This window comes from Ipomoea nil, unplaced genomic scaffold, assembly GCF_001879475.1.
Source record: "Ipomoea nil cultivar Tokyo-kokei standard unplaced genomic scaffold, Asagao_1.1 scaffold2975, whole genome shotgun sequence".
NCBI lineage: Eukaryota > Viridiplantae > Streptophyta > Magnoliopsida > Solanales > Convolvulaceae > Ipomoea > Ipomoea nil.
The window spans coordinates 2,375,782-2,519,463 of record NW_017619403.1 but is presented as its reverse complement, the minus strand read 5'-3'; the positions used below and the strand labels follow the sequence as shown (position 1 = coordinate 2,519,463).

General features: G+C 35.2%; 14 protein-coding genes and 3 long non-coding RNA genes across 22 annotated transcripts; 6 read left to right on the top strand and 11 right to left on the bottom strand.

Annotated features, from left to right (window-relative positions):
* Positions 1-2,287: 2,287 nt before the first annotated feature.
* On the bottom strand, positions 2,288-2,923 carry LOC109162999. The gene has a single exon (XM_019311717.1). The coding sequence runs from the start codon at positions 2,868-2,870 to the stop codon at positions 2,535-2,537; it is 336 nt and encodes a 111-aa protein (XP_019167262.1). The 5' UTR covers positions 2,871-2,923; the 3' UTR covers positions 2,288-2,534.
* A 6,940-nt stretch (positions 2,924-9,863) lies between these two features.
* LOC109163213 (protein LOW PSII ACCUMULATION 3, chloroplastic) lies at positions 9,864-14,464 on the bottom strand. Of its 2 annotated transcripts, XM_019311980.1 has the most exons (12): positions 14,023-14,464; positions 13,730-13,760; positions 13,163-13,255; positions 13,023-13,085; positions 11,814-11,925; positions 11,649-11,734; positions 11,401-11,459; positions 11,201-11,303; positions 11,049-11,109; positions 10,823-10,905; positions 10,641-10,721; positions 9,864-10,323 (listed from the first exon to the last, which is right to left on the bottom strand). In XM_019311980.1, the coding sequence occupies exons 1-12, from the start codon at positions 14,349-14,351 to the stop codon at positions 10,264-10,266; spliced, it is 1,161 nt and encodes a 386-aa protein (XP_019167525.1). In that variant the 5' UTR covers positions 14,352-14,464; the 3' UTR covers positions 9,864-10,263. The 2 variants fall into 2 exon arrangements, with proteins under 2 accessions (XP_019167525.1, XP_019167526.1); XM_019311981.1 differs by lacking the exons at positions 9,864-10,323; positions 10,641-10,721 and having other exon boundaries at positions 11,049-11,105.
* A 340-nt stretch (positions 14,465-14,804) lies between these two features.
* On the bottom strand, positions 14,805-15,956 carry LOC109163063. The gene is made up of 3 exons (XM_019311781.1): positions 15,602-15,956; positions 14,936-15,353; positions 14,805-14,817 (listed from the first exon to the last, which is right to left on the bottom strand). The coding sequence occupies exons 1-3, from the start codon at positions 15,954-15,956 to the stop codon at positions 14,805-14,807; spliced, it is 786 nt and encodes a 261-aa protein (XP_019167326.1).
* Positions 15,957-21,747: 5,791 nt separating this feature from the next.
* LOC109163150 (photosynthetic NDH subunit of subcomplex B 1, chloroplastic) lies at positions 21,748-24,640 on the bottom strand. Its single transcript, XM_019311894.1, has 6 exons — positions 23,981-24,640; positions 23,327-23,517; positions 22,960-23,217; positions 22,714-22,819; positions 22,191-22,276; positions 21,748-22,038 (listed from the first exon to the last, which is right to left on the bottom strand). The coding sequence occupies exons 1-6, from the start codon at positions 24,566-24,568 to the stop codon at positions 21,873-21,875; spliced, it is 1,395 nt and encodes a 464-aa protein (XP_019167439.1). The 5' UTR covers positions 24,569-24,640; the 3' UTR covers positions 21,748-21,872.
* Positions 24,641-29,048: 4,408 nt separating this feature from the next.
* Positions 29,049-33,367, top strand: LOC109163151 (probable GMP synthase [glutamine-hydrolyzing]). Its single transcript, XM_019311895.1, has 5 exons — positions 29,049-29,773; positions 31,798-31,855; positions 31,951-32,034; positions 32,155-32,296; positions 32,705-33,367. Exons 1-5 carry the CDS (start codon positions 29,245-29,247, stop codon positions 33,077-33,079), a joined length of 1,188 nt encoding a protein of 395 aa, XP_019167440.1. The 5' UTR covers positions 29,049-29,244; the 3' UTR covers positions 33,080-33,367.
* A 714-nt stretch (positions 33,368-34,081) lies between these two features.
* Positions 34,082-36,275, bottom strand: LOC109163153 (probable WRKY transcription factor 40). Its single transcript, XM_019311896.1, has 4 exons — positions 35,965-36,275; positions 35,825-35,884; positions 35,212-35,559; positions 34,082-34,963 (listed from the first exon to the last, which is right to left on the bottom strand). Exons 1-4 carry the CDS (start codon positions 36,037-36,039, stop codon positions 34,430-34,432), a joined length of 1,017 nt encoding a protein of 338 aa, XP_019167441.1. The 5' UTR covers positions 36,040-36,275; the 3' UTR covers positions 34,082-34,429.
* Positions 36,276-65,968: 29,693 nt separating this feature from the next.
* LOC109162983 (cinnamoyl-CoA reductase 1-like) lies at positions 65,969-69,150 on the bottom strand. Of its 2 annotated transcripts, none has more exons than XM_019311692.1 (5): positions 68,931-69,150; positions 68,201-68,337; positions 67,432-67,617; positions 66,488-66,840; positions 65,969-66,247 (listed from the first exon to the last, which is right to left on the bottom strand). In XM_019311692.1, the coding sequence occupies exons 1-5, from the start codon at positions 69,052-69,054 to the stop codon at positions 66,064-66,066; spliced, it is 984 nt and encodes a 327-aa protein (XP_019167237.1). In that variant the 5' UTR covers positions 69,055-69,150; the 3' UTR covers positions 65,969-66,063. The 2 variants fall into 2 exon arrangements, with proteins under 2 accessions (XP_019167237.1, XP_019167236.1); XM_019311691.1 differs by having other exon boundaries at positions 68,201-68,355; positions 68,934-69,134.
* LOC109162984 lies at positions 68,246-69,288 on the top strand. Its single transcript, XR_002051182.1, has 2 exons — positions 68,246-68,335; positions 68,966-69,288. It is a non-coding gene; the product is annotated as an uncharacterized LOC109162984 (long non-coding RNA).
* Positions 69,289-76,466: 7,178 nt separating this feature from the next.
* On the bottom strand, positions 76,467-82,133 carry LOC109163184. Its single transcript, XM_019311944.1, has 13 exons — positions 81,806-82,133; positions 81,517-81,712; positions 80,714-80,917; positions 80,401-80,582; positions 80,125-80,251; positions 79,830-79,997; positions 78,784-79,449; positions 78,354-78,442; positions 77,676-77,727; positions 77,423-77,506; positions 77,275-77,309; positions 76,946-77,014; positions 76,467-76,876 (listed from the first exon to the last, which is right to left on the bottom strand). The coding sequence occupies exons 2-13, from the start codon at positions 81,640-81,642 to the stop codon at positions 76,657-76,659; spliced, it is 2,022 nt and encodes a 673-aa protein (XP_019167489.1). The 5' UTR covers positions 81,643-81,712; positions 81,806-82,133; the 3' UTR covers positions 76,467-76,656.
* A 9,449-nt stretch (positions 82,134-91,582) lies between these two features.
* On the top strand, positions 91,583-95,128 carry LOC109163197 (stromal cell-derived factor 2-like protein). Its single transcript, XM_019311955.1, has 6 exons — positions 91,583-92,002; positions 92,379-92,519; positions 92,621-92,761; positions 94,366-94,415; positions 94,503-94,632; positions 94,755-95,128. The coding sequence occupies exons 1-6, from the start codon at positions 91,904-91,906 to the stop codon at positions 94,839-94,841; spliced, it is 648 nt and encodes a 215-aa protein (XP_019167500.1). The 5' UTR covers positions 91,583-91,903; the 3' UTR covers positions 94,842-95,128.
* Positions 95,129-96,342: 1,214 nt separating this feature from the next.
* Positions 96,343-97,962, top strand: LOC109163133 (probable CCR4-associated factor 1 homolog 6). 2 transcript variants are annotated; one of them, XM_019311873.1, is made up of 2 exons: positions 96,343-96,797; positions 96,907-97,962. In XM_019311873.1, exon 2 carries the CDS (start codon positions 96,953-96,955, stop codon positions 97,793-97,795), a length of 843 nt encoding a protein of 280 aa, XP_019167418.1. In that variant the 5' UTR covers positions 96,343-96,797; positions 96,907-96,952; the 3' UTR covers positions 97,796-97,962. The 2 variants fall into 2 exon arrangements, with proteins under 2 accessions (XP_019167418.1, XP_019167417.1); XM_019311872.1 differs by having other exon boundaries at positions 96,345-96,796; positions 96,893-97,962.
* A 120-nt stretch (positions 97,963-98,082) lies between these two features.
* On the bottom strand, positions 98,083-102,473 carry LOC109163132 (factor of DNA methylation 1). Of its 3 annotated transcripts, none has more exons than XM_019311869.1 (8): positions 102,369-102,473; positions 100,723-101,605; positions 100,066-100,247; positions 99,720-99,809; positions 99,236-99,523; positions 98,852-99,067; positions 98,543-98,776; positions 98,083-98,338 (listed from the first exon to the last, which is right to left on the bottom strand). In XM_019311869.1, the coding sequence occupies exons 2-7, from the start codon at positions 101,600-101,602 to the stop codon at positions 98,543-98,545; spliced, it is 1,890 nt and encodes a 629-aa protein (XP_019167414.1). In that variant the 5' UTR covers positions 101,603-101,605; positions 102,369-102,473; the 3' UTR covers positions 98,083-98,338. The 3 variants fall into 3 exon arrangements, with proteins under 3 accessions (XP_019167414.1, XP_019167416.1, XP_019167415.1); XM_019311871.1 differs by having other exon boundaries at positions 100,723-101,602; positions 102,369-102,452; XM_019311870.1 differs by lacking the exon at positions 102,369-102,473 and adding an exon at positions 101,865-101,889.
* A 12,926-nt stretch (positions 102,474-115,399) lies between these two features.
* LOC109163062 lies at positions 115,400-116,737 on the top strand. Its single transcript, XM_019311780.1, has one exon. It carries the CDS (start codon positions 115,400-115,402, stop codon positions 116,735-116,737), a length of 1,338 nt encoding a protein of 445 aa, XP_019167325.1.
* Positions 116,738-122,616: 5,879 nt separating this feature from the next.
* LOC109163164 lies at positions 122,617-123,558 on the bottom strand. Its single transcript, XR_002051207.1, has 2 exons — positions 123,483-123,558; positions 122,617-123,038 (listed from the first exon to the last, which is right to left on the bottom strand). It is a non-coding gene; the product is annotated as an uncharacterized LOC109163164 (long non-coding RNA).
* LOC109163161 (aquaporin NIP6-1) lies at positions 122,979-125,446 on the top strand. Its single transcript, XM_019311905.1, has 5 exons — positions 122,979-123,425; positions 123,540-123,764; positions 123,864-124,058; positions 124,624-124,685; positions 125,028-125,446. The coding sequence occupies exons 1-5, from the start codon at positions 123,201-123,203 to the stop codon at positions 125,230-125,232; spliced, it is 912 nt and encodes a 303-aa protein (XP_019167450.1). The 5' UTR covers positions 122,979-123,200; the 3' UTR covers positions 125,233-125,446.
* On the bottom strand, positions 124,812-127,321 carry LOC109163163. The gene is made up of 3 exons (XR_002051206.1): positions 126,769-127,321; positions 126,398-126,562; positions 124,812-125,476 (listed from the first exon to the last, which is right to left on the bottom strand). It is a non-coding gene; the product is annotated as an uncharacterized LOC109163163 (long non-coding RNA).
* Positions 127,322-128,180: 859 nt separating this feature from the next.
* Positions 128,181-130,452, bottom strand: LOC109163162 (60S ribosomal protein L7-2-like). Its single transcript, XM_019311906.1, has 5 exons — positions 130,228-130,452; positions 129,422-129,522; positions 129,203-129,340; positions 128,575-128,677; positions 128,181-128,493 (listed from the first exon to the last, which is right to left on the bottom strand). Exons 1-5 carry the CDS (start codon positions 130,414-130,416, stop codon positions 128,278-128,280), a joined length of 747 nt encoding a protein of 248 aa, XP_019167451.1. The 5' UTR covers positions 130,417-130,452; the 3' UTR covers positions 128,181-128,277.
* Positions 130,453-143,682: the final 13,230 nt, after the last annotated feature.

Genomic DNA, 143,682 nt, shown 5'->3' with positions numbered 1-143,682 from the left:
ACGAACAGCCTGAGATACTGAGGAAGGCTCTGTTGATGCCGACTTGGGATCCTTGGACACTCTGTCGAGTTTGGATAAATAGAGTTGTCAGAAGCAGTTACCTGAGTATCCTTCTGGGCAGATGAGGCTGGGGACTGCTTGTCAGCCACGTCGAATTTTACAGGATCTTCGATTATAACATAATCGACGTCTTTTGATTCCAGTAGCATCACCAGTTTCGCTGACCATCTTCGGTAGTTCAGACCTCCAGTTAGAGGTTGAATAGGCGTGACATCAAAGGCGTAGTTTGTCTCTTGAGCCATTGTTGAATTCGCAGAGTAAAGGTTTTTAATTGTTGGTTTGTGAGAACGAAAACAACAATGTTGTGCGTAACAGTACTTTGAATATGGCTGTATCGCGTGAGTGAAACTGGGAATTGTAGGTTTCGGTGTCGTCTTGTAACACTACCTTAAAAACCTTTACGACCAGGGAATCACAAGTTTTCGACAGGTAAGCACAGAACACAACGCTCAGGTGATGTATCAGTTCGGGAAAAAGGTGTTCTCACAACGATGGGGAAGGGCGATTTATATACTGGAAGCTATAACCGCCCAGCCCCTCTCAACCATAGAGACAGTGCGAAAAGAGAGGAGTGTGGACAAGACCAACGCTTTGTTCGCTCACGTTCTATAGTTTAGAAAGAAGAGCGGACAAGGTGATTTGTTATCCCACAAAAATAGGGGTTAAAATGTATAAAGAGGTGCAAAACTTTGACCACACCACACCTCACCGCGACACGCGTGCGAACCGAGCGGGCGGGCGACGGCGGCGCGCGCGTGGTTTCCCCTTATTTCCCTCCATAACACTTCAAGCCTTGTCTAAGGAGTTGGTGTTTAAAAGGTAAGAAAAGATGGGCTAGCTTTCCAATGTGGGATACTTAGTAAAGACATTTTCTAATGCCTTTGCCTCATTAATGTTCCCAACAAGAACATCAGCCACCATAAACAAACCCCCACGCAACCCAAAACTCCAAGACGCCATTTCATGTTCAGCAAAGTCCCAAACAAGGAGAAGTCTCACCATTCCTCAACTCTAGCTCGACTCGTCTTCTACTTCTCACCTGCGGTCGCCACCCTCGTTTCACGGAGGCAGCCTCTGCTTCCTTGCTCCTTCTCCTTCATTACCTTCTTTCTTTCTTTGGCCCCGGCCTCATCCTCACCTTTTTCTCTTCCTTCTCGTGAAATCTTCTTTTTCTTTTTTTTTTTGGAGCCAAGTCAATTCTTCCCCACCACCGGAATTCGATATTGTGACCTTCCCTCAGGGGGAGCTACAGAAATACCATCTGAGCACAAGGTGTTTGGCTCTCATGAAATCTTCTTGACACTTATATAATTTTAAACAACCACTTAATAAAATAAATTTGGAGATACAACCTTTAGGGAGAAGAAGAATTTCTGGAAAGAGACACTGAATGTGAAGACTCAGACAAGTAATGATGACTGATGAGCATTGAAACCTCCATAGCAAACAAGTGACAAAGAAAATGGGCACAATAAAAGCAAAGAATAGAGATCAAATGTCACTAAGAAAAAGTTGTATAGTTAACTTTTCAACTTATAGTTTGTAAGTTAAATTTTGAAGGGTATGATTATCACAACAAATAAGTGTTCAATAACAGTGTGTGTGAATAGCACAGAAGACAAAAAGCCTGTAGTTCAGTTCAAATCCCAGCAAGCAAGGCTGGCTGGGATAGCAGCCATGAACCTGATCTTGGACAACTGATAAACAAGTTATATGAACAAATGAACATCACACGCCATGGATAAACATAACCAGAAGTTCACGGGAGCAACCCCAACTGAATTGGTAGGGCTGTTGACTTGATAACCACAAGGTTCTAAATTTAACTCTAAGTGGGAGCAGCCTATTAGCCTATTGATCTTCTTGGTTTGAGTTGGTCAGCTATGACTCTATAAACAATCTAGGTTGATTTATCCATATGATCTTTTGCGAGCTAGGATCACAAGACGGGATTTACATAATAAACACCCCAGGCCTCGGGTAGGACTGAGGTAACCCAAAAAAGAACAGAAGTTTGCCAATTGCCATGAATTGAACATAGCACATATATTCACATAATAGTGAAAAACAAGAAGTTAATATCAACAATTTAAGCACTTCATTCCCTAATCCTAAACCCAGAGTTAACTTTCATCTGCAAAAACCAATTATACTATAACAGCTGGAAAGCATTTGAATATCACCTATGTTAGAATCATTCAACAAGCATAAATAGAGCAATTTCAAATTGCGGCAAAACCAACAAGTTTCTCTTAAAATTAACATTTTTTAAAACATTTGAGGGAGCTTAAGGATTAAATTTCAAGAGCATTGATAAGATAGCTATAGAAAAATACAATCAGATAATTCAAAACATTTTTGGCAGAGATTATATTTGTAAGAAATCCCAAATTCCAAATTGAAATCGAACTTTTGTAATTCGCGGTCATTGATAAACCATAAACATAGAAATTTGGGAAATCGCTACCCTAATCTTACTCGTCTTGGGCGAAGAGGAGACGGAGGCGGGAGGCGAAGCGGCCGGTAGGCTCGAGGGCAGCTTCAGCTAGAAGGCTTTGCCTGATGTGATTCATGCGTTTAGTAAGTCCTTCTTGCTCTTCTTTCAGCGCCTCCATGTCCTCTTGGAGATCGTTGATTCGGTACTTTTGGCCCAGAGAGCGCACGCTCAAGAGAAGAATTCCGGTCATCGCGAAGAATTGAATGAAGCTGTGCTTTCTCTTCATTGCGTTGGCAAAAAGGCCGAGAGGCTTCTTTGTGCTTCCTACGCCGCCGGGGAAGGCGGGGCGCGACGGCGGTGCAGTGGAGGCCATGGTGATCCAGCTCCTAGCAGCAGTGAAAGAGGGTTTAAGAAATTAGAGATACTCATTCGATGGATTATTTTTGAATGGAATTACTCGAAATTGAATTAATATTTTTTTAATTTGAAAAGTTAATTATTTAATCAAATAATTATTTATTAATTGACCAATTATACTAAGTAGGGGTGAGCGTGGAGCGAGTTGGAGCAGATCTGAAATGAATATGCTAAAGGCGAATTTAAAAAATCTCATCCGCATTCGCAAATGGTGCAGATTCAATCTGATCCGTTAATGACGGATTCAGCGGATCAGATATGAATCATATGACGGATTTTAAATTTAAAAATAAAATAATTTATAACACAAGATTTCAAACATTAAAAAATTAAAATAACTAATTTTCAAATCATTTCATTCAAAAAGATATACACATATATATAGGAATTAGGAAGAAATATGTTAGAACAATTTTAGAAGTTGATGAATTGAATTTTTTGAACAAATTCACTGATTCATATTTATCTTAATTTTTGATATTTTTAATCTCAAATTTAGAATTTTATCTTTGCATAAAAGTTGTAATCTTATGAGTTAGCTTTTCAATACAACTTGAATCATTTTAATTGGACCATTATAAATATAGATATGCCTAAAATACTACACAGTGGTCAATTCCTATGAGAATGCATGTTTTGACTACTTTCCTAATTTCATGTCTTCCTTTACAAATTGAAGGCTTATTTGTAACTGATGCAGTTAGAAGAACATATGAATTGGATGGCGTCGAGAATTGGGCATTGTTTGGCAAAAGGCGGTTTTATACGGATTGTGTTAACAATTTGTGGTTAACTGATTGTGTTAGCGAGTTTGAAGAGAAGCCTCAAGGCTTCTCTATTTGAGAAGTCTTGAAGCCTCCAGAATGAAAAAAACAAAGGCCAACCTTTCTCCAAAATGTCAAATCTTAAACTCTAATAATTGTAGCATTCGGGGTTTCAGTTTAGCTCCAAATCGTTGATTACCAAACATTGTAATCAGCATTTTGACCAACATGTATTTGAGCAGACAAAACAGTGTACCCTTTTATCCCTTGAAGCTTTTCCCATATCCCCAACTTCTGTAAGTCTGCTAACAATTTCTGGGTAGGGAGTTTCTATGGCCATTACTCATACTTCTATTATCTTGTTGCCCAAAATGCCCAATCCTAAGACTTTTGTTGATAGGCCTGTAAGTTCGTGCAATTTTAGTAGCAAGATTGTTAATTGAACTCCATCTAGTTCAACAACCCTATTATAGATCCATGGCATGAAGCCATCCATCATCATCATGAAAACACTATTTGCAGCTCATGAAAGTTGGATAAGTACATTTCAAAACCTTTCCAAATGACATATTACTGCATTCATTTATTATAGTACAAATGACATATCGAAGTTATTGGGAAAATATTTTAATACAAGCAAACCGGACAATTTTCCTTTCCAGTGTTTTGAATATCTTTCAAAGTAAACAAAACTCCTACCTGTGGAAAAAAACACAGTCCACTGTAGAACCCTCTAATCATTAAAAAATCCATCATTTAGTCACAGATGAACCAGCTGAAAGTCTTTGACTTCTTGCCTTATCAGCTTTATCCATGTAGTCTTGGTGAGATTGATGTTTGGAGCCTTCAATTCAGAGTAACACATTTTTGTCAGAATTGGCAGATATGCAGCAAGATCATTTCATCAATATTTTAAGAAGGAAACAAGCAGAAATAGAATTCTGCATATCAATGCTTTAATAAGGGAGCAACTGAGCAAGGACATAAAGAAACTGCTACTGAGTATATTTCCACCTTTACTTTAAAAGCAAAAATGAAAGACAATAGCTTAGCAGGACAACACATTTTACCCCAGTGGAAAGAGAGTGATGAAGAGTAAACTCTCAACTTTTTTTAATAGGCATAAATTCTTTTTTGGTGTAACATGTGTAAATATACATGGAAAACTGCACATTTGCCTAATTGGCCGTGTTTGGTAACATAGTTAGCTTATCAGCCAATTTTAGCTTGTTTGATCACTATTAGTTGTTTGACTTGGTTAAACAACCAATATGAGTGTTCAGTTAATCAGTTTATTGCTCCAAAATGCTAAAATTCAAAAATCGATCAGCTTTTTAAGAAAATAAATTATACCCTTAAAAGTCATTTTGCATCTAATCATCTATCAGCTAACAGCTAATTTACCAAACATCTTTCTACGACCAACTAATATTATCAGCTAGTCAAACCAATTAACCCAATCCGCTAACAACTATTTGCTAAACACCCACAATTATCTTGTTCAAGGATATTAGTTAAAGTCACGGCGGTATATGAAAGATGCATGCACAGCTTGGGCCCATTAGATGGTTGACACATTTTCAGAGTTTTTTGGTAATTGTAGCTCATAAGCATATATATGTTGACCCTCTAGAACAAATATGATATGCTTTAAGCATTGTCACAGTACATATATCAACTTAATATATGAGGTGTGCACATCATGCATAACTGAAAATGCTTGTGGTGCAGCAAGAACCCATCAAGGCATGTGGATTATTGCATATATTTTACCCTTCATAGCACTAGCACTAGTAGTAGAACTATACTATAATTGAGATAAGCATGAAGTCAGATATAGACATCCATACATGCATGCATAATGTCTAAGAACCTTCATTGTAAGTAACTTCATCTTGAAATTTCTTTATATCATCCCAAATTCCCAAACTCCAAATCTTTGTGGCTTTCTTTAGTTTACTTTTGAATTCCGGCTTCAATTTGCCAACTAAGATTGAGAATGACTATATCCCAAATCCAATCAATGCCTAACACGGTATAATCTATCTTGTATTCTGCAAACAATAGAAGTCATGACCAAGCATTGGTTCCTAATAACCGTCTGCACTTAATACTAGAATGGAAAATGGGCATTTCATAGAAATTATTACGAGGAGCTGACCTGTACATCGCTGATCTCTGATCAAAGGAATTAGAGAAATCCTGAATTTTGAACTGTGGATTTGATGATAGTGGACTTAAAATAATGATTTTCTTTTATCTCATCTACGTAATATCACTAATATGGCTTGAAGTAAGGGAATATGATACCTGAGACCTTACTCCTAAATAATATAAACACATTGCGGGTGGCATCAAGTCAAATTATACATCACTAGACCTCTTGGCTATAATGACTCTGATCAAGAGCCACAAATTTGTTTGACAGCGAAGCTCAGCCTTTCACTACTTGCAAAGAAATAAAACCCAATGGGGTCGAGCAAAAGGTACTTTAATCAGAACAAGTCCTAGGCCGCAAGAACCCAGTTGTGGAGCTGTTTAACAATTCTCAAAAAGCTCCTTCAACTTAGATTAATTTCATTCAATTACCATTTCTTGTTTGCATTGAGCCAGTTTCTTAGTGAATGGAGTTAGTGACAGAGGGGAAACTCTGTGCACAATGGATATATTGACCGGACAATTCTGAATAATGGGGTCTGTTAAAATCAGAAAGATTTTTTTTTTTTTAAATGGCAAAAACTAATGTACAATATTGAATTGATTCCTCTTTATTTCAGAATCACCTTAACTCTAAATTACCTTCCAGTTCAAAATCTCTATTTCCTTCGATAAAACTAATCTTAGTTCTATTGTTAATTCTTCAAATATTAATGAAGCTTCAATGGTAAATAAAACAGATAAAGTAAGAAACACCTAGCAATTACCTCAGAATCTCAAATTAATCTCCGGAAAGAAAGAAAATCGAGAAATTAGCGGAAGTGAGAAATAGCATACCTCGGTTCATGAAGTACCAGGGAACGCCAAAGAGGGCGCCGATGATGGCCATTCCGGCGAATACGTGCTTCTTGTCCCCACTGTACAGGTAGTGTTCCAACTTCGCTCCAAAACCTCCTCCTCCATTGCCGCTCATCTTCTGATTCGCTTCTCACTTCGTTTTTGGTTAAACCCTTTCTCTTTCTTCCTGCGCTCTTCTTGAAGTATTCGTCTGTGGAGTTGCTCGGCAGGCAGGGCTAGTTGACGCCTTGACGGTGGCGCTTTAGCAATTAGCATGTGTATTGGGCCTGTTAACTGCAGCTCATTGGACTTTTTGTGGGCCTTAATCTTTAACTAAGCTCCTGGTTATATAGGGAAGTTCGAGGTCCATATAGGCATTATCCGCAAATTACGCTGTGGACACGTGTCCACAATGCATTGTGGATACGAGTCCAAAATAACGTCATTTTTAGAGAAAATGCGGCATTCTAACGGCGTTATTTGTTTGTGGCATTATGAATGTACAGTTATGGAATTATGAATGTACGGCTATGGAATTATGAATTTACAGTTATGGAATTATGAATGTAAGTTATGGAATTATGAACACAGAGCTCTGACATTATGAACTTACAATTATAAACATATAGTGATAAAATTATGAACATAGAGCTCTAAAATTGTGAACATAGAGTTTCGAAAATTATGAATGTACAGTTATGGAATTATGAATGTACAGTTATGGAATTATGAACACACAGCTCTGACATTATGAACTTACAATATGAATATATAGTGATAAAATTATGAACATAGAGCTCTAAAATTGTGAACATAGAGCTTCGAAAATTATGAATTTACAGTTATTGAATTATGAATGTACAGTTACGGAATTATGAATGTACAGTTATGGAAGTATGAATGTACAGTTATGGAATTATGAACACAGAGCTCTGACATTATAAACTTACAATTATGAATATATAGTGATAAAATTATGAACATATACTCCTATAACGAAGCAGTCTGAAATTTAAAGAAAAAAAAGTGGAAGATAACGGTGCCACTAACAGCACCGTTACCGTGTCCACAATGCATGTTGGACACGGGTCCATAGCATAACGATTGGGCATTATCCTTTTTATTTTGGCAAATTATACCATGGACGGGGATCCAACTGAATAATTGTTATATCATATATCAGAGTCCATCTTGTAATGTGGATTCTGGTCTAAAAATTATGTGTTTCGTATTTTAAGCAAATTATATCACGGAACAGGGTCTATCTTACATTATAGACCTTTGTTTAAAAATAACATTCAGATTCTAACGCATTCTGTACTTGCAGTTGATTGTTTCTATACCTATAGCAATTAGATTCTGTACTTATAGTTGACACATTTTGTACCTGCAGTTGATAGTTTCTGTACCTGTATGACACGGGCATAGAGGTCCGGCGCAGCACACAAGGCTCGTGCGGCGTCTCGGGGCCCCTCATACCCCGCAAACTAGCCTTACCCACATACGAGCCAATCTGGTTTCACCTTGCCATGGGCGCATCAGGGAAGCAGCAATAGCTCCCAACCAGTTGTGCCCTTCGAATCGCATCGGTCCCATTTCATAGTCAAGTCCAAGACTAGCAACAGGCTCCCCAAACTAAATCAGGTTGGCGTGCTTAACTCGGCCAGACCTTAGCGTCTAAAGCAGAACAACCTTAACGCTATTGACGCCTCCTTCACCCATTTGGCAAGCTAACCAGTTGGCTGTTTCCATCTTTGGGTCTTAACAAGGTCACGGAAAAACAGTCTGTGACATGTAGCTATCATATTATGTGTCAGCAATTATCAGGTTATTTGTTTACATGTACAGAAATTGTTAACTGTAGATACAAAGTGTTTTAACTGAAAGTACATAATTTTTGTATCAAGGTTCACAATGCAATATGAACCCTGATCCATGGTATAACAATTGCGTATTCTGTTCCCGTAGTTAATAGTTTATGTGTGCGTTTAAGCTATAAGCTCATCATTATCATTACAAAGGAAGGAGGATATCACTAAGTAGCTTGTGGTTTACTGGTATTTGGTTGCTCCCTTATGTGGGAGGTTTAAGGTTTTAGCCTTGGTATAGGTGTAGATTATGTATATGGGTAAGATATCAATGGATTACAAGCCATTAATAATTTTCAAAATGTTAAATTTTAATATGTAAACAAAGTAATTTAAACTTCATGAAGATGTCCTTTTTAGTCTTTTTACATTTATCAGCTTATCAAAAAGTTAATTTTACCAAACACTTTCAATCATAACAGCTAATTTTACAATTCTTCAGCTTTCAGCTCCTAGCTTATAGCTTTTCAGCTAGGTTTACCAAACAGAGCCTATGTATTTGTAGTTGCAGGTACATAATATGTTAACTGCAGAAGTTTAGACCATGGTCCATAATGCAAGGTAAACCTTTTTCCTGTCTTCATCTCCAGCACAGATTTGAACCTTTTTTCCAAACTTTAACTCAATCTATTATTGAAAAGGAATGTAATTTTTTTTTTTTTTTAATCAAGGACTGAAGGAGGGGAGACAATCTGAACTAAGCCAATTAACTATATATATAAGACAGGGGAATAAGGGTCTAATAGGCCACTGAACTGCACACCAAGTTATAATTAGGCCATCGAATTCAAAAAAAAAGTACAATTGGGTCCCTGAACTATACAAATTCATGCAATTAGGTCTAAAATGACCTATTTACCTAATACTTTGCTAACGTGGAGGATGTGGATTTTAAAAATAATTTTAAACAAAAAATTAATTAAAATTTTTTTAAAAAAAAAACAGGATGGTCGTCTCCAGCCGTACTGTTTTTTTTTTTTTTAATTAATTTTTTGTTTAATATTATTTTTAAAATATGCAATCTACATAGCATGTAAACAGGTCATTTTAAACCTAATTGCATAAATTTATATAGTTTAAGGACGTAATTACATCTTTTTTGAATTTAATAGCTTAATTGTAGTTTGGTGTGCAATTCAGTAACCTATTTGACCCTTATTCCTAAGACGAGCATTTGTTTGGGTGAAGACAAGCCTAATCTATCCGCCTGCCAATAGCAGAGGGAGAAGCATATAACTTGGCAAGATTATATGCTTACTGTATGATTTTGTTCCTTAAAGGCAAACTTATCTAAATAAATGTAATATATCACTAAAATAATTATTAGTAACAAATTAACAATACAAACTACTTTGCCAAGAAGATGAAACACGTTTCCACAACTTCTACACAAGTCAAATTCCCTCCCAATAGAGAGAATTGCATGTAGGAGGGATACATTATACAGGAAAAGATTGTAGTCCCTAGAGGCCAAGTCTTCACTTCAATCAAACACAAAATCCCAATTTGACAGGAAAAACAAAAAAAACAAAATTGATACTAACATAGTAGAGGAGAGAAGTAAAAAAGGAAATGTTTGCAAATTTTATGCAGCTTTTGTAGTGTAGGACTTGAAGCTCATCCAAGATTACACAAACATTTGCATCCAAGGCTAAGTGATGCACAGTGGGGTTCTTCTCTTTTAGGCTGCTTCAATCATGTCGTTATGATCGATTGTATCTGTTCAACTACGCCAAGCTGAAGACTTTTCCAACTCAACATCTTCTTCCCACCATGTTGCAGACTGCGGCGGGCGAAGGATTCAACCAATCATCAATATATATATATATATATATATATATATATATATATATTTTACTTGGTTTCTGTTAGGATCAAGCCTTACCAAGACGAGCGAAGGCACAACTTTATTTCCTTATACCGCCACACATTTTCGAGAGGGCAAGGTGCTGAACTTGGCCCTTCAGGCCTCCGCCAACAATCCCCCTAGCCACTGGGTGCTGGACTTGGCCCTTTACTGGCCTTCACCCAATAGTTTCCTATGGTTAGTGTTGTTATCATGCACACATAATGAGAATCATGAGGGAATCTATAATGCACCTTATATCCTCTTCGAAGAAATTCAAGCGAGCTTCCTTTCTCCTCCTGAAGACCTAGGACCCGCAACAGCTCTTCCTTGGTCTGCCATAAGAAGCCGGGTGGGGTTACTTAACTGTGCATTACCAAGATAGGCAAGGAGTACGTTTTTGAGTATTAGATGGATGTATCGAATGTATATTTACTTCTCCAAGTGTGAACCGAGAATCACTCTCTGCAACACATGCATAAGAACCATCTGATTGTTTCAGCATCACCTGCCAAGGCCCTGAAATAAAAATATAAATTTTGGCAAAATACAAGTTCCTTCTTCCTCTTCTTAGTTCTTCCTTTAAATTTCTGAGTCAAAGGCAGCCAAATGTACGTGCATGCATGAACCGTAAATTTTGATCCAAGAGAGTTAGATCTCACCAGGGTATTGACGAAACAAAGCTCCATTGTAGTTTACAATGTAGGGTGCCACTGCAACTGTCTTCCGACATGAAAAGGCAACCATTATTTTTAACAGAATAGAAAAGACAACAAAACAAAAGAAAAGACAATCCAGATTATAAAATTTGCACCTTTGAATACTCTCGAGTTCGAATGTAAAATACAGGGGTGAATTGTGAAAGAAATTGATAATGCAACTCTTTGGGTGGAAATCCCAAAAGACCCAGGTCAGCACTGTAATTTCCAACACATTTAAGCCATCATAAAGAATGGATTAAAAAAGACAACAATAAACAATTGATTACAAGAAAGGAACTGAAAAAAAATATACCGCAAAGTGTCCAGTTCTAGATTAAACAGCAGACTAGGGGTGGAAGGGGCAAATTTCTCCTGAAAAACAGCATAGAAGCATACTTATAGATGAAAAATAGGATTATCACTGTACTACATGAAAGGTGTTGAAAAGTCATGATTATAGTGTTCTGGTATATTTCTTAAGTTCTGTTTCATATACAATTTTCAAACCATCAGCTAAAGCACAAATATAACATGCCTGGACCTTAAAGCAACACATCATACCACATACTTCTCTATGGAAGAGAGATCACGAGTGCTGCAGTTGATAAATATGTACAGTGATGGTGGCTTGTCAGACTGCCAACGATCTGCATCATTGACAAATGGCTGGTCAGATGTTAAGCTCGTCGCAATTATCAGAATGCATTCGGAATAATGGGAGCAAACCTTCATTTTCATCCTCAAAATCGAAATCCAATGTGCGACTTACAGATCTGAAAAATGTAGCCACAGGACCACTAGGAATATCATCCAACGTCCCAATGGTTAAACCATCAATCTGAAACCGTGTGAATAAATAGATACTATGAAAGTTAAGTTGCAAAATCCTACCACTTGATCAAAAATATATTCAATCCTATACTAATAGATTGCAAAATGCTATTTGCACACAAATTTATACACATTCTAAAACATGTTGATGTATGTGGTTTCACAACTTTTAATATTCATTGACTACTTAGTGAACTCCACCAAATGTCAATCAATTGAGGCCATATGAAAATTGTGCCCAAAAATTTGTGTGAACCTAGCATTGCCCTTATAAGCTATAGGCAAACAGGTCTCCGGCTATTCACCTAGGAAAGATAATTAAATAGGAAAAGACATAAACATGCAATTAAGGAAAGACCATGAATTCTGAGATACAAATTTTACTACAGAGACTACACGCCTCAGGCTTAAAGTCTGATTTTAAAAAAGGAACTATAGCATGTAAAAGACTAAATACAACAAATACTTGTAAATTCAAGCTTGTAATATTTTGAAACCTGAAGATCACATTTGGGAAGTAGAAGCTCCATGGTCTTCTAAGCACTTCAGCATACATGATGTTGTTAAATGGGGTGCTAATGCAGTAATGCACTATAAATTCTTAGTTACTGAACTTTTCTTCAGAGGCAAAAGAATCCATAGAATGCCTCGGGTATTTAGAACCCTTTTTTTTTTCCTTTCATATCATTCTCAAACTAACTTTAAAGTACTTGTTTTGATTTGATGTGTGGTATAAAACATTTTCTATATTGTATTTCTTGTTCTTGCATAATACTTCATTTTAATCAAGTTTCTTTAGCTATCAAAAGAAGGAAGGACTTCCATTTGATCAAATATACTAATAGTTGTGTCACTGATTTTTATTTTTTCCCTTCAAAAAATGTTTCTATGGTATTTACTCCATCCTTGGAAAAGAAAAAGGCAATTATTGAGATTACACTTGTTTAATCATCCATCTCTGACCTTAAGCATCTGCTTCGTAAGCAACATCACATACTATATACATCTAAAATAGTTTCATTATGAGAGCTGATTGCCTAGCTATTACACAACATAAGGTCACAAAGAAAGTGAGGTATGAAACACAATATAATAATCAGTTACCGAGTCAAAAGCTGTTTTGAAAAGATCGGTGGCTCTGCGCTTTTCTGGCTTGTCAGCAAATACCTTACAAACAATCAAGTCTGTTAGATCTTCTATCATCTCATCAAGTGAAGTAGAAAAATTAAAGAGGTTTCTCTTACAATGCAAGCCCTAGTTTCCTTCTTCTCTTGAAGCTTCTTGACAACAGCCAAGGCAAGTTGAATGTTGGCATCACTAAACTCATCTGATGATCCCTTCACATATTCATGAACTCAAAAAATATCATGCACAAGCCAATCTTTTGTCAACAAAAAAGTCAATCACAAGGCTTCTTGACACTAAGTGAGAATTGCATAAGCTACAGCCAATTGGCCATGGGCATTGCATGAAGCCAAAATGGCAGGCAGGCGTATTATAGAACCAAAATGCAAAAACGCAGGTAACCCAACCAAGTTGGTTAGGTTATTGAGTTATTCCCACTTGGTAACCACAAGGATACAAGTTCAATTCCGAGGAGCGGCCTATTGGCCTTCTTGGTTTGAGCCGATCAGTGCAACCTAGGCTGGTTTACTTTCTTATACTGTTAGAGTCACAAGGCGAGATTTACCCGTTGCACTCGAGTAGTATAGTGGTTGCGAGTTTCCCTAGTGACTCAAAAAAAAAAAATGCAAAAACGCTTCTAGGCTATAGCTAGGCAAATAATATATATTGTAAAACTAAGATAATACCTTATAGGAAGAAATGTTGCTAGGCAAGGGACTGGGGATGCAACCATTGACGATTCAAAAACATAAAAACATGAAAAAGGAAGTAAAGTCAGAAGAATGAAATCTTCTTAATTGAGATAATGATAAACATTATATCATAGAAAAAGCTGCTTAATTAGGATTTAAGGCTACATTTAGTTCCTAGGTTTCTACTTTCTAGCATTTAAATAGTGTGCTCATTTCTATCGAGATTAATAAAATGTATTATAACAGTAATAATGGAGTGATGAAGAAGGAGGAGCATAAGAAATTACGGAAATTCGATTTCGACGCGAGTCTTCCCGTCGTTGAGAGCGTAAAAGAGGGAATTCGCGGCGTCAGATGCGAGGACATCGTAAGACCTGGGTTTGTATACTGCAACGCCGAGCTTGGGGTTGCCGGAGGCCGCGGCGGCGGTGGCTCCCACTTCCTTCTTGGAGCACTGCGGCGTCAGTCTGAGCTTTAAAGGTAGTAGTGACTTTGGATAAGTTTGGGGACGAGTGTAATGAAACGGGATGAGAGAGAAAGAGGATCGGGAAAGATTAAGCTGAGAGACAGATGGAGAAGGAGAAAACGCGGCGGCTGTGTGAACCGCCATAGCCATGGGTGCTCTGCTTTGGTTGGTTGAAAAGAGTGGAGGGAAATCCCAACTGTATTGGACAACTGGAGATCACAGAGAATAGAGATGATAAGAGATCCTGTTTGCATATCCACTAACCCACCCCGACCAAAATAAATAAAATTTATTTTACTGTATATTTTATTGTTTTTAGAAGGAAAAAACATTAAAACATTTTATTTTCTAACTCAAAAAAAAAAAAAAAAAACAAATCGTTGAGCTTTCTTAAACGAATAAAAAAAAGTTTTTTTTTTTTTTTTGGAATAAAAAAATCAATCTGTCGATTGTATTAATTGATGAGAGCTATAATAGCGTCAGGAGGGATAGAATCCCAATACATAGAATGTTCCTGAGTAAAAGCTAACGAAGCTAAAGTATGAGCATGTAAATTAATCTGTCTAGGCACATAGCTTAACGAAATAAAATTAAATAAAGACATCATTGTCTTGCACTGGTCAATTATCAACCCAGCATACGAGTGAATGGGTGTAATTTGGTGATGTATGGTGGATCGCAGAACCATACAATCCGTGAGCAGATTGACCGAATTAATACTCCTTTCAACTAACCAGGACAGTGCCTCATTAAAAGCCATAGCCTCCGCCATGAGTGGTGAAAAACAAACGGGTGATCTGTCATTCTTAGCTGCCACAAACGAGCCACTGGGCTCTAATAACACAATTCCATACGTAGTCTCCCCGATTTCCTGCCGATACCCCGCATCTATATAGCATCGCATGTGATTGTTGGACAACACTGGTTCGGAATGTGGCTGTACATCTTCTCGCGTGGAACGGTCGTGTACTGCACCATAGGCTTTCAGCAATGTTGCCGCCCCCTTCACAACAGCCTGCGGCCGTGACATGGCCCCTTCCCACACGGCTGCATTGCGGCTTCTCCAAATATTGTATAGAACTCCCACCAAAAGCTGTGTTTGTTCCTCGGTTAGAATCGTCATTGCCCCAGTTAACCATGCTGCAAACGAATCTGTAATAATATTCGTGATAGGTAATTGTGTTATATTCCAAACTAATGCAGAATATTCACAATAAACTAATGCATGCAACACATCTTCATTATTAAATCTACACATAGGACATGTCGGGTCAATCTCCACCCTCTTATTAATTAGATTCGTGGTAGTGGGTAAAATATCACATATTGCTCTCCATAAAAAGTCTTCCATTTTGGTGGTACTTTCAATTTCCACATCTTAACCCATTTATCAAAATCACCTGGGTTATTCTCATAATCACCAACAATACGCCTGTAAGCATTCTTTACTGAATAAATTCCTTTTGGGTCACCTATCCAGTACCATGAGTCATCATAATCAGGGCTAACAGGAATCATAACTATTCTGCTCACATCCTCAGGGATAAATAAATCAGATAAAATATGTGGATCCCATGTTTGTGTTTGTGGGTCAATCAAACCTGCTACTCGTGCCTCTCTCAACTCCTCAGGCATAATTGTTTGTACCAAGGGACTTGGATTATCCTGTAGCCATGGGTGTCCCCAAATAAGAGTTGTCTCACCATTTCCAATCTTGCGTCTTATCCCAGCTACCACTATTGGATGTGCTGCCATTATACTTCTCCAACAAAAACTTGGGCAATTACCAATAGTAGCATCAACAAAATTAGAAGTGGGGTAATACCTGGCTTTATATATTCTTGCCACCAGAGACTCTGGGTTTGTCAAAAAACGTCATGCCTGCTTGCCCAGCATAGCTAGATTAAAAGCCCTCAATTCCTTGAAACCCAAACCACCAAACTTTGTGCTCCACGATCCAATCCTCTGTCTGATCTTTTCCTCCACATAGGAAAAAACTGCTCTTTTATTTCTGCCCACAAACGATGGGAGGCCCAGATATTTCCCAAAATTACTTGCCTGCACTACCGCAAGACAATCTGCCACCTGCGTTCTGACTATGTGGTGGGTATTTCGGCTAAAACATATATTTGACTTGTTATAATTCACCACCTGTCCAGATAGTTTCTCATACCTCATCAAACATTCTTTAATCACCGTAGCCTCATGAATATTCGCTTTAAAGAAAAGCAGGCTGTCATCTGCAAAGAGTAAATGAGACACCGGGGGAGCACCCCTGGCCACTCTACATCCATGTATAGATCCTGCCATCTGTTCCTTCTGCAACAACATCGAAAGTGCCTCAGCACAGATAATGAATAAATAAGGAGAAAGAGGATCTCCCTGTCTGAGTCCACGAGTCGGTTTGACACGTCCCCCCCACCTCCCCATTCACCATTACAGTATAGCTCACTGTTGTCACACACAACATTATTAGATTAACCCATTTATCACTAAAACCCAGCACTGTCAACATTTTTTCCAAAAAACCCCATTCCATTCTATCGTATGCTTTTGACATGTCCAACTTCAGTGCACTCCAGCCTACTACACCACACTGCTTCCTGTTCAAGTAGTGACCCACCTCAGCTGCCACCAAGATATTATCTGTAATTAACCTGCCAGGCATAAATGCACTTTGGGATTCGGAGATGATATCTCCAATCAAAACTTCCATTCTGTTTGCCAACATCTTTGCCATTATCCTATATATGACATTACTTAATGCAATCGGTCTCAAATCTGCAACTGTCTCTGGGACCTCTTTTTTAAGAATCAATACTATGTTAGTATCGTTCAGACCTTCTGGAAACACCCTAGAGTTCAAAGCATGCAATATAAAATCAGACACATCATCCCCCACAATAGACCAAAAGTGTTGATAGAAACCCAGATTCATTCCATCCGGGCCTGGTGCTTTATCCGGGAACATAGAAAATAGTGCGGTTTTTACCTCTTACTGATTCAACATCTCATTATTCTCATTCGACATACGGGGGGCAAAATCATTAAAGAGAGGATCATCACAGCTCAAATTATTAGAAGCAAATATGCTCTTAAAATATCCAGAATCACCGAATGCATATCTGTATCCTCTACCCAATCCCCACCCTCATTCTTAATATTAGCAATAAAATTCTTCTTTCTACGGGCAGAAGCATACCTGTGATAGAACTTGGTGTTAGCATCTACACCCCGGAGCCAGTGTTGTTTTGCACGCTGTCTCCAAAATACCTCCTCCTGGGCCTCCAATTGTTTTAACTGATTCTCATTCTGTTGGAATTCGGCCAATGCGACCGGATCCGTTATATCACAGAACCCCTCTTGCTGCCTTCGCAATTGCCCTATTCGGTGACCAAATTTATGGAAATGGTCCCCCCCCCCCCCCCCCCCCCCCCCATCTCATCAACTTCATACCACAAAAGTGCTGATAGTGCAACAAGCCCTCCGGCCTCCCCTCCTGCCAAGCTGTCTCCACCACCTCCTTGTACCCCTCATCCAATAACCATGCATTTTCAAATCTAAACCTCCTCGGTCCTCTTACTCTACGTATACTGAGAGCATTTATATTGAGAAACAAAGCCGAGTGATCTGATTCTCTAGTCTGCATATTCTCCACCCATGCATTCTCATTCATACCACCCCACTCCTCCGTAATAAGCACCTTATCAAGCCTCTTCTGTATCCAATTCATTGTGCCTTTACTCTTATCCCATGTAAACTGGCGTCCCCACATCGGCATTTGCACCAAACCACACTCATCAATAGTTTCCCCAAATCCTCGTAAGAGGTTATTTGGGTATGGATTTCCCCCACTCTTTTCATGTTGATAGAGAAGATTATTAAAATCCCCTATCACCACCCAGGGTAACCCAGATCTATTCTTTAACATACTCAGCAGCTCCCAGGTTTCCTGTCTTCTATTTCGATCCGGACATCCATATATACATGTCATACGCCATAACTTGCCATTCATACTAACCTCAATATCAATATGGTTGAGCGAGTAACTCAACAATCTAGCCGTGTTGTTCTTCTTCCAAAGGAGTGTCATACCCCCACTCAGGCCTTCGTTATTCACATAAAACAAACCCTCATAACCAAGCCTGACACGGACTCTCTCCGCATGACTCCGTGCCACCTTGGTTTCCATTAAAAACACAAACTCTGGCTTCTTACGGGACACCAGGTCCACTACTTCTCGAACTGTGCATGGATTGCCCAAGCCACGACAGTTCCAGCTTATCGTACTCATGATGATGGGCGGGGCTGGACACCAGCTCCCGCCATGGACAAGTTTTTTGAACTAGCAGTGTTTGTTACCTCATCATTCCAACCATCCTCCCCAAACTCCGTCCCATGCCTACGACGCTTCGCCGTAGCCACCACCACCTTATCCTCAGACATACTCGTGGGTGTGACTCCACCACCTCCCCGACCTCCGTCTACTGCCTCAATCATTCGTGGCTTTGCTACCAGTGGACTTGGTTTCCCGCCTACCGGCACGAGCCAGCTATCTCCAACCGCTCTAGGAGCGCTCCGGGACCCACCAGCCCGCATATCCGGACCGTACAGGTACCTTTCCACTGGAATTCCCGCCTCCCTAGCTTGTAGGCAGAAAGTATGCAAGTGACCCATATAACCACAAAAGTAGCAAAACTTATGCAGCCGTTCATACCTGAAATTAACCCATGTTGTAGTCCCATCTCTCTTCATTAACCTCATCCTTCTCCTAAGCGGCCTATCAACCGAAATTGATACCCGAATACGGTGGAAGGTTAACCATGGTGCCCCTTCAAATCTCTCATCATGCTTAACAAAAGAGCCCAAAAAATTCCCCGCCTATTCCAGAATTGCATGAGATGTGTACCCCTTCGGCATGTCATGCAGCTGTACCCACATATCAATCATATCCAGCTCCACATCCACATGATTCACCCCGTCCAACACCTCCCGACACACAAGTGCATTATTCTCAAAAGCCCAGGGACCCCCATTCAGAACATAGTTCATATCTGTTTTATGGAAAAAAAAAAAAAAAAACAAACAAGAACAAACCCCTTTGAATCTCTCACTTGTACCCCACGCACTGGCTGCCAAACTGACGCTAATATCTGTCTCATAAAATCCAGTTTAATTAACTTTTGCGTCAAAAAACGCCCGACCACCCTCCATGTATCCTCCTCACCTTCCCCGCCTCCCTCAACCCCGTCATCATCCCCTCCCGTCATAAACACCGCACCCTCCTCCTCCAGCAGTGCCCAATCCGCCCACCTATCCGTCAACTCCGCCACATCCGCCCCTACCCCCGGCTGCCGTACTGCCCCCCCTCCTCCCTCCTTCTCTGTCCCCTACTGCCCGTCCCCCTTCCATCCAAACTGCCCACATCATCACATGCCATTCTGCCACCTTCTCCATCCAGCGCACCTCGCCAACATCGCCCACCGCCATTACCCCCTCCCCCTTTCTCCCGCTGCATGTTCTCCATAGGTAACACCTCGCTATTCCCGATTACCCTCCCAGCCAAACTTCCTCCACCGGCTCGCCGCATCCCCTGTCCCCCTTCTCCCGTTCGGCGCAAAACAGTCCCGTCCGACAGCCCTACGCCGGACCGTTCATCCACAGCTCTCGTCTCCTCCTCACGCCCAATCAATTCGTCATCCATAGCAACGTCTCCGGCCATCGTCCGGACAGAAAGAAACCGATCACCGTTGAAAACCTAGGAAAATCCTAGTAGGAAACGCAAAAACCCTAGAGATAATATAGAGAGAGAATTTTATGATAATTTGGACCAAGTATCGATTATTGAATATTAAAATTAAAAAAAAAAGTACATATGTAGGAAATGATTGTTTAAAATAAAGAAAATATATTTTTAATCCTTGAAATACTTCAATTTTGAAATTTTGGTCATTATAAATTAATTTAAACAAATTTAACCCCTTAATTATTTATGATGTTATACTTTTAGTCTATAGTGTTATATAATTGTCAACTTCCATTAACATATGACTATATGAGGTTATTTTTATCATTTAGAATTAATATTCATTATTAAAAATGACGTTCACATGAAGAGAATAAAACTTTAACCGGGGATATTGATTCAAAATAATAAAAATAACTTAAAAATATTTTAGTAATTATATAATACTAGGAATTGAGAATGCAATATAATGGACAATTAAAATACTATATTTATTTATAGAGAAAAATTTCACTTTTGGTCCTATAATTAGTATTGTTAATTAAGGTTCACGGGTTTAAAAATTGTCAATTTAACTCCACAATTATTCAATTTTAGTCCCTCCCGTCAAATTATTGCTGAAAAGTAACCGAAAATTTTTAATTGGTAAAATGATGAGGACAATTTAATCTTTTGCTTCTTCTCTTCTCTTTCTTCTACATTGGGCTTCATCAGTCTTCTCTTCTCAGGAGCTCTAGCACACAGATCTTCCGGAGCTGCCACCACAGGTTGTCGTAGGGACAAAAGGCGATGTGGTTGTTGTCGTACCCGATGATATTCAAAATCAGGATCTCGGCCTAGTTGCGAAAATCAAGTCGTGGGTTTTCATAACATCTTCCGTGGCCACCGACAACGAGATGACAACAACCATAACCTCATTGAGCTAGACGTGCATTATTGTTCTGTACTTCTCGGCCAACTGCCTCAGGCGACGGTGTGACGTGGAACAGATAGATTAAATCAACTAACATAGATTAAATCTCTAAAATGAACCAATTCAGGGGTAAAAAAAATATTGTTGCTTTCTTCAATTCTTCTTCATGGGTTAAAGATATCCTTTTATATGCTATTTTATTGCTTAGGTGATTTGTTTCCTGAGACTATCGGCATCCTTACAATCTTCTCTCATCTTTAAAATGTCATACCACAAAATTTACAATTATTTATTATTTACTCTCAATCCATACAATTCTCTTACACCTTTCAAAAATGATATTTGCTTTCATATCATCTTATTAAAAATTTATTTTTTATCAATCAATAAAGTAATAATAATAATTATTTTAATAAAAATAATAATAAACAAATCAAAAAGCAATTGCATGTCGGTTGCAATTCTGACACACAAATTGCATTTGTTGCAATTCTTGTGTGTCGGAATTGCAGCAAAACATCTTAAAATAAAATAAAAAAGTTACATACGATTTACAATTGCCATCTTCTCATGCAGATAACCTGAGAAGGTGATGTGTAGTCTCAAAAACTCTACCATTAAAGTATATTTTAATACTTTTAAAAGATTCAACATCAATATTATCTACATGAGACATAAAATTATATATTTTACACGATATAGTGACATTGAAATGTCATCAACAATATAATTTTATCGATTATAAGCTTACTTGACACGATGTTGAACCACCTAGTAAGCAATTTTCATTTTGGAAGAGGGAATTAAATAGTTGTGCTGAAGCCTAAAGGCCTCCAAACAGTTCACTCTCCATCACCATATTCTCCTTCTAAATGATAGTAACATAGTTGCAGTAGCAGAACTCAGCTTTGCCATTGAAATTTGAATTCTCATTTACAGATTAGCATTGCATTCTTAAATGCTAAGATTAACATATGTTTAAACAGATAGATATACACAAGAAAAATGTGATCTAGAATATAGCTAGAGGCAAGCTAAAAATCTGGACTGCCCTCTTCACTTCTTCAACATCAATGTCTATCAATTTCCCAGACTTGGATGAAATGGTTGCACACTTTTTTTCTTCCCCATCTGGAACAAATAACCTCGCCTTCTCCTCCGAACAGAATAATCCCACACTGTATTGAAGAAAATAAGAACACAATTTGTCGATAACCTATGAATTATGAATGAACCCTCCTCTGGGGGGTTTGCATATTAATACCCAATTCAGAATGAATGCAAGAAAGCGGTTTCCTTTCCCTAGTTACAACGAAACAAATGGATATACCTTGGCTTCTGTCGAGCTTGTGCAAGTTGAATGGCAGCGGTGTTTGTAGCTATCACCCCAGCAGACTCATCCACCAGGGCAGCAAGCTAAAGCAAGAAATTCATATGTAAATGTTTCATATCAAGATCAGTTACAGGGAGAAAACCAGTTTCAAAAGGTCTTTGTTGTCATGCTATCGAAGAGTTAGCAGGCTTAACCGAGTTCTTTGGTTATCTGGTTGTCATATCTTTCCTAATACCAATTGGTGATAACTAGGTGGACATTAACCATTTAACCACATCTGGTAAGCAACAACGCCACGGTTGAATGGCAGGATGCTGATAATCTGGTTGTCTGGTTATCTGGTTGTCATATCTTTCCTAATACCAATTGGTGATAAGTAGGTGGACATTAACCATTTAACCACATCTGGTAAGCAACAGCGCCACGGTTGGATGGCAGGATGCTGAACTTGGCCCTCCAGGCCACAGTCCCGACAGTTAGTTAATGATTGGTGCAATGGATTGAGTAAAGAAAGACAAACCTGGCTAGGCGTGGTAATGAAGACTATATTAGCATCATCTCCAACCGCATCTTCCACATTCACCCTCTCTTTCTCGTGTGGGATCACAAAGAGTGGTTTCAGTCCCCTAATCAATCGATCATGTTAACCATTTGGTCATGTTACAACATGTTTCAAAAGCCACTTTAAAGTTTAATCCATTCATCATATCATCTGAAAGTCCAGCAGTTTATCAGGAACTATAGATATACAGAAAGAAAAAGATACCTAATTTCCTTGGTTATCTCAGCCCAGATTTCAATGGGAAGCAAACTATCAGTATCACCTCTAGACTGCATTGAAGCTTTCGAATCTGATTTCATCCCATGAATCACGATATATTTGCCCTTTTGTACCCCAGCATTGATATACTTCGCCTCCACTACTTCCCTCACCTTTCTGGGGATCAAAATCTTAAGAGGAGGCACAGGCGTTCGAGGAACCTTTCGCCCCGGTCTACCCAACCAATGAAGCATATCCTTATACCTACACCAGAAACACATCCAAAACAAGTCAGCCACAAGACTGTGTTGGATCGATCCCACATTTATGAGAAGGCGTTTCGGAATAGCATTGGCCTTGTGAACTCACTCACATATGAAATCCAGCTTCAGCTAGAATCGTACTATCTGCTTTGAATGATTCGTTTAGGAACAATCCCGCCCCTGCAGCGTTCACGTTTGGATAAACATAGCTGGCTTTATCCCGGGCAGACGACATAAACAGGAATGCAGCATGCCCAAGCCCAGCAAGTTTGGTTGATAAGATCAAATCATAGTATCTATTCTACAACCAAGCAAAGCACAGAAGCAAAGTGTTAGGATCAAACGCTTACCACTTACACCAAAAGCTATAGCCAGCCTCCATCTAACAATCCTCCTATCCCCTAGCGACTTAGCCCTTCACCAGCTTTTCCCAACAATCCTCCTAGCCACCAAATTGATGGACTTGACCCTTACTGGTCTCTGCCCACCTATGACCCGGTTATGATACCACCTGTTAGGATCAAGTGCTTACCACTTAAGTCAAAAAATATAGCTAATAGCAAAGACCACAACTTTATTGCCTTCCATCACATTTTCGAGAAGCATGTGCCTCTCATCGGCCTCGATCTAATAATTCTAGCCACCAATTGATGGACTTGGCCCTTTACCGGCCTACGCCCAACACAAATCACAATAGTCAATCACTCTTTAGGTCATAAAGAAAAGCTAAACTTTAAGAAAAAACATGAATGTCCCCTCCTAACCTTCATAATTCCAAGAATATCCAATACATCTGCTGATTCAGGAAAATCATCATCCAGGTCATATGCATCAGCAAACCTCACATTCTTGTTCATCTCATACGTTTGTTTGCCTCTGGCATTGGCGATAATATCGATCTGTACACCGGGGTACCTATCCTTAATCAGCTGAACCGCCGGAAAAAACAGCAAATTCTCGTACACTCCACCATCAACCACACAGCAACACCTCCTCACATCGCCCCTGATCTTCAGCCCCAGCGAAGCAATTTCCACATTAAACCCCTTGGGGAATTTCAAGAATCCGTATGGGTTGTCAGGATTATCGGGAGGTCTGGTATCCTCTTCCTGCTTTCCCTCTGTGAACAGAGACCCATATTCCATATCCGGGTCCTCGCCATAGTCGAAAGGGTCCAGCCATGGGTTCCTCTTCTTGGAATTACATCGGAGAGCAGCCCATTTTTGGGTGTGCCCAAATGGATGATGTGTATTCAAGAAGGGTGCATTTATGAAGCGGGTCGAAGGAATGGAAGGTGAAGTTGTGAGAAAAGGTGAAATGGATTTTGGGAGAGGAGAAGTTGCAGCAGCCATTACTTCCTTCACTGCAAGTTTATCTTTCAGTTAAAGTTGTGCACTTTTTCTCTTGGTTGATTTGTTTCTATATTGGATTATATGCGACGGTTTGGAGAACTGAAGTAGACGTTGGGTTTAAATGTGTGAAGGGTTGCAGGATAAGTAGGTCCCACGCCCTTCGTCCTTCGCTCCGAAGTGATAACTTTGGTTGGTATAGAAAGGATGGAGAAATGCTATTTTTCGTTTTGTTTTGTTTTTCTAAATTAATTTTCAAAACAATAGCTCCCTGAACATTATATTATGACATAGATATATTGGAGACGGATCTTAAACAAATCAATCTGAGGAGGCAGGCCAAGTCGATTTGGGATAAGTCAAACATGTAGTCAGTCTTAGGATCCCAAGATCGACCTCGGGCTAGCCGACCCAAACCTAAGAGGTCCATCAACGGGGGTCCATGGGCTTTGCCGAGGTGGTCGAGGGTTTGGTAAAGCGAAGACCGTATTCACACCTACATCACACCTTCGACATACATTCCAATGAACTACTCTTATTGTAAGACATTAGTATCTTTCTTGTATATATGAGAAAATTCCTATTATACCTGACTATAAATCTTTCTTCTTATTCAGTTCTTCATTGCCTAGATTCTTCAATTTCTTTGTTGGCTAGATTATTCATCGCATTTGGTCGTTGCTTCGAATTAGGGTTTTTTTTTAATCAATCAACATGAAGATATGCATGTGATAAAATGAAGGTAATGGGGAAAAGGCTAAAATGCCCACTCAAATAAGGTAAACAAACAACTTAGTGTGTGTTTGGAAACCCAGAAAATGATTTATGAAAATCATTTTCCGAATTTCTTGAGTTTGGCTAGGCAGGAAAAAAGAAGCCAAAGAAAAATGGTGTGTATCAATGGAAAATGAGTCACCTTTTTCGGAAAATGACTTCTCCTATTTTTTGGGAAGTCATTTTCCATTCTATCATCTGGCCACTCCGCCTCCATCAACACCATAGAGGCAAAAACTCCACCAACTGATTTTTTTTTTTTCTCAAATCTAAAACTCTATAGTGGTTTTCCGGTTGTGGGGACGAAACCCATAGTCGGAGGAAGTCTCCTCTGGTTTCCACATCAGCAGGAAACCAAAGCCACTGGTTTCTGATGCGAAAACCAATTAATGCCTCTAGTTTTCACAACCGGAAACCAAAGTAACTGGTTTCAGGTTGATGCAGAAACCAGTTCAAACTGGTTTCCAATGCTGCATCGGAACGCCGGAAACCAAAGCCACTGGTTTCCGGTTGTGAAAACCACTAGTGCTAATGCTATTCTTCATGATGGTGCACCTGTTTGTTCCTAGTGTTTGTTGGTTTTTGGATTGTAGACTTCCTACTTTGATTTTTGGACATTAGATATTGACTGAGCAAAGATTTCTAAACATTTTCCTGGTTTTTTGATTGTTCATTTTTAAAAAAATGAATCACACGTACAAAGACAATTTTTAATTGTGCAACCAAACACCGAAAAGGAAAATGTTTTCAAGAAAATGACTAATTTTCCAGAAAATATTTTCCCGAAGTCATTTTTCTGCTTTCCAAACGGTCCCTTAATGACGAAACAGTACCGAGAGGATTTAATTGACGAAATTTTAAACAATTCGATGATCAAATTCGTTCAAATTGAAAACTAAGGACTACATTGACAACTGTGAAACAATTGAGGGACCAAAACAATGATTTTCCCTAACCTATTAAGTTCATCTAAATTTTTGTTTAGATAATATTAATATTTTTTGAGCTAATATTCAAAATATTTTTGGATATATTCATTTGAATGAAATGTATATAAATAAGTTTTACTTTGAAGTTTAATATATGTAAAATTTCAATGTCTGATATCCAGAACTTATATTATGATATAACATAACTAAAATATCTGAACCAATATTCTATTAACTTCAATCAAAGTACATGTATATATGCGTTAATTCTCTCCCGAAGCGCGACGCCTAGGGTTTCGGCTTTCTCCTTCGATGACGAAGGTTATCAAGCTTCTCGACGACTCCGTTCTCTTCTCTACGGCAGTGGCCGGCTACTATGGCTACGGACGGCAACATGGAAGCAGCGGTGATGGGCGGTATAGCGGGGCTGACGACGCGGTGAGCGGATATCGCCTTGGAGGAGGAGGATGATGTGTTTGCACTGGTGGAACAGGTTGATGAGGGTAGCGGAGAGCCAGACAGTCCGATGTGGCGTCTAGTTGGAAAGTTTTTTACTTCAAAAATCATCAAAGTGGAATACATGAGTCAGGTTATGGCCTCGGTATGGCAGCCAGTCAGGGGGTTCAGGTAACTGAGATACAACCTGGCCTGTTCTTGTTTGTTTTTTTATCACGAGATCGATATGCAGCTTGTTCTTGATGGTGGTCCGTGGTCGTTTGAAAATCACACACTGGTTTGCAAGCAAGTCCAGGATGGTGTGATACTGGTTACGGTACCGCTGGATACTGTTGATATGTGGGTTCAGGTCTATGAGCTTCCGTTAGGGTATACGTCAGATATGATGCTAGAGCAGGTTGGTAACTTCCTAGGGAGCTTCATTAAGATTGATGACCGATTCGCAAATGCGCCCTGGAAGACGTTCTACCATATTAGGGTTTCCATATCGGTTACGAAGCCACTCAAATGCCGTATGAAACTCTTGAAATGTGATAAGACGACCTGTTGGGTAAGCTTTAAGTATGAAAGATTGCATAACTTCTGTTTTTTTTGTGGTATGATGGGACACTTGCATAAGTACTGTTTGAAGGCCTGGGAAGCGGCTATTCCGTTGGATAAGTATCCCTATTCTGATGAACTTCGTGCCGGACACCGCAGGGGACCACGGAAAGTAGGGGTGCCATGGTTGTTGGATAAGGATGGTAAGCCAGTGCAAGTGGCGGCGACCATGGCTTCTGTACTGCCGGGAGGACCGTCTGCCACCACTACGGTGGATTTGGATTCTAGCCGGCGGGGGCCTGAGCCGTTTGTGTTGGCTTCGGCGAAGAGACGGCGAGAAGGGGGGATGTGGTACATGTAGATGGTTAAGACATTATTTTTATTTTCGATTATAATTATCTATAACAATACTCGTCTTTACTACTACTTTTATCACACATTGAAAATACTCATTGTTTATTATATTGAAAATAATTATTTTATTTTTTATTAATGGAATAAGGGTCAAATAGGTTATCGAACTGCACGACGATAATGCAACTAAGCCACTGAACCCCAAAAACTACAATTGAATCTCTAAACTAACATATTCCATGCAATTAGTCCAATTTACAGGTTTTTCAGGTTTCTACAAGGTCACTCCAAATTTAAAATATTTTTTAAAAATAATTGTTTAAAAATAATTATTTAAACCGATTGAAATCGAAAAAATAACAAAAAAAAAAAATAAAATGAAAAGACAAAAATGTCCTTACTAAAAGTAGGAAAAGTCATTAGAAGGACTAAAAATGTCCAAAAAAATAATAGTCTGAGATGTTAAATGACAAAAAGGATAGTTTGAGACTAAATTTAAAATTGTCACCAAAGACAAGGGACCTCTGGTGGAATTAACTCATTTTTATATTTAAACTTGAGATAATTCAATTTTTTTGTCATAGATTTATAGGTGACAATTCACTTTAAGTCATTTTTTATTAGAACATCCACTTTTGGTCCTAGTATTATTGTGGCATGACCATTTTTGCTCCTTTATTAACAAAATAATTTAAATATCGTTAAATACAAGGGCATTTCGGTCTTCAATTATGAATTTTTTTCCAAAAAAAAAAAAAAAAAACAAACATAAAAAATATAGCGATTCAACCTACTTTATATACAAAAGATTAAAATGTCTTTGTATTTAACGACATTTCAACAATTTTGTAGGAGGGGAATTACAAATGATCATGTCACAATAATACTATGACTAAATGAGAGTGTGTTTGGTTCGCGCATAGGAATCGGAATTGGAATGGGTATCAAATATTTGGTAATGATAATGAGTTTTAGTGAAAGTATTTAAAATGTTTGGTAGTAAGGTGGAATGAAAATGATTATAAATAGTGGTGCTTGAGAATGAATAAGGGAATGAAACCCTTATTTTATTTTTGAGTATGAATTTTTCAATTGATGTGGTATTTGAAACACATAGTAATGTTCTAAAAATCTATCAACCAAACAATAACAATCACTTTCATACCCATTCTTATGAGCAAAACTCATCAACCAAACACACCCTAAAAATATTCTAATAAAAAAGAACTAAAAATAGACTGGTACTTATAAATGTTAAAAAAATAGAATTTAACTCTTTAAACTTCTTCTCCCGAATACTATTTACTATTTATATTTAAACTAATTTTTGAAATGGCATGCGAAATACGGGTAGGGATCGAAGCTGAACATGGTACAAATACAGGCCCCAACAGAACTTAACGGGTAGTTACACTGTCACTCTCCTGCTTCACTTCTGCTATGTCTAACCTTCCTCAGCTTCAACACAACCTTAAGCTTTGCACATTCTGCTCTTTCTAGGGTTTCGTTTCTCTGCATTCCTCCCCACACCATTCAAAATGCGCATTCTCTTTGCTTTTACTCTACTCAAGCCCTAAACATTTCTTATTTTATCCCAATCCGAGTGGGTCCGGGGGATTTCAGCCAATGTCGGGTCCCCCGCGGGTGAAATCTATGAACCACGCCGATCCGGAGCTCCGGCCCGTGCTCGGCCCGGCCGGTAACAAGGCGAGATCGGTGGAATTGCGGAAGCCCGTCGAGAAGCTGAAGGCGGCGGCTAACAAGGCGGAGAAGCCAGCAGAGGGCGTTGACAGGAAATTCCAAGCAATGCCGGTGGATACTGGGGCGGAATCACGGTCGCCGGAGAAGAAATGTGGGAGTGTAGGTTCAATTCTGAGGCAGCAGCAGCAGGAGCACAGGTCGTTTCTGATGAGGTCGAATTTGTGGATGAATGCTTCTTGCTCCTCCGATGCGTCGTCTGATTCCTTTCAGAGCCGGGCTTCCGCGGGGAGAGTTAGCAGACGGAGCGTGACCCCGTCATCAGCTCGGAGGAAGCAATGTAGCTACAAAGTGGAGAAGATTGATAAAGTTGCTAGTGAAGCTGAGAGCTTGTCTGTGACTTCTGAAGATGCCTCTGTAGTGAAGAAAAGATGTTCTTGGGTGACATCCAATACTGGTATGTTTAATTTGGGAAAATTACATCGGACTAACAAAATTGAAATAATTGGAAATATTTATTCTCTATTAGTGTGATTGTTGAGAGGACAGTTTCTATCATTAGGATAGTCTCCAACGTTGTATTTTTGTGAGGTTAGCAGATTGGGTTTGAGAGTTTGAGACTGCTGGCTGTTTCTAAGCAGAATCCTTTGAATGAATAGTCTCCCTGAGTCAAAAGACTATACCAGAAATGTTTTTTTACTTTTTCCTAATTGCACCAAGAGCTGAAATGCACTATTTATCTGCCCTTTGAATTGTGTTTTAGGCTTTGGTTATGAGTGATGCAATGGTGATGGTGCTTTTGATCACCTTTCTTATTGTTAATTTTTCTTTTCCTCTTTTAAATTTGCACTATGTAATACCATCATAAGGAGAGTAGGGAAATAACTGGCTGTTTTGTTTATTAAAAGACTTACCCAATGAAGAATTGATTATGTAAGTAAACAAATTGGGTTTAATCAATATCTATGCTCCAATTGTTAGATAACAATCTGACTAACATAAACTTAACGAGGAACCTGATCTCGTAATAGCGGAAGCTTCAGGATCATCTGAATACCCCTAGCCATAGTTGTTGGTATTGCCTGGGATGGTAAACCTGCAGAATAAACGTGTTTTGTCTACCACTTCTCTCCCGAATACCTGATTGTGTGTGTATCCTGAAATACGGGAGCTGTGGGAGGACTGTTTTGCTTAGAAGCCTACATGCCATCAATGTAGGCAGATATTCAATTAAAACTAAACTGAATATCCTTAGTTGCCTAACAGATTAAGTCACCAATTGACTTAATCTCCTACTTGCACCACAGCCACCCAATAATATAATATATTATATTTAGAGAAAATACTTACACCAACTTGAGCACTGTGTAGGTATGTGATGGAGTATTAGGAATGTGAAGGGGAGTTAGGAAGAAAAAGGATTTTTGGGTATATGAAGTGATTAGTTCTAGTTGTATAACCATGTACTCCCACAGTGAAAAGCAAGAAATAAGGTCTCTTCTTCCTGTCTTTTCAACCTATTTCCTAGTCTTTCACTACATATTTACACCTTGAACTTTATTGTTGCCTTGTTGGCCCATTCAAGGTTCAAAATCATTTTGCTTGCTAATAGAAATAGAACTACAGTGGAGTGGGTGGTTTATCTGGGAAAGGTCAAAGGTTACTGTAATCTTTAAATATTCGCCTTTATCAGGAGACTTTTTTTTCCCCAAGAGATTGTGTTTTAGTTAAGTTAGCAGGCCTAATCTGTGGTGTTGTTGTTTTAGAATTTGTCCCCTTTCTCGGGAGGGACTAGTAAATGATTTGAGAAAGTGGTGCCTGCTGTTTTATATTTATACCATCACACACACCATGCTCGAGGACTTAGAAGACACACTGGTCTAGTGAGCCAAGGTGAACTGTGTGCTTTTTAGTGCTATTAGTGCTATCATCATGATTATAATGAACTACTTTGTGATGGGCTGAAATCCACAGTGGATAGGAAATTCTTGTGCTTTGGTGACTAATATTGCAAAAATGATACTTAGTCCTAATATAAATAGCTCTATGTAATTGTTAACGATGTGCTTGTAATTCATCTCCCAATAAGCACATACCTGTGGTGGGTGCTTTGTGTTTTAATTTAATCCCTCTTTTTCCTTTTCCCTTGTTATTAATTTAAGCTCTTCATAAATTGTTAAATGCTTGTTTTAAAATACATGTTCTATTTGACAATGTTTGGTTGTGAGGGTGGTTTGTCTGTTCTACTAGTTAGTTCCATGCTGCAGTTGAGATGGTATATATCCCAGTTTAATTTAAAGGTGCCCATTATCCATTTATCCATGTAGTTTGGGGTACCCCTCTGCATATTATGGATATCTGCTGTTCATATGTTCTATTGGCAATTCCCTCTGCATGTTTATGGCCACCTACCGTTAATCTGTTGCATACTTATACAAGTCTAAGAAATTTAACAAATTTGCTTTATTTCCTAATAAGCAGATCCATTATATTCTACTTTTCATGATGAGGAATGGGGCGTGCCAGTCCATGACGATAGGTACACCATTATCACATGACTTTGTTTGGTTCCACCATAGTCTATAACAAGGCCCTTTGATGATCTTCTTGGTTGATGGTTATTGAAATTTGCAGGAAGCTTTTTGAACTACTAAGTTTATGCACTGCGTTAGCTGAACTTACATGGCCAGCCATTCTCAGCAGAAGGCAAACATTCAGGTAACTTTGGAATTTATGGTGTGGTTTGGACCACTAGAAAAGGACTTTTATGAGACCTTCTACCCTTCAAATTTTGCTATTTCAGTTTGAATTTTGATTTTTTTTTTTTTTTAAATGCAGGGAGGTGTTTCAAAATTTTGATCCTGTTGCTGTCTCAAAACTAAATGAAAAGAAGATAATGGCACAGGGAAGTCCTGCCAGCTCTCTTTTGTCGGAGTTAAAGCTGCGGGCAGTTATTGATAATGCACGCCAAATATGTAAAGTAAGCACTTGTTTTTGTTGTCTGGCCTATTCATTATTTGCAAAATAATAAAGTCCAATTTTTACAGTTTTATGAAGCATTAATTATGGTGGAAGTGCTAATAAAGAAGTAATGGAAAATGTTTTCCATTTTCTGCTTCCAATTTGAACATTTTCCCCATAATTTTCCTTCTCTAATTGAAAAACAAAAGTTGGTGAATTGGGAACAAAACAAAAGGAAGTTGTTTTCCAACTCTATTAACAAAGTTGGAAAAGATGGTTCCAAATTTGTTTCCATATCTCAGTTTAGAGAGTATTTGATTTCAACTTGGACACAAACTCTATTTTCCATTTTGGTTTTCTATTCTTCAAAGAAAACGGAAAAGTTTCCATTACTAAACAGGGCAAAAACTGCACACATGTGATGCAGATAATTGATGAGCTAGGGTCCTTCAACAAATATATATGGGATTTTGTGAACAAGAAGCCTATAGTCAATAATTTCCGCTATCCACGACAAGTTCCCATCAAGACATCTAAAGCCGAAATGATAAGCAAAGACCTAGTGAGGAGAGGCTTCCGTGGCGTTGGACCCACTGTTGTCTACTCGTTCATGCAAGTTGCTGGAATTACAAACGACCATCTCGTCAGTTGCTTCAGATTCCATGACTGTATAGCTGCAGCTGCCGATGCAAGTAACACCACAGGTAACAGCCTCAGGGTCGAGGCCCATGTAAAACAACTCGAGGATGAAACCGAATTGGGACTAGTTAGGGCTATTGATGACTTGAGCTTATCGTCATAGCTCCACGTTGTTTACTAGATGCATTGTAATTCACACTTACAGAAGGGCGAGAAAGGTTTCTCGCCCCCCTCCTGTATTGAAGGGCAGCAAGTATGTGTACAAATAACTATGAAACTATTCTGTTCATTGCTTTTGTAGATTATGAAGCAGAATTTGGGTGGGTGCTGCATCCAAACCAAAATCCAGGTACCCTTCTGGGAACTCCTCCAAATCTTTGTTCACTTTATCTCTTTGTAGGGCTTCTTTTTGTACAGTCTATAAGTGTAAACTAACATTCTCTTTATAGCTTAGGTACATTTTTTTTTTTCACGAAATTCATGTCTCTTACTTCACAAGACCAAGTAGAAATGTTCTAGAATATACTTTTAGATAATAATTAAATGATGAAGTATGAGTCAATAATTTACAACTATCATTACTCTATTATTAGTGTGGGCAGGGAAGGACCACAGGAAACTTCTTTCCCTTTGTCTAAGCATTGTTTAGATATGCTCCTCTAGATTCTTGGGAAGGAATCCTTCTTTTTATTTTTATTTTTTTATTTTTAGTACTACGGGCTCTGTTATAATGTAGTATCTGTCCATACATAATTTCTCAATTTAGGGTTTGAACATGTGATCTCCCATTTGAGAGAGTCACAGTTATGTCCCTGGACCATAAGGTATCTTAGTATGGTGCAAAAATATCAAATTTCCCAAACATGAGATGGTTAAAGATTATTTATTGCACATAGCAATTTAACAAATCAAAATCTTGCCTAAAAAGTTGAATTCCCAACTCCATGCCTCCATGGTCCTTCATACCTTGCTTTGATAGAACATTTGAAAGAATGTAAATCACGATAACTCAGTAGTTCAACAGACATGGTCAGAATGTCGATACACACAAGGGATATGTATACCTTGGAATCAAAATGTGTCTGCTCTGATGGTGACAGCAGGTCGGAGATGTTGAAAAATTGGCAAAATTCAGAGCCCATTCAACAATAAACACAAAAAAGTCAAAAAAGATTGGAGAGGGTTGTTCAATTTCATTTGAAATTTTGAATTCATCCAATAGTAATAATACAAAAGGAGCATTCAGCTCTTGAACTTTCGAACTCTAGAGTGGCCCATGGACCGGGTTCAGCGCCATTGTGGACCCCCTTTTGAATATTGGTATTTACAAATTCCGCTTATCCAAACTACAAACAGGGTAACTACCGCGACCATTACTCAAAGATGTGTACTGAATTAATAACACCATGTCATATAAAATATCAAATTTTGGTCACTTTTAGTGAACAAACTTATGGTATTTTCTTGACATCGTGTTATGAACGGACCAAACAAGTAAACAAGCTTTAATATTTTACCATTTCTCTCTGTTGTTATGTGAGGGGAATTTTCCTGAAATGGCGGCTGCGATGGCTGCTTTGAAGGTGGGATCTTTTGTTAAGGAAGATGCCATTTGTTCAATAAAGAACTGTTGAAAATCCGGCCTGTCAACCGGCAGTAATGAGCTTCCGGCCGTCGGGGTAGAGGCGGTTTTAGCACCATTGGCATTGGCCACTGAAGACGGTGCTGTTTTGGGCGGCGTTAGGTCACGTGGTTGGGTGTTGAGGGAGGCAGCTGCTGTGGCGGAGCCACCATTGATGACTGGCGGCAAAGAACGGCCGGCTGCGGTGGCAGTGGTGGGGGATTGTTCTAGCTTTGAAGGGAGGTCATGGTTGTGCTCTCCTTCATATGTTGCCACCAAGATTGACTGATCTTCTACGCTTCTTTGCACCTTCTTCTTGACTGGGCAGCTAGGAGCAAAAGAGCACCTGAAATAAGCTCTTGGACATGGATTGTCCCTGGTTACTTTTTGACCATATTTCCTCCATTGATACCCATCCTTCACAATCTGCAATAATACCCAAACCCAATTATATTAAGTTCATTCAAGAAATAAACCTTGAGGAAGCCCGCACTGGCTTCGCTCAGTAATTTAGTATGCAGTATTTGAAACTCAGCAGTCGCAGTGTGGGAATTACGCCTAAAGTGGCAGTCTCGCAGATCCCTTGTACACACTGGCATTTAGCCTTATCTTATCTGCTGAACCACTGAATTACTGTGATTGAAGAAATAAAGTTCGAGGAATAGCAAGCTTACCAGGCTGGTATCTGAGGCTTCTGTCTTGACATAAACCTTGGAGGTGTTGGCTTTGATGATATGGTGCTGTTCCAATTCCCTCCTGGGTTTCTTGGCAGAATCTTCATCACTGGAGCTGCTCTCCGAGTTGACATTATTATTATTATTGCTGGTGGATTTTCTCTTTCTTGATCCCATTATAACTTGGCTATTGTCTCCATTAATGCTCCCACTTTGCTGCTGCTTGTTCATGTACTCCCTCACTTGCTCTCTCAATGCATTGTAGTTCCCACAAACCACTGTCAGCATTTCACTCAGCTTCCTATTCTCAGCACTCACTCTATTCAACTCCTCCATTAGCTCCCCCGCCTGCACCCATGCATAAAACGACACATCAGAACGTTGCGTTCTGTCTCAACTAAAAGTTTAAACAAATAACAACACACCAGAACCAGAACGTTGTCTGTATTTGTATTCTGTCCCAACTAAAAGTTTAAACAGATAACAACACACCAGAACCAGAACGTTGTCTGTGTTCTATCCCAACTAAAAGTTTAAACAGATTACAACACACCAGAACCAGAACGTTGTCTGTGTTCTGTCCCAACTAAAAGTTTAAGAATACTGTACACACCTCATCTTTGTTCCCAATGTTCATTCTCAGCCCAATGAAACTGCTTTCAACTTCTTGTTTCTGAACAACAAATTAAATTAAAACAAGGAAAAATCTCAGAGAAGAAGAAGAAGAAGGTTTTGAGATGTGTGTTCACATACCGGTCTGCCGCTAACAACTCTGATAGGCTTAGCATTGAGACCCAGAGAAGTATCAACCAAACTAGTAAACTCCATAGCCCCAAAAAGATCAAAAGCTTCAATTCTTCACAAACTCTTTTACTCAAATTCTGTGTTCCCAAACTAGCTTAAGCTTCAGTTCTTGTTATTCAGATTTATAGCTAAAAATAAAATAAAAGTAGAGATTTCTTGAAGACGCGCTGTTGCAGGAAGGAGGAAGGCAGGGGGGAAAGATGGGAGAAAGTGGATAAGAATATGCAAGCTGGGAATTGTTAGGATCCTCCTCGGATATATCACTGTATTTATAGCATAAAACAAGAAAAATTATTATTTTTTTCTTTAAAAAATGTGGAGAAAAAACGTTTTTGGGCCACTTGGTACCATTTATTAATTGGGGGGAGAAAAGTTTTTGTATTTCTTGTCGGCTCCATATTTTGACTTTTTTTTGTTGTTTATTTCTTCCGATCCGGTCAAAGTCAAGGCAGCCTTAGGAGGAAACTTGAAAGCAAAGAAAAAATAAAAAGTAATTGGACAGCTGAGGTAGCATGGATTTGGAGGCCAATTGCCAATTGGATGGGCATTGGGCATTTCTAAATTGACCAAATCCCTATCATCTATCACCTAATTACAACTGTAATTACTTCATTACAAATGTGATTAACTAGGACTTAAGAGTGACATGATTTTGTTTTTAACTTCTCCATTATAATGTTATTTTTGCTTTTAATTTGTACCTACTAGTTAGATTGAATGTAGTGTTTTAATGTTTTTTTAAGTAACTAATTAAATTCCGTTTATCATGTTTCAACATAAATTTTAATTTATTCTAGTTACAGAACCAATACTCTTTAAGGTACAAAGTTTCATAACACGAGACACAAAAATTCAAAACACAATACACATACACATGTTATATATTTACTTATTTTCAAATTTGATTTATGTAGATAATTTATGTCCTATAGGCACATAAGACAGAGTATGTTGTGTGTTACACAACTACTAATCTATTTCAAGTACATAATTCATATGCTTAAGGTACATAATTGCATAACATAAGTCACAAAACGCATAACAAAAGACACATACACATGTCTTATATTTCCTTTAGTTCAGGTACAGAATCAATATTCTTAAGGTATAGAATTGCATAACATAAGACACAAAAACACATGTTATATTTACTTTATTTCAAGTATAAAATTCATACGTTTAAGGTACATAATTGCATAATATGAGACACAGAAACACATAACACAAGGCACATATACATGTTTTACAGTTAAAAAAAACTCTGTAACATGAACTAAACAACAAATAATCGCTGTCAAAAATTAAAATTCAAAATGATATCGTATAGAACTAGGGTCCACGATATATCGATGGGATGTTCACAAAGTGAGGACATTTCCAAAGGACATGGGTGTGTGCCCTCCGACATATGATGGTTGTGTCCAATAATGCTTTATATTAATTCTTCTTTAAAAAAAATAAAAATAATAACACTCTACTTTAGACATGTTTAAAATGTGTTGTAGGTGTCCCGTGTCCGACATGATACAACATTGTTTAAAAGATACCCATACTTATGATATATGTCCTTTAATTTATTCTAAATGGATCAAAATTATATTATAGGATTTGCTTTATATATGACATGTGCATGTTGTGGTGTATTTTATTCATGATATTCATATAAAAACAATTCAATTTTAAATTTCGATTGAACGGTCTCTTTGAACAGATACTATACTGTAATAGAGTCAGTAGCATTCAAAAAAAAAAAAAAAAAAAACAATTGAACGTATGTACTTGGATTAACACGTGCCATAAGCTAGTTTTATTGTCAATTGTTTTAATGAACAAAGTAAAAAATACTTGTAAAATTAAAGTATAATTTGCTGATAAATTATATCTTTTTAGACAATAGACTGATATTCAAATTCTATTTTCTTTGCTCATTATAAATGCATATATTTATATATAAAAAAAAGGGTCAAATCAACTTTCCCTGAGTAAGAATCAAATTTTATAGACACGACTTATGTTAAATTCAGATTAATTTTATATTAAGAATACCGAATGTTGTATGTATAAATGTCGTATTTTTTTTTTTTTTTTAAAACAAGAGTTAAAAAAACTCGTTGATCTGATTGGAAAAAATTGGGTGCAAAATATTATGTATAGAAATAGAAAATTGATAAAGAGCGAAAAATAATTATTTGACTTGGTACAATTTCTAGAGCGAAAAATAATTATTTGACCGGTCCAATTAAAGGATAAAGTGTTGGCCAGATTAATTTTTTTATACGAGAGGGAGTTCGAAATCTCTAACTTTTTATTTAAACTTTGTATTTGACCAAAGATTGTGTTTGAAAACCTCTTATATGCTATTTAGGTTTTCTACGTTTTTCACACGACCAAGTAGTATAGTAGATGTGTTTCAGGAATAAGTATTTGCTGACTTGGTTTTTTAAAAGGAGAAACAAATTAAATGCGTCAAAAAAAAAAATAAATATTTTTTTTTTTTTGAGAAAAAAAAAATATTATTATTGATCTGATGTCAATTTAGTTAATTAACTACAAAGAATTGTCTATTTTATAAAAATTGAATGACTAATTAACGTTGTTTATTTTTCAAAATTTAAATAATTAATGTTATTTGTGATCTGATGGTCTAGTGGCACGAAGTGGCTCTTTCAAATGAGAGGTTATGAGTTCGATCTATAGAGTGGTGACGGTATTAACTTTTTGTGTTTCAGTGCTTTGAAGAAGTAGTTATGAATATCAGTATTATTGGTCGTAGTATCTATTGTTATAAATATATAGTAACTATGACAGTTTTATAAATAAAATTATAGTTATATACAAAAATATCATTATCTTTATTTATTTATTTATTTATAATAGCAACTAGGCATAATATCTTTTTGGGATTATAAAATTTCTCATGATCTATTGAAGGCGGTTCTTTTAAGATCAGACTCTAACTTACATATATTTTTTTTGTTCAAATTTGCTAAAATGATAAATTATATTCCGTATTTCTTTTTAGATAATAAATATTTATGAGTTTAAATTATATCTTCTTTATTCACCAAATGTATTAAAATAAAAGAGTTATAAGTCAAGTCTTTCATGAGCAAGACTTAAATTCTATTAACACGACATATGCCAAATTCGAATAAGTTTTATAATGGGGATATAGGATGCCGTATGTAAAAATGCATTCAAAAAAGTTAGAAAAAAATAAAATTTAATGCTGCTCAGATTGAAAATTTTTTTTAGGTGCAAATATTATGTATAGAAATAAAAAAAATTCTCAAAAAAAAAAAAAAAAAAACCAGCATATTAACATTCCGATTTGAACCGATCAACTATGACCAACTTAGACTAGTTTATTTTCTTATGATCATTTAGACTAAAATTTCAAGGTGATTTTAACTCAAAATGTAGTTTTAAATAAATCAAATTAATTATTTGACTTGGGACAATTTCAACTCTTTTTTATTTAAATTTTGCATTTGACCTTTTTTTTTTTTGTTTTTGTTTTTGTTTGCATTTGACCAAAGATTGTGTTCGAAAACCTCTTTTAGTAGTTTTTCAACGTTTTTCACACGTATAAGCTAAGGAGGCAACAGTTTCGTAGACGCGTTTCATCAGGAATGGGCTGACTTTGTTTTAAAAAAGGAGAAACAAATTAAATGCGTCAACACATTATTAAATATTATTGATCTAATTTCAACATATATAATTAATTAAAATAATGTCATCTCCCTTAATTGTACACTAGTAAGTGCCCCGTGCTAGTGTGTAAGGTATGATTTTTATCCTCTTAAATTTTTTTTTTTCATGTCTATTGCGCATTTCTTGATTCATCTTCCCCAGATCACACGGTATAAAGCTCTATAAGAGATCTAAACTCCCAGAAACATTCTTCTCCCTATTCTAGCCACAACCATCCTCCCAATTCCAGCCACGACCAAAACATAATTGTTGTATTGATTGTGGTCCTGTGGATGATGATTTATTTATAGTATTGAAGTAGATGTAGATGTTCATGTAAATATTGATTCTGAATTTTAAATTTAATTATTTATGATGATTATGATTAGGAAATTTTTTTCCTAATCATTTTGCTTTAATATATATATAGAGATAGAGATATAGATTTTTCCCTAATCATTTTGCTTTAATATATAGAGACAGAGATATATAGATAGAAAAGACAAGAGATAGAGATATAATATATAGTATATAATATATGCAATATTTTATAAATTAATGATATAGACATTTTATGTTGACTAATTTAATAATTATGTTGATGTTGATTTGATATGTAATTAAAATTACATGAATTTATAAACTAATGTGAATACAATAAATGCTTTTACATTTTGGAGGAACAAATTTTTTCCTAATCATTTTGATTATATATATATATATATATATATATATATAGAGAGAGAGAGAGAGAGATTTTAATGTTCACTTTTTTAATATATGTAATAATATTATATATATATATATATATATATATATATATATATATATATATATTCATGGTTGGGCTACTATGAATTGACTAACTTTATCCCTCATAAAAAAACATACTTATTAATCAAATACAAAAAAAAAAAAAAAAAAAAAAAATCAATGAAATATTGCCATGTATGGAAGTGAATATTAAGATTTGAAATTACGAGAGAAATATATAGCATTACTTAATTAATCAATTCCAAAGAGTTATTTATTTTATGAAAGTCAAGAGAGTAGCGTTGTCTATTAAATGGATAATGTTATTTATATATGGAAAAGTATTCTCTTTACTTTTGACATGATGCTGTATTATTGGTAATAGTACATATTGCTATAAATAGAAAGAAATTGCGACATTTTTCTTATTTACAAAAATATTATTGTCCCTTCCTATTTGTATTTAGTTATGCATGGTATCAACGGTCGACTCCACAACTTCATTTATAGCCCTCTCAATAGGTCTCTCCATAGCCTCTACAACTTTCTTGGCCACCATCAATAAGGAAAGGGGTTCAACATGTTGCTTACAAGAACGAACAAGGGTCGAGAGTCGGACTAGTGTTCTTGCATCGTTATAAAGAGATCACTATTAATAGGGGGAGGGGGTCTAAAACCCTGCTTAGAGGATTAGGAGTCAAACTAGTATTCTCGCGTCATTGCAATAAGATCACCATCAATAGGGGGAGGGGGGACGACACCGGCCTTGCTCAGAGACAAGAGCCGAGAGTCGGGCTGGTGCTACTACGTCGTTGCAAAGATATCACTATCAATAAAGGGATGGGGCTTGACACACTGCTTAGAGGATTGGACAAGGACCAAGAGTCGGGCTAGTGTTAGTGAAGTCTTCTCTATGTCTATTAATTCATTCTCTTTCCTCACCCTCGACTTGAAGCTCGAGTTATCACCATTGCTTGTCTTACTTTTCTTAGACAAGTGTTGCTGAGATAGTCTACTGATATATTGGCCCCTCCTCAAGCCCACATGTTACTTTGAAAGAAAAAAACAATAAAGAGATGTGATGAATTAAAACAAGTGTTAAAAAAGAAAAAATAAAGCTATGGACTCGTGGAGAGGCATGCTGAAATCGAGGCCTGGCATTAGCTCCTTTGTGAAGAACCATAGGCCAATCATTGCCCTCGATTAGGCTTGTGCAAAGAACCAAGGCTGAAGCCCAGTTTCTTTAAGGTGGGCCTTAGCCTCACATTAGCGGGATGTTTTCTACAAGTGAGATCTCGACCCAATTTCTTAAAGATGTGCCAAGGCCAATTTCCTTACAAAAGGGTTGAGCATGCCCTAGGTTAGCTAATCTTTCGTGGAAAAAACTTTGACTTCGAATTGAGACCTACATTAGATGCATCAATGTAAGTCTAGGCTGATTTCAGTATGAATAACTTTGGTTATTCTTGTTAGCTGACTCTGCTACGCTCGTAACTCGAGAGTAGGAGAACTGGTCACGGAATAATCAGAATAGGGATTATGGGTCTCAAGTCAAACCCATAGGTGGTTGTTGAGCAATAGCTAGAAAGTGGGAGTCAACCCAATTAGTTATTGTAATGGTTGGAGCTGAGAGTTAACCCACACAATTAATACAAGATTTGTTGTGTTCATTGAACAATGGACAGAGCTAGGAGTCAGTCCATGCAATTAATGATATGATGTGTGTCCATTGTTAGCTTATATCATTGTAATGACTGGGGGAATTGAACTTTGTACTGGAATTCTGAATTCTGAATTCTCTATTAGCATGCAATACAATTAAGCTCTGTACCCAAATCATTTAATTTAATCCATTAACAATCTTTAATTTGTTCTTAAACTCGTTATCTTCCCATTAACTTTTGGGAGCTAATCTTTGGGAGAAGAAGAATATATACAAGTGGTAATGAGATAAATTGTAGAAAGAGTATTTTATTAATAGTTCTTTAAGAGTCTAAGTATAATTCATTATTACAAGATGAACTCAAATAATGACTATGCTAGGTTTGGAAGTGTACTAGAAAGGAAAACATAAGATCCTTAAGCTAGTTGGAGGAGACCTTTGTTTCTAGTGTCAGAACAATTAAGAAGAGAATGTTGAGTATCGATAGCATGTTAATTCGGCCTTGCTAATTTTTTAAAATTATATATATATATATATATATATATATATATATATATATATATATATATTGACATGCACCCATACACGTGTACAGGTGCACAAGTTTTTTTTTTAGTCACATGTCTAGGCGCTAGGCACTCCTCTACCTCCTGACTAGCGCCTACTACAACCATGGTAATATAACGTTATTGCCACATTGAAAAATGAAGAAAAATAAAAGGTAATGTAATTACTTACTTTTTCTGATATATGATAATATTATTTTCAAATATTCTAATTTTACCTTTTGTTACATATATCATTTTTATAATGAATTTCATTATAATATTATATTCTCACAATCTCAAATAAACAAACTATTTAGTTTTGTAATCACACATTGCCTTTTTGTTTCATATTTCGTGAATTAAACGCTACACAAGGATAAAAGACATATTTACATGAAGATTGAAGAGCATCTAGGAGGAAATGGGATAGAGGGGACAAGGCCAATCACCAATAATTTAAGTGTGTGCTTAATCTTATAATATTGACATGTTCTTTCACTATCTTAATGCGTTTCCTTTGGGTTAATTAATTTATCTAATCCAGGTTAATTAAACCTTAAACTTGACTTTGAAATCAAAACGAATGACTTCAACCACAGGTCCACTAATCCTTTGGTGAATATTTAATTACCTTAGTCTAAATTATTTGAACCAGCAATTTCTATGTGTAATTAATGTTAAACTATAATTTACAATTTCTTTGGTAAATGTATTATCAATTGGACAAGTTACATGATTGAAGTGTGATTAGTAAACTATTATTACACTAAAATGCATTTAGTTTACAAAAGACTAAAAGAGTATCAAATGCATGCATTTAAAAACAGTGAAAATGGGTATGAAAGAGTAAAAATGTGTTAATTATTAGGTAGATAATTTTTTGTTCTTTTAGCTAGGTTAATTATTCCTTTATAGATAGAGAATTATATACGATATATGTGCCAATATTAATTAAAAAAAAAAGTGTGTTTAATTAATGAAAAGTTAATATTTTGTTAATAATTTAGCAACTTGAATGAAATTAACATATCATACGCTTCCCTTTGGAAGGTTGTAAGTTCGAGCCTCAGTGGATGCGTTATTAGCTCTCTGTGTTTCAGTAGGTTGAGAAAGTATATGAACAGATACTACAATGTAATAGAGCTAGTAGCATTCAAAAAAAAAAAAAAAAAAACATATCATACGCTTCCCTTCAAAAAAAAAAAAAAAACATATCATACGATTATAAAATTGATTTTAAATAAAATATGACATTACAACATTTAACACAAAAATATATGAATCAAATTAATATTTGAACCTTATTATTATTATTATTTTTTGAATAATATTAACTCTATTACAATGCAGTATCTGCTCAAAACTACTTTCTCAAACCTACTGAAACACAGAGAGTCAATAGCGCCTCCACTGACGGTAAATCGTGGTTTACCTAGTAGTGTGGATCATGTTAAAAAACGTTTTCATTTTAAGTATTTTCCGTTAATAATGGTAGGCGACAAATTTTGTTATGGTCCATGTAGCAACCTCTCTCATTATTCAGTTTCATTGTATAAACATTGTAGTTTTCATTATAGCATCACTAAAGTATCATTTTAATTCAACCACAATTTCATTTGACAATATACACTCAATATGTGAGACATGCTATTCAGTTTCATTTTATACATAATTATTAGTTTCATTACAACATTACTAAAGTATCATTTTTATTCAATAACATTTCACTTGATAATATGCAATCAATATGTGAGACCTGCTATTTAGTTTCATTTTATACACACTATAGTTTCATTACAACACTACTAAAATACGTAGTATAATAATAATAATAATAATAATAATAATAATAATTGTTTTAAATATATATATATATATATATATATATATATATATATAATTAAGCCAATCATATTAACTATTTATTGACAAAAAAAGTATTCAAATCACACAACAAATTGAGATGAAAAACTACCTCGCAATGTCATTGTTTGGCAATAAGCAACTCTTCAATATTAGTATATATTTAATATTTTATGCCCTAATTTTTATTTGCTCTCCCTTATGTCCCTATTTGGTTTCAATCATAGCTATACAATTATTTTATTGTCAATTATAATCAATCTTGATTATCTTATCTTGCATTTGTAAACTTAGAATTACTTATTTAAATACGCAAATTCAACATTCAATTATCTATGCATGAACAATTTTAATATAATCTTGCCTTAATATACTTTAAAGTACTTATTGAAAAAAAATATCGGGCAAGCTACCGCAAAGGCGATGAACTTAAAAACTTTGAAATGGAGAGCGATTTGAAGAAATGACCTTAAAACTTTTCTAATCGCGTAAAAAACTAGTGGTATATATATGCGTATAGTACCCAAAAAAAAAAAAAAAAAAAAAAAAGTGTGATTGGTGGTGGAGTTAAAGTAATGGCAGGCAGATTGACACGGCACAAAATTCGTCTTGGACGGCGCGGTAGTAATGCGTCGTAATCAGGAGCCCCGTCGTCGCAGGTGGCGGTGATCCACCTTCCGCTTCCGGTCCCCACCCCCACACCCACTTTCTTCAATTCAAGTTTTAATACAACTCACTTTAATTAAAGTATTTTTTTCTTTAAAAAAAAAAAAAAGAGGAATAATAAAGTCAAAATAAAGAAAGCCTTTTCAAGGGACTTTGGCATGGACCGGACCCATGTCCCATGACCCGGCAAGTAAAGTCTTCCATCCACAGCATGCCAAAACCAGCTAGCTAGCAGCTAGGGTTTGTGTTCATTGAACCTTTAATTTCAGATAAACTTTTGATTGTTAACTACTCCCAATTAAATAAACCATTTTTCTTCTTCTTCTTCTTCTTCTTCTTCTTCATTTCTTATATCTTTTAATTTTCTTACTATTTGCTATATATGTGTGTCCACATGCATGCATGAACCGGGTTTACTAATCTAATTGTCCACATCCAATTTATTGCTATAATTACATCGTCAAGTTCAGCCTAAGACTTGTTGAACAAATTATGTTTGTTTAGGACTACAAATCAAACTTGTACTAACACATTCTTACAGCTGAATTATTGAACTTCAGACATACGTCTGTGAATGTTACAAATATTATATTCTTACGAAAGGGAATAATATTAATTATACTTCTAAAAATATATATTTATATCATTTGACTTATATAAATTATTTTTTACTTCTGGTTTTACGCCTAAGTCACTTATATATATATATATATATATATAGAATCACACGTGAATGCTTCGCCCAGGCGCGAAATATGAATGAATTCTGTTCGTCCACGTGTCCAGATCTAATGGATGAGAAACACTGATTTTTTTAAAAAAACGCGGTGGCATTTTCGTAAATAATTGAACATCGAAGTGCAAGTAAAATGTATTACAAGTGCATGTAAAATGTATTATAGGTGCAAGTAAAAATTTACACTGAGCATCAATACTTAGTTGCACCTATAGTTCTAAGTAGTTGCACCTATAGTTCTAAGTAGTTGCACAAATAGTTATAAGTAGTTGCACCTAGGTGTATGAATGTTTGCGAGTGGTTTTGAGGGGTATTACTACCCGTTGAACTCAGATCAATGAATGTTAACAAGGCAAAATTACATGGCACTTATAGGTGAAAGTAGGTGCACTTGTAAGTGATTTTACTTGCACTTCGATGTTCAATTATTTACGAAAATACCACCGCGTTTTTTTTTTAAGTTATTAGATCTGGACACGTGTCGCGCGCTGATTCGTTCGCATTTTCCTCCTGAGCACTTATTCGCACCTGAGTGTATCCCTATATATATATATATATATATATATATATATATATATATATATATGTATATATATATATATATATATATATATATATATGTATATATATATATATATATATATATATATATATATATATATATATATATATATATATAGCAGAGTTCAGATGCGACCGTGCATTAGCATGCGATCAGTGCGATTGCACCAATAGTTATGCAAATATTCACCAACAATGTTAGGAAATGCACAACACAAATACCATTAGGTACGCATCACCAAAAAGCGTACCATTCTCTATGCATAAAAGCACCACACAGTGTTCGAATTGCACAAGTAGGTGTGGGAGTTATAGTGCATTATTTTGGGTGTGTTGTGCATTTTTGGTGTATTTGTGCATTTCATTGTTGTGTATTTTCTTAACACTATTGGTATCTTTCGTTAACACTATTGGTGCATTTTTCAAACAGCCGCACCGACCGCACGGGAAGGCTCGACCGCATATGATGAGCAGACTTATATATATATATATATATATATATATATATATATATATATATATATATATATAGAAGAGCGCTCATATGTGGTCATGTCATTAGGTGTGGTGGTGTGGTCGTATCTGTGTTGTTGAATCAATTTAATCTAACGACAGTAGCTAATTCTGAGGATTTGAGAATTTTCGTGCGTGGGGGTATTATGGTAATTATAGTGGCCATTTATAGCGGCCGGGTTTCAGAATACACCAACAGTGTTGACAACATGCACTAATAGTGTAATAAAACACACCACAGTGAAACACACCAATAGTGTATTTCCGAACACTGTATGGTGCATATCTAATGACGCGTTTTTGGTGATACGTACCTAATTTGTGTATGTTTTTTATTGTGCATTTCATAACATGGATTGTGTATATTTGTATAACAATTGGTGCGGCCGCATTGACCACACGGGAAGGCGTTGCCGCACCTAAACTTCGCACCAATGGGAATCTACAAATACACCAGAGTATGGCTAATAATGCACCAATTACACAAATAAAACACACAACAATGTGATTTTCCCTATTCTGGTGCATTATGACAAGTTTACCCTTACAGTTCGCTGGGTAGGAGAATGTGCGCGAAAGTACTGGAAGAATCTTGATTAATGTGATTGATTGGATCTATCTAATCTAATGGCCTGTAATTGACCATATGACCACAACATGGCCACATGTGATCACCCATCTCTCTCTCTCTCTCTCTCTCTATATATATATATATATATATATATATATATATATATATAGGAAAAGGTTCAAATGCGGCGATGTCCTTACGTGCGGCGGAATTTCAGAATACACCAACAGTGTTAACAACATGCACCAATAGTGTAAGGAAAACACACCACAATGAAATGCAAAAAAACACCAAAAAATACACAACAGGCCCAAAAAAAAAAAAAACCATATAACTCACCACACCCCAATGTTGTATTTTCGAACACTGTATGATATTTTTACTAACACCTAATGGTGTATTTTTGGTGATGCGTACCTAATTTGTGTGTGTTTTTGTGGTGCATTTTCCTAACGTTGATGGTGTATATTTGTTGAACTATTAGTGATGCCGCACCGTCGCACTTGAACCTTACTCTATATCTATATTTATATCTATCTATCTATCTATCTATCTATCTATATATATATATATATATATATATATATATATATATATATATAAGTCACTTCTATATTTGGTTATCAAGTAACGTTTTTACCATGTTTGATGCACGATTTCATTTTTTGCAACATTTAGTTATAATTATGACTAAATCTATAGTAAAAATATAGTCGGAATGTATCATATTTTCAATTTAGAACTGTTCCACAGGGATTGATGATAAGCCAAGTTCAGCAATTAGTAGTTAGGGAGATTGTTGGGTAGAGGCCGTAAAAGGCCAAGTGATAAGCCAAAAAAAGTGGTGACAATATATAAGGAAATAACGTTACTTATCCGCTATTAGCTATAACTTTTGGTGTACGCAGTGGCCTGGTAAGCGCTTAATACAACCGTTATCACATCAATAATCTATGGATAGACCATGGTTTAAATCCCATTATGTGATAACGAAATAGTTAGGGCGCACAAAATACAGGAAATGATGATACCACGTGCGTCTTGGTATGCAGATATATACTTTTTTTGTGTTGAACAATGAAGAAGAAGAGTAGATAATGGTGCTTAGAATTCAACTTTTGTGGGTTTATCTTGTCATCTCTTTTGTCATAGTTCAAAACATGTGTCTCACAGGTACATTTAAAACCACTGTTTTTCTCAAGGTTCACTTATTATGTTAACATCTTTGATAGATTCACAATTATACGTAGAAAATAATATGTTTAGGATGACCTCCATTGGACCGTTTAAGTGTACTTTTGTGGGACCCGGCCCTTGCCACGCACTTGGACACAGGGCCCTACCGTACAAAACTTAGTCAAGCTGCCATTAATTACTTTTGGGCAAATTATGCCCTGGAAACGTGTTCACCGTGAATTGGGTGAACACAAGGCCAAACGATGTTGTTTTTAAGCAAAAAAAAAAAAAATTGCAAATGTGGAGTTAACGGCGCGCGTTGATCAAATTATGAATTTTCTGTTATGAGATTATGAATTTTCAAAAAATTCATAATCGCATAACAGAAAATTCATAATCTCATAACAGAAAATTCATAATCTCATAATTGAAAATTCATAATCTTATAACTGAAAATTCATAATTTCATGGTTCCAAAGTGAATGTGTAGGCATGGTTCCAAAGTGAATGTGCAGGCATGGATTCATAATTTATGAATGTCCGTGATTTCGGACGGGAATGTGTAGGCATGGTTCCAAAGTAAATGTGCAGGCATGAATTCATAATTTATGAATGTCCGAAATCATTGTTCACCTCAAATTAAAGTGAAACCGCAAAATGTGAAAATGAAGAAGAAAAGTCACGCAATTAATTAAGAAAAAAAAATAACGGTTTACTAACACCGTTGGTGAACACGGTTCCATGGCATAACGCTCCGTCTTTTATTATAGAAAAAAAAAATTGGTGTAAAAATTTCACACTTGACCGTGTTATGGAGTAATTACTTTTCTTTCGATATATCATTAAGATATTTTTTAATCATTCTTTGGGAGTATCATTGAATAAATTTTAAGATTCTAATGTGTTATAATCTCTAAATCACGCATATAAAATAAATCATATTAAAAATATTTGATGCTAGGGCTTAACAGAGAGGGACGAGTTAATATTCTTCTTCTTAATTCATTCGATGAGATTGTACCTAATGGTTATTGGTCCAAACTCACCACAAAATTAGGAAACTTTACTACTGTAATAACTCGCAAACGATATAAGAGTATCTCTACTAGGGGATAATTCTTGGTTTATGTCAGGTAAAAAATTTGAGTGGGGTTCTTTGTAGATGTGGAGTGGGGTTATTTGCTTGGTTATTCCTCCTGCAAAACACGAGATCATGTCAGAATTTATTTAAAAAAAAAAAAAAGACAGATGCGCGCTTGGCGCGCACCTTGCGCCCACTCTGACTTCTGAACAACTTTTTCCTTTTTTTTTTTTTTAATAAATGTCAGAATTTGTTTTATTTTTTCTTTTTCTTTTTCACCCACATTTTTATCTCTGTCCTAATCACACTTACAAAAACCCTCAAAATCAACAACAGAGATAAACTACTAAGTATGCTCTAAGAGAAATAAATTACACTACAAAGACATGGTGTGACAAGTTCAACCAAGAAGAACGAGTAACACTCTTCTTGGTTCTATGAGATTTTACTTGATGTTTTTTTTTCTAGCCCAAACTCACCACAAATTTGGGAAAATAGATCCAGTGCATAAGAAGGGTATGAACATGAGACTTCGCAATAAAACGTTGGGTGACCTACACTTTTCTGGTCTCAAATAGAACACTCAATAGACAACGGTTTTTAACCGTTGTCTTTTTTAAAACTACGTGCGTGACTTTTAGCAATATGGTTTCAACAACACTCAATAGACAACTGTTTTTAACCGTTGTCTATGCGCGGGACTTATAACAACACTGGCTTCAACAACAGAAATTTTACCCCTGTGACAACAGTTAAAAACCGTTGTCTATGTATAATTTTTTTTGTAGTGTCTATTTTCTTGGATGTGTTGTGTATTTTTGCACTTCGTTGTTGTGTGTTTCCCTTACACTGTTGGTGCCTTTTGTTAATACTGTTGGTGTATTCTGAAAACGACTGCACGGGAGGGTGCGGCCGCATTTGAGCAAACTTATATATATATATATATATATATATATATATATATATATATATATATATATATATATATATATATATATATATAGGGAAGGGATCAAGGTGCGGGAAGGGCTTCCCGTGCGGTTGGACGCACATTAAGCATTAACTGACGCACTTTAAGTACACACCACACGCACATTGAGCACACAAACAAAACACCTTCAAAACACAAACTCATGCACGTTAAGCACAAAACTCACGCATGTTAAGCACAAGCCTCACGCATGTTAAGCACAAGCCGCACGCACCTTAAGCAGAAAAACGTACACACACACCTTAAGTTTCAACAACAACTCACATTAAGTACACACTCACGCATATTAAGTACAAAACCCACCCACCTTAAGCACAAGACTCACGCACTTTAAGCATAAAACTCATGCACATTAAGCCCAAAGCTCATGCACAAGTTTCAACAACAACTCACATTAAGTACACACTCACGCACATTAAGCACAAAACTCACGTATCTTAAGCACAAGACGCACGCACCTTAAGTACAAAACTCAAGCATATGAAGCACAAAACTCAGTACACACTCACGTACATTAAGTACAAACCTCACGCACAAAACTCGCACCTTAAGTATAAAACTCACGCACATTAATCAGTCGTTCTGTAACTTAATTCATGTGTAATAGCATAACAATTGTGTTATTAAAAGTGAAATTTAACTAAAATTTTATAATAATAATAATGTCACGTGAAAAAAAAAAAAAAAAAGAGTCAAGATTAAACCCATGATATATCCAAGTAGGTTTGGAGTTTGGAGCAATGAAACAAGTTGCATATATGCCAGGCAGGCAAGCAGTTTTCAAGTTGCAAAAGGCAGGCAGTCAAGAAGCACGCGAATAAGTCGTCCACCCACTTTGAAATATCCAAAAGGGGTCGGAGAACCAATTGCACGCACAATATCATTTTGACACGCTTCTCATATTTTAACCTTTACGTCAGTCCACTCTCTTTTCATTTCCAACCAATTATATGCCATAAAAATAACGTAACGCAAATATTTTTTTGTTCTAAAATTGGGAATTATTGTGGCAGCTGCAACATGCAAGTTATGCTTTTGACAACGAAGCCCGCATGGACAGCTCAATTAGTCACAGTGATAAAGTAAAGAACAATGACCTGAGATCGAGTAATCTCACCAGTATGTGACAGTGTGGGAACAACCTCTCAAAGTGAGGAAACTCTATTTTGTGTAGTAAGTAAAGGTCTAGCTATGTGTTCAGCTGAATTATCATGATTTACATCATTTCAGATGCTCTGTCTGGTCGGAGCGAGGAAAGCCCTTGAGGTTGGGAATTCAACCTTAAGTAAACATTAAGAGATAAAATTATTATAAATAAAATAACACTATTCTTGTATAATAACAAATGAAAAAAATTATTTACAATAACCAAACTATATTATATCTGTCTCATTTTATGAGTCATGTTTAATACTTATTAGGCAATTCAACTCTTCTTTCGTTTAATAATTTTCTCTAATATTTTCTTATGATTTGTAAATTTATTATTTATATATAATAGTAGTTCTGATATAATTTTTACATATATAAATTTCGTGAGTAAATAAAAAATTTTAAGCTTAATTTTAATTCTCTTTTCATTAATTAGCATCCAAAAGTGTGTTGTCACCGTTTAGAAGTTTCTAAATAAGGTCCACTGTAATATTATATCATAAAATAAAACATATAAATAAATATTTTATATTTGCCAATTGCCTCCGACATGGCCACATACATAAATGCCGAGGGCGAAGGGAGTAGAAAATGGCATTATCCACTTGCCAAGGTAAGTTGAACATGACGCATTGCATGATATCACACCCATCAAGTCACAATCATTTTTTTAAAAAATATATATTATTAGTCAAATATGAAAAGTCCCAATTTTTCTGGTCAAATAATAAATTTCTGTCTAATTAACGTGAATAACAAACTAACCTTAATTTTTCTTATAATGATATTATATTAATAAAAAATTAAGATATTGATTACATTATATACAACTACTAAAAGTAAGTAAATGCAATAAGTTTTAAGGTTTGTATTAAGTACAAGAGTCATCGATATGATAATTTCTCGAAAACACATATATATGACACTGTATATTTTTTTTGAACTATACCAAATACAAAAGACACATGTATTAATCAACATTATAATTTTTTTCTAAATTATATTCATAATTATTTTCTGTTATATTCTTAATTATTTTTATGAGAACCTTTTATTAATTCGCACAACATACCTCAAGTTCAACAAAAATTTATGTGTACTAAATGACGAATGAACATGACGTTTATTTGAAGTGCATCATATCTCAATGCTTTATATATATATATATATATATATATATATATATATATATATATATATATATATATGGGATTACACTACACACTACCTTAACATCGTGACATGTGTTATATTAACTCTTAGAGCATCCCTAATAAGGGTTCTTAATTTTTAGAACAGTGAAAAACTGGAGGGGTGTTTTTACATAATGCGAAGGTTGATTTTTGATTGATTTTTTCTCCTGCAAAGCTTGATTTTTGCAGGAGGGAAAAAAACAGGAGAGCGTGATTTACACTCACGGGCCACTCAGCGGTTGCGTACTTGGACGATTCAGAGCTGACAACCACTCTAAATCCATCTTTATTTTTTTTTTTAAAATTAAAAAACTAGTCGTTGTAAAATGCAAATGTAATGTTAGAAATAACATTAACACAAACATATATATCCATGCGTCACAATTTATGTAGGTCGACATGATTTGACACATTAGAAATGGAGGTGTGAAAATAGAGAAAAAAAAATGAGGAATAGAAATTTATATATTGGAATTTCTGAATAATTGAGCTGAAATATGAACAGTAAGTGTTTTGGCGGTTGCTGAAACAACAAAAATCCGGTTGACTTTATTGACCGTTAAAAACAATCTGAGGGAGAAAAAAAAAAAAAAAAAAAAAAAAGTCTAACCAGTGAAGCATTGACGGCTGACCAATCAAAGTCGGTTTCTAACACCGTCGGAAACACGTCGGCACCGCACGTTGTCTAATATTATTAAACAACTCCGTTTAAATCACGTGTGTCAATTGTTCAGAGTCTATTTGCTGACAAAGACTTCGCAATAGAAGAAGAAAAAAGAAAAGAATTTATTTTAAAATTAAAATGAATTTTATAAAGTGGGTTTCATCATTATTGCAATTATTTTGTCTTTACTCTTTAGATTCCCAAACTTTTACAACACACCCAAACTTAGTTTAATGTGGTGTGGAAATTTCCACTTCCAATATTCACCTCTACTTCGAACAATTTCAAATGAATTTTAGTACTAAATTTGAATTAAGAATATTAAATGAAATTATTATTTGAATATATAAAATTTTAAAATTCAAGTCGAACAAAAAAAAAAAAAAAAAATATATATATATATATATATATATATATATATATATATATTATTTATATGTATTTGCGAAGTTTTTGGCTTTCAAAAAAATATATATTTATACAATTGACGGATTGGTGTTTGTTTCATTTCATGAAATTTGAAATTACTTGACCTCCAGATATCGTATTCACATTGTTAACAAAGAATTTGTTGTTTGACTTGTCTTTTACTCTGTTATTTTGATTTATTTTTAAAATAAAACATTTTCATTGTTTTTAGTTTTTAATTTTGTCAAAGAAGCAATTTTTAATACATTAAAATTTGGACCACTGACATAAATTATTATAATGTGGACCACTAACATCAATTATATTTTTAATACACTAAAAATTTTACTTTAAAAAATATATATTATTTAAGTGTTTAAGGTAAATTATTTGATAATATATCGAATAGTATACATTTACGGCTCGTTTGGTTCGCTGGAAAATATTTGAAGGGAAATGGAATTGAAATTCCATGGAAAATAAATTCCAAGAAAATAGATTCCATTGTTTGGTTGGTGGAAAAGAAATTACTAGGAATATGAACTCCATTGTTTTGTTGAGTTTGGAATGGTAAGGAATAATGTGTATAATGATAAATATAACCCTACACAATAATAATAATATAATAATAATAAAAGTAATTAATAAAGAATGGTGAGGGTAAAATTATCATATTAGTTTTCCATGGAAAACAAAATACCTAACAAGAGCTAGGAATTTGTTTTCCTCATTCTCAATGAAAACTTTTTCCAATGGAAAATATTTTCCATCCAACCAAACAACATAAAACATCATTTTCCTTCACTTTTAGGAAAACATTTTCCATGGAAAATGTTTTCCATCCAACCAAACACCCCCTTAGTATATTAAAAATATACATTTATTCAGGTCCATAATATAATTTACAATAGTTATTGCGTGGACCGTGGTCCACACAACTATGTGTACCACATTTAAAAAACGACGTCGCTTTGCTTAATTTTATATTTTCGCACACCCGCTGCAACATACATTTTTATAGCTCATAATATAAATTATTCTAAAGCATAATATTCATAATTTTAAAACATAATGTACATTATATTACTCCAGATGTTTCATTATTCTAACACATAATATACATTATTTTAACATATAATATACATTATTCTAACACATAATGTACATTTTTTTATTAATCATAATATTCACAAAGATATTTTAGAACATGGTCCACACAATAATTTGCCTATAACTTGCCTCGAAGAAGCTTGTAGTATTTTTTGGTGAAAAAAAAAAAAAAAAAAACTGGACCAGAATGTTTATAATTGACTAAACCAAATTCATTAAGAATGATTTCGGCAAATTATGCTATGCGCACGACTCTAAAACGGCGTCGTTTTCAGGTTTTCCCTGAAAACGACGCTGTTCTAACTAAAAAAAAAAATTTTATTCAAAAGGCCGTTAACGGCGTTAACAGTGTATTCGGTATGAAATTATGAATGTACAGTTATGACATTATGAATGTACAATTATAGAATTATGAATGTACAGTTATGGAATTATGAACTTACAATTATGAATATAGAGCTTCGAAAATTATGAATGTTCGGTATGGAATCATGAATATATAGTATGGAATTATGAATGTCTAGTTATGGAATTATGAACACAGAACTCTGACATTATGAACTTACAATTATGAACTTACAATTATGAACATAAAGCTTTGAAAATTATAAATTTACAGTTATTGAATTATGAATGTACAATTATGGAATTATGAATGTACACTTATGAAATTATGAACACAAAGCTGTGAATATATACTCCTATAACGAAGCGATCTGGAATTAAATAAAATAAAATAAAATAATAAAATTAAAAAAAAAAAAAAAAGAAAGATAACGGTGCCGTCAGGCACCGTTACCGTGCCCATGATTCACGCTGGGCACGAGTCCACAGCATAACGACTCAATGATTTCATTCCTTATCTCTTTCTGTTTTTGGGCCAACCAAAACTGCCACTCTATACTTAGGAAGAGCCCACTTTAAAAGGGTTTTTTTTAGGTGCTTTTTTATCAATTAATTTCTTAGGTAAGTAATAATAGAGAATCTGTTTTTTAGGCAAATTATACCGTGTACCCGGGCGCACAGTGTATTGTGCGCCCTGGTCTAAAATTTACGTTGTTTTGATTTTTTCGCGTGTTTACTGTTAAAAAAAAATTCATGTTTCGAATGTACAGAATTGTATAATAGAAAACACAAAATTTTATACCTGAAAACACATAATTTTTATAATTGAAAATTATCATGTTTCGAATGTACAGAATTATATAATAGAAAACACATAATTTTATACCTGAAACACATAATCTTTTTTAAAACGACAAAAAACTCCCTGTTTCGAATGTACAGAATTTTATACTTGAAAACACATAATTTTATAACAGAATATAAAACAATGTCGTTTTGGGAGGCGCGGAGCGCACATTGCTATGTGCGCCCTGGTGCAAGGTATAAAGATTGGTGTTGTTTATAAATTAAGGATAAGTTTTATTCTTAATGTTCACCAGAAGGAGTAATCCATTTGTCCAAAATATGTGGAATTGGACTACTACAATCTGTCAAATTTGGATAAATTAACTGCACAAAACCTTTCTAAATTTGGACTGGTTTAGTGTCAAACTAAACTAATCATTGACTAATTAAATTTAGTGCATTCCTACACCCAATACTATAGTTTTAGCATTTCCTATTTGGGCTTTAGGAATAAATTAAGTTTGCATCTTAATTGTAATCTTATATAGGCTTTAGGAGTAAAAATACTTTTTCACATGGCGCATTGTGATTAGATAAATGTTAATTTTTTTTTTAATTTTTTTTTGTTAAATAAAGACAAATGTTAATTAATTAAATATAATTTTGTTTTCAAAAAAAAAATAAATAAATATAATTTTTAAATCAAGGAGTAGCTTTATGACATATATGCACCTACACACATGCATTGTTTTTCTTTGTTTTAGTTAGCCGCTTAGGCGTCGCCTAGGCCGTCTAGGTGCTAGGCGCTACTTTACTGCCCGACTAGCGCCTATTGCAACCATGATATTATCCAATGAAATTATACCGAAATGATATTGTAGTTGTGTTGTAATGAAACTATAGTGTATATAAAATGAAATTGAATAACAATTTCACATATTTGAGTGTATACTGTCGAATGAAACTGCAGTTATATCGAAATGAAACTATAGATGTGTTGAAATGAAACTGCAGTGTATATAAAATGAAACTGAATAACAGTTTCACATATTTGAGTGTATATTGTCCAATGAAACTGTAGTTATATCAAAATGATACTGTTGTGTTGTAATGAAACTATAATGTATATAAAATAAAACTGAATAACAGTTTCACATATTTGAGTGTATAATGTCGAATGAAACTATAGTTATATCGAAATAAACAGCAGTTGTGTTAAAATGAAACTGCAGTGTATATAAAATGAAACTGAATATGTTATGCAAATAAAACTACTTTATGCGGAACGGGTGCCGTTTCTTTTCATTAAAAGAAACGGCACCGTTTTGGACCATAGTTCAAAGTGCTTTGTGGACCATAGTCCACGGTACAATTTGTCTTATAAGAATACAAAGAGATGAGAAATGATAAAATGTAGATTCACAATAACACAAGAAGAAAGAGAATGAACTTTAATGTTACTAGAATACAAAGTTTTAATAAAAAGAAATATGTGGTGCCATATAGTATTTATTGATATAGTTTCATATAAAACACTCACTACTCTGAGTTAGTATTGAATCCACGTCTGAATGGGCAACTCAGTTGATCATAGATGTGAAGTTTAAAAATAATGACTCGAGAGCAAGTCTCGCTAGTAGCAGTGTGAGAACAACCTCTCAAAATGAGGGACTCGTTGTGCAGTAAGCAAAAGTCTTTATGTATGTATGTAACATAGAGAAACACAAATGTAGTATATGTAGTAGCTTCTAGAAAACTACAATAATATATACTCCGTAATTGTTACGAATTATTATTGTGTATATATTATACTAGTATTTTCACCCGTACGATGCACGGAATGGATTTGTTATAATATATTAAGAATATTTAGATCGATATATAATTATTTAAATTATAACATAAAATATTATATAGTGTAATTGAAATTATGGTTTAGATCGTTTATGTTTGTTGATGTTATCATTGCTTGAATTTGAGCAAATAATTGCTCAAATTAATAGCTAATGTCTAGACTTTCTCCATGTGTCCCATTAACTATTCTTGCTTCGACAATGTGATATGTCAATCTTGTGACGTTGAGGCGCGTACCGTTGTAAAGACCAAGATAATGGTCTATGTTCCACAATAACATAACATAACAGGTGCAATAATTATATTTATTCTCTTATTATCTTTAAATTGTTTTCGAGATATATGGCTTAATATATATTAAAAACATAAACTAAGGATCTTGTGATCCAATAGTACCAAGTTGAACTCCTACATAGGAGATTATGGGTTCAAGTCTTAATGGAGGCATTATTGACTCTTTGTGTTTCAAAGGTTGCATTGGACATTTATCAATGCCACTTTTAAATTATTAGTGATGTAACTGTTGTTCCTCAATTTTTAGAATGGTACATATATTTGCTAATCTCTTACCCTTACACCTCACATATATGTTAAAACTCCCAAGTCTGCAATGTGTCACTGTCTTTGTGAAGATAAACACTTAAATCAAACAAGCTAGGAAACATGAGAATATAATGAAAATACTATACACAGCAAACACAGGGAAATGCACTACATATATGCTTTGTACACCAATGAAGAAGAATTTGAGTTAATTGGGGAGACGGTTATTTTAGAGAATATAAATACGTGTTTTTCCCGTGCTCTCAATATATATATATATTCACTTGTTTTCTTCTTCTCTTCTCTCATCTTCTCTCGTCTGAGTATCTGAAGTCGGGTTTACCTATGATTAAATTGTGTGCACAGTCTTTGAGAAATTACTTTTAAGGTAGTGTCTTGTACACGTCACAGATATTCTATTCCTGAAAAAATTTTCTTTCTAGCCTACATAAGCGTTCACTACGACATTTTCTTACTTTTTGCAACATCTTGGACTTTCTCATAGCTTCCCATAGTTTATAGAATTTTTTAGAAGCATGCATGTATATAACACTAGTAGTTGTAAAGATGTATGGAATTTTTTAGAACATTGTACAACCTTAGGTTGTGTAGAGATTTAGGTAGGGTTCTAGGTTTTGATTCTTAGCCATAGGATCTAGTAGATCTCCACCATCTATTTAGGAGGTGAAATGAGTATAAATACCTTCATGAGACTCATTTATAAACCACCTCTAGAATTCAAAGTATTCAAGTAATTCAATTATATTAATAAGTAATGTAATGTTAGTCCCACCGTATGTTGTGGAAGACAAATAAAAAACAACCCTCCTTCTCCCTGCTAGCAGCTGTCTGCACATATATCCAATTAAAAAAATATGAGCACATTATAATTAATAAAACTCAATAGTAGATTATTATTATAACAATATATACTTTAGTTCAGGGAACAGATATAGCAGAAGCTAAGCTGGATTAAGCTTCCACAAAATTAAAATTGAGGGATCCTTGCACTCAAAGCATGCATAAACTTGGGTTACAAAAATAAAGTTATCAAAACTTGTGGGGTGCCCTCGCCAGCAGGTTTAACAGCCTCATCGGCAGCAGCAGGCTTATCAACCTCGTCGTCAGCCGCAGCAGGATTATCAACCTCATCGCCAGCAGCAGGCTTATCAGCCTCGTCATCAGCAACAGCAGCATGCCTCGTCGCTAGCAGCAGACTTATCAGTCTTAGCTTGTTGCCAGCAAATCTAATGCATTTTTTAAAATAAGCAGCATATAGGTGTAGGCGGCATGCCATTTTACTATGAGCTCCCTTACTACTACAGTACATCATTTTAAATTCTAAACAATATTATCGTGCAATAGTATTATAAATGATCTTACATAAATATTCGAGTTAATTACCGAAATGGTCCCTTGACTATAGCGGAATTACCAATTTGGTCCTTGACTATTTTTTTTACCAATTAAGTCCCTCAACCTTAAAAATCTTAACCAATTTGGTCCTCCGTTTGTTTGACCGTTAATCAACTGTTAACTTGGGACCAAATTGGTAATTCGCTATAGTCAAGGGACCATTTTGGTAATTAACTTTAAGGGTTAACAATTCGGTTCAGTTTTCTCGAACCGAACCGTACCAAACTAGTTAGATTCGGTAATATACCGAACAATCGAACGGTAATAGATTCTTGTATATCGAACGGTTCGGTAAAAACTCGAACCGAACTGAATTGTTCGGTAAAAATTGAACCGAACAGAATACCGTTTAAACTTTGGATTGCTATTTTGTTATATATTAGACTATGGATATGGACTATGTAAACATCATAACACATAATATAGAACTTTTGATAACAAACCATAAAGAAATCAAATAAAACATTTACGAGAGATACCCGTGAGAATATGAACTGAACGGCAGAGTAAGCAGCAAGTGACTTGGATTTATTATTTATTTATTTATTTATTTATTTATTATTATTATTATTATTATATTTATAAAAGAAAAAATCAAACGGTATTTGATTCAGTTCAATTTTTTACCGAACAATTCGGATCAGATTTTTTATCGAACCGTTCTGTATACAAGAATCCAATATCGTTCGGTTGTACGGTTTATTACTTCGGTTCGATTCGAGAAAACTAAACCGAATTGCCACCCCTAAAGTTAATTACCAAAATGGTCCCTTGACTATAGCAAAATTACCAATTTGGTCCCAAGTTAACTGTTGACTAACGGTTAAACTAACGGAGGATCAAATTGGTTAAAATTTTTAAAGTTGAGGGACTTAATTGGTTTAAAAAAATAGTCAAGGACCAAATTGATAATTTCGCTATAGTCAAGGGACCATTTTGGTAATTAATTCTAAATATTCTAAACAATATCAATATATATTATGTAATTCTTAATACTGTATTAGCAAGTAATGCTCTCCAGATACAACTATCAAATGAGGTCGAGTGACTAATTTGAATTTAAATATGACTACGAAGTGTTCACTACATAATGAGCATAACTAAATTCGGCCAGAGACAAATTTTTTTTTATCTAATAATTCATATACACTTTAAAACTTAAGTAATATGAAGTATTTATCTAGTAATCTATTCAATGCAAGCTCGCAATTTTTAATTCAACTGGAATATATTGTAGAATTATAGTACGAATAGGAAAGTAGAAAATAATATATTGTATTAGGAATTACATTACACTATTTTATAATATTACATAGAAAACAATATATTGTATTAGGAATTACATTACACTATTTTATAATATTACACACATCTTAATAATATAAGACTGTTTTGGGCAGGAAGCTAAAGTTTGAGGATTTTGTTTTTATATATAGTTTAGATTATAGGCATGATTTAATGATGCTAGAAGTTTCTATGACAAATGTCAATTGATCGCTGCTTTTTTGGGTTTGTAGAGACAACTTTTTATTAGTTTTTCTTCTTTTGGCCCCTCATCACTTTCGGCTTCATGCTTTTTTATTTTTTTATTTTTTATTACTATCATCAGAGTTCAATCCTGTAATCTTCCCTCAAAGCGAGTTATATAGAAACGCCATTTGAGCACAAGGTGCTTGACGGTTCCATATTACTTTCATTTTCCTCTTCATTTCTTATTACAATTGACTAAAAAATCACCCTTGCAATACATGAAATATATATAAAATAAATTTCACTTTTAGTTCTTAACTATTATAATATTATTATATTTAATTTTATTATTTTAATTTTATCATATATCTTTGAATTTTATTTGCTTGTTATGTCCAATTAGTTCTTTCTTTAAATTTTTGGTATTCAATCATTTAATAAATATAACTAACACATAATTTTATCATTCAATTAAAATAGTATACAAGAGAGTGAGAGATATTACACGTTGTGATAAGAGATTTGAATGATAAAACACATGTTAGGTATTTTTATTAAATGATAAAATGACAAATTTTTAAATGGATAACTCATTGCAACAAACAAATAGATAGAATGTGACAAAATTTAAAAATAAAAATATTGGTTGGAGGGAATTTAAATTCCATTCCCACTTAATTCCCACCTAATTTCAAAGGTCACTAAATTCCTTAGTTTGGTCGGAAGGAATTGCAATTCCCTCATTTTCATGGAATTAAAATCTCATGTCTCTCCCTGATATTTTAATTCCATGGATTTTATAAAGAAAAAAAAAAAAAAAAAAGAAGATAATCATGAGACAAAATTACCCCTCTTTTTTTAAAAAAAAAACTTAAAATTGATGCCCACAACAACAATAGACATTTTAGACTTTATACTACTTATTCTCTTTCAATTTCCATGTATACCAAACATTGGAATTGAAATTCTCAGTCATTCTATTCCTGTAAACCAAACAGTTGAATTTAAATTCCTACTTTATTCCCAGTAATTCATCTCCCATGGAATTGCAATTTCTTTCCCATGTAATTCCCTCCCTCCAACCAAACGCCCCGTAAATGTGTCAATATAATGCACAATAGTTAATAACTAAAAGTCAAACTTACTCTAAAAATATTATAAAATCATGTACTCGAAATAACTTTAAATAAATAAAAATATGTAAGTTTTAAATGAAAAAAAAAAAAGTCTAACAAACAAATTTATATAAAACATTTGATATTAAAAAAATATAAAGGTATATTACAAATTATTTTTAACTCTTAATAGGGCTCTTGGATACAACTGTTTTGAAATTTCAAAAATAATAAAAATAAAAGAAGCATGGTCATTAAATAAATATGGGCGTTATTAAATTTATTTTAATAATTTTTCAATAGAAAAATTATTTAAAAAGAAAAACATTCACCGGTCACCCCTTCATTTTTGCTAGAGACAAAGAGAGACTCTTCATCTCCAAGCGCGAGATGAAGACACCTTCTTTGTCTCCGGCGGAGACAAAGGTGGGGGAGTCTTGATCTGGGGTTTTTGTTTTTAATTAAAATTTTTTTATATTTAAAATTATTAAAATATTTTTTTTTATCTATTATCACCACGTCATCTATTATTCGGTGAATATGTCATTTTAAGTTTAATGGCATGAATTTGTATATTTTAGGGACACAATTACAATTTTTGGATTTATAGAGAACTTTTTTTCTCTGCTTTTCTTCTTTTGGCTCTTCATGTCATTCCCCATTCATCGCTTTCGGCTGTGCATATCATGCTGCATGCTTTATTTTTCCTGTTCATTCCTTATAATAATTATAATCCACTAGAAATTCATGCGTGAAATATATGGAATATATTATATAATCATATACTTAAAACAACTTTAAATTAGTTTGATTTTAAAGTACTCTTTTCAAATAGATTTTACAATAGTTTGATTTTAAATTAGTTAAAGTTTAATGTAATTCAATTCTGATATCAAAGGTTAAGGAAAAATAAACAACCAATCAAATAAATAAATATTTTGTGACGCTAGTCTAGAAAATTAAAGCCTCAATCCTATGCATTCAAGTGCCTTCTAAAGATGCATATATATATATATATATATATATATATATATATATATATATATATATATATATATATATATATATATATATATATGATGATGAACTTCGATCCCTTCCATTTAATCACGGTTTAGATTCGAGTTTTATATGTTTCAAGAAAAAAATGATGACACAGAGTTGATCTGAAAGAGAATCCTATTAAGAAGAGACTCGCCGTCTACTTAATCTCTTTGGCAGAATATATCGCATGTGCAACTCAGTGGGACCAAGGACCAAGTCTCACAAACGGTAGTGTACAGTGGGACCAACCTCAGTGAAGGGACTTCTTGTGCGCAATAAGCAAAGGTTTAGCCTTTGTGTTCAATTGAGTTACCATGATTTACATTTTCATATATGCTCTGTCGGGTCGATGTGCGAGAGGCCCTTAAGGTTGGGGATAGTATGTGGACAACGCAAGTTTCAACATCTCGTGTGGAATATTTTGGAATATTCCTTTTTGTGTGCTTTATTTGTTTGTACTTTTAGTGCTTTGATGGTTTGTACCTCGTTGGTTTATATGATAGTTTGCAGCTAGTGGGTTTATATATACCCAACTATTAGATATTGTAAGAAACTTTTAGCTAATTTGATATTTGAGATTTCATTCTCACTCAAACTTGAGCTAGTGGTTATTTTGGGTTGTTTAATCCAAACACTTCACTCCTTTACACACATCTAGAGTTGGTGGGAGCACATCAAAAGATTTGAGGCATTCAACTCAAAGATAACAAACTTTTCTTTTTATATTTGTGTAGTTATTAGGATGATCCGAACATCTTAATATCCCATTAGGTGTGATTATATTAACGAAAATGAATTATGTGACTAGAGATGAAGTAGTATAGGTTGGTTAGGATGATCAGAACATCTTAATTAATACCTCATTTGGTGTGAGTCACGTACAGTTATACTGTTTGACCACAAGGTCTTTAGCAGAGATGAAGTAGGTTAATTAATTAAGATGCAACTAAACGTATTTATAGTATTACACCCTATTCTCAAGGGTCATATCATTCATGTCCTACATATTTGATGAAAAAATTAAATCATGAGATGTGTATCAACTAATCCACAAATCCTAAATGCTTCTACACTACTGACTAGTGTCACAACAAAACAATTAAGCGTTTTTTGTTTGTACAAATGAAGGTAATTGATTAAACTTTCGATTTTTTTGGACGTATGAAAGATTCTATGTCGGTATGTCCTAACAAACCAAACAACTAATTAAGGTAGTTGGTACACGTTTTGAAGTCAGGCCAGATCTCCTTTGTTGTTAGGTAATAATTGAATGTATTTAGTAGTTTAAAATTTGGCAATAATCGAACTACGGATTAGTAGAAACACATTACATGTGTACCAAATAGTAGAGTGTGTACATGTTTGTTTAAAGAACTAATCTTGATTTATTAGGGTTTAGGATCATTAGGGCTCATTCTAGAATGGTTGATATGAGACAGGTGGGTTGGGGAAGAATGGTGGGTTAAGCTTAATGTTGATGAATGTTCTAATGGGAGTACAAGTAATGCACGAGGGAGAGTGATTGAGAATGCATCTAGAAGTTGGTTCGCGAGATTTACTTACTAATATTGATTTTTCGTTTCTATACAGTGGGTCTAAACTGATAGGCTCTAGCAACACATGAGTCATGACTGATTATTTTTTTTTATGGGTTTCAAGCAATAGGTGAACTAGAGTGGAGATTTGATCCCATAACCTCTTCTATGAAATTAATTCTGATATCAAATTGAAGCATGTGTTCTATCTTAACTAAAATTTTAAGTTAATTAGTTGGACTGTACATTTACGTTTATATATATATATATATATATATATATATATATATATATATATATATATATATATTCAATAAAATTTACTTATAATATTGGTTTGTGTTGAACGGTAGATGTTGGGACTAAAATGCACAATAAGTGTGAACATAATATAATTGGGGGTATAGTTAAATGGAATTGACTCATCTATACTTAACCAAAGGTCAAGGGTTTAATCCTTCATTTTGAATATAAAATAACCTTAAAGAAAATTAATCACCGTGTCACGTTTCAAATAACTTAGGCATGATCATGCAAGTTGTATCAAATTTCGAAATTCAACATAAATTGATAGGTATGAAGTAATTAAAGAGCAGAGCTAAGATTGGAGTCGAACTGATCCATCTTTTTGGGTAGGAAGTGGAATATGACCTTTCTCTTGAAGACTCTTCACCGTATCATATAGAGCTTGTTTTGTTGGTGTAAACTCTAATCCTAAGTCTTTCAATTTTTGGTTCGAGAATTTGTATGGTTTTGCCCTTGCTTTTGTCTCGTCTGAGCACCTACATCCATTCACACCCACAAACAAAATTAATAATATATACTAATAATAATTCTCCAATAATACAATATAAAGAATTAGAAAAAGAAAACCCCACAATCCAACTATAGGTGACAAGACATAATGTCACCATATCATGCCTTTTGTTGTAATGGGGCACTAGAAAAGATTTTGACTTTGTAGTAGGTAAGGATTTGGTGATAAAGGCAAAATTTCAAGTAATTTGAAAGGAAAAACTTACTTGGTAGGGATGGGATATTCGGGAAAGAATTTGGCCAAAATTTCGACGACTTCGCCACGGTGAAGAACATTCTCGGCGCAGATGTATCGGCCGAACGCTGACATGGTCTCGAATAAAAGAATGTGGGCTAGAGCAACATCCCTAACGTGCACATAGGCCTGAACTGAATTGGCATAAGTTTTAGCAGAGCCAGTGAGGTACTTGAGGATGTGAAGAATGCTAGCATTGACTGTGGTTTGTAGCAATGGCCCAAGCACCAAAACTGGATTTATCACCACTAAATCAACCCCTCTCTCCTTTGCTTCTTCCCATGCTTTTTTCTCTGCCACCATCTTCCCATAACAATACCAATTCTGCACCCATGTTCAAATTTCAATTTAGTGTCATAATACACATATATGAGTAACACTCCCGGGAAACCCCAGCCAATGCAAATTGATCAAGTTGTTGACTTGATAAACCACAAGGTTACAAGTTCGACTTCTAACGGGAGCGGTATATTGATCCCCTTAGTTTGAGCTGATCAGTTATGGATAATCTAGACTGGTTTACTTACGTGTAGTCCTTTAATTTGCCAACTACTAAAGTCACAAGGTAGGGTTTACCCATTGAACACTCTCAGGTAATGACTGCAGGGATATCGATCCCAGTTTCGTCAGACTAATCCTAAGTCTACATCACTCAGCCCTTAAAGCCAAGTCTTCATAGGTATGGTGCACCTTCCAATTCATGTTTCCAATGGAATTCAAACCCTCCACGCTATCGCCTTTCAGTCGTGACATCAAATCAGACAACGAACAACTAAGCTAAGTTCTGGGGACACACATTTCTTTTTTCAATCAATTAAAGCACATCACGTCACTTAGAGTAAAAAAATAAAATACATATAATATTACTTATGTGATAAATCAAAATTAATGTGATCAAATGTATTGTTTTCATACCTTAGTGTTCTTGCAAAACTCAAGATCACTCCAACAAGTTTCATCCACAATTTCATCAGGGCCTCTGTTGGGGTCCATGTAGACCGCACCAATGGAGGAAGTGAACACCACGCGGCGAACTCCGGCTTCCGCCGCCGCCGCTATCACGTTCTTGGTTCCGATCACCGCCGGCTCCACCATTTGTTCCTTCATATTTCATTTTACACTTTCATTTCTTCATATTTATTTTGCAAAAAGAAATTAATTACACGAATAATATACTCGTAATAATTACCATGCATTATTTTTCTGTACTCACGGATATAATAACTATAAAAGTTACTTATATAAATTTAATAATTTTTTTTAAATGAATTGCATTTTTTTTAGGACAATTTATCAGGTGGACCCACCATTAACACTAAAGTCACAAAAATTTGGTGATTATCTATCATCCTGTAGTCCTTTTCTTCCGGCAAAGACTCATATCCAGCCACTTGTCCACAATAAATAATTTAATAAATGAAAATCAATAATCTTGTGCTTATTCTGTACTAATCATCTAATAATTATTTATCAAATAAAATCAATTCATAGAATCATATAGCAATACGAAGAAAAGTTTTAACCAATCAGCTAACAGTATTTTAACCCACTTTTGTCTGAAAATATTTTAACTTTTTTTTTTCAAAAAAAAAAATTTACTTTTAATATATCCTGACCATCCAATGAAACTTATGCTTAAAAAATTGAGTAAAGCTAAGCCATCCAGTGGTAAGAAGAGACGTACAGGATCATCCGTTACAGGCGAAGCGGTGTGGAAAACTCCATCGCAGCCGTTGATGGCTTCGCCCATGCTCTTGTAATCAAGAAGGTCCGCCTTCCAAAGTGTTAACCTTTCATTTGCTCCTTCAAGCTTCTTTAGGTGACCATTCTTTTCATCATCTGATATCATAATTAACCATAATTACTTAGTAACTTCATACATATATAGGTTTAAATCCTAAATCTAAATGTTTTTCCCCTTACACTAAGGACTCAGAGAGAAAATAAATCACGAGATGTACTTTAATGACGCAATATCTATTTTTTGTTTCAAAATTGAGATCCTCTCTTATTAAGAATTTACATCTAAGTATTTGCGAGTCGCTACACCCACACTCAACATTTCAACGCGCGCGCGCACACACACACACACATATATATATATATATATATATATATATATATATATATATATATATATATATACAGGTTCAAACGAGAATAAGACTTCTCATACAGTCGGTGCAGATTGCACCATTAAATATGCATAGATGTACCAGTGTTCAGAAATGTATCACAATAAAATGTACAAATGCACCATAAAATACAATACACTCGAACACTTTTGAACACTTTAACTTGTGGTGTATTTATGCGTAGGGAAATCTGACTCCCTATATATATATATATATATATATATATATATATATATATATATATATCATAGGAAATGGGTTTGAGGGCGTGTATGTATAAACCTGGGTTTCTGACGGTTCCTCGGACGGTGTAGCCTTTCTGGAGGAGAAGTTTAACGAGCCAGGAAGCGATGAAGCCTCCGGCGCCGGTGACGCAGACGACTTGGCCGGAAATCGACGGCATGGTTTCTTTTCAGGTGGGTGTATGGATATGATGATGTTGTTGAAAGAGAAAGGAGATATATGGGCATGGTGCGCAGTATATATATTATATATAGTAAAGTCCCCTTAGCTTCCCTCACCAACTACGTTTGCAAACTCTATAAACTAATTCCCTTTTTAGAATTATTTAAAAATTTTAAAAATATAGTGTCAATATTTTACTCTTAATATAAGATCAAATAATGGTTTATATATATATGAAGAGTGATTGTGAAGAAGATATTTTACTATAATAATACTCCATATATATTGCATTTGAAGATATTTATCTTTACATATGTGGTAATTATATCAAATATATGATCTAAAATAAATGAGTGATTCAGAAGTTAAAGCCAATAGTGAGAGCACAATGAGAATATAATGCAATTTACTTTTTACTCTTTATTATAAGTTTTCTTCTCTTAAATTTCATCACTAACGTGACTTATAATCATAAAATTATTGAGGGTATAAATCAATTACTAACTCATCAACTTTAAATGAATAATTAAAATATTCAATCAAATAGTGTCATGTCAAGAGTGAGATATATTTTAATTTAGAAGTAAATAGAATTATTATTAAATTATAAGGTAATAATAGATTTATTTCTTGAGTTATATATAGGTGTTATTACTTTTATGCTTTAAATTCCAATAGAACAGCCGCAATTGTAGATCATAATAAAGATTGTGTAAAAGTTTACTATTATTTTTTGAATAATGCCACACAACCCTTCAAAATTTTCACATCTAATCTTTTCTTAGATGACATTTTGTAACTAAACAACGTAACTAACTTTCTTTTTTACTAATGGTGAGGTTACACTATGGGGAAATATTAAGGGAAAGATTTGGGGAGAAAATAGCATTTCTTTATTTTTCAATAATCTTAATTAGCAAGAGTTAGTAATAAAATTTTACCTAATATTTATCTTCTTACATCCAAATCACGCTCCAATTCTATATCTTTTTTTTTTTTTTTTGAAGAGAACCAATTCTATATCTAACCGAATTGGGAGATTTCAGAGCTTGGGGAAGAAAAAACCTTCAATTGTAGGTATAAGAAAAAAAAAAAGAATAACTGTTGCGCAACGAGTTTCAACATAAAAAGATGATTATAATTTGAAATTCCTATTTTACCCGTCTATTATTAAATTATTTTTAAGTTTTCCGTTAGCTATAGACAGAATATTAATGCTAGGGACTAAATTCGCCACTTTGCTCATAACTGAGGGACTAAACTCGAAAACGGCCATAACTTAAGAACTGATCAGAACTTGGTTATAACTCAAGGACTGAAGATGCAATTTTTCCAATATTATATACAAACTTTAATAATGCTAAAATCTAAGTTAAATAAATTAAAATTATATTACAAATTTAAATTTACAAACACGAGATAGTTTTGTACAAAAAGTACAATTTATTTAATTAGAAGGGAGATTAATTGTTAATATTGGGATTAGAAAATCACCCGACCAAATCTGAAAATGTTAATAATAAATGACTAAATGTGGCAAAGATTTAAAAATCGTGGGACTAAAATTGAAAATTTTAATAGTCGGAGACCAAATGTTGTTGAGAATAATAAAGTAGCTAATTCATTAAATCATAACATAATAGTCGGAGACCAAATGTCGGAATGATTTAAAAATTGTGGGATCAAATCTAAAAATTTTAATAATCAAGGACTAAATTTGACAAAAATATAATAATCATGGAACTAAATCTAAAAATTTTAATAATCAAAATAAAAAATATGAAAATAATTTCATACTCGTGAAACCAAAAGTGAAAATAACTCGGCTAAAAATTATGTTGGCCATTTTGGGGGATTTGCGGATCTGCGCATTCTGGAGAATACCTTCTCTCACCAAGATGGAAACGACAAATAGAATACATAGGAGTTGGTGAGCACTCATAGTGAAGGCGGTGCTGATTCCGAAGACGGCCCTTGGGAATTTTTGCGGACGACACGGACAGCAGCGAGGCCAAAAAGAAAAGAAAAAAACAGACAACCCACTTATAGTAGCATCCACAATAAAAGTGAATTGGGGATTATTTTTACATTAAATCTTTCAAGCCAAAGTTAATAACTGATGTGGGAAAGAGTTATTTGAAAAATAATTGGCCTACAAATGGTTGGGATCATATTAAAAAAAAAAAAAAAGGACACATGATGTGTGTGTTCGCGCACAGATAATGGCTACACGAGCGCGTGCACGGCTAAGATAATGTGCTACGAAGAGAAAAAAGTGCAAAGGAAGTCGTTTTAGAACTAGAGAAATAAGGTTATGTATAGCCCGGTCGGGTTGATAATCCCGAACCCATGCGGTTGGTTCCGATCACAAGGTGAGGTGGAAGGTATATGTTGATAAGTCACTTGCTCAATCTTTGCATTGAGGTCGAGTCGGTCTAGCATAAGGTCGGCCAAAGTCGGGTCTGATTCCTCATGATTACTTTATTTGATACCGAGTAGGTATGTGGTACGTATAGGTAGGTATACACAGGGAATATTCGCTATCAAATACCACTAAGAATTTCCCCAACAATCCACCACAAATTTTGAGTGGAAAAAAAAAAAAAAAAAAAAAAAACTGGCTGAGTTGTTCACTAGAAATGGTACTTTTAGATCTTCAAAAAAAAAAAAAAAAAAAAATAATAATAATAATAATAATAATAATAATAATGGTCCTTTTAGGGGGCGTTTCATTTAGGTTATATAATATAACCAATGGAATGTAACATTTCAAAGCTTACATTCCTGTGTTTGGTTCATATTATATTAGAGAATATAACATTCTCAAGGAATGAAACATTCCCTCCGCATAGGATTTTCAAGAGAATTGAATGTGATTCCCTTCCCTTTCTTAGGGTATGTAAGATAACATTGGATATTTATAAATTTTGCCATTTTAATTCTAATTATTTTAAAATATAATTTTATGTTAGCTAATTATATGTAGTTGGGATTGGATTTGCTTTATTTGTGCCTAAAATGTGATACATTGTGATTAAGAACTAACTTTGAGCCATTTTTGTGTTTTGTAGAAAAATAGGGTCAAATCAAGGATAAATTGGATAAAATAAAGCACAAATGGGAAGGAAGCAAAAGTCAGCTATTGTGAGCTAAGTTAGGCCCGTAACAAGACTCTTAACACTCAAAATAATAAAGGTTATTCCTACTATTACGAGCGTCATTACGCTCATAACAAAGCTTCATAGTGGAGAGCATTAGAAAGCCAATTCTACTACTACGAAGGCCATTAAGCACGTAATAGGCTTCATAATGAAAATCATCATAAACCCGCTTATGCTAATACGAAAGGCATTACACTCATAATAGGTCGCATAACAGAAAGCATCAAAATCTCATTTCTGCCATTACGATATATGTTACGCTTGTAACAGGTCTCATAATGCAGGCGTAGCTATAAAAGAGAGAAATTAGATTTATATGAGTATTTTTTTTTTTATTACTTTTCTTAAATTTTTCCTTAGACTACTTTTTTCCTTTTTAGTTTTCAATTCAAGCACCCTTAGATTCAAATACTTGTCAATTTACATTTCAAACTACCAATCAATAAATAGATTTACTTTCAATTGCATTATTGGATCAGACATTGAAGATTTCAATTTCAAATAGATAAGTTTCTCTTTCTTTTACATTTCTTGCAATTTACTTTGTTCTTTGATTACTTTGCTTTGATATATTGTGCTTTTCTTATTGAGTTCATTGATATTTTCTCTTTAATTATGTTTGAGTAGATCCTTTAAGAGGGTAATAGGGATGGAGACTAGGGTTTTGGGAATGTGATTTTGAATTAGTTGAGTAGGGGAGATGAAACTTGATTTGGATGGTGTTGATCAACATGATTGAGTCTTGATTGGGAAGTGATAACTTAATCTAGGCTCAAGGGGTTGATCAACCATGTTTCACCTTTGAGAAAAGAGAAGTATGTGATGCCTCTGACACCATGTTTGATGAAATGCCCCTTAGTCAATAATAGGGATAAGAATGTCCTTAAATGCTCTAAGAGTGTGGAATAATCTTGAGAAAGGCTTCCTCGTGGCTAATTGATAAGTGTCAAAGATGCTATGTTTTATAGAGTAATTTAGAAGCTAATTGTACTATAATTAGAGTCCTTTAATCATAATTCATGCTTAGAATAGATTAATTTGATAAAAGTTAGGATTGGGGACTAATTTCATTGCCTTTGTAGAAAAATAGCAAAACATTGTCAATTTCAGGATATTCCGGCCACAGTTTGGTAGAATGATCATATCTTGAGCTAGGAGTGTCCAAATGAAGTGATTCAAGTGGCTATGGTTCGGCAACTTCAAGGGCTACAACTTTGGTGAAGAAAAAAATTTTCAGAAAGTTCCACAAAATTCACAACGAGCGTTTCGAAGTGCGTGGACGAGTCACTTAAATGAAATTTCAGATTTTAAGCTTATTTAAAGGCTTGTAAGGGGATCACTTAGGGAACACTTTTTTAGCCCTTTTCCTACACTTCAATTTCAGCTTCCTTAGGTTAGATTTAGATTAGGGTTTTACATTTCTTCATTTCTTAGATTAGATTTCCATTTTCCCCTCTACAATTCATTGCTCAACATTGTTATTTGGATTACAACACTTTGGATTGAAGACTTGGGTAACATTTCTTCTTCTTGTTCTTAATTTCTTATTTGATTTATGTTGTGATTCTATACATGATGATGAATTTCTAGATTTTTAGGATTTGGATTGTGATTGTATTCTTATGCTTTGAATGTATGATTGATGAGATTTGATGTATGAGTTGTCCTTGAATGCCTTTGTTGTAGAGGAGTTCATATTGATCTCTCTCCATTGTAGGATCTCAATGGTTAGACGAGTTTGAGAGTGAGGAAATTGACAAAAGAGATTGCATTTCCCTTAGTCTTACCTTTTGCAATCTCCGCCCTCGTTCCCGATAGGGTTAGGTCCGGGATGAGACGGTAGACCACCCGCCAAGTGTTTGATAGAATGCCTCACCCGATGTAGGGAATGAGAGAGACTAGGTGCTACGCGTCCTAGTGTTGGTGCCTTAGGTCTCCCTTAGGATAGTCAATTCCATGCACCACCTCTCATCTACCTAAGACCAATGAATGCATGACACAACTTCAATTCCATCCAAATCTCCGTTTTACATGTGTGTTTGTTTCTTTCATTTTCTTTCCTTCTTTGTTTGATTGCCAATGTTTGCATACACCCATTTCTACATGTTCTACCTTGCACGTAGTCTATCCTATTGATACCTTGTGACACCTAATTGTCTTGCACTTCGTTTGCTCCGATTTACTATCCTTGAGTTCGACACTCGGGGGTTTCACAACCTTCGTTTACACTCTTTCACACACCATAATTCCATCCCGCTCAAATACACAATATCACTAATGTGACATCTTTCATCTAATTAATTAAATCTTTCCCTTATTTCATGTTCGATTACGATTCTTAATCCTAGTTTAAGTTCATATTCCCCTCCATCTTTCTCTTATTTGTTATCTCATTTCTTTCCTAGTTGTTTTTACTATTGCTCTCTCCAAACCTTTACTTGGGCTAGATTTCCTTTAGAAGGGTTATTACCTTGTGCTTGGGAAGCAATCCGCTCAACTCTTATCACCAGTTATTGAGTACGATATCCGATGTGAAGATACCCTCTCACACAATCATCTCACCCAAAAATTCTACTTCATCATCACCCCATTCAAACTAAACTGTCTTACAGACAAATGTCTGATTCGTATGTGTCTTCTTTTCCCATCATAGGCATTGTTTTTTGCAACACAAATGGCAATTTATAAATCACAATGCATAGGTATAGAAGATGTTGGATACCCCCATAGAGATGCGCCAACTAATAGATTTCTCAATCACTCAGCCTCTTGTCCTACTAGGTCCAGAGTTATGAATTATGTCTTCATAGTTGACCAAGCTATACACGATTGTCTAGTTGATTTCTATGACATAATAGCTCTGCATATAGTGAAAACATATCCACTAGTTGAGTTTACTTTACTGCTGTCATTGACCTAATTTGCATCACAATAGCCTTTTAGTACGAAGGAAAACCTAACATAACATAAACATCAGTCCGAAGTACCCTTAAAGTATCGTATCAATCGTTTAAGTGCATTCCAATGGCCTCCACTTAGGTTCTGAGTTTAACAACTAAGCTTGTTCACTGCAAAAGTTATATTAGGTCTAGTATAATTCATCAAGAACATAAAACTTTCAATAATTTTGACATATTTTTCTTGAAATACACGACTTTTGATTCCTTTAAAATTTTACACTAGAATCATAAGGTGTGTTAGCTAGTGTCACATGATAAAAGTTGAATTTTTTTCAAAAGTTTTTCTACATAGTGCCCTTGTAACAAGGTATATCTATTTGATCTTTTAGTGATTTTTACACCAAAGATAACATTGTCTCCACCAGATCTTCCATGTCAAAATTAGCAAATAATAGCCTTTTGTTTCACTAATAGCATTGAGATTTGCACTAAATATCACCATATACATATTATCACGTACGCAGACTCAAAAGCTTTGTAATATAGACAATCATCTAATTGGTTAACAGAGTAACCTAAACCCAATAAGGTCTTGTAAAAAATTTTATATCACTATTTAGGTGTTTGTTTTAAGCCATATGACCTTTTGAGCTAGAAAACAATAATCACATTGAATTCTGGATTTAAATACTCGGGGTGGACCCGAATCACTAAATTCGGATAAGAACGTAGTATAGATGATAAATAAATGAATGAAACGACGTCGTAAAGGCCGTGAGACCGTAAATTGTATTAAATGTCGTAGAATTGGCTATTACAATAGTATTTCAGGACAAAGTGTGTAAGTAGAATAGATCGTATCTTAATGAGAGAAGGTGGGGGATAATGGAATTAATTAAACCGGGGGTCCGGATTAATTAACCCAAATAAATGAATAAATGTAACGTACTATATGATTAAAACAATAATAGGACTACAAATATAATCACGGAGACTGATATTGTATTAACTGAACGTATAATGCTATTACAGAGGTGTAGACCATGTAATAATAAGACAATTGTTTAGGACACAAGAGATAGAACATGATTTGTAATGCCAAGACAACGCAATATTTATACAAGACATGAGCCAACAAACTCCCCTAAAGTCATGGTAGGCCACAAGACTAAGTCGAGGCCCCCCTAGTGGGCCCGTGAGGCTAGGTCAAGGCCCATCATTCTGGGCCTCGAGCGCTCGGGCTATGCACTCCTAGACCCGGATCCCTATTATTAGGCCATATATTTCCAATATATCCATCACTGACTAATCCGACTTCATTGTTAATAAGAACAACATCGAAACAAGACTACATTTAAAAAGAAAAAGGTTACACAATACAAGCAAATACGCTTCTTCTATTGTATGGGGTGAAGAAGAACAAGTTTTACACACTCAGTGTATTTTTGCCACTTCATTTTTCTACTCTAATCACCCTCTCATCAATGATTTGGGTAGGCTTTCTCTGGTCTTAGTCCCCGCAAATTAGTGTATTCTCGCTCAAGCAACAGCCGTAGGGGTTTCGCCCGGGTTGACGGTTTCCAATGGCTCTACAGGAGCTTCAGTCTCTTCCTTGTGTGGAGGAGTGTTTTCATCGTTACCTGGCTGCTCGCCTTGCGTAGCTGTGTTGTCGTTCGCTTCATCTGCAACCCAGAAGTCGTCGGGCTTAGGAGATTTTGCAGTCACGCCGCCACTGCCTCCTTGTACTTTGCGTCTAGACCTGAAAGATAATGGCTCGTTTACTCGAGTACTGAAACCAAACTTCAAAAGGTTGTGAGTTAAAACCAACCTTTTTGTTGCTGAAATGGCGGGCTTTTGTTTTCTTGAAGAGTCGCCTTTTCTTTTCTTCCTCCCATCCCTGCTCAAATTTACCATTCAAATACTAAAATCGATGAGTAATAGGTGTTAAGAATTGAGAGTCCCACATTGAAAAAATAAGGTCATGGGTTAGACTAGATAATTGATTGGATTGGATTCAGTCTTTTAGTGTGATTTAGCCCATGCGTATTATACCCCAATTGAGTGACCTTAACCCAAAGACCCAAGAACGTTGTCAAGAAGAACACACACGTGCGCATTATTAAGAAGATCGCATCAAGATTTGAATACGGAACTTACATAGCTGATGAAACCGGAGGATCTGCTTCATGATCCTGTAAATTGCATCCAATGAAATTGCGTTACAGATGTATACATACAAACTAATAAAAACGAAAACCAAGTTTATAAGGCGGGACAAATAGACAACGAGAATAGTATAACCCACTTCGTTGGAAGGAATCTCTGTACTCATTTCCCATCGTTCCTTAGCAAGATTCAACTTTTCTATATCACCATCAGCATAAACAACCTACAGAAGTAACAACACGAAGCAGTAAACAAGAGTATCCTTTAGAACACACACACAAACACACAAAAACATGTATAGAATACATCCCGAAAGAAGATCATTCATTCGAAGTTAAGGAGATAAATGAACACAAATATGAGCATATCGGGCAACTTAAGAACTGAATTACCTTGTGCCGTTTCTTCACAGGGTCAAAAGAAGAAACCTCACCCTCGTAAAACCTGCCAGAAAAGAAACCAACATAACATGTAGCAAAGTTTGTGTTTTGACTTCTATGTTCAAGATACTTTAAATGCCTCAACTTAGGATTAGGCAATTATTAGTACTTTTTCAATACATTAAACAGAACAAATTAAAAGCTGAAGTATATGAATCATAACACAACCAACACATATTTATCATAGGATTGGAGTACTTTCCATGACATACATCAAAGGGCTGCCATTACTGGTTGGCAAATTATTGTGGCCCAGGGTCCACCTTGCAAGATGGACCCAGGTCCAAAAATACACAATTTACATACTGAATGTTCACAATTTACATACTGAATGTTCACAATTTTACATACTAAATGTTCACAATTTACATATTGAATGTTCACAATTTGAATTGTGAACATTCAGCATGTAAATTGTGTATTTTTTACTCGAGTCCACCTTTTCATGGTATAACTATTGTTACTGGTTCCCGTGGGCCTAAAAGTCAAGTTCTTATAATTGTATATGAAGTCAACAAACACAAGGTAACGGCAATTGAGGAGAACATCTGCCTATGTTTTTCAATTAACGGAACAGATTTACTATGGTCAGTAGGAAACGACATTTATTTATCATTCTAAAGCACTTACTCTTGGTCCATTGGCCACCAAACTCTAATTTTCGCACCAACCAATTCTTCACCATGGCTGGCCTTGATTTCAGCAATCTTCTCGGTATCCTGAATGAAATTTTAAAAACCACATATTTGTTTAGGCTTGTGAGCCTACTGTGTCAAATAGTGATAGTTAACATTAGCAAATACAATAAAGTACAATGTCTCAAAGCTGAACTATTGTGAAGTTCCTTAAACACATACGTTGATCAGATTATGCTCATTTAGATTATCAAAGAAATGCAATTTCTAGAGGTACTTTCGTGGGTCTTTAATTTCTCAGTGACTAAATCGTGGGACAAAGCTTTGGATGTAGCATTTTGCACAAGTATCTATAAGTACCTTGATGGCATGATAGACGTAGATTTATATATACTCAACTAACCGAACAGATAGTAGCAGGATACCTCTCTGTTGCCAGCATTTTCCTTGTTAGCTTTGGCAGTTTTCTTTGAGAGATTTTCATTTTGGTGAAGTGATGACTTATCTGCACTAAGAATTTCATCTTCCGTTTTAATGACAACGTTTGAACCAGGAGATTTCTCAGCGTTATACTGGACAGATGGCTCATTCTTCCCAGAGCCCTTCCTACGTTTTGCCTTGGTAGTGCCCACCTCAGATCCTTTTTCCAAAGACTGATCGGACTGATTCTTCTTTGGACGCCCTCTTTTTCGAGTGCTCCCATCCTTATTGCCTTTTGATGAACTAGAAACCGGATGTTCTGGTGAAAGCATAGCAGTTGCAGTCTGCTTTTCATCTTCTGGTAGCAAAGGCGACTCCTTTGAAGCTGCATCGTGTTTTTTCATGGGCTTCCTACCCCTTTTCTTTGGAAGCCCACTCGTATTCGATCCCGGTTGCCTATCTTCTAAACTATGATGTTCAGGACCAGTATCTTTTAGATGCTCTATCTGACCACAATGTTGTGATGTCTTCGATGAGTTTTCAGATTCCTGGTTTTTGTTACTAATATCTATCGAAGTTGGTGTGTCTTCCCGTTGCAATACTGGAGGAACTTGAGCGTTGGACGCTACTTCCACAGGGCATGCAGCAAGAGGTCCATTCTCATTTTCCGTCTGATCAATTCAGGAAATATATATTACTCATTATATTGCCATTAGTAAACAAGCAACGGATTACCAATTAAACAATATATCAATTGTTATGCCTTGGACCGGGGTCCATATTGCATATGTGTCTGCAGTTGACATATTCTGTACCTGCAGTTAATTGTTTATGTGCCTGTAAATAAATTGAAGGCACGTAACATGTTAACTACAGACACATAAACTGTTAACTATAGACACATAAATTGTTAACTACAGGTACAGAATATGTCAACTGCAAACACATAATATGAAGGTTATTTTGTAACAGGGTCCACAATGCAAGGTAGAGCCTGGTCCATGGTAAAGGTATGATTGGTAAGAAATACATAGCCATAAACTCAACATACCTTGTCTTCTCCCTCGGGCACTTCTTGGCATATTGAGGAAAGTATCCCGGCATAACCAAGAATGTCCAAGTTCTTCGATTTTACTGCTTCGATTACATAAGGTCTGATTATGGAAGAACACTTTTCCAAGACATTCTGTCCCAACTGCCACGAAACAGGTGAAACAGTCTGGAGAGAGAAGAAGAAGAAGAAGAAGAAGAAGAAGAAGAAGAAGAAGAAGACAAGGTTAAGATAAGATTTAAAGAAATCGAAAACAAGAATGGTCGAAGAAAGGGATAGATAAAAGCATCATTGCCTGATTTTCATTCTTGATGCTATCAACAAGGGGCATTAACAGCTCGCCCGAAACTTCATCACTTTCTTTGATGATCCAAATTATGATCTCTTCCATGTTTGTGAATACATCATTGGCATGAGAGGAGCTTGAGCCAAAATTTACAACCAATTTTATGGATACATCAAGGAGAACAAAATGCAGAAAAATAAAATATGTATAATAAGAATATAAATGTCTTAAAAGGTTGTCAGTTCAACTATTACGGTAAAAAGGAACACATTGAAGGTTGGTTACCTGATGATTCTGAGGAATAGTTTAATTATGTCAACAACTAATGTGTCACATTCAAGGTCCAAAAGCATCACACATGCCCTGACCTTTGAAACATTGTCAAGAATTTGCGCAGCCTTCGAATAGCAGTGACTCTTGACATTTTCTAACTTCTCAAATGTTCCTACGATGTGCTGAAAAATTTCCTGAAACAAAATTCAAGTCTAAACTAAAAACGCTTGTATATGCTAGAATGCTATTGAAACTTAAATAAATAAAAATAGGAGGGGCGTAAAGGATAACAGAAGGAGAAATACACAAAATCCCACTGGGATACCTTCATTACAGCATCATCGTAAGGTTGACGTGGTGCAGTTATTCTCATTATTTCACTGAGACACAATACAACTGAAACTTTTACAGCTTCATCAGAATGTACCAAAAGCTCTGAACCAATTAGCGCTTTCATTATTGGATGAAGGGCATTCCTCATGGTCTCTGAAGGGGCTTGCCCTACCCTGACTAGTAGGGATTCGACTTTCTAGAAACGAAATGGGCCAAAGAGAAGTCAAATTGGAGCAATCGTACATTAACGATGTGTAGATAGTGATGCATTGAGCAATACAAATAAAACCAAGTTCAAGAACGGGTACATCATCAGACATACTCACTTATATTGATGCTAAAAAGAATACCTTCAAAACAAGACCAAAAAACAAAAAAGACCTCAACTTTGAGCTAAAAACAAACCTCCTAAGATTAGTTATTACCCTAAAAAAACATTCAAGACTCTGTTTAAATGCAATTTAAGGCAAACACCAAGCCAAACAGAAAGCAATCAAATTCAAGCTTTTTGTGTTTCAAACACATCTATGCCAAAACGACAGATAACAAGCAAGAGAACACAAAGAAAAATGTTGGTCCTTTCTATATAAGACACACAAGCAAAAAAGAAACAATAAATTAGGGATGTGGGTACAATCTGTGCACAAATTAAGAAAAAGAACCTCAAATTTCACCTACTCAAAACATCACCGCTAATAACTGAATCCAAGCAAAACTGAGTAACTGAATTGAAGCACAAATCAAACATAAAAATCGAATCTTGGCATGTAGAATACTAGAAAATTGAACCCTTACATCGAGGAAGCTGAGAAGCTCATCATTAGAAGAAGGGGGAGTGAAAAGCCTAACCCCATAATCTATGACCTCCTCCTCAAGGTCTTTCTCCGAAGGAGGGGTAGCAGAAGAAGAAGCCACCACCATTTCTCAAGAATCAGCCCTCAATCAAAAATTCAGAGTCAAGAACTCAAAGCCCCCAATTTCATGATAAACCCTAAAAATCATCCGAAACACCAAATCCAGCAAATTCAAGGAATATACATATACAATAAATAATAAATATTAAAAAAAGTATATCGGATTCTACCTGATTTATGAATTACTGCAGAATCCCGGGTTTGGAATCCGTGAAGCTGTTTCTTTTGGAATTTTTCTGCCCTTTTTGGGAGTCTGATCAATTGAATGCCATGCAAGCTTTAGGCCAAAGGCGGTTTCAGCTCTGGTGTGTTACTATGTACTGTGTGAGATGTGAACTGTTAACCAATGTAGTTTTTGGGGTGTCGTGGAACGATTTGACATTGTTGTCCCCGAAGATTTTGAAGACTTTCAAAGGAAAAAATGTTGCCGAAATGTCTAATTTGGTAAAGAATGTACTAGGTAGTACGTACCAGGTTTCTGAGAATACTCCGTACTATTATTATTGCCGGGATCGAATTGTGATTGCTGCGGGCTGCGCCTTCCAGAAGTGTATTTTATCTCCGCCTTCCAGAACTAAAAACCGACGCCGCCGTTGTCCGCCATCCGCGACTCCAAGTCGCATCCTCAACAGCGTCACACTGCGTTCTTCATGTCGTTGTCCATGTATGCTCGTAGTTGCCCTCGTCAACGACGATCGGAGTCAAAATCACCGGCGACAAATTCCAGGCAGTAGGTATTACCATGCAAAATTTCGACAATAAATCATGTATAGAAAATTCATATACATAAACTTAATATTAATTTTTCGAAATAATTTTGTATCTAAAGCAATACAACAAATTAGGCAGAGATTTTGAGGGCTCTGATACCAAATGTTAGATAATAAATTTAGACTAACATGAACTGTAGTAAACGAGTAACCTGCCTCGTTGCAGCGGAAGCTTTAGGATCGCCCGAATATCCCCAGCCATAGTTGTTGGTATTGTCTCTGGGATGGTAAACCTGCAGAATGGACATTAGTGTTTTGTCTACCACTTCTCTCCCGAATACGTGATGGTGCGTGTCCTGAACTCGGGAGCTGTGGGAGGACTATTTTGCTTAGAAGCCTACATGCCATCAACATAGGCACATATTCAGTTAAAGCTTAACTGAATATCCTGAGTTGCATAACAGATTAAGTCACTAATTGACTCAATCTCCTACTTGCACCACAACCACCCAATAATACAATATATTATAATATATTGTATTTAGGGAAAATACTTACATTCTCCCACTTGGTGCAAGTACTAGCACAACCTTCATTAAAGAACAAAATACAAGAACCATAGTAATACGTCATCTACTAATCAAGTGAGTAGTATCTACTATGATCACATGCATTTAAATTCTCTAACTTAGGTTCTTTATGAACAACCCCTACGTTTATTCTTAGTCCCTTAATGGATGTTTCTCAAAATATATTATGTGCACAACTGAAGGAAGAAACCATCCAAATTCACTGTATGATCTCCAAAATCTTAAAAGCATGCCTTAAGTAGAGATCTCTTAATGTTAGCATAATGCTAACTATATTCTATGACTTGTTTATAAGTTAACATAAACACTACCTCTAACGGCTAAGAGCTTGGAGTTGACACGTCTGTCACTCCCACTCATTAAGATAGCCCAAAAGATAGTCAAGTCATAGAAACATTCCAATGACATAAACCATAAGGTCTAAGTCAACAATTTGGAATCTTAAACATACATCAATTTCCCAAATAATCTCAAGGTCCACCTCGAAATTAATTGAACATTACGAGTCTTATTATGTCTTCCAAAATTGTTTTGAGCCTTACAAACCAAAAATGGCCCAGGATCAATTTTGAAGAAACTAAAGACTATGTTAATTGCTACTAAAGAATTTATTAATTGGCAGTGCACCACAAGTTAAATGTTTTCATTCTAATAAATTCATTAATATTGTTACAACATTTTCATAAATATGTTGTACAACCAAACGTTCAATGAAATGAACTTATGAATTATAAGAACAAAAGACTAAATTAATACTTGTGAAAACTTTTGGACTTATTGCTAGACGCACAATCCAATTTGGAATGTATGAAAACAATTAAATCCATCAACTTTAATGGAGTATTTTAACGATCTTTTTCTAAATGATCACTCCCACTGATTAAGATATTCTTTAGCCAAATTAATGACATAACACTCATAATTGATTTGGCCAACTAAATAATGAAGATATAATTCCCCACCATTAGTTGGGCATACTAAATAATCAATATTTGGCCATTTATAGTCCAACTAAATGAATGATTAATGAGGACATGATTCTCCACCATAGTTGGACATACTAAAATAATAAAATACGCCTTCCAAAACCAAGTTGGAATTCGGCTCAGAAGATATATTTTATTATTGAAATCCATAAGAGGTATATCATACCACGCAACTTACTATAGTTAGTCCAAATAACCAAGTAAGCTTTGTGAAAAATAATTAAATAAAGGGTGTATCTAAATTTTGGGAAGTGACTAAATACATGTTTTGCCAATGCAAACCATGAAACATAGAATTATAATTGAACTAAATTTATAAATTCTAAGAAATTGGGATAAAGTTATTATCTAATGGTTTGATGAATTTATTGACATAAAACTTGCCTGTGGGCTAAAGTTTTAATTCTATTAAATTCAATTAAACACTTATGATAGTATTTTTATCTCAATTACTAAATAGTCAGAAGAATCTAGTGACATAAAACTTGCATGTGGGCTAAAGTTCTACTCAATTAGATCCAACTGAAATTTTATGATGAAACAAGTAGCAAATGAGTTGAAGAATCAAGTGACATAAAACTTGCCTGTGGGCTAAAGTTTCAATTCAATTAGATTCATTACAACCATACAATTATCAAATGGATTGAAGAATCAAGTGACATAAAACTTGCCTGTGGGCTGAAGTTTTAATTCAATTAGATTCATTACAACCATTATGACAAAAAACTTAAGAGATCATGTTCCTTATCTTAATCCCTGTGGGCAAATTAAGATATATGACCTAAAGTTTACATCATAAAATTAAACTTCATGAGAGGTGAATCTTTATTCCTATCATCACTGATAAAACTGCTAAACTACATCCCGATACATAATTGCCTGTGGGCTAAATTATGATCATAGTTCAGTATTTCATCCTAATTAATCATACAAATATAACGAAATTGCCTGTGGGCTAAATTCCATCATATTACATACAATTAATCACAATTGATATGTCTCAAACTTTATGTGACCCTAACATCTCAATATATAATTTTAACTGATTAAGGATGCTGTGGCTACTCCCCAACTAATTAAAATTATAAGATCACTAGACATTTATCAAATTTTATGTGACCCAACAACTCAATATATAATTTTAACTAATTAAGGATGTTGTGGCTACTCCCCAACTAATTAAAATTATAGGACCACTAGGCATTTATCATTGCCATCTTTATGTGATTTGAACTTTAGACAATTTTTAGTAAATTAAAGATGTTGTGGCTACTCTTTAATTAATCTAGAAATTGTAATCACTTGGCAAAGGGGAAGTTAAAGCCTAACAAACGAATTAAACCAACACATGATAGCCAATTATTAGGTATACTCCCAGGAAAGTTGGTCGAGACGAAGCTCGGTTAAATACCAACTCCTTAGACAGAGTAGCGTCGCAAGGGACTAGTAGCAACAAGGCTTTTAAGCCAGGGCCATAGAACTAGTATTCCTCCCCAAGAAACTTCCCTAAGTCATGTGTTCTCATGTTTGAAGTAAAATCGTTTGGGAGATCTATTCAATTGTAGATTCACTTATGGATAAGGCTTTAAATTGATGAACTAAATTAGCGGACTAAACGTTCTTAAATTCAGGCACTACCGCAGCTAAAGTTTATGCATAGGTCCAACTTAATAAGGAACTAATATAATTCCATCCTAAAGTATGCATTTCTAAAGGCATAGTAAAATTGCATAATTTAAAAAAAAAACATAATATTATGCGGTGGACAAGTATGCATAAAATCGAACATTAAACCCATATATTCTAAATAAATTGCATAAATGAAAACAATTTTAATATGAGCAATAACCTCAAGTATACAATTAATATCCAAAACAAGTATGACTTCTAACCAAAAGAAATCCAAAATTTGAATAATAATATAATAGATATATACTTTGAAAGGTTAAAAACTAGCCCACGTGAAAATGTTTTAATTGCATAAAATCAAATTTGTGAGAAGCAGGCTGAATTCACAAATATCAAGCCATAGTATATGTTTATTCGTAAATAAAAAACTCACAAATCCTAATGCATAATTAAACTTAATGTTATGCACTTAATGTGATTAAAGGCATAAAACAATCTAAAAGTATGAAAAAACATCAAATGTGTATTCAATTTTCCACACTTAACTAAATGTGGGCAATAACATCTAAAGTCATAATTCAAATACTAAATAAATTATGGGATAGATGTATAATAATGCCTAGAAAAGATGTTTTTCCAAAATTCTGAATTGATTAAAAAATCACTCTCCAAAACTCAATTAATAATATTATTAATGGCATAAAATTGCAAATAAACCAAAAGGGCAATAAATAGCCATTAACAATATTATTATGTTAATTTGGAGACTAAATATGAAAAACAATAGTTAAAACTGTTAAACTTTAAAACATTTTTGGATATAGCTTTAAAATGTAATAAAACTTAAGTCCGAAAATAAATGTCACATAAATCAATTTGGAAACAATTCATGTCTTAATACCATAAAAAATAATGTTATCATGAATTAAAATATTAATAGTAATAAGGAGCATTATAATCACTATGAACATTTTAATAATGACAAACATGGTAATACATATCTTAATGTTTCCATATTCTTAAGGATAAAATGTGACTAGTTCAAAATGGTTAACAGCTATAACAGTAGTTACCAATAATAAGAAACTGTAATTAATGATTTGCGTACCTTAATGATGCAAACTGCACCTATCGATAGCACTAACAGCAATAGTGAAGAAAGCCTCCAAAAATCTCCCATCTTCACGGAGAGTTTAGTTGAATCGCTCAATGGTACGTAACAGTTTATTGGTAACACTTAATTACCATTATTAATAATAATGGAAAAATGAAGTGACATGAGTAATCTTACCAATGTACCAAATATAGTAGATTACCATGAATGAGTAATTGTTATGAAAGATAACAAATGAGATTAGCCCCTAAATTTAATAACATTAATTAATAATGTAAATTAATAATAATTACAATAAATGTAAAACTGTAATTAAGGGATGCTAAATACTAATCTCAATTTACCACATAATAATTAATCAAGACTGTAATGAGTCGGAGACTAAAATTAAGGTATAACCAAATTACCTATAATGTAAAGGCAACATAACTATGTACATTGCTTACCATTAAGAAAACAGAATATTATGGTTAAGGCCCTGAAAACTATTAATAGATTAAAAACATAATTAACTTAAATAATAGTTATAATTCTTAATGGCCAAAACAATAATTATAAGTCTTAATGACTTCAAATGGTAATTGTAATCCTTAGATACTTAATGACTCAAAATCAGACAATGATAATAATTATAGCACAAAATTGTTTAAGTCAGGCCCATAAACCTTAATGTCCCAAGTTAATTATAACATGAATGATAAATGCTCTAATATGGAAATAGATCCAAACATTATATTATCACCAACGATAAATACCGTTAACAAAATACAATAGTTAGTAATAATTGAAACTAAATAAACATGTTATAATCAAAATAAAAAGAATGTGCTACAATTATTATTAAAATATCAATCAAATAATAGTAGGATCCATACTGACCAAGATAGGTCCTAAATAGCTTGTTCAAAATAGGTTTTAAAGTCCCAAGTGAAAATTAGGACTAAAATATGCTCAAAATTAAACGAGAAACCAACAAACTAACTTAATAGGCTATATTGTCCAAAATTAGCCTATGGATCCAATTTTGAATGATATTTAATATAAAATCTATGAGTTAATAATGTGCTATATCCAACTTTAATAAATGCTTTTCTAAATGTACAATTATAATAAAATAATTTTTTTAAAAAAAAATATACAAAGCATGTTTGGATTTTGCAAATTAATATATTATTAACTCATAAATACTAAATAAATTGCAATAATTCAAGCAATTTTAATATGCACATCAATATTAAATTAAAATTCAAGTAGCAAATTTAATACTTAATATTTATTCAAAATTGAATAATAATTTAATTGTGAATATAATGCCAAAATTAAGAGAAAACTATAGGGCATTAATATAACTCTCAATATTAAATTAAAATTCAAATAGCAAATCAGAAATTAATATTTGCTCAAAAATGAATAATAATTTAATTGTGACAAGAATTACTGTAATTGAACTAATAGCGGCAATAATTCAATCACAAATAATGTCACAATTAACCTGATCTCAATTTGAAATTTTTAATGCCAAAATTAAAGAAAAAACTAAAGGGCATTATTATTTCAAACCAAGCAATTACCATTTAATTTACCATTTACCAAAAATAATTTACAATATTAATTAAGATAAATATTAATATGGCAATATTAAATCCTAATATAATTACCATTTACCAAAATTAATATGTAATTATTAAATATAAGGCAAATATTAAATATGGTAAATAAAAGGATAATTGCATGTAAATAGGAGACTAGCGTACCTTCATCCTCTTCTAAAGAACAGCCGGAAAACCAGCGATGAAGAAGCGATCTCCATCCACGGAAGGCGTCGTCTGAAGGAGGAAACCGTCGCCGACCTTAATAACAGCGCGCAGATGGAGCAGCGGCAGCACGGAGCCAGCGTCATCTGAAGCAAGGACGTCGCCGGAAAACCCAGCCTCCTCTGCCGTATCTTCTCTGCGCCGCCATCTGTCTTCCGCGCCACCCAGCCTCCTCTGCCGTGTCTTCCGCGCCACCTAAAACAGCCCGTTTCCGCCGTCTCACCTCGCAGCAGCCCTGGTCTACCAACGCCGCCACATCCCAACGGCCAATGCCTGGCGTCTTCCACGCATGCTTGAGGAGCAGCGACAATACGTCGCCGGAAAGTGGAGCGGAAATCGGACGTCGCCGGAAGAAAGCCTCCGTGGACTCTCATCATCGCAGCCCAAAGCTTGAGGAGCAGCAAAAACCGACGCCGCCGTTGTCCGCCATCCGCGACTCCAAGTCGCATCCTCAACAGCGTCACACTGCGTTCTTCATGTCGTTGTCCATGTATGCTCGTAGTTGCCCTCGTCAACGACGATCGGAGTCAAAATCACCGGCGACAAATTCCAGGCAGTAGGTATTACCATGCAAAATTTCGAAAATAAATCATGTATAGAAAATTCATATACATAAACTTAATATTAATTTTTCGAAATAATTTTGTATCTAAAGCAATACAACAAATTAGGCAGAGATTTTGAGGGCTCTGATACCAAATGTTAGATAATAAATTTAGACTAACATGAACTGTAGTAAACGAGTAACCTGCCTCGTTGCAGCGGAAGCTTTAGGATCGCCCGAATATCCCCAGCCATAGTTGTTGGTATTGTCTCTGGGATGGTAAACCTGCAGAATGGACATTAGTGTTTTGTCTACCACTTCTCTCCCGAATACGTGATGGTGCGTGTCCTGAACTCGGGAGCTGTGGGAGGACTATTTTGCTTAGAAGCCTACATGCTATCAACATAGGCACATATTCAGTTAAAGCTTAACTGAATATCCTGAGTTGCATAACAGATTAAGTCACTAATTGACTCAATCTCCTACTTGCACCACAACCACCCAATAATACAATATATTATAATATATTGTATTTAGGGAAAATACTTACAGAATTACCATGATTTACATCTTCCCAAATGTTTTGTCGGGTCGGAGTGTGAGGGGCCTTAGATTGGGACTCAACCTTCTGGAAGAACTAATCCAATCTAATAATCTATCAATTTGATGTGCATCTAAATCATAATTAATTCTAAAGGATATTAGTGTAATTTTGACCAGCAACCAATTAAATAAAAATATTATATTTATGCTAGATATTGTCCCATGCGATGCACGGGGTAAATACAATTTTAATAAAAATAAAGCGTTGTTTAAAAAAATTAAAGCATTGTTGTACAAAAGAAAAAAAAATAAACCTTTTGTGTCTTGACTTCTGCTAGTCTACTACCTATCAATGATTTCAAACCAAACAAAATAGAAAAGATAATATATTAAGCAATTCAAAATCAAATTAATCAGCTAAAAAATATAAACTTAGAAGATAATATTAAAACAGTCCAAAACATGTAGGTAAAGCAGTCCCAATGGTAGTAGCAAATTAACAGTCCCAAACAGTCCAAATCAATGTAGAAACATTGTCCTTCTAAAACACAGTTAAACAGACAATTCAATTGTATCAAATTGTTCATTCATCCGAATGAACTTCACCTTCATCAATAATCTTTTCTTTCTTGACAATAACTTGTTTCTTCTTTTTTGAACTCTGTGTACAGAAAAATTCATCCAGTAGGCATCTCTTAATTGCATCACTTTCAGTTCCTGTGGTAGTCCTTTCTTGGCCAGAATTCACAATGGGGCTCTCTGCCTCATGGTCTGAAAAAAAAATCCCTAAATAGATAACATAAAACGAGTTAGAAAATGCAATCTTAAAGATAGATAGGTATCACATTTCATATGAAAATGAATACTTAACATACCTCATCATCATCTGAGTCTACAGATTTGACTTCCAATTTTGAAGTCAAATCTTTGTCTTTACCATCAAAAGGTCCAGGGCAGAAAGTAGCAAATAGAGATGAGGCATTCTTAATTTGCATTACATGAAAAGGATTAAGCATATTTTGGAATTGTTCCTTCCTCACAACAATTTTTAACAACATCCCAAAGCCCTACCAAACTTTCAAGTTTCAAGCTCTTTGGAAATTTTTCTAACCACCTAGAAAATGAAAACAAATAAAGTTAACAGTATCTACGCGTTTTGTGTATGTATAGAGGTATAGATCAAAACCCCTTATATATAATTAGTCAAACCTAAAAGCTCACATTTGTCTGGGATAATTTTAACTCTTCAGCTTTCATTCCTAAAAGCTCAACACATTCACGATACCAAAGTAACAAAGGTGTATTACCATTAACATCAACGACACGAACTTTGACCCTATATCTTAAACCATCCCCATTCGAACTTCTATTACATTTTTTACAGAAATACATTCCATCTTGTAAATCCAGTTTTTTGTTACATCCTTGAGACTTGCAAGAGACATAGTACCAATCATATATGCTAGAATCAATACCAATAGTTTTATAGGCCACCCAGTAGTCTCCGAACTACAAGCAAAATTTAAAAAGATGAATAAGTTATATAGACAGTTACAAAGTATATTTGTATAAAGAAATATAGAATTCAATTTAAAATGACATGTTTACCTGAAAAAAATAATTTAAATAATTATTTTTATTTAAAATATTTTTAAATTCGGTAATCGCCACATCATCATATATATATATATTTTTTATAAATAGGTCATTTTTTGTTGAATTGTATGAGTTTGTATTGTTCAATAATACAATTACATTTTTTTTGGATGACCTAATTATATTTTGGTGTGTAGTTGAGTGACATATTTGACTCTTATTCCATAAAAATATACCTTGTCAGTTATCCACTTTATAAGTGAATCATGATTCTTGAACCAACTTAACTATCAAAAAGAACCAACTTAACTAACCAGTCACAAACCCCCACGTCACTCGAATTCCACGTGGAAGCAAATAATTGGTCAAAACTTCTCATCCCACGTTGCATTACTAAATACAAGTATAGAACCAAGCGCTCTGGAAACTTCTAAGACCACCGATCAATATTGACGAAAGACGAAACATTAGATAGGGTGAAGCCATCACCGGAAAACCCGACTCACAACCGGACCGTTGTCGGATCTCCACCGGAAATCCGCCAATAACTTCCACCGTGGCTCCATCAGGCCCGCAAAAGCAGCAGCAGCATCAAAATCTCACCCGCAGAAAGTCGGCACCGCCGTCTACATTCTCGAGTCAACCATCTTCCAGCCCGACCCGGATAGTGTACCGCGAAGCCGCTTTGTCTGAAACCCTGCCGTTTTGGCAAAGTACTTGGTTCATAGTGCTGCTGCTATTGATGGCGCTCTCTCTCTTCGCTCTCGCCATCTTTCTCTTCCTTAACCTCGACGCCGATTTCAGCTCAACCCCTGTATCCGCTGCTTCTGAAGGTGTTCAGGTAATATGCGTTTTATCCTAATTTATATGTAAATTATGAAAGTATTTTCATATTTCTCAACCCGTGAAGTGATTTGAATAGTTTAAAGCCACATTTCATTCGTATAAAAGTTGAATTTCTTTCATCCTGCCATAATTGGGGATTTGGGGGGTTCCACTGTTTAGTTAATTAGTTAAAATTGTATGGATATACACTTTGTATCTAAGAATTATAAAGATCATGTTTTCCAGATTTGAGTTAATACACACAGAGTAATGCAGACACAGCATATTTGAGTATTGTGAAAAGAAAGCTTTGGTTACTGTTGTTGTGTGGTGTTTAGTTTCTGGAACTTTATTGCTTCAGTCTAATTAGGTTGGTTTCAATTGTGTGGAAGATTTCTTATGGGTCAGCAATCAAGTTGATGCATGAGAGGACTAAGTTCCGGTTGCATTCACACGATGTGCCTTATGGTTCTGGCAGCGGGCAGCAGTCAGTCACGGGTTTTCCTGGTGTAGATGATGCTAACAGCTACTGGGTAGGCCAATGATTATTCCATTCATCTTCATTTGTGTTTCATATTGGAGTGAAATAGTTGGGTCTAGTTTTCTGAGATTGTGTTGGTCTTTCGTTTGTCAGATTGTTAGGTCAGTTCTGGACTCACCTGCAAAGCAAGGTGATGCTATTAAAGCAGGAAGTATTATCAGACTTCAGCATATGAGGACAAGGAGATGGCTGCACAGTCACCTTCATGCATCTCCCATATCTGGCAATCTGGAGGTTAGTAGGCTTTGTAATGTGAATGTCATTGGATTCATTATGTCTTAATGTCAGAAAATATAATGCAATCCCTTATTCTATTTCTTCTATGTATGAAGTAATATTCTTTGAAGTGAATGTGATTTCACTCTATACCAGCTTGACCACCATTTACCCTCCACTCTTACATGTTGACCAGTTCAGAGTTTGGCAATGCTTCATGATTATTCAGAATTCAGGACTGCAATCATATAAAATTATGAGCAAATTCCACTTTTAGTCCTCAACTATTGTGTCTTTAGTCCTACTCTTTTAATTTTGTCATATAGTTAATTCCAAAAAGGGTCCATTGACTACTAACAGTTACCATTTTTTATCCTCGACTTTCAATTGGATCAGAAATGGTCCCTTGACTATTGACCTTTATCAATTTTAATCATCCACTTTCAATTTGACCATAAATGGTCCCTTGACAATTGATTTTGTTCCAAATTTTGTCATCCAATTAAATATCCATTTAATAAATATGGCTAATATGAAATATCATCATTCAATTAAAATAGCTTACAAGAGAGGGAGGGAAATTACATGTTGGGATAAGAGGCTTGAATGATAAAATTACTAGTTACTTTATTAAATTGTGAAAGAGTTTTTTGCACTTTTGGTCCCACGACTATAGTGGCACTAGCAGAATTGATCCACGACTTTTGAACCTTGCAATTTTAGTCCACGACTATTGATTTTTTTGCAAAAATGGTCCTTCCGGCCACTTTTCCGTCAAAATTCCACCGGAAATTTTTTTTTATCCATTTTTAACAGGGCTAAAATTGACATTTTACTTATCTCAAAAAATAAAAGAAAAAATTGACATTTGACTACATACAATATTACTGGGCTACATACTACTGCCCCAGGCGGTGGAGTTCCTGGAGCAGGTAGGGCTGTCAGTAAGCAGCGGCGCGGCCGTGGCGTTCCCCGGGCTAGTTGGGTTATCCGGCAGCAGCATTGGAGGCGGAGCCAGCACGCCTGCGGGATCATCCGAAGACATCGAAAAAGCTTCGTTGTATAGATTTCCGGCGAGAGAAGCGGCAGAGATTCTCAAATGCAATCACTTTTACCTTTCCGTTTTATGTATTTCCTTTATATTTTGAGATAAGTAAAATATCAATTTTAGCCCTGTTAAAAATGGATAAAAAAAAAAATTTCCGGTGGAATTTTGACGGAAAAGTGGCCGGAAGGACCATTTTTGCAAAAAAATCAATAGTCGTGGACTAAAATTGCAAGGTTCAAAAGTCGTGGATCAATTCTGCTAGTGCCACTATAATCGTGGGACCAAAAGTGCAAAAAACTCAATTGTGAAATGACAAAATTTTTAAAGGAAGACTAAAGTGGCAAAATTAAAAGAATAGGACTAATTGTGGCAATGTCACAGTAGTTGAGTACTAAAAGTGGAATTTGCTCTAAAATTATTTATGATTCATTATCAAGTCCATATTCTCAAAAATGCCTTATTGATGGGCATTCTTATCTCGTTTTATCCTTTCCCTTTTTGATCATCACTGACTCCTATCCAGGAATTAGCACTTAGTTTACTCTGCATTTCATTAACCATTAAAAAACTGCAGGTTAGCTGCTTTGGTGATGACAATAATTCTGATACTGGGGACTACTGGAAGTGAGTATTGACTATCTTTTGATTTATTCCTTTGCCTTCTTTTAAGATTATTGTTGGGTTTGTAATCTCTTTGCTTTCAATTATTAGACTTGAAATTGAAGGAAATGGGAAAACTTGGAGGCAAGATCAAAGGATCAGGCTTCGCCATGTGGACACTGCAGGGTATCTACACAGTCATGACAAGAAGTACACCCGCATTGCTGGGGGCCAGCAAGAGGTGATCACAAGATGACATCCCTTTTTATCATTGGCTCGTGCTTCCTGTCACTCTATATATACCGTTATAGAACAGGACAGATTCCTTACGCTAACAACTTCTTCCGCACTTTAATTCTGCAGGTTTGTGGCGTAAGAGAGAAGCGTCCTGATAATGTTTGGCTGGCTGCAGAAGGGGTATATCTCCCAGTTACTACCGAAAGCAAGTAATGAATACGATATTGTGTTAGTGTGATTGAAAGCTACTGCATAACTTTTACCCTTTAGTAATATCTTCTTCCATTCCAAAAGAGGGCATAGGATGTTTTGTGCTATTTCCCTTTTGCTGCTCTTCTGAGAGATTTTCAACCACTTATCAACTTCACATTATCATAAATGTTAAGGCAGGCTTAAACTTATAGAGTAGGACTCTTTATCAAAAATTGTTTCTGCTCATCATATACAGTATGCACCATATGACAATGTTTACTCTTGTGCTAACAAAATAGTCATTCCTACAGGGGTGTGTACAAATATATATACTATATAGTTCTATAATATATTACGTTATGTATATAATTATATAATTCATGTTATATATTATATACTTCTATAAACTTAATATAAGCTTGTGAGATTCAAAGTGTTGGCTTATTATGAAAAAAAGAAAGTATTTTAGACAAAACAAATTGTCGGCCATTAGATGGGCTGCACATTTCAGAATAGAGAAAATAATAATATGGAAATAAAATTTATGAATTCTTAGAGCAATACCAAAAGATAAAGTGAAAATTTGTATGAACACCATTGCAACTCGTTTCAATTGCGTTGATTACTTGATTTGCATGCTTATTGACTAAATCACATTGTCACTCAAATGATAAAATAAAATTGTGTCCATTTTATTATAGTTATTAATCCCTCTATTATTTTATTTAATTTAATATTCAATATTAACATTAACTGAGGATAAATTTTCAAAATATAAATATTTTTTCAATATAAATTCTTAATCTCTTATAACCCAAAATTTGTTTAATAATTTTTTTTTTTTAAAATAATCATGATTTTTTACAAGGGAATATCTGTTCTACGGGTTCGAATCTATAATCTATATGAAATAATAATTGAGATGTCATCCCATTACATGATAATTGACAAATTCGTTTAATATTTGATACAATAATAGAAATATAGAATGAATAAAACTTATGAACAACATTCTGAACAATTATTATTATAGCTAACGTGACAATTGACAAGTATATAATATATATATCGATCATATCGTGACAAAATATATAGCATAGCGATAATAATGTAGAAATATTAATTTTTTTTTTTTAAAAAAAAAAGAAAAGAAAAAAGAGTGGCACATCCTCATCCCCATTCGCTTAGGCCCTTATGACCCTCAAGCCATTGGTTATGAATGCATGAAATCACTAGTTTTGCTCTGCTTCATCACCTTTACCCTCCTCACTATATTTACCATTTTCCCTCTTTCTTTGCCGACGAGGGAAGAGCTTTCTTTATTTTTGATAGTCGCTTTCCCCTCCTCGGCTCCTCTTACTTTCTAAAAATCACCAAAAAAAAAAAAAAAAAAAAAAATCTCCTTGAGCCCCCCAAAAAAAGAAAAAAAAAAGAAAAAAGAAAAAATTTCCCCTTGAACCCCTCAAAAAAAAAAAAAAAAAAAAAAAAAAAACAGGGAGAAAAAAATCTCTCCCCCCAAAAAAAAAAAAAAAAAAAAAAAAAAACAAACTCCATTCTTTTCGCAGGCCACAAACCACTACACGTGCTTGGCTGATCCCCCCGTCATAGAAACCATAGTTTCCATTATTTCCATGTTCGTGACAGAAAATTTTCGAATTTCAGAAAAAGCAGAAAAAGAGAAAAATTTTTCTGTGTCTTCTCGGTGTGTTTGGAAGGAGGTAAACAGTGAAGGGGGTCCCATCCTGTTTGTCTCTGGCAGAGAAAAACACACACACACAAAAGAAAAAAAAAAAAGGAATAATTATTATTATTATAATAAATAAACACCCATCCTCCGCTGCTGCCCTGATTTCCTCTCCTTTCTTATCCCATTTCGCCGCCTCGTTAATTCCCATTTCAAACCCTAACATCCCTTCCCGTTTTCTGGAAACAAACGTCCATTTACGGTTCAAAGCTCAGAACTTTTTGGATTTTCGGTAAGATTCAATTTCATCTTCTGGGTGTTTTTTTGGGGGGTAATTTGCTGGTGCTAAATTTGGATTTTCATTTGCTAAATTCGGTTTGTGTTGCAGCTGCGGGTTGAAAAAATTTTTGTGAGAGAATCGGAATAGAAATTTTGGGTTGATTGGAAGATGTCGCTTTTGCCAAAAAGCGATTCGATTCAGATTAGAGAAGTGTGGGATTATAACCTGGAAGAAGAGTTTGATCTGATCAGAGAAGTCGTAGACGATTACCCGTTTATTGCGATGGATACGGAGTTTCCGGGCATTGTTCTACGGCCGGTGGGGAATTTCAAGAACAGCAACGATTACCATTACCAGACCCTGAAGGATAATGTAGACATGTTAAAGTTGATACAACTGGGGCTAACCTTTTCAGACGAGAAGGGAAACCTGCCAACCTGTGGGACAGACAAGTACTGCATTTGGCAGTTCAACTTCCGGGAATTCGATCCCAACGAGGATGTTTTCGCGAGCGATTCCATCGAGCTGCTGCGGCAGTGTGGGATTGATTTCGAGAAGAACACGGAGAGTGGGATCGAGGCGAGGAGATTTGGGGAGCTGTTGATGTCATCAGGGATTGTGTTGAACGATAGCGTTCACTGGGTGACATTCCACAGTGGGTATGATTTCGGGTACCTGCTGAAGATACTGACTTGCCAGGAGTTGCCGGAGACGCAGCAGGGGTTCTTTGCCCTCATCAACATGTATTTCCCGGAGGTGTTTGACATCAAGCACTTGATGAGGTTCTGCAACAGCCTCCATGGTGGGTTGAACAAGCTGGCGGAGCTGTTGGAAGTGGAGAGAGTGGGCGTCTGCCATCAAGCCGGCTCGGATAGCTTGCTCACTGCTTGTACCTTCAGGAAGTTGAAAGACAACTTCTTTAGTGGCTCACTGGAGGAGTACTCTGGTGTCTTGTATGGTCTAGGCGTTGAGAATGGACAGAATAGCAGCAGCAGCAGCACCTATTGTTGACCTACAAAAACAAAAAAAACAAAAAAACAAAAACCAAAATTGTGACAGTATAGGTGATGTGATGTGATGTGTGCGCTTCAAGGTTGCATCTGTATACACACACACTAATTCAAAAATGTTTGTTGTTTATTTATATAGAACAAATTCTCCTTTCTGCATTACTTTCATAACTTCCTCTCTCTTCCTTTGCTGTTTATAGTCACATCTCCTTCCTGCATTTGGGTTAGCAAAATTGCATTTCATGCCCATCTCTATAAAATTCAAGATTTCTATATCCATGCTGCATATCACTATAATTAACTAAATTTATTGCAGCAACCAGGCATATTCAGTTGTACATACACACATAGATTAGATGCAAATGATAGTATTAGACATAACAGTCGGAGTCGATAAAAACTAGCATTTAGTTTAAAAGTGTACTTGATGTCAATTAGAATGCTAGACATGACATTCATGGTCATAATATGCTGCTATTGAATCCGATAGGAAAACTAGTCTCTCTCTTTCTCTCTCTCTTGAGTGTTGACAACTTGCATAACCCTGCATTAATAAACACAAAAGTCCATCAAAAGGTGGAGGTGTGTAGTGCTGCATTTTAGGAATTATTATTAGGTTTCCCAACTTTCGCTACACTAAAATCTTAAGCCCCTAGAATTAATTTCACGACATATGCTAAATCTATCAAAATTTAAAGAGGGGAATGGAGGATGGCACTATGGCAGGGAGGCGGGTTTGGATACACACCTAGTCATGTCTCTTGCGCTTGTGCGTCTTCAGTTGCTTGAAGATGAAGCTGACAACTTCCTTCAGTGTGGCCTTCCTTCCTTCTTTAAAATTCCATAATTCGGGGATCACATATCTTCCACTGGCATTATATTCATTGACCTCTTCCACAGCTTTGATAACCGCAGCACAGATTTCTTCACCCCATTCTTCCTTAAGCTTGCTTAGTTCTTCATCATCCTCATTTATGATTTGCTGCATTTGCAGCAATGTAACAATATATTCTTGAAGGGCACGAAATAATAAAATGGCACAAGTGTAAGGGCAAACCTCAGGTCTATCATGAATATTGATAACCCTAAATGGATGCCAATTAGGGTCCTTCACTTTCTCCTGCCAAAGAGAACACAGTTCTAAGGCCTTCACATCAGCTTCCTCAGTTGAAAACCTTTGCTTGCAAACGTTGTGGAAGGCTTTTCCGTCAATTTCTCCCATTCGTCTTATGCCAATATGAGAACGGCCACTATTCAGCAGATCACTCAAGCCCTTCAAAGAAAATTAAAAGCTCACTGTCTAGTGTCCACAGATATATATTCTTTTAAAACAGGAATGAGAATGAACCCCAGTCCCGGAAGAGATAGAGGTAAGAATAATACTTGATACTTCAGTAAGGTGCTATGGATATGACACTTTGAACTGAATCAAATACCATACCTGAATCAGTAATTTACGAGCTTCTTGCAACTCATCATTACTCTGACGTTCCTTTAAAACAAGAGCATTATTCATTTCATCTAAATCTTTCATGTCTTCAATTTTTTCATCCAGCTGCTCCTTCATTTCCTTTATTTTTTCCTGTACAGCTGAATCATCGTCACCTCCCATGTGCTCCATCACATCCAGTTTTCCCTTAAGCTCTTGAATTTCCATTTCAAGTTTTTGCTTGGCATCAATGTCCTTTTCCAGCTCAAGTATCTTTTGCAAAGCTGCCTCCTTCTCTCTCTGCAGATTCGAAAATAGCAAAGAATCATGCAGGCTTCATCTTAAAAAACAAAAGCAAAAGATATCCAAGCATACTCTGTACAACATGATTTTAGCTAACTCATTACATCTTTCTTTTCCTAATAATATATTTGGTTACTTGTGAGTGTGCATTATTTGTTAGGGGCTGGGAGGTTGAGAATTCATCGTGACGTACCTTGTGCTCTTCAATAAGCCGAAGGACATTCTCATCAGCTTTTTTCTGCTCCTTGGAAGCCATTTCAAGCGAAGAATTTCTTTCATCATTCTGAAGTACAAAAATATCAAGTCATAAATGAGTCTTATACCTGTGGAATTATGGAAAATATGTTCTAAAATCTTGGTAAAAAGTTTATGAGCTCAGTATGAACACAAAGCTGTACAATTCAACTGTGATTTGTATATTATAACAGAAGTCAAAACAATTATCAACAAACAGATTGGTTGCATTTGTCTATTCGCAGAACATTTTCACATAGGATAATATCCATGACTCCCACATAGAGAGATGTGTTCATCATTACCCTTTTCTTCTCCTCATCAAGTTTTAGCTTTTCTCGCTCAGTCAAGACTTCACGCTTATTCAGCTCTCTGTTCCAAGAATCTAGTTGCTTCTTCTTCTTCTCCAATTCCGAATTCAGTGTTTCCTGTTCATGCAACACCCTCTGGACATGCTCCCGTGCAAGACGCTGCATCTTCCTAGATTCTGCAAAATAAGAGCACAATTTACAATAGCAACTTATCTGATCCTTATCCAGGGAAAAGAACATAGTAGACAAAAATATATGGAAGAAAATCAAATTAGGTTATTGTATCTTGGGCCAGATAATTTCACTATCTAAAATGGATACACAGCAGAATACAACATCCTTCAGGAGTCCACACAACTAATACAATTGAAGCAAAACATGCAAGGTGAAATTCAACCAAGCACACCTTTTTACATAAGACTTACATAAGGCTCCCACATCATGTGGGGTCTCGGGAAGGAACTAACTCTGCGTGTAAAGTAATTTGACATTTTGGGGCTTGAACTGATGACCTAACTACCGATTGATGAGCACATGTGCCCACAACATCTAAACCCAATGTTGTTCATACTTTTTTCCATAATCAGATGGTTAATGGAAAAACCAAAAAAACAAAAAAAATCAACAGAGGAAGAAGCGTCAAGAGAGAACCTTCATAAAAAGCACGGTGAAGTGTGTCCTTCTCCTCAATCATTCGACTGAGAGACAAGTTCTTCTCATTGAATCTTGTTGTCAATGCAGACAGATTTTCATTCTTCAAGTCAAGCTCATTGGTTAGATTGGACAAAATTTTATCTTTGTCCCGCTTTTCTTCTTGTAAAAGGTCAGTGATTGTTTTCAATTGCCTTGTCTCACGGAGGTAATAACCAACTGCCCCTTCTGCTTCGTAATCATCTACTTTTGCAAACCAACCATAAACATGTGAACTAGGTGAGCTCCTCTCAGCAGTCCATTCTTTTTTACTGTGGCACTCAGCTTCAAAGGCATTCTCAAAAAGTATAGCATTTTTATAACCATTCCAATCACTTTTTAATTTGATCACAACTTGGGAAGTCCGCGACTTATCATCACAGAATATTTTCACCTCCTGAGCTTCATATTTGGAAAACCTTTTTAACCAATAATCTTCTTCTTCTACTGCAGTCCCGTTTGCATTGTCCTTCGATACATTCACAACAATACCTGTCCAAGGCCAACAATACAGATTATTATCTTCTGGTGCAACAGCACGCTGTGGCAGTGGCTCAGCTTGATCTCCTAGATCGATCTCCAAATACTTTGCCAATGCCACATGGTTTGCTTTCTGTTTCACACTTCTGTTTGCAGAACCTTTGCCTACTCCTGTAGCATGCTGAAGGAGGTCCTTGTACTTGTAGTCTTGTTTCTTCTTTCCAGCACAGAACGGACATCTAAGGCACCCATTTGGACCCTTTACTTTGTATTTACCTGACCTCAATTCCTCATAAGGTTTTTCTTTATACTCATTGATCTCAGACTCACTCAAGTCCGATTCTTCATCTGAGCTACTCATCTTCTGCCAATCAAAAGCAAAATTGTGTTGAAACAAAATACTCCAACAATAGCACCGTATCAAAAGCGAAGTGAAACAAATTTATGGAACTGAAAAATGCTGACAGATACTCCATATTTAAATACCAAGCTAACAGTGGTTCACAACACTAGTTAAGCTAGCAAAATACTTCTCTTAGGTTGAAAATCAGAGAGCATGTGTTCACGTAAGAACTGGTAAAGAATTAACTACTAAGCATGCTGCTGATGCCATAAAAACATACACTGAAGCATGTCCAAGTTGGAAAAGGAACAGGTTATCCTGTTGATGCACAAATCATGAAATTATAAGGCTGTTTGAACCATATGAGAGTACATTGCTCTACAAAATTCAAAACACAATATAAGACCTAGTTTTCAAACAGATGAACACCGGTATCAAACTGATATCATCTTAGTAGCTCCCAGGTTAACACTAACATCAAGCGGTAGCAAAATTATCTCGAAATTTCACAATATTCTCGAAATAAATTAAACCTAGTTTTTCACTCCCCGCTAGAAAAACAGAAAGCGGCACAAGCTTTACTTCACGTTCCACATTTCAAAATCAAACCCCCACGGAACGATCTCATAGCTCCGTTACTAACATTTCCAATGCACCTATTCCAAACCTTGTCTAAAATTCAGCTAAACAGATGCCTAGAATCAAATAAATCCATGCAATTGAACAAGAACAAACAAGACACGAGTGTAATGGAAGAGTTGTAGGAGCTGGATAGAGAGATTACCTGCGAGTTCTTAGCAATGAAAGTCCAGAAATAATTGAGAGACTGAGAAATCCGAGTGACTGAGAAGAGGGGAAATAGGGCTTAGCTCGTGACTCTCCTTTTCTATTTTAATGGTTTGTTTGGAAATCTGAAAAAAAAAAAAAAAAAAAAAAACAGATAATTTTTGAAAGTTATTTTAAAATTTTTCTTTTTTGAATACTTTAATAAAGAGAATAAAGTTAAAAGAAAATATTTATTTTGATTAATGGAAAAAAATATGGAAGAATTGATCACGACACTTCAAAAACAATGAATTTATTATTATTTTTTTTAAAAATGAATTTTTTTTTTTGAATACTTAATTTTGTTTTTATTTTTAAAAAAATCCTTTTAATTTGTATTAGTCATGTTAACACACTTATGTTTCCGAGGAATTTTTAATGAGTTAAATCACAATGATTCAATCATTTATTAGGTGAAAAGACTAGTGTTGAGTCTCCATAAAGAATCACTTTTACAAGAAGATGAAACTTTCACACTAGCATCTCTAAGGGAACACAAAAACACCAAATTTTAACACCAAAACATCATTCCATCAATTTTTGATGCTCCAATCCAACGCCAAATGTCAAAAAAAAAAAATAAAAATGGCGGAGGTGAACAATGCCGCTCCATTATGTATTTTCTTTGTTTTGTTAAATACTTCAATTTAAAAATTATATTATTAAATATAAATTATACCATTTTAAAGATCTAATTGAGACGATTAAAACAAGACTAATATTTATATATTATTTAAATTTTCAAATAATGTTTTTAAAAAATTATGTTAAATTGTACTAAAAATATTATTATTTATATCACAAATTATATTTTATATTAAACTAATTAAATTCGAACTAATAAAGTTTTAAATTTTAAGAAACTAAATTCTTCTATTGTAGCCAAGCATCTTGTGCTTAGATGACACATCTGTCCCTCTCCTTAAAGGAAGGTCACAAGATCGAACCCGGTGGACCCAAAATAACATTTGGTTAATGAGTTGGAGATGAATAAAATTTGGTGTGAGAATATTCTGTTTGATGTGCTATTTGGTGTAAATTTTTGGCCTAATAATTACCTGAATTTGATCTCGTATCGTTGGTGCAATCTTTCTCTCAAAAAGCTTAAATGGCCGATCACTTGACCTAAAGTTAACACTCTAGTCCTGATATCGTGGCATTCAACTCCCACAAACAACATCTGGGAACTAAGACTTCCCAAGCTAGAGTTTATGCATTTGAACTCTCTTCTCTCAAAAAGCTTAAATGGTCGACCACTTGACCTAAAAGTTAACACTCTAGTCCTGATATCGTGGCATTCAACTCCCACAAACAACATCTGGGAACTAAGACTTCCCAAGCTAGATTTTATGCATTTGAACTCTTTTCTCTCAAAAAGTTTAAATGGTCGACCACTTGACCTAAAAGTTAACACTCTAGTCCCGGTATCGCAGCATTTAACTCCCACAAACAACATCTTGGAACTAAGACTTCCCAAGTTAGAGTTTATGCATTTGAGCTCCCCAAGTTGGTAGAAATGTAAAGATGGACCACTTGTAAGCAGAGTTAATATCATTTGTTGGCTGAAAGACTGCTTAAGCGACTCGATTTACCTCTTTTAATGACTTATGATTTAATTTCTCCAAACGATTCGATTTACCTGTTTAATGACTCATGATTTACCTTTTTTAATTCTTAAGTATGGATTTTGATGACTTAGAAATAGTTTGATGTAAACTAAAAATCTAATATGAAATTTTTTATTTTTTATTTTTATTTTTTTTTTAAAGGCGGGAGCAGAAGACAATAACATTGGACGCAGGGAAGATGACGAAGTAGGGGCTAGGGAAGCACTAAAATCTAAGTAAAAGCTGCACCACACTCAATAACAATCCAATTGGTTACAGTGGTCAAGTCACAAACTACAGTGCTATAATGGAAAATGAGTAATATTACACTGATTTTTATTTTCTTTTTCTTTTTACAATTACGGATTATATAATGAATTAATTTCACTTTTGGTCCCACGACTTTGGATGTTCTATCACTTTTGGTGCACAATTTTAAAATTTTTTAATTTTGGTGCCTAACTTTGTTATTTTTATCAGTTTTGGTCCTTTCGGCCAAATTGACAGCGAAATGTTGCTGGATTTTATATTTTTAGGGGTAAAATTGTCATCCCAAGGAAACATCTTCAATATCTAATCAAAATCACTGTAAAATCATATCTATAGGTGTTTGATCGATGAGAATAATGGGGAAGACGGGCAGGAACCAGACAGATCTATGGGATTTATAGTTTCGACCATTGGCAAACTCTTCTTTTCCTCTTAATATGATTTTTCTTTTGTTTAAATATTGAAGATCTTTTCATAGTATGACGATTTTGCCTCTAAAATATAAAATTCGGAAATATTTTACCTTCAATTTGGCTGGAAGGACCAAAATTGATAAAAATAACAAAGTTAGGCACCAAAATTAAAAAAATTTAAAGTTGTGTACCAAAAGTGATACGAACTCAAAAGTCGTGGGACCAAAAGTGAAATTAATTCTTATATAATTAAATAAATGCTCAATAAAAATGATAAATAAACAGAATATAAATAATACATATACATCATAAACAAATAAGAAATGTAAAGTTTAAATAAATTTTATATACGAAAGGGAAAAAGAAATTAAAACAAAAAGAGTAGGAATGAATAAAATTTGTAATTGCCAAACACCTTTTGCTCAGATAACATGTACTGACCTCTCCTATGTGGAAGGTTATGAGATCGAGTCTTAATGGAGGCGTTGTTGACTCTTTGTACTTCATTAGGTTGAAAAAGTATATTTGAACAGATACTACAATCTAATAGAATTAGTAGCATATAAAAAATGCATTTTTTTACTAATGTTAAAATTTTATTATTATTTGCTCTTTTATAAAGAAATACACGAAGTGGCACGCTCAAGTGAGAATCAATTAAGGATGGCAATGGAGCAGGGGCAGGGGCAAGGACGAGAACGAGGAATAGGGTCTCTATCCCTACTCCCGAATTTATCCCCCATTTCTCGACTTGTCCCGTTCCCTGTGGAATTTTTTTCGGGGACATGCATTTTCCACCCTGAGTTTTTAATACATGTCCTCATTTTTTTAGTAAACTATAAAATAATATATTATTTAAATTATACAATTAAGTTACAAATTTATATATTTAAATGTTCAATTAGCTTAAAATTCTGTTTGTGTAGACGATGATATATCCCACACATTAATCTCCCAACCATGTTTTGTTCTCATGACTGCGCCCGTTTTGGTCGTGGGTCACCGTTCCTGGTTCTGTAAGAGTTTATAAATAATTGGGCCCATTCAATTCTCCTTTGAAGCAACCATCATTCCGAGTATCCCACATACTCACACAACCGACATTTTGAATCATTAAAGCACATCGTGGTAGTCTCGTGCGGGAGTCACTGTTCTGACAAGGAGTGATATAGTAGGGAGTCCGAGCCCCCCCCACAGTGACACACTTCGTTCCATAATTTAGTTGTCCCATTGAACCCAGGTGCCAGGTATCCACTATAGAACTTTATTCCAAGGGCTTTAGACTCATTCCTCGTGTCAGCTTCTCTACAACTTCTTTACTTAACCTTTGGTTAGCGGACTCGCTACGTTGTCTTTTGACTTCACATAGTCAATCGAGACAACGCCAGTCGTGAGAAGTTGTTTAATGGTATTACATCTACGACGTATATGTTTAGACTTACCATTATACAGATTATTCAGTGTTCTCCTAATTGTGGCTTGACTATCACAATACACCAATTGGAGGTACATGTCTTTCCCAATTAGGAATATCCTATAGAAAATGCGTATGTAGCCATTCAACATCTTCACAACATTTGTCTAAGGCTAGCAACTCAGATTCCATCGTGGATCTGGCTATCACGGATTGTTTAGAGGATTTCCATGCAACGACTACACTGGCTAGTGTAAACACATAGCCACTCATGGACTTAGAGTCCTTAATATCATATATCCCATTATCGTCGCTATACCCTTCAAGTACATCAAGATATCTTGTATAGTGCAGTCCAAAGTCACGAGTATACCTAAGGTATCCCATAACTTTATTATTGCCTTCTAGTGCATATCACAGGGGTTACTCGTATATATGCTGAGTTTACTAACCGCAAAGGCAATATCCGACCTAGTACAACTCATAAGATACATCAAACTACCAATAACCCGAGCATATTCTACTTGAGAAATACCCTCTTCATGGTTATTAGTTAGATGAACATTTGTATCAAACAGTGTCTTAGCCAATTGATCATCATCCTTGTTAAATTTAGCAAGGATTTTATCAATATAATGAGATTGGCTCAATACAAGACTATCAAGTCTTCTAATGATTTTAATCTCGAGGATTAAATCAGTCAAACACACATCCTTCATGTCGAATCTCGCATTTAACATGTTTTTGGTAAACTTGATCAATCGATCGTTACTACCAACGATGAGTATATCATCTACGTATAAACAAAGAATGACATACCCGTCTATCATTTCCTTAATGTAGACACACTTGTCACTTTCGTTTATATTAAACTCATTGATTAACATCACATGGTCAAATTTCTCGTGTCACTGCTTAGGCGCTTGTTTTAAACTATATAACGATTTAACCAATTTATAAACTTTTTTCTCTTGTCCCGGAACCACAAAACCCTCATGTTGTTCCATATAGATTTCCTCATCTAACTTGTCATTCCAGAAAACTGTTTTCACATCCATTTGATGAACTTCCAAATTCCGCAGCACGGCTATGACAAGTATTATCCTAATGGAATTTATTCTCGTCACGGGAGAATACGTGTAGAAGTAATCAAGGCCATCGCGTTTCCCCTAACCTTTAATTACAAGCCTAGCTTTATACTTCTCGATTGAACCATCTAGTTTCATCTTTTTTTTTTAAAGACTCATTTGGACCCTAAGGGTTTACTACCCGGAGGAAGATCAACAAGTTCTCAAGTGTGTTTTTGTAAGATAGAATCCACTTCACTCATAATAGCCTCTTTCCACATTAGTCATTTCGTAGAAGTCACAACTCCTACATATTTTTGAGGCTCATTTTCTAATAAACAAGTTAGAAAATCCGGTTCATTTTCTAGTAAACAAGTTAGAGTACTAGAATCATACTCTAACAAGTAAGTTAGAAAATCAGGACCAAATGATTTTTCAACTCTTGCCCGCTTACTGCGTCTAGGATCGAGCTCGAGTTCTTTCTCAGAATCTCCACTATCATTATCCATAGCTTCGTCAAACGTTCGTTTTGACGTACATGAAGATTGAATTATGGATAATGCATCTTCCTCAAATGTTTTTAGTGTTTCTTCGTCAGTTTAGGTTATACAAATGGGTAGGAAGTTTCAGCAATTGGTTTTATCTAGTCAAAACAATTGTAAAGCTCGGGAAGTATGTGAAGATCCATTTGAGGATGCCAAAAGAAAGATTGAAGGTGAAATTGGTCCTATTTTCTTTGAAGAGGGTGAACGACCCACATGTGGTGTATTACAAAATTAATCACACAGTAGGTCAAAAGGTGATTGCAATAGAAGGTTGATTAGCACAATGCAAAATAACCATGCTAGAGGTCGAAAGAGTTATGCCAAGTCTGTTGAATTAAACACAACATTCTTAGCACTTTAGGTCAAGAAGTCCATACAGATTATTGATAATGAGTGTTTGTACGAAAGAGAAATACTGATAATGCGGTGGTGTGACATATAAGCGAGACTAGTAGCTCAAGAGTTTACGCAGCGACCCATAATTGATTGTTGTCAAATATACGCTCCCACAATGGATGACATTAAGATCCACTACATATACCATTGACAGATTAATAAATTTAGATATGCAGTTGATGAACGTCATGACCGCATAATTATGGGTCATTAGACGCTAATGTTTATTTGGAAAAATCCATGATGGATTTATAATTCTTGAAATAAGAAAAGAAATAAAATCACATGTATTTTGTTGAATTACAAAGGCTTTATTTGACTTGAAGTAGTAAGCAATTGACTGGGAGATTTCCTCCTGAAGTAGGAGTATGTAAATATAAATATGTACCATTATGTGCTCATTAAGGAGTTGCTAATGGAATTATTTATGCATTATATCTCAGTCGAAGTTGATGGTTTAATTAAATGTTATTGAAATACATAGAGAGCTTGATGATATTGTATTTGGGAAGAAATTGCTAGCAACATTTAGCACACACCCCATAATGAAATATTGGAATAGTGTTTAATATATCCTCCAGTATCTTCGGGGTACAAAGATCTTGACATTTATGTGAGAAACCAATATATGACTTTAATGGACTACTTGGGTACTAGCTATTTTGTTTGATCCCCATAATGTCAAGTCTCAACTGGTTATGTCTTGTTTTACCCCTACTATCCTATATGAGGGCAATAAAGCTTGTGTTGCACAAATGATAAATATGTATGTTTAAGGAATTTTTGACAAAGCATATATAGCGTCAAAGTTCAACCCACATGAGCTCTAGAAGAGTCACGAGATTATTGTACAAAATGTTCACTTTAGTGACAATCTTGAAGATTGTACCATATCTCTTTTCTATACTTTTTTTTTGAAACAATATTTTATTGTATTAGAACGTGTAGACTTTGAAGATTGTTATCTTCAGGGGGGTATCATTTACTTGAATCAATCTTGGATATTGGGTCCTGAAGACCAACAGATGTACTCTTTTTCCTTTGATTGAGTTTTAATATAATTTTCTTAATTAAAGGTTTTCTAACGAGGCAACTAGTGCAACACATGAACACACATATCATGTATTCTTTTCTTCACTTGGTTTTTCTCAATGAGTTTTTCTCACGAGGTTTTTAATGAGACATGCACATGGCGAGATAATGGGCGACCAGGAGTGTTATAAATACTTATTTTATATGTGGCCACAGGCCATTATCCCACTTTCTCTTACTTCTATATTATTTGTATACGGTTATCTCTAGTGTGTATAGATACAATTAATTATTAATAACAAGGAGTGGCCCGTATTTTATGAGTTGAATGTGTTCTTCTTCTCTCTCTTTTCTCTTATTCTCTGTAATATTTTGAGCACCGTTTCAAGAATACAATTACACAAGATTCATCCAAAACACACTATAATTTACAGCAAATTTGGATTAATTAAGTTTTCTCTTGTCTTTTTGGATTAATTGCATAAAGAAATTTAATTTGAAATAGTTAGGCCTTCGTAGTGAGTAGATCAATCGTTACACCCTGCTGCGCCCCGCGCCTCCCAAAACGACGTCGTTTTGGTAAGTTATGTAGGGAGTTGACGTGATTATGTGTATTTGTTGATACAATTATGTGTATTTGTTTATACAATTATGTGTATTTATTTATACAATTATGTACATTCATGTATACAATTATGTGTATTATAGTATAAAATTATGTACATTTTTGAACATGAGATTTTTTTAATAAAGAAAATTAACTACCAACACAGGGTAGTGAAATTTAAAAAAAAAAAAAAAATTGAAATGACGTAGTTTTGCATTAGGACTCACAATGAATGCGCGCCCTGGTGCATGATATAAATTGCCGTGAGTAGATGCTTAATTGTCCTCTTGATTTTTGTACCAATTATGCTCATGAGTCTTAAGATTTTTTTTTTAATACTTATGATTTTTTACAATGTAGTGTATGTTCTATACTTTCTCAAACATTTGCAGCCCAAAGAATCTAAGCCTCCACCACCGGAGCTAGAACCTTTGACCACCCATTTAAAATAGTAATCGAGATGTCATCACACTTGATGATAGTTGGTTGAGTCATAGAAATTTAGTGCTATCTATGAGAGTAAAACATTTAATTAGCTACATTACTCAAGGGCATTTGGTCTAGTGGTATGATTTTTGCTTTGGGTGCGAGAGGCCTCGAGTTCAATTCTTGAAATGTCTCGTTCTCACCTTTTTGATGCTCCACTTAACGCCTAACAACATTAAGCGACCAACGAAGTACATTAGAACGGATCTACATAGTATTGATAGAATATTTACTCAATAAGTTAGTGTGCGGGCATTTGTTGGTATGATTCTCGCTTAGGGTGTGAGAGGTCCCGAGTTCAATTCTTGGAATGCCCCTTATTGTTTGGCCTATCACTTTTTGGGGGTGGGCGTTTCGGGTTTTCGGTTTTAAAAAAGTTAAACCATTCGGTTTAACATTAGAGTTCGATTTAAGATCCCCTAATTTCAACATTTCCTAATTTTTCGAACATACTACCAAACAATACATATTCACATAATCCAAATCCGAATTCTAAACATTATATAACAAAATAGCAATCCAAAATTCAAACACAATACTAAGTACTAATTACCAAGCATCAGTTAACTTTTTTTGCAGAACCGACTCTTCAGTTGGTTCATTTGGAATATTTTTATTGACAAGATGAATAATCATCTATCTGTATAGTTGATATTAGAAGAACAAGGGTAAAGTACTATATAGTTAATTTTTGGACACAATCTGGCTTTGCTAGTACACTTGCAATATATTCCAGTACTAGAAAATAATTCTAGTGCACTAAAAATAAAAATTAGAATGACTGTAAAACACATTATTAAATTTATAGAAACATGAAACTAAGGAAAATGCTGAATATTGTAAATATAACTCAAGTTAGATATAATTGTGAGGTAAAGAACACTTGCAACAAACAACAAAACTGCAATGTAAAGAACAAGCTATAAAGAAATCAAATAAAAAATTTAAGCGAGATACCAGTGAGAATAAGAACTAAACAGCGGAGCAGACATCAAGGGACCTGGATTTTTTTTTTTGAATGCCAAGGGACCTGGATTTACTTTTATTATTATTAATATTTATTAAAAAAATCATATGCTATTCGGTTCGGTTCAATTTTTGTCAAACCGTTCGATTTCGATTTGGTTCGGTACCGAACCGTCGATTTTCTATTACTAGTTCGGTTCGATTCGAATCGGTCCCAATTCTAATTGGATAAACCGAACCGAAGTACCCACCCCTACTGCCTTTGTAATTCTCCACCGCATAACATGAAACTTAATTTATGACGCCAATTTTAGTTCATTCTCACTCCAAGGAAAATAAGAAAACACAAGTATTGAAGTCTCATAATGAGATTGCAATTAAGAAAATTGTGATGAAACCAATACAAATAAAAGGATCTAATGAGTGCTGGTTTAAATCTATATTACGAATTCAAATTGGATCATTGGGATTTCGAGCAAGATTTTGTCATTGTCAAAGTTTTTTAATTCAACAATAATATGTATTGCATAATTGTTTATAATGTTTTATCAAAAATCTATATAATCTTTTTATAAGGTCTTGAATTTGCCTTGAGAAAGGAAGGGAAAATGAGACTTGAGAAAGGAAGGGAAAATGAGACTTGAATGCTATGTGTTTAATAAGTTGCCCCGACTAGAATTGCTACCATTATAGTTGAGTTCAAGACTAGTTGGCTAGTCCAATCTCTTTGAGAATGTAGGGATGAATAAGTTGATAAGCAAAATCTATTAAAATATAAATAAAAATCAAGGATTTGAATTTTATAAAATATAAACGCAACGGAAGAAAGAACAAAACAAGAGAAATTCAAGTTGTGTGTAACACACACTCTCCTTAAAACACATTCACTACCTCCCGATGATGCTACAAGTATCGTAGCGTCAGTCTTCCTGGATAAAATGAATTACAGTAATATAGTTGAGTACTTAAGCTATATTATTTTTCGGCAAACTAGAACAACATGAGAGCACTTTCAATTTTTTTTGGGAAGTGTTGGTAGAAATTTTCAAGAAATAATTTGAGAGACAAATGGAGAAAAATCAAGATTTTGGAGTTGTAAAAATCAGCAACTACAATCTGTCAATACCAAGATATTTATAGGAGATGTTCAAATAATTAGCATTAAATAAACGTGTATTAAATATCTAATTAAAAATCAGATTGTAACCTCCAGAACGAACCATTAAATTGGAAATAACACTTGGTGTTACGTAATTAATTCTCAAAAAAAATAAATTGAAATGAATAAGAATTAATACTTAAAATAATCATAATTAACTAATTTTACCGAAAGGTAAAACGGCAAAATGTACCCAAAAGGTGCATTCAAACTGCAAGGTGAACTGAAAAGTCACCTGGTCAGATCATATCGTAAGGTCGCGAACCGTCCAAACCTAAAGTAAATTTTTGTAAAGTCGAAAGTGCATCTCACATATATTTATACTATTTTATAGTCAGTTACAATGTCATTTTTATTAAAAAATTTCTTATAGAGAATAGCATTGACATTCTTGTTATATCTCTCTTAGTGCAAGCTAGGTCATCACATGATTTTGATCCTTAGACGATAATCTAGACAAGGGTGGGCTTAGTTTGAATCCTAGTTTACCTTTGCTTGCTTATTTGTTATCTTATATTGTTTCTTTGGTTTACTTGCTATCTTTCCACTACATCACTTTTGTAACTACCATCCATTTTTTTTGGATTGAACCAAATAAAGAAGTTATTAAATTATTTTGTGCCAATATCTAATAATTCCAACCCACTCTCTAGCATGCAACATGCAACCCTATTCATTGTTGGCACTTAGTGATGGTATAGCTAGGATTTTGTTACACTTAGGCCAAGTAGGCATTAAGCTAGAGTAGCATATTGATGGATCAAGGAAGTGAAATTGGGCTTTGGACTAACCAAGAATGCATGAGAGATGATAGATCAGAGCAAGTTGAATTCTAATTCTGCTTACTGAAAATGACTAGAGGCTAACACCAATTGTTATATATACCATGGACACATAATATGTTTGTAACTGCAAGTATAAAATATATTACGTTACTGCAGACACATAATATGTTTGTGTAGTAAACATATTATGTGTCTAGTTAACATATTTTGTAACTGTAGTTATCAATTTATGTGTCTGTAGTTATCATTTTTTATATTTGTAGTTAACATGTTATGTGTCTTTAATTTATTTACAAGTATATATACAATTAATTGCAGGTATAAAATATGTCATGGTCAACTGCAGACATATAATCTTAAGATTATTTTAGACTAAGGTCCATAATACAAGGTAGACCTTCATCCATGTCAAGCTAGGACATCAAAGTTCTTTTGTCAACAAAAAATAAAAAAATAAATAAATTCAATAATGGTTTAAGACTATTAAGACACTATAGATATTTTATTCAATAACTAACCCAAAAGGAAAGACAACTTTATCAACACTTAATAATTTGATCGATCATTGCATTTTTCAATAATTAAAGATGGTTTTGTTGTTCAAAATCAAAGATTCCCGACACCTTCTTCATCATATATTCAAAGATCCAACAACTTCCAACCTTAGCCGGAAAACATAAGATCCCATTAATATATATATATATATATATATATATATATATATATATATATATATGATATCTCATGTTTTCTAACTTCGTCGAATATATATTGAATCCCATTAATTCGTTCAGACTCATAAAAAGATAAATCGAGTCAATCTAATTTTGAGATTCAACACTAAAATGTATGTTTCTGCACACAAAGAGCAGAATCTCTACCCTATCACTAGAAACAAGTGTGACCAATGCTCTGGAGACTATTTATTTTTAAAAAGTATAAATATTACCATCTCATTTTATGTATTGGTTTGATGGGTGGGGGGGGGGGGGTGTAGGGGGATCACATAAAGAGATACCCAAATAATAAAACTAGCTGAGGAATACTCAAAAAGAGATCATTGGACAAATTTTGTTGAATATCAACCGGGGCACAACAAACATTGGCAATCCCCATTAACCTTAATTAGTAATAACAAATTGGGAAGCAAAATTAAATTAAGTTAAATATAAATCATTAAAGTACACATAAATCCCACCAACAAGATAAATTTGCTCCCTAAAAATATATTCTTTGAATGCTTCAAATTTCCAAAGTAATTAAACCTAAGGGAACATGCATTTGATAGAGGAATTTTCGGCTATGAGAATTGAAATCAAATACGTTTGAATTCCAAACTTAAGGGTCTTTTATCGTCTTTGTTCTATAAATGAGTAAAAACTATAAATCTTGAGATATATCTCAATTAACCTATAAATACTACCTACCAGGACTATGTGGTCTAATGGTATCCGGGTTGGACTTCCATTTGGAAGGTTATGAGTTCGAGCCTCAGTGTGGGGGCGTTATTGGCTCTTTGTGTTTTAGTAGGTTGAGAAAGTATATGAACAGATACTACAATGTAATAGAGCTAGTAGCATTCAAAAAAACCTATAAATAATGTTTAAGTGAATTGGAATGAAATTGTTGTAATTTTTACCTATAAATAATGTTTAAGTGAATTGGAATGAAATTGTTGTAATTTTTTTTTTGAAAGGGAAATTGTTGTATTATTTGTTTAAGTGAATGGAAATTGAAAAGGCAAAGAATGGGTTATCAACTTTGAAATGGAGAAAGGAATTGAAGAGTAAATTAAAAAGGGTACGAAAAGGAAGGAAATGCCAACATCACCTACCTTAGTTTTCAAACTTAAATTTTCATTGTTCTTTGTGCAATTTATTTATTTATTTTTGTATGAGGATGGAAATTCGTAGTCATTAATCACTATTTGAATGTGTGTTATAGGTGATGAAGTGTTATAAAGTGCCACAACATTCATAATCAAGCAAGGCTAGGCTGCAAGGGTTTTTTAGTCTTTTTCCCTTAGTTAGTTATAACTATTCCTTAACTGCCTATTAAAGGCTTAAGCTTCTGCTCTCTGAATTCTTCTTCTTCTTCATTACAATGTGTTCCGATTCTTCTCAGTTGAACTCAAGATGAACTTCCCATCAATAAACATTCTTATTCTTTCATTCTCAAAGTGATTCAAGCTAGAATCCATCATCGTATCAGAGCGTCACCGAAGTTACGCCACAGCAGTTGTGATGGAACCAATCGGCGACGGGAATTCGAACCAGACGCAAAATGCAGGAGCTCAGTCAAATCCGAATCAACCTTCCTTGAATCAACGAATTGAGGACTTCGATGATCCTCTGTATCTACATATTACAGAGAATCCGAATTTGAGCTTAGTTTCACCTCCACTCAACGAGCTCAACTACGCCTCTTGGAGTAGGTCAATGAGAATTGCGTTGGATGTGAAGAACAAATTTGGATTTGTTAGCGGAGCTATTCTGGTCCCTGAAGAAAACGATCCAAGGGTTGCAGCTTGGAGAAGGTGCAATCGGATTGTATGTTCCTGGATATTGAGGTTTGTAAACCCTAGCATTGCTGATGGAGTCATGTATCTTGACAAAGCATCGGACATCTGGAATAGTCTACAGAAGAGGTATTCCCAATCCGATCCCCATAGAATTTCAGAAATTCAAAATGAAATGATTAAAAATGTTCAAGGAAACATGAGTGTTAATGAATACTTTACAAAGAGCAATGCTCTATGGCAACAAATGAATGCCTTGAGGCCTTTACTCCTATGTGAGTGTGTGCCTAGGTGTTCTTGCACTCTTATGAGCAGAATGCAGAAACAAAGAGAGGAAGACCAGATAATCCGCTTTCTAGAAGGCTTAAATGAAGATTATGAAACTGTGAAATCTGGAGTCCTTGTCATGGACCCCCTTCCAGACATGGAAAAGGTTCTAAATATGACCTTAAAGCTAGAAAGGAAGATCAAGGGATCAATAAGTCAAAAATGCAGTGAGTTTGCTCAGACTAATGCCACTTATAACAGTCAAGTGCAAGTTGGAGAAGAACAGTCAGTTGTTGCTACTTTTACCCCTGATAATAAGAAGAAATTTGGCAACAATGGAGGGAAAAATGTGCCAAAATGCACCTTCTGTGGCATGCTTGGACACACTGTTGAGAAGTGTTACAAGAAGCATGGCTATCCACCTGGATGGGTTGCAGGTTACAAGTCTAAGAACAAGCACTCTCAAAATATGCAACAACCTTCCAGCTCCTCTGTGAGTCAGGTGTCTGATACAGGGCTGTCTGTAGATCAATTCCAAAAGCTGTTATCCATGTTGCAGAATCAAAATCAAGTCTCAGGCAACTCTGCTGCTGTAGCAGTTACCACTCCTGGGATTAAAGCAAATTTCAGAAACTCTGTGGAGGCTCACAATGAAGGTAGTCTTATTCCTCAAATCCATGTTAATACTGTTCTGAATACACATATGGTCTGGATTCTAGATTCAGGAGCAACAGACCATATTACAACAGGTTGCCTACTGATGTGCTTGGTGGGATTTCTCCTTTTAAGAAGCTAACTGGAAAAGAGGCTGACTATAATCAACTCAGAATCTTTGGGTGTTTATGTTTTGGTGCCACCATTCCACAGGGAAGAAATAAGATGGAATCAAGGGCAAGGAAATGTATCTTTCTAGGTTTTCCTGCTAATGTAAAAGGCTATATCTTATATGACCTTGCTAATCAAAGTGTTTTTGTTTCCAGAGATGTAAGATTCCATGAGCAAGTCTATCCTTTCAGGGAATCAGAGACAACATCTCCTCTGAGCTCTGTGAATGAGGAGCTTAATCCCTCTCTACCTATGATTCCCACATCCATTGAAGCAGAAGTCCCTTCCCTAGAACCTGTGAGATGGCCTATGAGAAGTGTCAGTCCTAGAACTGCAACAGACAGCAACAATTTCAGACATGAAGTGCATAGCAGAAATGCTGAAAGTGATGATAATTTAGATAGTCACATAGTAAGTGACAACTCTGGGCTGCACAATGAGACATTGAGTGATCCAACTGGCTCCCATAGCCACTCACAGGGCCACACTAGCCAATTACAGCCTAGAAGATCAGCAAGGGTAAGAGCTGTTCCCTGCAAGCTCAATGATTACTATTGTCACTCCATGATAGGTAGAGAGTACTCTCTGAAAACCTCTCCTCATCCCATAGAGAAGTTCTGTATTACATCCACCACAATCACACAAGAACCTCAATCCTATCATGAAGCTGTACAGCATGATGAATGGAAGAAAGCCATGCAAGCAGAGATAGATGCATTGACCCAAACAAAGACTTGGATTCTAACTGATTTACCAGTGGGAAAGCTTCCTATTGGATGTAGATGGGTCTACAAGATAAAGCATAAAGCAGATGGGACAATTGAGAGATACAAGGCTAGACTAGTTGCAAAAGGCTATACTCAACAGCTTGGGGTGGACTACTTAGAGACTTTTTCTCCTGTGGCAAGAATGACCACTATCAAGACATTTCTTGCTGTGGCTGTTGCTAAAGGTTGGGACATTCAACAACTTGACATGAACAATGCTTTTCTACATGGTGACCTAAATGAGGATGTTTACATGGTGATGCCTCCAGGTTTCAAGAGTGACAAACCCAATCAAGTGTGCAAATTGCTGAGGTCTCTTTATGGCTTGAAACAGGCCAGCAGACAGTGGAATGTCAAACTCACAAAGGCCTTACTAGATGATGATTTTCAACAGTCCCAAGCTGACCCTTCCTTATTCACTAAGAGCTCAAATAATTCTTTTATGGCCTTGCTCATATATGTAGATGATATTCTTGTGGCAGGAACAGATGCTAGTCAAATCAAGAAATTGAAACATATGCTAGATGTGTCCTTCAAAATCAAAGATCTTGGCCAGTTAAACTACTTCCTAGGGATTGAAGCATTCAGAACTCCAAATGGCATCAATCTGTGTCAAAGGAAGTATGCCCTAGAAATATTACAAGAGAATGGGTTCTTGGATGCTAAACTTGCCAAGACACCTTGTATTACAGGGATGAAGTTGACCAGTGATGAAGGGATCTTACTTGATAACCCTGAATGCTTTAGAAGGCTAGTTGGTAAGCTTCTCTACTTAACCAACACCAGGCCTGATATATCATATTCTGTTCAGCAGCTAAGTCAGTTTGTTGATCAACCAAGGAGTACACACTTGGTTGCAGCTCATAGGATTTTGAGATACCTCAAAGGTTCTCCTGGAAAAGGCCTGTTCTATGCTTCAGATTCTGAGATTAAGTTGCAAGGATTCTCTGATTCAGACTGGGCTACATGTACTGAGACCAGAAAATCAATCACAGGGTTCTGCATTTACTTAGGCACCTCTCTTATCTCTTGGAGGACAAAGAAACAAGCTACTGTGTCAAGATCTTCATCTGAAGCAGAATACAGCGCCATGGCTTCAACTGTTTGTGAGTTGCAATGGCTATTATATTTGTTCGCAGATCTGAAAGTGGATAGCAGCAATCCCATTCCTCTATTTTGTGACAATAATTCAGCTGTGGCCATTGGGGAGAACCATGTGTTCCATGAACGCACCAAACACATAGAAATTGACTGCCATGTGGTGAGGCAAAAGGTCCATGAAGGTGTGATAAAACTGTTGAGTATTCCTTCAAGTAAACAAATAGCAGATGGCTTCACTAAGGCATTGCCCATTCCTCTATTCAATGTTTTTCGTGCTAAGCTGGGTCTTCAGGATCTTCATTCTCCAGCTTAAGGGGGGGGGGGGGGGGTGATGAAGTGTTATAAAGTGCCACAACATTCATAATCAAGCAAGGCTAGGCTGCAAGGGTTTTTTAGTCTTTTTCCCTTAGTTAGTTATAACTATTCCTTAACTGCCTATTAAAGGCTTAAGCTTCTGCTCTCTGAATTCTTCTTCTTCTTCATTACAATGTGTTCCGATTCTTCTCAGTTGAACTCAAGATGAACTTCCCATCAATAAACATTCTTCTTCTTTCATTCTCAAAGTGATTCAAGCTAGAATCCATCAATAGGTAAACTTTGTTCCAGTGTAACCTTGTGCACTGAGCTCGCTGAGAGAATATTGACAAGATCGAACTTGTGACTTTCAAGTACGAGAATTATATTCCACTCACTTGACAATGTATTTTTTTTTAAATGCTAATAATGCATCTAGATATTAATATATCATTCAGTGAAAAGTGAAATTAAACAAGTTAAAAAATGTAACATAACTCGATTATTTTTTGTAATTTTAATATTAATTTTCACCAAGTTTTTATTCTTTATGAAGCTATGAAAGACAAACAAGGCATATTTGAATAAAAATTCATAATTCATGATGAATTTGTACCCTCCTAAGAGATGTAAATAATGTGTTGGAAATTGATACAAAGAGCTTAATATAACACTACAAGGGTTTTCTTCTCTGCTTTCATCAATATCTTCCTTCAAAGACAAACATAATCTATTGACATAATTGAGTATTTTCATTATTTGTTGTGTGTATGAAAAATGCAAAGTTAAAAATCTAAATGTGTAAAATAAAATTCCGCACAACATGCCCGGAAATTTCGCAAAATAAAAAATTTCAGGTTCGATTCCCGGTAATAGCATTTTTTTGTGCATAATTTGAATTATATATTCACAAATTCATAACTATATATCCACAGTGAATGAATAACACAAAATCCAGAATGAATGCACTAAATATCCATAATGAATGAACTAAAAATCCACAATGAATGAACAACATAATGTTGTTGATGGGAATCAAAGCTGTTTTTTTTTTTTTTTTAAATGGGACACACGTTTTTAGTCAAAACGACGTCGTTTTGAAACCGTGTGCACCGGATGCACAACATAACTATTCATGATATTCAAGTGTACAACTCAAAAACTTTAAAAATGCACAATAAAAACTTTAAACGTGCATACTATTATATTTAAAAATACAACTCAACAACTCTAAATTGTGCTTCAAAATTTTTAAAAGTGCACAACATAATTTCGAAATATATGCATAATAAAAACTCTAGAAGTGCAGACTTAATGTTAATATTAGCTCGTTTCTCTAGTAGATATTAAAACTTTTACATAATTATAAGGGAAAATAACACTTTTTCCCCAGAGTTATATACTTATAACATTTTCTCTTTCCTGAATTATTCAAAGTGGCTATTTTTTTTCCTAAAATGTTAAATGAACATATTTACCCTTAAAATAAATATTTTATTTATTTTTCTTCTCCAACAAATTATGACCACGATTCGGTTCAAATCGAACAGACACTATAGGAACTAAACTGAAATATTTCAATTACAATTTAGAATTGGAATATGATATTTAGGGTTTATTAAAATCGCGAACCGGAACGGCCGGTTCATGTTCCGAACTGAAAAAAAATAAAATACATCTATTGTTGAATTTAGACTATTTTAAAAATAAGAATTAAAATTTTAAAATAAAGACGGTTCAAAATCGCAAACCGGATCCAAAACCGCCGATTCACGATTCAGGATCTAATTTTTTCGATTCATAATTTTAATAAACTGAAATCCAAATATTGGGTTCTGGATCTGAATCATAACCAGAAACTTTCAATTCAATTGTTATAGTGTCTGGTTTAGTTTTGAACCGAACAGTGGTCATCCCTACGTATAAGCAATAATTTGTTGGGGAAGAAAAATAAATAAAATGTTTATTTTAAGGGTAGAAATGTTAATTTAATATATTAGGGGGGGAAACCGTCACTTTTAAAATAATTGAGGGGCTAATATGCTTACATGAATAACTCAGGAGAAAATGTGCTATAAACATATAATTCAAAGGGGAAAAATGATTTTCCCTAATTATAATTATGTTACTGGTATTTCAATTGATGTGGTTTTTTTATTTTTTTTTTATTTTTTTACCTCCATTAATTGTGACTTTTTGGGTTGTTACTAGTTTTGACTTTTTGGGTAACTTTGATAAGTTTGCACCTAACTTGTTCCTATATGTGTATATGAAATGCACAAAATCCCTCCCTATCAATCCATTCTCAATGACATTTTGGCAGTTAAAATCACATGACGATTTTCATCCATAAAACTATTAAAATAGCCATGAAGCCAACTACAAAAGAATGCAATAATGGAGATACTACAAATAGTTTGGATTCTTCTTCCTGACATTAAATGCAGTCACAACCTACAAAACAACAATAATGGAAATGAAAGAGATAGGGATAGGGATAGGTGGTGAGAAGTATTGTAGTATTATTAACAAGTTAGCTTGATTTGATTAGAAAGTCCTATGTCACTTTTAGCTAACTGTCCTTCATCTTTCCCACTACTTTTTCCTGTCCTGAACAATCATAACAATACTCCAAATTGGAAAAATCTTATCACTTCGTAGGACCATCATGTGATGAATAACATTATTTTTACAAAATAAAAATAAAAAAATTTGTTATACCATGTTTTAATATATTCTGAATTTAATATAATGTTGCAGAAGGCGCTAGTCGGGGTTTGGGGCGCCTAGCAACTAGGTGGTGCCTAGTAATTTGAGTATACCGTTTTCATTTTTCCTACTCAGGGCTAAGAGTTGTTAGACTGTTATAAGGCAAATTATATCGTGGACCCTGGTTCAATACATAGAATTTGACTTCATAATACACAAAATTTATGCTCATAATGCATAGAATTTATGTTCATAATACACATACACATAAACACGATATAATGAACATGAATTTTGTGCATTATAAACATGAATTATGTGTATTATGTTAAGTATTTATGTGTCCTCAGTTATATAATACACATAATTCATGTTCATAATGCACATAATTCATGTTCATTACATCGTGTTTATGTGTGTATTATGAACATGAATTCTGTGCATTATGAACATGAATTCTGTGTATTGAATCAGGGTCCACGATATAACGATTGCTCTTATAATCCCCGAAACTAGTCAATTGCATATGTTAGATGATTAGTTGAGTACATAGCTAAAGAAATATAAAAGAGGAGTAGCCGAGTAGGCAAAAAAAAAAAAAAAAAAACCACTCGGCCGAGTTAAGCGCCAACTCAGCATAGTTAGGCGCTCAACTCGGCCGAGTCGGCGCCTAGTTGGCTGGTTAGTCGATCAGCTGCCTAAGGCTGAAATCGCCTCGGCCTAGGGACACCTAGCGCTTAATCGACGCCTAAGCCGATTTTTAGAAGACTGATTTAATACAATTCATGTTGTAAGGCATTCCCTTTCCCTAATATCACTAGCAAAGCAAAAGGGATAACACCACTAAACATAAAAGCACAATGCTTAAAGACAATATAAAAATTCATGAAAACTATACAAGTTAAAGAATACACAAAACACATGGTGAGAAGTCAGAATGAGATTTTATATTATCACAAGTTTCTCTGCACAGAAGAAATTCTTGATAAAGAAATATAATTTGAGGATTAAAAAATATTTAATTGCCTACTTCTTGGCAGTTCACTGTTCACCTACCATGGATTCTTTGTCTATTTCTCTACACTTAGAAGCTACACATTGCCTTTGCTATGACAACTAGTGGGCTATAGACAATTGTCTACTCCATGATTGAGTAAAAATATAAAATCAAGTGGAAGGGACAGCAAAAAAAAATTAAAAATTAAAAAGAAAAGAAAAATATGACTGAGGTCTCAAGTTCAATGATTTTCACCAAAAATCCAAGTGCAATGGTTGTGAAAGTCTTGATTTTTATACCCCACCCTCCACTTTAGACACAAGATTCCATCCACTTCTTTCCATGCTGTGTGATCCATTTGGGGTCAACCATCCAGAGATGGGTTATACTCTAACTGCAGAGTACTATAAAGGGGTATGAAGATTTAGGCTTTTACCACCAGCAAGAACACCAGAGCAAAGAAAAGTCACCTTGAACTTTACACATTGTTGTAATAAAGTAGAAGGTTCTCATTTTGAGCTCTGAATCCCCAAGAAAACAAAAAAATTTAACATTTTGAGATAGTAATGGAATCAGAAGAGGCTGTGTCAGCACCTTCAACGCCAATGACACCGGGGACTCCCGGTGCTCCACTCTTTGGAGGGTTCAGGCATGAGAGAGCTGGCAATGGCAGAAACTCCCTTCTTAAGAGCTGCAAGTGCTTCAGCGTGGAAGCCTGGGCTTTAGAGGAAGGAAGCTTGCCTTCTGTCTCATGCACATTGCCCTCTCCTCCGGTTTCACTAGCAAGAAAGGTGAGAAAGGAAGGGGGGAAAAACATTAAGTATCCAAGAAAATGAAGATTGGCTGACCTGTTTCATTACAGCAAGTTTAATGTGATTTTGTTCATGAATTCTTGTGGAAAACAGGTGGGAGCAGAGTTCATAGGGACTATGATACTAATCTTTGCAGGAACAGCCACAGCCATTGTCAACCAAAAGACTCAAGGCGCTGAAACGCTCCTCGGCCTGGCTGGCTCCACCGGCCTTGCTGTTATGATTGTCATTCTCTCCACCGGTCACATCTCCGGAGCTCATCTCAACCCTGCTGTCACTATCGCCTTTGCTGCTCTCAAACACTTCCCCTGGAAACATGTAACTATTAGAATATAATACACAGTACTACAAAATACTCTGCTGCTTATATTTTCGTTTCCTTACAGTTCAATGACTATTGAATTTCAATTTGGTTAGGTTCCAGTTTATGTTGGGACACAAGTGATGGCATCATTGGGGGCAGCATTCATACTAAAGGCAGTTTTCCACCCCATAATGGGTGGAGGTGTAACAGTTCCTTCTGGGAATTACATTCAAGCTTTTGCTTTGGAATTCATCATCAGCTTCATCCTCATGTTTGTTATTACTGCAGTTTCCACCGACACTCGAGCTGTAAGCCATAAACATAGGATCCTACCATAATCTTTCTTTTTCATTGCTACATGTTTCTGAATACACTCTTCCAAGTGGTGGGTTAAAAACAAAAAACATATGGTGTTTTCAATTTAGTACCAAACAAGTTGCAAGACAGCTAGCCCCAAGTTTCATGCCCTATGGTGTTTAATAAACAAAATGGTCAGTCTAATTGTGGGGTGTTTAGTAAATAGCTGTTAGCTGATTACATGTAAAATGACTTTCTCAAAAAACTGATAAAAATGGTTGTTTTGACCAACTTTAAGAATTTTAGCATTTTGAAGCAATAAGTTGTTACAAGAAGCTAATTAATCAAGCACTTATATTGAAGATTTAAGCAAGCCAAACAACTAATAGTGGCCAAATAAGCCAAAATTGGCTGTTAAGCTAATTATGTTACCAAACCGGGCCTGCATAAATTTAATACAGTATCAAACTAAGGTAACACATATGTCCGGCCTAATCATAAAAACTTTCTCTTCTTTAAGTATTTGTTTCAATGACTTCTGAAATTCAGTATCAATCTTGTTTACTGCTGATACAGGTTGGAGAGCTTGCAGGAATAGCAGTAGGAGCCACTGTCATGGTCAACATACTTATAGCTGGGTAATTACAACATCATCTATGCATATTATTTCATTTTCCTTTTTATTGTTGATGTTTATTTAAAGTTCCAAGTAAAAAGTATGAGATGGTGAAAATTACCATTATAAAAGAAAAGGGTCCAGTGAAGAAATAAGGATAAAGTGGGTGAGAAAAGGGGGTTAGCAAAAGTGAAAAATATGTATTACATATGACAAATTTATATAGATGTTCAAATTGAAGTCTGGGTTGTCCCAAGAGTAAAGCATCACCCAAGGGTGTATTGGGATTTGGGAACATAAAAAGATATCTGAAGCCTACTACAGGAAGTTCTCACACATTAAGCCTCTACTCTTCATGGCTCAGGCAAACAACCGGAGCTTCCATGAACCCAGTACGAACTCTCGGACCAGCAATAGCTGCAGGAAACTACAGAGCTATATGGATCTACTTAACTGCCCCCATCCTTGGTGCCCTTGCTGGGGCAGGTGTTTATTCTGCAGTTAAACTGCCTGATGAAGATGGCGAAAATCAACAAAAGCCCTCAGTTGAACACAGTTTCAGAAGGTGATCCATGAAATCCTCATTACACCTAATAAAACAAAAAGGAAAATTTCTATGGTGCAATGTGTGGACCACTGGACCATACACACTTCCTTGGTATCATGTGTTTTTAACTTTGATACTATATAGCTTTAGCATTGGTACCATCACATTATAATTTGAATATTGTAATAAAACTTCAATCCTGTGGTATAAAAACTATATTGCTGTGGTATCAAATACTTTAGTACCAAAGCCTCACTATGACAAAGCTATATAGAATCAAAGGTGAGAGCATGTGGTACCAAAAAAGTGTGCACCATAGAGAAGTCCAGAAAAAAAATGATGTGTTAGATAAAGGTCAAATGCTATAAATAAAAGTGGTGGGTAGATGTGGAAGGTCTACATATTTGAGAAAACATAATGGTGGAGGTAGGAAGAGAAAAATGCTATAAATAATTCTATTCTCTCCAGTCTGAGACGAGAATTTGCATTTGGCAATTGAATGAAACATCCAGCATGGTACACCATGGATGAAAAAGATAACAGCTTAAGCTTCACAAGTTTTTATAAAGGTACAAAATGTTGCGATGTGTTATTAAATCCCTTCACATTTTTCATGTCACTCTTAACAGATAACACCATTGTACATTCAATGGTTCACATAGGTACGAAAGTGATAATAAAGATCTATGTATGTTCCCAGATAAATGAAAATATAAATTGCATTGCTAAAGTTGGAAACACTTATCAGCATTCTGAGAAAATCAAACATGTCTTCTTCTATTCTATCTCTTCCCTTTCTTTGTATTTCGTGGTTTATAGTAAAAAAACTTACTACTATTCTGCGCACAAACTAGTCATCAATGATGAATGCAAATCATCTCTTATTCATTCTTTGAAATTTAAAAGAAGGCAATTGCAGATATGGTCAAGAAAGCTAACAGATGCACACAAGATATTTAATATAGATAGGTTCTGGCACTGCCTGAATATTGCAACTAGAATTTACTCAATGTTTTTAAAGTGATAGGTTTATACTGATCACATCAAGCATATATAGCCATATAGGATTTAAGATATAATTAAAACCATTAAAAGAGGTGTTCAGAGAGCATCTTTTTTGGGTTAACAATCCAACCAAACTTTTAGAATTATTATGCAATTCGTTCAATGTGAATTAAAAGACAGACCTAGTCTTACAATCCAGAAGCTCGGTCTCCATGAAGCCAAAAATCTGAGACTTGAATCTCGTGCTCCATAATTTCAGCCATTACTGCAATTGATCTAGTATCACGTGTAGCAGAACTAAAATGTTTCCGCTTACAAGCCATATTTTCCACACAAATATACTATGCCTGTTGAGAAGTATGATTAAAAAAATGGTCATTTCACTCATTTGAATATCAATCACTAAACTATGAAGATTAACAACGAAACAGTTGAGCAAAATGTAGTCTTTCATCTAAGAATTATGTAAATATGTTATTTTTCCAAGCAACTAAAGAGAAACCAGTAATAGTAAGAGTAGTAAACACGCTTTTAACTTGTAAGGAACCATTACCTAGCAATCAGTTGGTGCTCCGAGAATCAGAAGCTAAGAAACATTTGACATTTATGGTGCGATCAGACCATGTTGAGTTCCTTATCGCGGCTCAACTGGTCGGGTCGAACAGCGAAAGAAGAGGGTTTAGCGAGCAAAAGAAGAAAAGCAGCAATTAGAGTGCCGAGGGCGTCGGCGACGGCGTCTTTAGACGAAGCACCGGCGGACTTGAAAAAGCCGAGCTCGTCCGCGACCTCCTTGGCGGCACCGGCGGCGAGGGAGACCAGGGATCCGACCCAGATGCTCCTGCGCCGAATAAACGGGTACCGGGTTCGACCCGCAACGAGGGAGGTGAAGATAGCAATGGAGAAGCAGAAGAGTACGTGGTAAAGCTTGTCCATGGCGAGCCAATCATCCCCATTCTCCATTTCCAGAAAGTAGAAAATACTCCAAAAACACAAAACAAAAGGGAAAGAGAAAAGAGATTAATGCTTCAGGGATTGGGTTTGACTGGTTTGAGAACAAGTAGGTGAGATCAGGGTTATAGATTTGAGTTGCCAGACCCGAAACAAAAAGGAGGGAATCCATTAAAAAAAAATTAAAAAAAATCTATAAATTTGACATAATCATATATTATACAGCAAATTATACCATGACTAAAAGAGTCCAGCGTAACACACAATAGTCGTGCGGATAGAGTCCAGCACAGCAGTCGTGCGGATAGAGTCCAGCACAGAGTCCAGCACAGCGCACAATGCTTACTAGGTGAACAACAATAGCTCCACATCAGTCGCAACAAGTCCAGCACAACGCACAATGCCTATTAGGGAACAATAATAGCTCCACACCAGTCGCAACAATAGCTCCAAACCGGTCGCTATTGACGCCCCTTGCCCCCCTTTACCCAATTGACAAGCTAACCAGTTAGCACATTTCATTCCTTAGGTCTAATAGCTCCAGACCAGTCGCTATTGACGCCCCCTTTACCCAATTGGCAAGCTAACACGATCACAAAAAACAATCCGTGGTATAAGCCTACAAGCCTACCTTGCATATCTTCAAATTATGTATCTAGCGTTAACATATTTTGTATGGGACAAATTATACCATAATATATTTGAGGGTATACATTGCCTTGTGTCCTAACTGATAAAAGACCACAAAAAGATAAAACAACATAAATTACCTATAATTGAATATAAACCTACTTAAGTTACTCATAGTTTATCAATTTAAACAAGGAGTCCAACTTGTAAGATTGTAATTACCAAATCAGCAGCTTAACCAATTTAGTGAAGTTGCTCCAAATCCAAAATTTATTCAATGGGGGAATGGGGTCAAGGGTGTTCCACAAGCACAAGCCATAAAATGAAAGTATAAATATCATGCTAAGCTTCAACCTGTAAATTGGGGAAGAACATTCAGTCATATTATAAATTTTAACTTCGTACATTTATCCAGTAACTACGAAACATGAACACATTCCTTCCAACAAAATTGATAGCTCATACAAGATCACTCTTGCTTATACTAATTCATCAAACTGATCAACTCATTGATATGATCTTCGCGATTTCCAGAGTCTCCCCCATCTGCGTATCGTTTTTTCTTGCCCTGCAATGCTTTTTCTGGCTTGTTGAGAGCGAAGGGGCAAAGAAAGCCACTTACATCCTTGAAGTGTGGACCGACATTAGCAATCTCATGGATAATGTCTTCTAAGCATATTATGCCACTCTTACCCAATGCCTGCCATACAAAAAGTCACATGATATGTTCATGTTCAAGAAATTGACAGAAAATATGCAATGATTGATTAATTGACATTACCTGTTCAATGATGTTATTATCTGTCAAAGGCACCCTTTGCTTGTCAACTTTGCCGGTCCCTTTTTTGCAAATCAGATCCTTCACGCTCTTGAGATTAGGATACCTTCAACCATGAATGGAAGTGTTAGGAAAAGGGAAAAAAAGTCAAATGCTTGCCACTTCAGTTACGAATATGAGAATCATTGGTGCACAAGAACATGGAATGTTCTCCACAAAGCCAAAAAGCAATGTAAAGTACAATAATATACAAAAAAACTCCTGCCATCCTTAAGATTCTTATTCAAGAATAGATGTGCAATTCTTAAATAAAGAAGGAACACCACCACTAAATTTTCCTTATGACTTTATTCAAGAGAAAGATAATGGCTTTAACTTTTATAAGGAAATGCACTATGCTCCAAAGGGTCCATATCGTAATGATCATTTTCACCACATCTTTATGTTTATGCAATATGTATGTCCCAACAAATCACTAAGTTAATTGATCATCATTATACTTACACTTCACCAACCAGTAAATCCTTTTTGATACTTTGAGATACGAATAAAAAAGGATATCATGATCATCAAAACAACAAACAGCAGTACCCACTGGATTGCATTAGAAGTGGAGATCGATTCAACATACCCATATGCAATGTAAGGCTCCACCTTTTGCAGAATTCCCATTGTTCTTTCATTAGCCTTCAGAAATACCCCATTGAATACTCTCCTCAGCCTCAATGAGTATAAAAGTTTTCGAGTTTTTGGATGCATATCATTCTTCCTGAAAAGTTATAACCAAAGGGTAAGTAATACAAATTAAAAACTAGAAGCATTGTAGAGACACTAGTAAGCAGTTACCCACCCTCCAATACGTATGACGAATAGGAGTTTGGAAGTTGGCGGCACTGATACTCGTCTTCTATTCTTACTACTCCTTTGTTTCAGTCGTACAAGGTCAAGCTCCTGAAAAGTGAATAAAGATACTGTTAAATGATCTAAAGGCAATGACCGAATATTATTAACAGTGTACGATTTAGATAGAAAGAAAATTGACCGCAGAGCATACTGCCAAAACCTGTCTCAATACTGAGATCACACACAGGGCATGTCCCAGACACGTTCATAAAAATTACATTAAACACACACACACACACACACACACACACAGAAGCAAGTGCACACAAAAGATAAAAGCATGCTTATTTGATTGAACACACACTCTCAAAAGTCATAGTTCATCTTTCTTTCCATCTCTATAATTTTTTGTAGAAGGGTAACAAGAGTAAAAGCAAACTAAACAACTAGCCTAACACGCCTATCTACAAACCCTGAAATCCACTTGTGACTTGTGAGGTATTCATATTCAACTTGGCCCAAGTTTTTTTTTTAAAGCACATAGACAGCTTTAGAATGGTAAGCATGCAAGACTGTTTGCAACATTGAAAAAACAAAATAAATAAATAATAAATAATGAAATAAAAGGCCAAATAGTGGCAAACTTTCGACACAATTAAACAGCACTCGGAACCAATTGATCTTCATAGTTCATACCATCAATCAATAATGAGAAAATTATAGATTTTTATACCCAAAAAAAGGAGCCAAAATTTCCTCATCACGTAAAGCACTGGATAAAATTTAAAGGCAATATCCAAGATCAAATATTACCTTATCACGGAATTCTCTGATGAACTGTTCGGGCTTCTTGATGACGAAGCTATCGGACTTGAGCTTCCTTACTTTTTGCTCCAGCTGAAGCTTCCTTCGAATTGCCCACTCCTCATTGTTCCTCCTCTTCTTCAGGACAACCTCATCTACGTAGTTCAGAGGCTGTTGATCCTCCGCCGCTGCCGCCATGAATATCTATCTACTATATATATATCTAACGACAATACAAAATCAATAAAACAACCAAAATCTGAAAATTATCAAGTACACAGCGAAACACAAATATGAAACAAAACAAACTGAATATGAGTGCGTGGGAGCGCGAAACACAAAGGAACTCACCGGAGAGGAATGGCGGAAGAGAGAGAAAGGAAGAACGGTTTGTTTGAGAAACCCTAATTAAATCTCCCCAACTTTTTGTTTATGGGTCGGGTATAAGGCTTTCGGGTTTATCTTTGGGCCAAGGTTTAAGCTGTTATTGGGCTATTGTATTCTTATGTGCTTCCCCTTTGAGGCTTTTTTTTTTTTTTTTTAATACTATTGACTCTATTATAAGGTAGTATCTGTTTTATACTTTTTTTTAACTACTGTAGTCCAAAGAATCAATACTCTATCACAGAGATGTCATCTGAACACAAGGTGCTTAGCTCCACTTTGAGGCTTTGATCCACCATTCTACTCCACAAGGCAAATTATCAATTGTTATGGCATGCAAGGTGGACCCGCGTCCAAAACGACGTCAAAGAAGGAGGAAGGTCTCTTCGTCTTCATGGCCGAAGACGAAGGTCTTCGTCTCTGGCCATGGAGACGAAGCCTGCGGAGACGAATCTCCGGCAGTTCTAGTTTTTTTTTTTTTTTTAAATTTTTATTTAAATTATTTTTAAAAATTAATTATTTTATTTAAAAGTTATTTTTAAAATTGGTAACCGCCATTTTAGGTAAACATGTCATTTTGGACCTAATTGCATGATTTTATGTTGTTCAGGGACCCAATTGCATCTTTTTTTAGTTCGATGGCCTAATTGCACTTTGGTGTGCAGTTGGATGACCTATTTGACCCTTATTCTTACTTCCTTTCTTGTCGTTTGTCTTCAGAATTCATTTTTCTATATTCATAATTTTTGAACTCTATATTCACAATTTTAGAATTCTATATTCACAATTTCATAACTCCTTATTCACAATTAAAGAACTCTATATTCACAATTACAGAACTCTATATTCAAAAGTATAACACAATTTTTGAATTCTATATTCACAATCTTTGCACTCTATATTCACAAGTTTTGAACTATATATTCACAAAAAAATATCATTGGCGGAGGAAACGGTGCCACTAACGACACCATTATTCCAGACGCGCATTTTGGACCACAACATAATTTACCGCAAATTATACTATTGTCTATGGTCTATCTTGGATTGTAAACCTTAATTCAAAATGATATTTAAATTATGTATATGCAGTTAACATTTATGCACATCCAGTTAACCGTTTATATAACTATAAATAAATTAAAGGTACATTGTTTCAAAAAAAATTAGAGGTACATAATATGTGATGGAGATATGGGTTATGGGCTAAGATTTACCAGGCTCTTGGTAATGAGCTGGATTTGGCAGTGCAGGTCAAGGAAGGAGGAGGGTCAAGAAAGGGAGGATGGGCCAACCTGGAAGGGGGGTATCGCCTGGCCACTGGCGGGTGGCTGTGAGGGTCGCCGGTCAGGACGTTGGCCCCCGCCGGCGTGGGCGTGCCCCGCGCCCCCATTTCGGGAGGTGGCGCGGTGCGGCGGTGCGGAAATGGTGGGGGGGGGGTGCCATCGGCCGGGTTGCTGACCCTCGCTGCTTGAGGCGTGCCCTGCGCCCCCAGTGCAATGGTGCGTGGACGTGGGACATGTGGAGGATGTAGAGGGAGTGAATCCAGGGGCGTACACGTGGACAGTGCAGGGGATTCTTCTATAAATAGGATGTCTTGCCTCTTACCATGACATCACTATCTAAGCACTACAGGTACCTTGGACTAGTGGTTTCTAGTCTATACTCTCAACCTATCCATCTATGTTCAACTCTTGTAGCTAGCATAGTTAATTATAGCCTAGTCTTCGAGGCTTAGTCTTTGTATTTGGGTTGTCATTTTGGACCTGTACCTTAGGTTTTTGTACAAATTATTTGGGCCTAGCACCCCGAGCAATAATACTATTACTTTCTTACCCCCGCCGGTTTTGTACTTCTATACCCGATTTATGGTGGACCATGTTTCAACAAAACCATCAATATGTTAATTACAAGTACATAAACTATTAACTATAAGTATATAATATGTTGATTGTAATAGTTGTAATAGGCATATAATTTATTAATTGTAAATACATAATTTAAATGTCATTTTAGATTAGGATCCACAATGTAATGTGAACTCTGGTTTATGGTATAACTGCATAATTCCCTTTTGTACTCAAAATTTGTATTGGATTCTATTTTGAGGAAGCTTTTTCGATATATATTGTTATATTTACAAGTTTCAAATCTGAAACCTTATTAAACTGATCTCCCTTCCTTTAAACCGCATGTCAATATGTCATCAGTACCATTACACAGCTTCATACATCCTTTTTCAAGTACTAAATTACAAAAAGTCACATGTTCAAATTACACTGGTATCCACATTTTATATAGTGAGATTATTCTAATTCAATCTTAATTGGACCTTATTTAAGAGAGAGTGTATGAACTCGCAAAGAACCGCTACATACAAATGTGTTAGATATAGTAAATATAATATATTTAATATAATATATATTAAATATAATATAATATATCTATAATATATATATATATATATATATATATAATATTTGAGAAGAGAGAGAGAAGGAGAATTGAATTAACTTGATTGATATTTGAAAAAGATTGATACACAGCCTTTTATAGTAAAGGAGAAATAATAATAAAGCTAAAAATTAGGAATGTATGCTCCATGTACTCCACATACACTAAGCCACATACTGGATACACACCACCCACTACTTAATTTAATTAACAAACTAATTAACTCTTGGTTTAACAATTATAATAATAATATTATTATAACATTGCCTCCTTTAAACCAAGTTGGATATATTGGTCATCCCAATTTCCTTCTTCAATTTAAGAAATGTCTTCGTCTTCAAGTTGGATATACTGACTTGTATTTCGTTCTGTAAACCCACTTTACTCCAATTGGCTTCTTCCCAGGAGGTAAATCTGTTAACTCCCAGGTACCATTCTTTTCAATGGCACGTATCTCCTCATCCATCGCCTTAAGCCAATGAGTTTCTGTAGCAGCCTCCTCAAAAGTTAAAGGATCACAATCTGCAAAGAGAGCAAATTGAACAATCTCTTCATCAGACAGGTCATTATCATGACCCAAAACATAATCTTGCAAGCGAGCTGGTAAGTGGCGCTCGCGCTGAGATCGCCGAACTGACGATTCTGGCTGTGAAGGAGACTGGACATTATCTGGAATCGGTTGCTCTTCAACAATATTTTCAACAGCAGGAATAACAACTGAACTTTCATCTTTAGCTAACCAATCCCAGGCACCATATTCATCAAAAGTGACATCACGACTTATAACAAACTTTTTAGTTTCAGGATTGTATAGTTTATAAGCCTTTGAAGCGTCACTATAACCAATGAATATGCATTTCTCACCTTTATCATTCAACTTCTTTCTCAATGGATCCGGCACGTGGGCATATGCCAAACATCCAAAAACCTTGAGATATTTGATAGAGGGTTTTCTCCCACTCCAAGCTTCTTCGGGCGTCTTATCACGGACACTCTTAGTTGGACACCTATTCAACACATAGACAGCACAAGCAACAGCTTCTGCCCAAAAAGGTTTAGGCAGATCCTTGGATTTCAACATGCACCTCACCATATCCATGATTGACCTATTCTTCCTCTCAGCCACTCCGTTTTGTTGTGGAGTGTATCTAGCTGTCATTTGGTGATGAATACCCTTTTCTTTCAGAAAATTATCACAAGCAATATATTCTATACCTCTATCAGTTCTCAAGATTTTAACTTCATAACCACTTTGCTTTTCAACAAAAGCCTTAAATTGTTTGAAAACATCACATGCTTCAGACTTTTGCTTCAGAAAGTAAACCCATGTTTTCCTACTGAAATCATCAATGAAAGTAATAAAGTACTTACAACCTCCATATGAGGGAACCTCCAACGAACACAGGTCTGAGTGAACAATCTCCAACTGTTTTGTGGCTCTCCTTGACTTGCCCACGGGAAAGGGATCTCTATGCTTCTTCCCAATCACACAAATCTCACAGATACGATTAGGGACATTCACAACAGGTAAATCAGAAACAAGTTCCTTTCTCGCAAGATAATTTAACCCAGAAAAATGAAAATGCCCAAACCGCATATGCCATAACCAATTATCATCACAAACTTCAGAATTAAAGCAAGCAAGGAGAGTATGCTTAATTTTCAAAGGAAATAGTCGATTTTGGGACATATTTACCTTTGCAATCAAAACTCCTTTAGCATCTGCAATGGTACAACACCCCTGAGCAATATGTATCTTATATCCTTTTTCTGACAACTGACCCATACTCAACAAATTTTGGTGTAGTTCAGGAACATAGAACACATCGGATATAAAATTGTGGGTACCATCCTTCAACTGAATAGAGATTTTACCTTTTCCCAAAATTGGCACCTTTGACTTATTGCCAAACGTTACTTCAGACCGGACTGATTCATCCAATTCAGAAAACAATTCTTTCTTCCCACACATATGGTTACTACACCCAGTATTCAAGAACCATATGTTCTTATCTGCAAAAAAACTATCGCTGGCTAAAAGTAAAGTTTCAGAACTCTCACCAGACTTTTCAGTAGTGTTTTCAGCAATGTTTGCTTGATTTCCACGATTGTTGTCCTCATTATACCAATAATCTGCAATCTTGTGCCCATACTTGCCACAATTGTAGCAATGAAATGGAAATTTACCTTGTTTGGTATTACCTCCACCTCTTCCTTGGTTGGAGTTACCACGTCCTCCTCCTTGGTTGAAGTTACCACGACCTCTTCCACCAGAACCTCCTCTTCCTCTTCCACGACCTCTACCAGATCCTCCACCTCTTTGATTAGTGCCAGTCACATTAAGGGTGACTTGACTCTTCAAAGCTTCTTCTGCTAGTGGTTCCGATTTTGACGCAATCCTGTCAATATGACTTTCTACCATACCTTTCAGCTCTGCAATTGATAAGAGCTCGGTTTTGTGTGACTCTGTTATTGAAGCCATCACATGGTCATACTTCATCGGCATAGTTCGAAGAACTTTTTCAACCACTGCACCATCTTCAATCGTATCTCCATATAGCCTCATCTTATTCACCATATCAATAAGACGAGTGAAATACGCATCTACTGTTTCTGTAGAGGTCATCTCACAATTATCGTACAACCTTCTCAACGACTGCAACTTAGACTTCTGCGCCCGATCGACTCCTTTGTGTGACACCTTTAAGATGTCCCAAGCTTGTTTTGCTGTTTGAGCACGAGCTAATTGCCCAAAAATGGAATAATGAACACCTTGGTGAATCTGACCCAAGGCCAATTTATCTCGCCGTATAGCGCCTGCATCAGCTCCTTCGGGTAGACCGGGATCAACAAAGCTCCAAAGATTTTGAGCTTGCAAATGTGTGGACATCATAATTTGCCAATAATTGTAATCGAGTTTCCCGTCCAATTTGGGACCAGTCCATACAATATTGAAATTTGTAGTCATATTTCACTACGGGAAATATCTCGGGGTTGAAAGGTTGACTGGCTCTGATACCAAATGTTAGATATATTAAATATAATATATTTAATATAATATATATTAAATATAATATAATATATCTATAATATATATATAATATATATTTGAGAAGAGAGAGAGAAGGAGAATTGAATTAACTTGATTGATATTTGAAAAAGATTGATACACAGCCTTTTTATAGTAAAGGAGAAATAATAATAAAGCTAAAAATTAGGAATGTATGCTCCATGTACTCCACATACACTAAGTCACATACTGCATACACACCACCCACTACTTAATTTAATTAACAAACTAATTAACTCTTGGTTTAACAATTATAATAATAATATTATATTTACAAGTTTCAAATCTGAAACCTTATTAAACTGATCTCCCTTCCTTTAAACCGCATGTCAATATGTCATCAGTACCATTACACAGCTTCATACATCCTTTTTCAAGTACTAAATTACAAAAAGTCACATGTTCAAATTACACTGGTATCCACATTTTATATAGTGAGATTATTCTAATTCAATCTTAATTGGACCTTATTTAAGAGAGAGTGTATGAACTCGCAAAGAACCGCTACATACAAATGGATTATGATTCAATTTAAGTGTACATTTTAGTTGGAGTTTTTTTTTTTTTTTTTTTTGGTAGAGATTTTAGTTGGAGTTATGGACACGCTACAAGTGTCCAAATAATAGAATTAAGGTAAGCATTTTTTGTTGGCATTAGGCATTAGTCTTTCTATTTAAGAAAGCGTTGAATTACTGTAATTTATCTCTCTACATTCTTGTCATACAGGAATGTACAAGCCCGAAGACAAGGGATTTCACCTTTTAAGAGTGAGCATTAAGTAACCATTCTAAAAATCAAAATAATTAGAAAGTTTTGTATTTCCTCATAATTGATCATAAGATTTTATGGAGTTGAAGCTCCAATGGTCATTGGAAAAAAAGGATCCCAAGTCATTATACATTTTTAAAATTTGAATATTGATCATCTACAAATGAAGCATTATAATTCAGGAAAATATTTATGAGATTTTAAACAAAAATTATTTCAAGTTGCTTTTTAAACAATCTTTAATATATAGCGAGGTCAAGTCTCTTGCCTTATATCAAGAGATTAAAGTACTTCGGGATTTACACTTTTATGCACACCAAATCTCCAATGTTTGTGATAGAAATTTAACTCCAGTCTACCTTTAGAAGTAAGTTTTAAGTGAGACTTTTTATCTACTAGACTAATGACCAAGCCACCGAATTGTATCATAGACCTTAGAGTCTTATTTTTAATTTCTTAGAATCTTGTAGTCTGTCATGAACAAGTAATGTGAAGTATAGTTGATAGATACTTTTTGAGAGCTCAATTGAACAACTGTTTCTGTTAGGGTGTGTTTGGTTTAATTTGCACATGGAATCGGAATGGGAATCAAATACTTGGTAATTGGAATGGGTTTTGGTGAAAGTATTTTGCATGTTTGGTAGTAGGGTGGAATTTGGATGCTCAGTAATATTGATATTTGGTTATGTATGACGACCTATAATCAGAATAAATATTTTAAAAATACAAAAACAAAAAATCAAGACAATTGATCGTAAGAGTGACGATGGGACGATGAGGTGAGTAGGCAATGCAATGAGGAAGTCGATGAAGTGATGAGAGATGAATGAGGAGGCGACAAAATGAGGAAGCGATAGAAATGATGAGTGATAAGGCTGGATTAATGGAATGATACCTAACTTCAATTAGATAATGGATTTTGTAATTATAGGAGTAATCAAATCCTATATATGTAACCCAACGGGGTAGCTCAAGTGTCAAATGAACTTTCTTTGCAGGGGAGAATTCCTATATAACCTTGGTTCGATTTCCACAAGTGACAAAGTGACGATTCCCCTTGGGCCAGCTCCCGAGCCTCTCAGAGTGAACGAGAATATTTCAGGTGGACCTGAACCGTTAAAAGGATAGAGAAATACTCGGACAACCTCGCGATTTACACCAATTTTTTTTTATACATGTGTTTTAAAAAGTTGTCAACCAAACAATGTGTATGACTTTCATTCTCATTTCTTGTGTCTAACCCCATGAACCAAACACACCCTTAGTGATACTTCTATCATGCACGATTGTGCGTTAAGGGTATTAGAAAGACACTTGTCCTCTAGCAACGGATCCCTCGAGAAGATTGCATGGGTTTTTCGTCCACTCTTGTGTAGGGCTATGGCTGAAAATGAATCGAGTCGAGCTCAAACATATACAAGTTTGAGTTTGAACTTGAAATAGTTATAGTGACTTGATCAAATTCAAGCTCGAACTCGACTGAGTTTAAAAATTTATGTTTGAATTTTATTTGTTAATTTTTATAAAGATTGAGCTTAGTTATTTATTTATTTATTTATTTATTTATTATTATTATTATTATTATTATTATTATTATTATTATTATTATTATTATTATTATTATTATTGTGTTTAGTGGAGTTCAAACCGTAGTTGGCCAAAGAATATTCTAATAATGTTGTAGTTGGCCACAGAATATTCTAACTTATTAACCACTTAACTCAAATTCAAATTCAATTCTTAATAACAACATTTTAAATAATTACTAATTCATTAGAATACATGACATGGAAATGATTACATGATGGGGCAACGTGGATGATGGGGTAACGTATATTATGTCACGATAACAACTCAATATTAATTTACTATATAGTTAAGTAAATAAGTTTAACGTTTTTGTAAAAAAAGATTTCAAACTATTCTAATTTAAAAAATTAAAGAAGAATATATCCACCCCTATATAATATATCCAGGTTGGCTTTCAACAACTCATAAGGGTAAGAAAAAGGTTTCTTTATTTGCTGCAAACATTGATTGTACAAAGATATAGAGACAAAGAAATCTAAGATATGGGTCCAAGTAGTTGATTAAGACAATGCAAATTAAAGCCAAACCCACAAAGTAATCATGCAATTTTTTTTCTTCTTTTCCTCCGCATTGGATAAAAACTAATGCCCTTTCAACCATCACTGCCCTACTCTACTCATGCCTTGCCCACCCTTTGTTGTTCTTTTTTCCAATCAAACCACTTATCTTTATTTATATTGGTGTAAATCACGATGTGGTTCGGGTCTTTCTCTGTCCGTTAATCACTCATTTTTATTTATATTGGCGTAAATCACGAAGTGGTCCGGGTCTTTCTCTATACGTTACACGAACAGGTCCACCTGACTAATCCCCATTTGCTCTGAGAGGCATGAGAGCTGGCCTAATTGGAATCGTCAGGATCGTTATGCTGTGCATTCGTATGCACCATGCATGGTGCATTCGTATGCACCATGCATGGTGCATACGGATGCAAAAACGACGTCGTTTTATTAAAAACGCGCACCCCACTTAAAAAAAATAATTCAGTTTCGATTCCCCTCAACAGCTATGCACAATATAATATTGTTGCTGGGAATCGAATTTTTTTTTTTTTAAGTGAGACGCGCGTTTTTAATAAAACGACGTCATTTTTGCATCAGTATGCACCACATGGTGCATACGGATGCACAACATAATTTGCCGAATCGTCACTTGTGGGTATCAAACCCGTGTTATCTCAGAATTTTCTCCCACAAAGAGAGTTCATTTGTCACTTGAGCTACCCGTTGGGTTTTCTTTATTTATTTATACCACAATACAATAAGAAAATTCTATCATATGGTAATTCTTTATATTCAATATCATCCCAAAATGAATGGTAAAGGTATTACATTTGTATCAGCTACTACACTTGGTACAAACTCTGTTGGGCGGAGGTCGTCGGTGAAGGGTCAAATCCAGCATTTGGTAGTTAGGAAATTGTTAAGTGGATGCGGTAAAAAATATAGCAAAATTACAATGAGATGTAAATAATGAAATCATCAATACATAATTAGAATTGAAATAAAGAAGTGTAAAATTAAAAATTAAAGAATTTGTAAATGTATAAAGACATAAACACAATTACACGTTATTATTATACTATATATTTAATAGTAGTTGTCAGATCAAGTATTTATCACTACACCAAAGTTATAACTAATAGCGATTGTGTAATTTTATTCTCTTATATTTGTGTAATAGTCAACGTCATGTTTCGATAATAATAAATGCACTTGACCCTCCAAACCTCCGCACATCAAACAACCGTGTTAACAACTTATTGTAAAAAAATTAAACAGAAGATGGTAAAATTGCAAAGAATTTTAAAATGTATAAAGAAGTAAGTATAATGTACAAGTTGTTGTAACTAAATATATCAATATATATATATTTTTATGAAACGGAGGGGAACACCCCTCTCGTATTAGAACCTCATCCTTATTTGCTTATTGCCTCTTATATAATTTTAGATTATCTTTTATATTTAATTAGTGTATAAATGATATATTAATCCATAAAATAGAATTGATCAGTTTATACTGCATTGTAACAGTGTTAGCAGTACTCAAAAGAGTTGATCACTTCAGAGTAACTAATATATATGGGGTAATTAACCTGTTAGCAGTACTCAAAAGAGTTGATCACTTCAGAGTAACTAATATATATGGGGTAATTAACCTGTAACTCTAACCAAGTTGGTAGAATAGCTAGTTTAGTAACCACAAATTTTCAAGTTTGACTATTCGTGAAAGCTATCTATTGGCATGATTATTGGTCTTCTTGGTTTAAATGTATAAACTCCTTGTACTCTTTTGCCGGCTAGGATCATGCATAAGGTGCATTTCACTTAAAATGCACTTTTGGATAACAGCGGCAAGTTTTCTCGTAAATAAAGGGTAACTAATATATTAAAATAAACTTTTTAAACCTTTATAAATAATACCGTGTAAAATGATCAACACTAGTAAAAATGAATTTTAATAGAGAAAAATAATTATTCTTTTAAAGTTTTATCTTTATTGGACGAAAATTACTTGAGTATAGTATGTTATTGCTTTTTGATAGCTAATAAATTAGACGTGTAATTTTTTTTATGAATACATAGAAAGACATTACTTTTCAACAAAAAAAAAAAAATGTATTACACGTTTCACATTAGATGATTTCACAGTTCACACTATATATACTTACATTTTTGTTTTCTTCTAAAAATAAGGTTCACTTTCAAAATTCAAACTAAAATTAAAGTATACTAATTACTATACTTAAGTGCGCGAAATGTTCACCTTAAATTATTAAACTTTTCATATTTGTCGTATTCTCACTTTTAGATTGATTACATTTTAATGTTACAAGATTTTGACAAGATGCCTAGAGCAGTTTTAACGTCTACTTTTTAAAAATTCCAAAACACATATGGGCTTGTTTAGTACGGAGTAATGGAAAGTGTTTTCCATTTTTACTTTTAGTTTGTAATTTTTATAAACAATTTTCACTTTTCAATTGGGAAACAAAAGTAAAACATATGCAAATTATTGTTCACAAGATACACGTGAACAGTCAATATTGATACTGTTTATACTCGTGTTTTTTTCAAGTTGTTTTTCAACATTCTAGAAAATTTGCTTAAATGTGGATTGGAAAATGAAAATTATTCTTTTATTTTAAAACTTTAGAGAGCATTTCAATGTCAATACAAATGATATTTTGTTTATTTTATATATATATATATATATATATATATATATATATATATATATATATAAAATTAATTAATCTTAAATTTTTTTCAATAATTATAAAATTGACTTCGTGTTTTTTTTTCTAAGAAAATAATTTGGACAAAATCTAGACGATTCTTTGAAGTTTACATTTCTTTGATGGCCGAGAACTGACCTTGACCTTCTTGGCCGAGGGCCTCTGGAGGTTTTTTTTTTTTTTTTTTTTTTTTCCTTTGCATTTATTTAATTACTTTATTTTGTTTGTTTTTATTTTTGTTTGGTAACCAGTCAAGCTCCAGAATTCTAATTCAAATTTTTATGGGTTTGAACTCTGGTAAAGGTGTGCCAAGGATGCCATTGAGCAATTCGATAAGGATTTCTCAATGAAATTCACTACTTGTTGGGTGTCGTAAGGGTCGAACCCCATGGTCCCGTTAGAGTTGTGGGTAATAGTGAGCCCCTAACTAACCCTTTTAGTGCTCTTGTAGCTAAGTGACGACTACATCTGTCAAGTGGGTGAGGTTAGACCTCCCACACGGCCACACCCTTAGGGCATGATTTTTTTTTTTTTTTTATGAGAATGGTCGAAGCAGGACATTAGCCATTAAAAACATGGCGGGGCCCAAACCATGAATTAAGAATATAGTATTTTATTTCTAGATGATAAAATTAATTTGGGCGGACCATGATCAACAATTATACAAATTATATTGTGGATCTTTTATTTCTTAAAGGATGACTTGTTTTTTACGTTGCGCGGGTTCATCTTTTGACTCTTTGTCGCCTTCATCTGCAATCTGATCATATTCCCTCTTCTTCGTTCCAGAAGCGGATGGCTCGGGGCCCTTGGCCTTCTGCCACACATGTTTGGGTTGGTCATGCTGTTGATGTTGTCCTATGCGCTTCATCTGGCACGCTTTGGGTTCACTTCTACATGGTGGACCGATGCAGAGTAGGTTTTCCAAACGCAAAGTAGATTTTCCAAACGCATCCCCCCTTTTTAATAAGGGTGACCGGTCACCCTCACCCACCGTCCTGGTTTCGTTTAAGTGTAGTCATTTGGGAGATGACCCCTCAGCCCTTAGTTATGGCCTTAATCTCTCCCAGATCGGCACCCTCTCACCTAACCGCACCGCTCCAGGACGAGTTTGGAGCCGACAGGTCATCCAGCCGACTCTCCAAAATCATAATTTTTAAAACTAACATATGCGAGTTTCGAACCTTTGACCTCCCAATTAAAATACAATAAGTACACATTAATACCATCTCTTCATGGAACCTTTTATGTTTAATTGAAAACTTTTAATTTTTATTTCGAAACTAGCTAGGTAAATATTAAATATTGGGCCTCTAAAATTTGGGGGCCCTGTGCGGTAGCCCAGCTTGCACAACCTAAAATCCGACCCTGGTTGGTCGTGGCCCCCAATCCCTCTTCCTTAGGAGCGAGGTCGGCTGCCCCCTACACACGTTCCTCCTTGCCGCTGGTTTTTCAACTTTGTCTTGGGGTAGTGGCGGGTGAACCCGATTTTGCACTTTTGCCACCAAGTGGGTTAGCATTGCTACTGCTTGTTGAATGGCATGGACACTTGCCTGGAGGTTCACAGGCGCAACTGGTGCTCTGGGTCCTTCCTGCCTTCTGGCACGACTGTTGTTGATTTGGTAGCGGAGATGACGAGAGTTCTTCGATCGAGCGCCTCCACTAGCATTGCTATTGGGGTTGAGGTTGCGGGAACCATGGTGTTGTTTGATCCAATTCATGTCATTGCTCCAAGCTTGTTGATGAGAAAGGACGTATGTTGTAGCCTGCTTGAGAGTTGATCTCAAGCTCTCAATGAAAGCACCAATGACGGTAAGAATGTTACCGGAGTATATTTGGAAAGTAATGTTTCGTATTGCTATGTTCAGAGTACAATATTTTGAGCGTCCCCCCCCCCCCCCTCCTGTCACAAGAGTTCAGCATTTATACTAGCCTAGTCTAATGAGTGCAACGGCTCC

Coding starts and splice junctions, on each gene's coding strand:
- LOC109162983 (XM_019311691.1), bottom strand. CDS start 69,054: ATGCCGTCGATTTCCGGCCAAGTCGTCTGCGTCACCGGCGCCGGAGGC. Junction 67,618..68,200: donor CGCCTGTAACGGATGATCCT/GTACGTCTCTTC, acceptor TGAAATATGAAG/GAACAAATGGTGGAGCCGGC. Junction 66,841..67,431: donor AGTTTTGCAAGAACACTAAG/GTATGAAAACAA, acceptor ACATGGGTGCAG/AATTGGTATTGTTATGGGAA.
- LOC109163133 (XM_019311873.1), top strand. CDS start 96,953: ATGTCGCTTTTGCCAAAAAGCGATTCGATTCAGATTAGAGAAGTGTGG.
- LOC109163213 (XM_019311980.1), bottom strand. CDS start 14,351: ATGGCTATGGCGGTTCACACAGCCGCCGCGTTTTCTCCTTCTCCATCT. Junction 13,761..14,022: donor CGCGTCGAAATCGAATTTCC/GTAATTTCTTAT, acceptor TTGCATCCCCAG/TCCCTTGCCTAGCAACATTT. Junction 11,304..11,400: donor CTAGAACTGGACACTTTGCG/GTATATTTTTTT, acceptor TGGAAATTACAG/TGCTGACCTGGGTCTTTTGG.
- LOC109163132 (XM_019311869.1), bottom strand. CDS start 101,602: ATGAGTAGCTCAGATGAAGAATCGGACTTGAGTGAGTCTGAGATCAAT. Junction 100,248..100,722: donor TCACCGTGCTTTTTATGAAG/GTTCTCTCTTGA, acceptor CTTATTTTGCAG/AATCTAGGAAGATGCAGCGT. Junction 98,777..98,851: donor ATATTCATGATAGACCTGAG/GTTTGCCCTTAC, acceptor CTGCAAATGCAG/CAAATCATAAATGAGGATGA.
- LOC109163197 (XM_019311955.1), top strand. CDS start 91,904: ATGGCGCTCTCTCTCTTCGCTCTCGCCATCTTTCTCTTCCTTAACCTC. Junction 92,003..92,378: donor CTGCTTCTGAAGGTGTTCAG/GTAATATGCGTT, acceptor ATTGTGTGGAAG/ATTTCTTATGGGTCAGCAAT. Junction 94,416..94,502: donor GATACTGGGGACTACTGGAA/GTGAGTATTGAC, acceptor TTCAATTATTAG/ACTTGAAATTGAAGGAAATG.
- LOC109162999 (XM_019311717.1), bottom strand. CDS start 2,870: ATGGCCTCCACTGCACCGCCGTCGCGCCCCGCCTTCCCCGGCGGCGTA.
- LOC109163153 (XM_019311896.1), bottom strand. CDS start 36,039: ATGGAGTTTACTAGTTTGGTTGATACTTCTCTGGGTCTCAATGCTAAG. Junction 35,560..35,824: donor ACATTGGGAACAAAGATGAG/GTGTGTACAGTA, acceptor GCATGGGTGCAG/GCGGGGGAGCTAATGGAGGA. Junction 34,964..35,211: donor AAGCCTCAGATACCAGCCTG/GTAAGCTTGCTA, acceptor GTATTATTGCAG/ATTGTGAAGGATGGGTATCA.
- LOC109163063 (XM_019311781.1), bottom strand. CDS start 15,956: ATGGCAGCACATCCAATAGTGGTAGCTGGGATAAGACGCAAGATTGGA. Junction 15,354..15,601: donor TGATTATGAGAATAACCCAG/GTGATTTTGATA, acceptor ATATTATTACAG/ATTCGTTTGCAGCATGGTTA.
- LOC109163062 (XM_019311780.1), top strand. CDS start 115,400: ATGGAACCAATCGGCGACGGGAATTCGAACCAGACGCAAAATGCAGGA.
- LOC109163161 (XM_019311905.1), top strand. CDS start 123,201: ATGGAATCAGAAGAGGCTGTGTCAGCACCTTCAACGCCAATGACACCG. Junction 123,765..123,863: donor AACACTTCCCCTGGAAACAT/GTAACTATTAGA, acceptor CAATTTGGTTAG/GTTCCAGTTTATGTTGGGAC. Junction 124,686..125,027: donor GTCAACATACTTATAGCTGG/GTAATTACAACA, acceptor TTCATGGCTCAG/GCAAACAACCGGAGCTTCCA.
- LOC109163150 (XM_019311894.1), bottom strand. CDS start 24,568: ATGGCTGCTGCAACTTCTCCTCTCCCAAAATCCATTTCACCTTTTCTC. Junction 22,277..22,713: donor TCATTACCACGCCTAGCCAG/GTTTGTCTTTCT, acceptor TTCTTGCTTTAG/CTTGCTGCCCTGGTGGATGA. Junction 22,039..22,190: donor CAAGCTCGACAGAAGCCAAG/GTATATCCATTT, acceptor TCTTCAATACAG/TGTGGGATTATTCTGTTCGG.
- LOC109163184 (XM_019311944.1), bottom strand. CDS start 81,642: ATGGTGGTGGCTTCTTCTTCTGCTACCCCTCCTTCGGAGAAAGACCTT. Junction 80,918..81,516: donor AGCTTCTCAGCTTCCTCGAT/GTAAGGGTTCAA, acceptor TTTCGTTTCTAG/AAAGTCGAATCCCTACTAGT. Junction 78,443..78,783: donor AAAATGCTGGCAACAGAGAG/GTATCCTGCTAC, acceptor AATTTCATTCAG/GATACCGAGAAGATTGCTGA.
- LOC109163151 (XM_019311895.1), top strand. CDS start 29,245: ATGTCGGGTCCCCCGCGGGTGAAATCTATGAACCACGCCGATCCGGAG. Junction 31,856..31,950: donor GTGCCAGTCCATGACGATAG/GTACACCATTAT, acceptor TGAAATTTGCAG/GAAGCTTTTTGAACTACTAA. Junction 32,035..32,154: donor AGCAGAAGGCAAACATTCAG/GTAACTTTGGAA, acceptor TTTTAAATGCAG/GGAGGTGTTTCAAAATTTTG.
- LOC109163162 (XM_019311906.1), bottom strand. CDS start 130,416: ATGGCGGCAGCGGCGGAGGATCAACAGCCTCTGAACTACGTAGATGAG. Junction 128,678..129,202: donor GAGCCTTACATTGCATATGG/GTATGTTGAATC, acceptor TCATGGTTGAAG/GTATCCTAATCTCAAGAGCG. Junction 128,494..128,574: donor ATAATAACATCATTGAACAG/GTAATGTCAATT, acceptor TTTGTATGGCAG/GCATTGGGTAAGAGTGGCAT.